The following is a 130,819-nucleotide window of genomic DNA, read 5'->3' as shown; positions in this document are numbered from 1 at the left end:
GATAGATAGATAGATAGATAGATAGATAGATAGATAATCTCTTACCTTATTCTGTTTTGTGAGCTTGGAGGAGAATGAAAGTGGGTATTCTCAGGAAGGAGGGAGAGAGGCACTTATATACCCAGCTGTGACGTGCACACACACGCACACACATGCATTCACTCACACACTTACACAAACATGCACACACATGGAAAGTGTTTAAGCATACATATGTACATCAGGCTATTTTTGCATCTGCTTTTTCTTAGAATCACAGATTTGTTCTACAATTCTTTTTTTTTTAAATAATTTTAATTATTAAATTGTTCTGTTGAACTGCTGTAATTGTCATTCCTGAATTTGGCGATACTTTAATCCAAACTCAATTACACAAACAAAGCCAGCATAACAGGTTTTAAATATCTGCAACAACCGAGGATCGAGAGTCAAGTGGAAAAGTCTGGAAGCTAATTAAACCCATATCTGTGTTGAAACACCAAACATGTAATTGTATGCATGTTAGATATGCTGGCCATTTCAGATCTTGCTGTGTAAGTGAATGGCTGCCATCATGGCACCAGCCTCACCTGTACTCTCTGTCCAGATGTGGGCCAAACTAGTGTCTGAATCTAATAGTTATAGAAAATGTTGAGTCATTGATAAAAACAGCTGCAGCTATCTTTAAACAGACTTTACATAACACTTTATGTAACTTACAGCTTTACGTATAGAACTTTATGGAAGTGTTTCAGCACCAGTACTTTTACACTTTGTATGATGTAAACACCTGTCTCAAGGTCATTTTCTTTTTAGTTCACTGTATCTGTTTTCTTCTCCTCTTTCTTTGAAGTCATTCTTTTAAGATTTCTTTCTTTATCTTCTGCCGTCACACTGCTTTTATAAACCCTTGTACGCAGAACAGAAATGGTGGTGTTGGACATCTTCATTTTGAGATAACCTGCATGATCAATAACAATTGATCCCTGTCATTTGCATAGTAATGGGAAGACAGCGTTATCAGAGTTGATCTGTGCAGCTCTAACAGAGTTTCCTGCATGAACTTCAAGGAAGATTTCCCCAAAAATGAAAACTGTGTCATTATTTACTCACTCTCATGTTGCTCCATATGACTTTCTCTGAAGAATATTCAGGTTTGACTATAAATTATCAAGCTGTTAAGCTTCAAAATGAGAAAGCTATGTTGTTAGTTTTGTTATTTTGGAAATTATGTTTTTTTTCTTTTTGCAGTTTTGGACCTTGATGTGCTCATACACTTTCATTATAGAAACGCTTGGCCAAAAAAAAATGTGCGGTACATCTCGTCTGCCATCTCTCTTATTCTTGGCTGTCTATCCCATCCTTTTTGTAGCTCTTCTCATATTTGACATCTTTTTTTTAAAGCTTTTATGAGGTGACAATTTAAGTACTCATGGGGTACTTTAATTTGTTTTCACAGAAACCAGCTGTGAATGAATTCATCTCTGTCTGTCCACCTGCCTCTCAGTCTTTCTCCCTCTCTCCATTTCTCTCTCCCTCTCATTTATCGGGGTGTAACATTTGCGTGGTCGGTGTGGGAACACTTGCGTGGGAGGTGCTGTGAAGCATGAGAATTGATTGGCTGGCGTGTGGGAGGTGTTTGTGTGATTGGAGCCCGTCGTAGTGTGAAGGCAACCTGCACTTCAATTTGCTTGACTTCTTTACTCCAGGTGAGAAGGATGGTCACATGAGATCCACTCGCAACCTGTGTTTGATAAGGAGATTTTTATAGCAAAGTTCAACAAGACTTTTAGCCCAGAGTTATTTCCCACTTCCATCACCTTACACAACAGAGTCAAGGCTCAAGGGGTTTTATCAATCAAAGGTGTGGCTAAAGTTTGAATCTTGCTTGCATTCACCTCTCTTTCCCCTTCATTTCCTGTTCTATTTTTTTTTCCTCTCAACACAAATGGCACAATGGCTAAAATTATTTAACGGACAGGCAATAAACATTTAGTAAAACCAGAAATGAATACTCACAGGAATAAATTAGATGCATATTAAATATATTAAATTAGAAAACAGTTATTTAAAATTGTAATAAAATTTCACAATGCACTGTTTTTACTGTATATTTAACCAAACCAAATGTTGCCTTGGTAAGCACAACATACTTGTGCTTAAAAAAACAACCTTAAGTTAAAGAATAGATAGATCTGAATGACTTGCTAGACAGTTTTGACATGATCAGTCGTGTAAAAATGTGCTGTGCAAATCATTACTTCAATCTTTCTCCAAACGGGCTCGTTTGCAACAATTACTGCAGTCCATGCAGAAAGTCTGCCTGTCGCAACTGATCCTCATCGTGTTTTATTCTGATCGGTGTCTGTCATGACAGGGTCAACTCGACTCAGAATCGAGGGCTAGGAGGTTAAATGGCAGATGTAATTGTGCTCACCTCACAGTCTTCTGGAAAGAAATTAAACCAGCACCATTACCAAAGATCATTTCAGAGTAATTGAAGATGACCTATGTAAATCTATGCTTCTTACAAGACGGCGAAACTTTCCACTGCACACATGAATGAGTAGTTTAAAGCTGTTTATCTCTTTGCTGCTGTCCCTCTCTCTGTCTGTAATTACATACTGGGGGGCATGTCAATTAATGACACTTAATTACCACATTTCAGACCAGAAAAGAGCAAATAAAATGTCCATGTTACTTACAGAAGTTAGCCGTGAAGGGAGAGGACCAAGCAAAATTGACAGACATCTTATGCAAGTCTTATGCAAGATCTTATGAAATCAAGAGTATTCCTGAAAGTTAACAAAATTAACATCTAGCAGATTTAACATCTACATTCTTTCCTTTCAGTGGAAATGGACCAAACATTTTGATAACTCTAGCACTCTCATTCAGAATTGTCCGATCAAATACTCAATAGACTGAGAAAGTCCCTCCCTCCCTCTACTTCTGACTAGCATTAACAAGTATGTCAATGGCTGTGAAATATAAAGGGTTTTGGCTTTAGTTTATGACAAACTCTTTCAAATCCCTCCCAAATGTCCTGCTTCAACATGGAATACATTAATGCAAGGCAAGAAAGAAAACTGTGCTCCTCAAGCCATTTAATGGGCTATTTATGTTTTTAAGTGGGACTGCGGAGATATTAATAAATAAAAAGAAAGTTATTCACTCAGCAGATGCTTTTATCCAAAAAAAAAGAAAAAGTCAAATTCCTTATTAGGCAAGTCATTTTACTACAGCCATCTTTGAAACGCATCTGGCAACTATTTCAGTCATGCAAGTACAGCTTCTATCTCACTGAATAGGAAACATTACATTTTCCAAAGCTGTTCACCAAGTTTAAGATTAAATGTCATATTTGAAATCACCAACTGTCATAAATTTTGTTTCTTACGCTAAAATAGTTTTTCAGGCTAGCCAATGCGAGTCTAGTCATGTGCATTTCAGAACACTGGCCCTGTGTCCTAACGTCCATACTATCCATCCTAAATAGAGATCAGAATAAGTGCGTCCTGCACACTCTAATGGCTAATATTGTCCACAATCCATTGCGTTTTGGTGAAAGATTTGGTTCAGAATTCCAAATTAAAAAAACATGGCGGATGTGCACGACTGACGGTTATTACTTACTTTTACTTTACTTTTGTCATTTAGCAGATGCTTTTGTCCAAAGCGACTTACAAATAAGAAAAAGTAACTAAAACTAAAAAGTTACAACTCTATAAATACTATCTACCCACATATTTAAGAAAATAAAGAAATTAAATAAAATTGACACATGCATATAACAACATTTCAATAATAAACATATCAATGAAAAAATTAAATAAAAAGCGATACTACTATCCCTTGCCGGTGTCCCTGCCCGGTTATAAGAGAGGTGTTAAAGGCGTTTGAGTTACTAATAATCAACTTTTAAAACATGGTAAAAATATGTACTTAACATATATATTGAATGTTATCTGTGTTATATTTTATCTGCAACAACAATGTGAACTTTTATAAACATCCGTTTGGCCATTATTATGCAAAAAATATGAACAGAGTTGTCCATGAAGACCCGCAGCTGGCAGATCAACATGCTACTTTATTTCTCTCCAATACAGTAGGGAAGTTAAATTAAAAGAAATGTGGAGGATGTTAAGTGTGACAAGATGATTGACAGGCCAGTTTACTGTGACAGGGGGCATGTAACTATGTGGCAGAGCAGTCCATTAAAGACGTAATGGTATGACGTGATAGTATGTCCCAAAGCTTGCCTACTCTTCTACTACACACTTTTCTTCACCAAAAGCGTACTTTAAGGGCGTATTATAGGTAGGCATCTTGGGACACAGCATGGCTGTTTCAATAGCAACCAGAGCTTCCAATGGCAGCTGCAGTGACGCGATGACTTTACCAATTAGTGATCTGCAAGATAATTCCATCATATTGCATGTTGCACTTTTTCCCTTTTATAAGTAGTATGAGTGCACCATCTTTATATAAAGTCGTTGAAAATGTACATTGCAGTCATTTGCATTCTGGGAATTGAACCCTTGATTTAAGCTTTGCTAGTGTCAAATTTAACCATTTCATCTACAGCAACTCAAATAGCTGAAGGATCAAGGCATAAAGAGAACAACAATTCAATGTGACAATAAAACACACTGCCTGATGTCACAGTGCTAAACCATACAACGTCCTTTGGTAAACACTAAATAATTCACAACTAAACAAATGTTTTTATGTGCTACTCTCTCTCACCGTCACAAACCCTTTGAGATTTAAATGAGTAAAAATATATTCCTTTCTGTTTACGAACCCTACAGGTTCCTTGATTGCAATGATACTCCATGGCGGCTGTGTTTCATTCATCTTTAACTTTTAAATGGTTAAAGCACATGCTTGTGATAACGAAATCTGCATTGATAAGGGGAACAAACTCATTTAGTTAACTTTTGTCTGCAATCCCCAATTTGGTCCAGTGGGAAACGCCCCGGCATTACTATGACGCCACTGTAATTATCTTTGTGTAGGGTGCTGTATAAGAAATGGCATCCTATTTTGCAGTGTTTTATTGTGTGATTTACCTCTAGCTTGGCCAATAACACTTGAAGCAGGATGAATTAGGACTGAAGAGCCAGCTGGGTTGTGCTGAAAGAGGCACCTGTCCTCCTCCTCATCGGCATTGCAAAAAGCAAGTTAACGAGAGGATAGACTGGCAATTATCAAATTGGGTCCCTGCGAGGCTGCTTGCGTAAAGCTGCTATATTTTTGGTAGGCAGAGTATTGATTCTGTGGAATGGGGAGGATTTCGTTTTACATCTTTACTAATCAAAGTTAATATTAATAGACACATTAATAGACTGGCCGTTTTGGACCATCTCAAAAAAAAAAAAAAAAAAAACATTAAAACCTCAAAAACAGCACTGATGCTTTTAAATCTCAAAGCTCATAAATGCAGTTTAAACTTCACTGGCCTTTTACAGACTTTTTTTATTTTTATGAACTCCCAGTGGTTAAATTCATAATTTCGGCTAGTTTCTTTGAGTTTAGTACAATGACAAAATCTCTGCAATGAAAATTGCTCTTTGTTTTCCAAGTCAGGAAAGTTTGCCATAGGGGATTCATAAAGTATCCCTATCTATCAGTCTATGAATATTTAATAATGCTGAGCTCCACCACCCAAACAAAATGCATTACAGGTTTTCCCTTCTCTACAATGTCTGAATATTTATTTAAAGATTTTTCTCTTTATCCCTCAACCTGTATATTTTATATATTGTTAGGATGTTGGCTGAATATAGTTAAAACCATTATCTTAGCAGGTGTTAAGCTGTCTTTAAAAAAAAAGGTTCAGGAAATCAATGATATTGATTGATGACTCTGGCTAATGACAGGGATTGCGCTACTTACTATAAGCATAACATAAATTTTGTAAGTTAAACGGTGCGGTAGCAAATCGTATCTTGCATATGTGCAACTAAACAGTCTTGCACGTTCTCATTCCCTTTTTTGGAAGATTCTGGCAAAGCCTTGACAAACTTTGTATTATCACACAAACAAAGAGAAATACTTTACCATACAGTACGTTTTTTTGTACCTGTCACTTCAGTTTTCATATTAATTTGCATATGTACAGTATACAGTATACAATAGTCTATATTAAAAATAGTTTTTAAATAATCTGGAGATCCAAGAAATAGCTTTGAATTTGGTGAATGAATACACACAAATACTGCAGCAATTTATTAAAAATAAATAAATAAACTTGCTTCTGGCTCTTGAGTAAATCAATCATGTGTCTAAACCTGCCAACCACCAGTATTAAATGTCTATACAAGTTCCTGACAGGAGATCCATGTAATAGTATGTGCAATTTCCAGATACTGCGTCGACTTTAATGCCTCAATTGTACTTTTCCCATTACCATCAGTGAATAGGGTTGAATCCCAAATCACAATTGTGGTGTCATTATGATGAATTACCCCCCAGCTTGAATAAGTTTGACCTGACAGGCAGCTAAAGAGCTTGCGTAGGATTTGGGCAACAATCAGAGGCTGATGCTTGTTTTTAATAAAATAAATGACAGCCAATTCTGTTAGAGTTTCCAAGGGGCTTTCAATTAATCAGGCTTTTGATATAATAATGAAGGGATGCGCCTGTATACACAAAGGGAACGCTTGAGTGAAAACTCCAGAGGAGGATGTGAAGTGGATCAAATCATGACTCATTCTCATGCCAATATCTGTCCACAAGCAGCTAACAGAGATCTCAAGAGAAAAAACACAAGGTTCGTAAACTCATTTACCTCAGCCGTCTTTAAACAAAACAGGTATACAAGGCTTTTAGCAGCTCTTCATGTATTCTGCTTCAATCTGCACTTTTTATCTGCACTGTCTGAAAGCTTTGTCTTCCTCTTGTTAATTATCATCCATATTTTAAAAAATCTGAATTTCCTAAGTTACAGTAGCTTTGTAGCCTATTTGTGATTCAAGGTAGGAGTCGGGGCATGTGAGGAAGTTCAGCCAATACTTGAAGTGCACTGGATTCAGTCTCACCGGAGATGAATCCTTCTATTTATAAGTATCAATTAGTGAGACTCTTAATCGATAATAACTCTTAGTGCACAGTTTGACCCCCTCTGAGACTGAGTGCTTTGATTGCCACTTTAATGACTCAATATTCTGAGACTCTTGTAAGAACAGTTCATAAACTTAAAGAATGCATAAAAGGCATAGTATAGCTGAAGGATTTTACAAGTTGAATTATTTCTACAATTTCTGCAGTGATCAATTGATCAATGTCTGCCAGCTTCATTAAAAATATATATGCTTAGCTTTAAAAATACCTTGAAAGACATAGCCTACATTCTGTATGACGTATTGATCTGACTGAAGGAAACCCTTATCCCTGGTGTGAATGTCATCCCAGTAATGGCTTCATTCCAGGGGCTCTCTTAGGGGAGAGCGAGTCAGATACGCAAGGAAGATACAATGGGCATATGCTAAATTATGAATGAATCTGGGCTCCGTGAGAGATCTGATATTGCTTTAAAATAGGGGGGTTGGTAGAAAACATAAGCTTCATGGTCATTTTAAGCCAAACGGATTTTGAATTCAACTTCCAAAAAAGAAATGATTGCAGAATAAAATGTTGCATGATTGTTATAGGTAAAAAAGAAGTGTTTTTCTAAAACCTTGTGGCAGAGAATGATGGTGCTCCTAGTGGGTAATGGAAAGATAGAGCAAGACAGATGAAATGAGGATGTTTTCGGAAGGAATGGGCAGATGGTTCATGAAGTTTCATTGTATTTCAGTCTTCAGTGAATAACTGAAGTTGACATTGAAACAATATGCATGACACGCCTCAGTTAGTTAATATCTAAAAACATTTCAAGAGTTTGTGGTAAATTGCGACTACAATTTCCATGCCAACCTGAAATGTCTGGGAGCATTTTAATGTACATTGCTCTCAAGGAATGTAGAGATGTACAAACATGGAGTATTTTGCACTTCAGTGCTCTGAAACAATTCTCCAAAAAATATTTATCAAATGACGTCACTCCCTGACCAGTTTGTGTCTGATTTTCCATTTGTCCAAGGGACCTTTTTTTAGACACAAATCTGTCTAAATCTGTGTTAGTGAGCACTTCTCCTTTGCCAAGATAATCCATATACCTCACAGGTATCAAGATGCTGATAAGACAGCATGATTATTGTACAGGTGTGCCTTAGGCTGGCCACAATGAACGGCCACTCTAAAATGTGCAGTTTTATCACACAGCACAATGCTACAGATTGCTACAGCAAGTTTTGAGGGAGCGTGCAATTGGCATGCTGACTGCAGGAATGTCCACCAGAGCAGTTGCCCGTGAATTTAATGTTAATTTCTCTACCATAAGCCATCTCCAAAGGCATTTCAGAGAATTTGGCAGCACATTCAACCGGCCTCACAACCGCAGACCACGTGTAACTAAACCAGCCCCAGGACCTCCACATCCAGCATCTTCACCTCCAAGATCGTCTGAGACCAGCCACCCGGACAGCTGCTGCAACAATCGGTTTGCATAAGCAAAGATTTTCTGCACAAACATTCAGAAACCGTCTCAGGGAAACTCATCTGCATGCTCGTCATCCTCATCGGGGTCCGACCTGACTGCAGTTCGTCGTCGTAACCGATGGCGTCTGGCACTTTGGAGAGGTGTTCTCTTCATGGACGAATCCCGGTTTTCAACCTGATCAACTCTATGCGAAGGAGATGTGTTGCACTGTGTGAGGAAAATGGTGGTCACACCAGATACTGACTGGTTTTCGGACCCCCCCAATACAGTAAAACTGCACATTTTAAAGTGGCCTTTTATTGTGGCCAGCCTAAGGCACACCTATGCAATAATCATGCTTTCTAATCAGCATCTTGATATGCCACACCTGTGAGGTGGATGGATTATCTCGGCAAAGGAAAAGTGCTCACTAACACAGATTTAGACAGATTTGTGAACAATATTTGAGAGAAATAGGCCTTTTGTGTACATAGACAAAGGCTTAGACCTTTGAGTTTGGTTCATGAAAAATGGGGGCAAAAACAAAAGTGTTGCGTTTATAATTTTGATCAGTGTATATACTCACATCTTCCTCTTCGTGCATAGACTAGACCTAATAAAATAAAACCTCCTGCTTTCCTACCTCTTGTCTCTCTCATTCCATAGTTCATAATCTTCTGTAAAAGGCCTCAATTATTAATGGAAACCTAGCAAAACAAATGTCAATGTCAAAACCGATTGTACATCGTTGACACAAGTGATAGGCCCTTATTCAGGATAATTGGCCCCTTGGTGTTTGAATAGTGTGCTTTATCAAGGGCAGTGCTTAGTAGATTATGAATGACTGCCATTATCACACACAGCTTTCCTGTGTATAGGGAAGTGTATTAATTGTTTGTTTGAGATTATTGAAAACATTGCTCTCCAGTTGCTAATGTATGACATTGATAAATATCATACAATTATATATCATCAACATCATACATAATTGTCTTTATTTCATGAGTTCACATGTCTATCTTTTCCTAGAAAGTGCTGAAGGTAAGCTGATTGGTAAGAGTAAGCATGTTTGGTTTGCAGGAACACAAGTAATGCATCTCAGAGTAGTTTTTTTTATTCTTACATTTCTCTCAGATGTTTGACGTCGAACCAACAAGCACAGCAGGTGAGCTGGTTTAATGCATTTTTTGAGTTCAAATAGGCCTACACTGAAAAAAAAAATGATTATGGTATAGCCATTTCCCAGCATACACTGAAGCATGAATAATTAATATAGTGGATTTGTTAGGCTGTTTGCCAGTTTCATTTATACTCTTGTTGCTGATTCTGTTATGTTTAGTAACATGACACTTCTTGTCTTTTGATGTCAGGATGTAAACCTATTTGCTTCTAAATTAACTAGGATCATATAGGAAAACATATATAAATGATCATATATGCTGTATATGAATATCTGTATATGAAAACGGATTTATGCGTATCTTTAAAGACACATTGATGTATAGATAATTAGGCAGTAATAATACTGACACTACAAAGAACCAGTTCATGAGATTCATTTGTCTACACAAGTCACTAAAATCATCGTTATTAAGCATCCTGTTTACATGATTTGTGCTACAATGGTAGCGTTGTATTTTTGTTTATGTGTGCAGCCCTTGTGGACAACTCAGCAATGAAATTTCTTGCCATTATTTCACAGTACAGTCTTTTTTATTTTATAACAGGCAAGAAAGAGAATGTGAATTCACAACTACTACATAATTTGTTTCTTTTCTCTTACCGTGATGCTGAAGATTCAGTAGTGGGGTAAAGAAGTTAGTGATGATGATCACTGTTGAATAAACTAAAACTGACAATGCAAATTAATCCTATGATATTCAGTTTGTTGTGAGAACTTACAGACAGTATGCCATTCCAAATGTTTCACATATTTTACAGAGACTGTTTGTAAGTTTTATTAGTCAGACTTTGAGAATCTGCCAGCTGCTGTCACACCAAAGCATAAATCTCTCAGCAACAAACTTACAATTATAAACAGAGTGTAAAGAGCCCTACACCCATGCATCATCTTCAGAGTCACCATCTGTGTGCATGCACACCTTAACCCAAAAAAAGCAATCAAGGGAATGTGTAATCAACAAGGACGACAATTTTGAGTGTTTCAGACGCCCTTACTGAAATCAATAGCATACATGCTGTCTGATATGGAAAATCCAAGCCTGCTCTGGAATAATGGAATCATGTCACATTTTGTTCTGCTGGGAGCAAGTTAATAAAAATACAATCTCTTCCTGTTGCTTGAATGAGTCACATTCAAAATCTAATTTTCAAATCCCCCCAGACACATGTCTGTTCATTATAACTTCCTGCGATACTTAGGAATAAATAAGGTGTTGAGCCTTTCTTAGATCAAAAGCACAAAAAGACAGAAACTTTTGTAGATCATTTTGACAGTTCAGATAAACACTGCACCGCATAAAGTGCATCAAGATACTGTAACAAATATCAAATCAGCTCAAAGATGGAACGAATGCTATGGACACTTGCTCTAGTAAATGCTAATAACAAGTAAAATATTATATATTTTTAAATCCACTCCACTTTGAAAAACAAATAATGTAAAAACTAATTTCACTCTTTTACTAGTATATTTCACAAATAATTACAGTCGAATAAAAACAAAAGAATCATCCGGTAACAGAATTAAACTTGAAATTTTGAATGACTGAAATTTTCTTGTAAAACATACTCCAATAATCTTTATCTACAGAAAAAAAAAAAAAAAACATTTTTACAGTGTATAATGTAGTTGAATGCCTCTTACAGCTGTTTTTCAGATTGCTCACGGTACTTTCCTCAAGCAGCATAGGCTAGGATCTGCTTGTTTGGATCCTCTAATGGTGCTCTCATCAGGGTAGAAGTTTGTGGTTGAGACAGAAGTCGATTGGGAAGTGTGCTATCCCTTGGGGAATTGTGTTTATTTAGTGGCTGATTATGTAATCAGATGGACAGAAGGCACATTACACGTCATGAAGTCTTCCAGACGTTTCTGTATTTCTTTTATTATTATTTATTTAAAAAAATGTAATGTGTATACAATGCCTGATGGGATTTTTTTATCAAACTGTAAAAAGTATCAAACTGTCTTCTAAAAGTTTTTTTTTGTATTGTATTGTGTTATGCTGAAATATATTGAGATGAATCCTATTAGGATCCTTCAGGATTAGTTCTAAATTATAATATCTTTTTTTTTTTTCTGGATGGGATGCATATGTAGTGCCATTTGATTTGTCATTAGACAAATCTAGCTGTGTCAGTCAAACATTTAACCGATATTCAGGTATAGGACACAGACAATAAGGTTGTTATTGTTTTCTGGGCTTATACGAGTTCAGGTTTTATCAGCGTTTTCAGTCTGAATTCCTTTGAGGTGTAGATTCAGGTTCAGTCACCTGTGAATGAGGGGCACATATTCTTGGCAGTTGACTAAAATGTAAATGAGATAAATCTCTGGCCAGAGACTATGCTGAAGTGCATATAAACAAATCAAACACACTTTGCCCAGGACACCAATTGGTTTGAGGCTTTGTAAAATGTGAGTGTGTGCGAGTGACTTACATATGCATATGTATACACTCTGCTGTGCTTATACAAGTGTGTAAGTGCATGTGAGGCTGTCAGCCAGTGTCTGCCCATATTAAAGTGCATGAGTGTTTGTATGTGTGTGTTTGTGGGCTTATGAATATTTCATCCCTGGCATGTCTTGCAGTAGCAGCAGATGGCTTGTCTCTTGCCTTCTTAATGTGCACCTGTACCCTCACCACACATATTTAATTAAGCCATGCCTGCAGCATTTGAAATTCCCTTAATCTTTCCATCTCTGTGTTTTCAGTGGAATATCCTCTTGTCCATCGTCACCATCTCTTATCTGCCCTTTCTTTATCAACAAATTAGATTAATGATCAGAAAAGCAAATGTAGAAATGGACTAATCAATAAACAGTGCCGGATTGACCCATATTAAGTTATCAGACTCGGAGTGCATGAGAACAGTATCGACTGGGCGTTCAAGATGTTGTTGTCATGCTGGCATAAAGACTCAGACCTATCAGGTAAAGTCAACATGTGACATATTTGTTAGTCATTAATCACCTGTAATACACAGAGGGTGGATTAACTGAATAATAATTAAGCACACAGGAAACAGGAAGAAATGCATGAACACATCATGCATGAGTACATGGTGACATTTCATAGTATTAGTAACAGATGTAAGCACACCGTTGTTCTGTTTGTAAGATTAAAGTTACTTGGAAAAACAAAAACAAATACTTCATTATACAGCTGTGAACAGCTGTTTGTGATCTTCAATCTGACATATATGACCGGGGCTAGTTGTCACAATCATTTCTCAGGTTTTTTTTTCTTGGCAACAAACAAAGTTTGTTCATGTTTTTTTTTTTTTTTTGGTTTGTTCCTATGCCATGCACTGAATTTTGTTTAGCAAAACGTGTTGGCATTTTGCAACAACTTGTAGTTAAGCTGTAGTCAAGTCAAGTTAAACTGCTTATTTTAAACTTTTTAGGAGGAAAAAATCTATACTGAAGCAGCACAATGGTGCTGTAAGACTGATGTATCGGTATAAATGTATCGAACCAAAAAAATTGGTTCGTAGTTTGTGAAATATCTGATTTCGGGATTCTAATGTATTTTGCCTTTTAAATAGCTGCATAATGATCACATTAGTTGAGAATGAGCCATGGATCATGTTTGTTTATGCATCAACACAGTCAGTCACAGACTGAGTTCATCCACTTCTCCCGTAAAACAGAAAAAAATAATGACTGGTGACCTGCGAGAATAACAGAGTAACTATAGAAAAATGTTTACACAAAGTATATTTGACATGAATAAAACACATTGTCAAATGTATGAAAGGCTATGTTTTCTTTTCAGTGTGTATTTTAACACTTTTTTAACTTTCACTAGCACTTATGTGTAAACGACTGTAACTAAATAAAGCTTACTGTTGAAATACCTTTATAAGTATGATATATGCCTACAAGTACTGAGCGAGTTTGTCTCTGGACAATTTTTGAATTTAGCAGTATGATTACATCATGTTATGTATTCATTCTCTTGGCACTTATATAGTGATATATATGATGGAAGGAAAGAAGAAATAATGGCTAGATGGATGGAAGGATGTCTGAAATATTGAGTGTTTCTCTCTAGTACTTACTATAGTTTGGTCCAAAATTTCGCAAGGCAATATCGCCAACATTCTGTCTTTCAGCTTTGCTCAAAGATTTGACTTTGGACCCTAAACAAAGACATCTAAGATACCGGTGCTACACAAAGAGGAGAGAATGATAGAAAGAGAAAGAAAGATAGATAAAAGTTTGCTATTTGCACTTTAACTTGCATCAACTTGACATGTTTAGACCCTTCTTTTACAGTTCAACTAGAGAAACTTCATCTCAGGGCAGCTATAAAAATGAGCCCACAAGAGCAAAGACTTCACAGGGTGATGCCTTGAGAAGTTGAAGAGTGAGCTTTGAAACATTAATAATGGTTATTTCTGTGGTGAATATTGGAATATTAGTGCGTAGGAGGCTGACTGACAGTTTTCTCAACGGATTCTTGATGTCAGTGTCGAAAAAGGCTAATTATTACGGGCTTTTGAGACATCAGCTCTCACATTCTTGCTTTCTCACCATTTAAACATCACTTAACAAGAGCGGACAAGAGGAAATGGAAGAGATCTTGGTTAGAGGAGTGAACATATGATCTATATGAGGGTGTGACTCTGCGTATGGTCCATTAACATGTCTATTAACGCTCGCTCACCATTAATATTGTATACCAGAGTGGGAAAACCTGTCATTAGCTCATCGCAAACTGCCCAAAATTCTAAATTAGAATGATAATCAAACCCATCTCCAAAAAGTGTTCTCGAACATCAAAAGACTGTAGTCTTTTTGTTATCTGGCCCCAAGCAAGTGCAGATTTTTCGACTTTTGAGAAATGAACCCTTTTTTCATCTTCTCATGGTAATTTATTCATCATTCTCGTGTCTGACGTGTCACAGGGAGAGAGTTGGTTTTGCCATGTGTCCCTCAGGCTTTAATTAGGGTCTTCATTCAGAACTTCTAGATGCCTGAGAGAGGCCAGTATTTGCATTTCAAATGTTACCCCTTCACATACGGCTCCATTGTTGCCCAATTTGGACAGTGGAAAGATTATAGGAAATGTGGGGAATTATGTTTATAATTCCATTTGATATACTTTGATTGCTATTATATTCAGTGAATTATCTTTCCAGCAAACTGTTGATTGTATCGTTATCTGTCATTGTTGAAGTCGTAACATATTGCTGAAGCATTTCAAAGGATTCTGACAGAGTTTGATATAAATCAGCGCTGATTTCTGTGAAGGCACTGGGGATGAGACAGGAGAGAAAGCAGCAAATACTGTCCTCATCGTAAATCTGAGAAAATACTCTTGTGAGGATTTCACGCTGAGGAGTACGAGAGAGACATATAGTTGTTTTAAACTTATACATTTTTAATATCGCTCTTTGTAAATATTTGATGTCTTTGTCCGAGGCATTCTTTCACAGACACTAAGGGGTAAAACTGATGGACAACAGATGTGATTCATAGTAGAAGTGATTTTGTTTGTGTTTTAAGCAGACTTTGCTTGTACATGATGTTGTGAAGGTAAATGTGTTGGAGAAAAACTGAAGCCTTATTAGTGAAACTGCACTGTCACTTCCAGCACTTATTGAACAATCTGAAAGAGAAAGTTTAGAAATGTACTTATTTATGGTTGGATATCCCATCTGCAGGATATTGTGATGCTAAAAGTGATGCTGGAATTTTAGTTTAAATGATACTATTCACACATACAGTCTGTACAGTGTTTCATTGAACCAAGCACTGAGTTTATGATTGATTGTTGCTGCTAAACAACTGGCTATTACATAGTAAATATGTAAATATGACAACATCCCAGGTCGAAGAGCTCTGCCAAATGTACAAAGTTACTGGGCTGTAGTGGTAACAATCTCCCTTCTGATAACCAGCTTCAGTCTTTGACTATATATAGTATAAATAACTGCTTATCTCAGTGTCTGCGACAAATCTTCCGACATTTCTCAGCCAACAGTTAAATTTGAAGCTCCCTACAGGAGCATTTGAAGGACTTGACATACTCATAGATTCACACACATTACTGAAGTGACACCAAGAGTTATAGCTGTGGAGAAGCGTGTCACAAAAGTTAAACAAGCGAAATGAGCCCCAGTGCCTGTGCACCTGCTCTGCATGCCTTCTGTGACTGGTGGGGCAGAGAGTTGGGAACTCGCTGATCTCTACAGGAATTATTTTCAACCCTGAGGCTGTTTTCCTCAGTTTGTGTTACTGCCGTGGGGTTCAACACCACAGTAAACTCCTGCTGGGACACATTTGCAAAGCAGATTCCTCCATATCGACCTTGACGTTGAATTGAAGTGGAGCTTTTTCGAGGAACTGAGGTTTATTCCACGTTCTCTCATTCTTTCCTTAAACGCACATCCAGACTTTTCCTCTCACTAAATCACGCTTCTCTCTGCTCAAAAACTTGTTGGACAAGTCCATGTGAACATGGGCAGATCCATTTTGTTAGATTCATGCTATAGCAGAGATTAACAGGAATTTAACTAAAATAATGAATGTTTTCTTGTTGCTCAACTCACACGCAATAAATTATAACCATTATATATATTTAGCAACACTTTTACTGATAGAAATATATTTGTAATATATATATATATATATATATATATATATATATATATATAAAGATTTGTTAATAATTCATTTATAAATCTGGAATATATTAAACACAATAACTAAGCAATTGATGCTAAATCATTTTTAATTTTGTATGTTTGGAAGTTTATAATGTAATTCTAGGACAAAAATAGCAAATGCTTTTTTTTTTTTAAATCCATATCTTTCATAAGTGCATCACACTTCAATAAAACCTCTTGTCTAGGTCAGCCAGCTAGATAACCTTGGTGATATTTCAATCAGCAATCACAACACAAATATTCAATACAACACAAAACAAATGTTTACCAGGCACAAAACAGATGTACATGATCAACAAACATTGGAACGTAGAATATAAGCACTGGCCCAATTGGCAAGTAACAGGTCCATCAACTGGCTTGAAACTACTGTTGATAAAATACATATTTGAATAAACTTCAAAATCTAAAGAGACATTTAAAAATCAGTAAAACAAATGCCTTATCCACATTTATGAACAGTTATGGCAAATACATGCTTGGTTGCCTTCTTTATGCTGGATCCTTATTTTCTTCACTCTAAAAACAACTTTTTTCCCTTTTTGTAAAAATGTGACAAAATCAGAAAACAGCACAAAAACCCAAGTAAACTTTCAACTTTTCGTAACTCGCTCAAAAAAGTTTTTTTTTTTTTACTTATTCAATTGTTTCAATATCAAATATCCATGCCATAAGTGAAATGGCCACTGTGAGGGCATTGTGCATTAAACTATTACTATTGTTGCATTAACAAGGCAATCAAGTGTATAGTGTCAGTTTTGGTCAAGCTCACATCAGCTGACTTTGTCATTATCATCAAGAACATGTTACAGATATCATTAATGTTGCTTCGGTGCTGAATGGATGGTCGAGGAGTTCTTGCCCAGAATATAACCATACTAATTATAGTATTTATCTTGGATACAAATTATCTATGTGCCTTTATGCCTTTTTTAAAAACTAGAACAAGGGTGGTGAAGCTAGAAGTTACTAAACACTAAACTGGCCCTTGCAGGAAGTTACCTCAGGCTAGTGAAAATGAAAATAAAGAAAAAAAAAGAAATGGAGGAAATAAGAAGCTAGAGGCATGAAGCAAACCTATCCAGCCTGAGGAACTGGAACTTACAGAATGGGCACAGACAAATGATGGGGCAACCTGTCCTTAAGGAGAAAAAAATGACAGGTGTATGATCCAAGAAACAGATAAGTTGTCTTTTATTTCTTTAGTTCTAAGATAAAGTGTTATTAACCAAGACATTTTTAGATAAGGACAAGCTGTAACTTGCATCATTGGTTCATTTATAATTAAGTAATAATATCGAAGACTTTCTATTTGAATCCCCATCAGAACCTTGTTCAGAAAAGAAGTGTTAGGAGCCAAAACTGTGCTTTTCTAAATGGCTGTAATTTTGCTGTTACTCTGTGAGGTTTATGCAGACAGCTCTCCTACCAACTTAAGTCGGATGTAATTTATAGACTGGTTCTCTATACATTATGCACACTTGTGCTGGTCTCTGTGGCAGTGTGGAAGGCACGGCTGGAGTCTCATGCGCCCTGAGCGCTGACCTGATCAGGCAGAGTGCAAATTGACCCAGTCAGATAATGCCATGAAGAAAAGAGACTCAATTACTCTTTCAGTATTTTGCCGAATTACACATCTGGAGCTCCTGCTATATCAGTATGCTTCCTGTCTTTGCTACTTGAATGATTTATTTTCTTACACTGAGGGTCAGAAAGTCCTGCTGGTTTGTTTGATTGCATTTGTATGTCATTTCATTTATCCAAGGTAAAGTGTTGACTTGGTTAGTATATGGTATTGTTCAGGTCTGATGGTAAACTCATCAGAATGAGATTTGTGTCTTTAAGCCCTTTAATCTTTCAGGTTTGACGGCATTTATATGCTAATGTACTTGTAAACAGTGACAAAACTTTTAGCAGTTGTAAATATTTAAAAGTTTCTCTTCTGGAAAAATAGAGCAAACCTTTTTTTTTTTCCTCACTGAGATTCTGCATTTAACAATATTGTGATTGGATATTTTTTTCTTGTAAAACATACTTCAATAATGTTTTTTAAAAACTTCAAAATATATATATATATTTTTTTACAGCGAGTTCCTAATATAAAATTGAAAACTTCAGGGATATTGTTAAATTCTTATCACAAAGTTTTATCACATCCAATTATTCCTTTTTACTTATTTCCGCCCTTGTAACCTTGAATAGGGTAACGTCTTTTCAATCTGTCAGTGTGAATCTGAAAATCTGTATTTAATATTAGCATATTTTGTATAGTATATGATTTTCATGTTTTTGACTGGCACAACTGTTAATTTGGCATCTTTGACAATGCAGTGAAATGACAAAACTGCTAAAATTGTCAAAACTGTAGCACTGTGCTTGCGGAGATGTCTTTTTGTCAGATTTTACAATAATCAGATTCACGTTTTATCCTTTTCCACAACATTTTTTTGTCCATAAAACTGTACATTGGTACAACTGTACAAAAAAACCTATCCAAGTGCTTTGGAGGATTAAGCACAGATGGTCTCTCAGAAGGACAAGCTTGTTTCAAAGCATACAGCTGCTCCAAATTCAATTATGATGATGAAAAGTTGTCACTCTCAATTCACTGCGGAAAAGAAACAGGCTGATTCCTGTTTACAAAACAATGAATGATCCCAAATGTCAGCACGGTTTTGAACACATATCTTGCAAAGCTATTGAATCAATATTGATTTTATAAGAAATGGTCACTTCTGATTTAGTGAAGCTAGGTTTAACTCAGTTCAAGGTGAAAGAATCAAGCAGAAGTCTTTGCATAGTCTTATTGTAATTGCATATTTTCAGCTCTCAGGAAGTTGCTTATATTTCCTCCAAGTGAAGTTAAAGCAATAGTGACATCAAGTGGCTGGTATGAATGCACAATTTTTATTCAAACAAGCTAATATAAATGGCATAACATTCACATTAGCTTGCATATTTAATTGTGAGACAGAAATGTTCATGTTACTTTGAGCATTTTAGACAATGGTTTTGTTTGTTTTCCATGCAAATACTTGTAACAGGTTTAGATAACAGAGGGTGTAGGCAGGAATATTATCAGAAGCCAAATAGGCATTAGTTGGGTTGTTATTTGCATGCTTTAAAGTCGTTATCTATATTATTCAAATGAAATCCCGAACACCTCCACTTCACACAAGCTCAATGTCCTGTTTTCCCCAGGAAGAGCCACAGTCACATAACGGCCTTGAAGTGCACCGCCACACCTGAACGTCCCAGTCCCTCCCGCAGGGATGAAGGACACTTTAACACATCTGAATAAGAGTGAGAGTTAAGGAAGAGAGAGTAGAAATTAAATTATGCCTTTGGAATCATATGTATATTATGCAACAGTTTCTGTCTTCAAATTTGATTGGCTGAGTGGCACAGGCTGTTATCGCTACAGTTGTGGTGTGGAAGTTTAGAACGATTGTTTTAAACTTCATATTTTTTATCATTATAGTTATCAACCTTGGAGCCATTTAATAGACTAAGCAATATTGTGTCTAAATTGACAGTACCTCAATATTAAGTTTTACTAGGCTATACTAAACTCTTTATTTAATGGTTGTACTAAGGCAATATCACATACTGTTTGTCTGAACACACAGCACACTTCCTCATGTAATATTAAAATAATACATTATGCTCTGCAAAGACTTTACATGTACATTCAAACAATAGCACTCCTTACACTGGGTTTGCACGGCCCTCAGACTCTAGTGAATCTCCAATGTGAATCACAGCTCCGTTCAGACGTTCAGAGCAGCAGTCGCCGCGGTTGGTAAGAGCCACTGATGAAATTTTATACGCCTTCATCAGATCCACTCTCCACCAGGGATTACTTTCAGTGTCCGTTTGAGAGCAAGAGCCTTTCAATAGGTCATATTGCCTATTCCCATCAATGGCATTTTGTGCAAGACTCAGGCACGCTGTAGAACCTCGATTCACGCTGGACTGGGTGGCTCGTCCACTCGGTGCCACGTTGATCCGCTTGGACTGTATCATTGCTATCATGTCTGAGATATAATGAAGTATGAAAAGTTATAGACAGTGCTGTAAAACTCACTCACACAAACATCACATTTGTGACCGTTTTACCTTCAGAGGCTGCGTACACCTCTACTTCACATAATGTCAGAGTGCGGTCCACTCCTGGTAGGAGCACATTTACATGCTGTCCCTCTACGGGGCTGAATTTGAACTTCTGTGTTTTCCCAGGCAGCATGGAATACACTTTTGCAACCCTAAAGAAATATACAACTAACTCACATTCTGGAATTATTTTTTTCATATAATTACTGTTGCAACAGCTTTACAGAGTCTCTTACAGCTGATTCTGGTTGCCGTCATCGATAAGGCTGTTCCCAATACGAATCTCAGCTCCACTGATCCCATCAGCACAACAGTCGCCCCAGTTGGTGATGGAAACCATGACAACGCTGTATGGCTGTTGCAGGGTTACTCTCCACCAGGGGTTTCTTTTTGCAGTTATGTAAGTGCAGGAATCATTTGCCAAATTTGTTGCTCGGTTTCCATCAACAGCTTTGAAAGCCGTGTTTTTGCTCAACAAGTTGACTGATTGGTGGGTCACACCATTCAAAGCAACATTTCCTGTAAATGTTATCACAACAGAGAATATTAATGGAAAATAAACCGATTGCATATATGAAAAACTACAATAAACTTTATATATAGATTCAGTTGCAGGAAAAGTATGTGAACACTTGCGTTCAGTACAGATTTCTATATAATTTGTTCACAAAATTAAGTGCAGGGTACAATATCAATACAGATTTCCTGATTTGATTCTGATGCATTTGGAAAGATTTTACTTATGTCATCTTTCCTTGCAATAATTTTCTCTCTGTAAAATACACATGGCAGCGTTTCAGACAGGACAGTGTTTTGGGGTTTGTAACTATTCATTAAAATAGTCTGCTTCATAACAGTCCTCAGTATGTGCATCACTTTACACTGTACGACCAAATTATATGTAACATTTAATTAATATGACTTTCCTCACATTGTCATGATTTCAAGGCACATGAAGTTCCTGTACATGAAGACTGGGATACTCTTATCTTTAAATACCCCTCTGAAGCGCTATTAGCAATAGAGTGGATTTAATGTGTTAAGAGCACTGAGCTTTGGATTCACTCAGACCTGGGACATCCTGCACTTCCTGTTGCATACACATGCTATCCAGTGGTCAAGGCCCCAAATACGGATATTTAGACAGGCCGACTGGCTCCCTTGTTTTTAGATCCGGTTTAAAAGACCCAGTTCAAAAGTGTTTTGTTTTTGAATCGGAATGCACTGGTCACGTTTTATATTTGTTCTTGGAATGACATTTCCTGCTAATTTGTCATGGCATGCAGCATTTTATTTTATTAAATGATGATTTTGCCATGGTGCCATAGATTCAGCAGCGGCAACAACAACATAGTCTCTCAGAAAAACTGTCTTTAAGAGTACCATTTGTTTGCCAAAAATAATCTCTATCTGTATCTCTGTTGTTGTAATTTTTGACTTACGTGACGTCACTTTTTTATATGCAATTATAGGCTTTATTCTCATCTTAAGTGATTTACAGTAGATTTTTATTACAAAAACAGACACCCTGGAGCAACCCGAGGCTGTGACACAAATTATAGTAACTCATACATTATGCTTTGAGGGATTTGAACATACAACCTTTAAAATACTAGTCCAGATCAGATTTAATCACTGAGGCAACTTGTGTGTTAAATAAACCTCAACACTGCAAGCCTTAGTCACACCAGATATAATTTGGTATTACTATTGTCTTCATACATTATATACAGCATATTTGCATTGTTTGAACTGTTCTCTGTAGATCCAACCTTCCCGCACACAGTGATTGGTTGATTATGTACAACACCTCCATGTTAGTAGTCAAACTACTTTTCAGTTACTACCTTTGTGAAATGACAGGAAAACAAAGGCTTGATATTTTATAAATCCCAGCCAAGACATGCCCAGGAAAGGGATGATGTACGGTCAACCTAATTAAACAGACGAATGCCAAAACTAAACACACTTAAACATTGTTTACCTGTGATCCGAAAGGACATACAAGGTCCCACAGAGACGAGTACCATCCCAGCCATGGTGATCATCTGAAGCTGAAGCTCTGCCATTCCTACAAAAATAAAGATGGAAAAACTCAATACTTGCAGATTCTTCTTGTTATTCTGCCTGCAATACACACTTCAAAATGTCCAACTAAACCACCAGTAATAGATTTTCTATGAACACCCACTGAGATTGGTGTCCTCTCTACTGTTGTTTAGTTGTTGCAGATCTGATCTGTTTCCCTGTGAGATGTGGCTGAGATCAAGAGGTTTTGTGGTACCACAACACCAAGGGTGTGTCTACTAGATACATATCACAAGTCACCATTATTATGCAAATCAAGTGTATATATGTATTTAAGATATTTCTGTTAGAATGCCACAGTACAGTGTTTTGGTGCAGCATCAGGTTAAATAAATCATGCCAAATGAAATGAACTGGTTAAGAATTGGGAGGTTTTTAGAGTTTATAATCAAAACCTTTTCAGAGCTGAAACCGTTGAAATAGGATGCATTTCATCAAGATAAATAAATTGCATAAGTCCGGTTAACTGAAAAATATCTTGCAAGTTTTTTTTATATTCACCCATGCCATCTCATGTTTCCTCTTTAGTTTATGCTCTTTTTCGCAGGCACAAACAAATAGATGTGTGAGAACAGTGATGAACAGTACCTCATTGTGATCACATTTTAAATCATTTCATTTGTGCAGCTATAAAGATCATATGAGGGCATGTTTCTGTTTCTCTTTCACTTACACATACAAGATTGAGTGAAATATGTATAGGGAAAAATCCATTTAGCCAAAATAGTATGAACTCATTGTATTTTGATTGTTTTTACAAACTGAGGCATGACTATTTAATTACAACTTGTATTTAATCTGAAATTTTACAAACAAGTCAATACATGAAAGCATAAGACTGCATAATCACCAGCAGAGGACACTTTAACGTACTGACCGTTATTCCATTGGTCTTATACTTCCTAAAAATCAGTTCATGTGTATCTAGTTTGGACACATCTGAGCGTCTGAGAATCAGACATTCACTAAAGCGTGAAGTGAAAACCAGTTCACAAAAAACTGCATATGAACTGTTTGAAGTCCACAGATGGTGAGCGCTATAAGCAACATTAGTTTCCACCACCTTATTTAGGTAAGAGACACCAGTATTCCAGCTTCTCTCTCTCTCGCACACACACACACACACCTTTAAACTTCAAAACGCCATTGTTCCAGTTCCTAGACCCATCAAAGTGAAAAAGTACTGCATAGATAAAACTTAACTTCTCTTTCTCTTATCTCTAAATGGTAACTTATCTACACACTTTTAAACAGTGTCTTAGGCACCATAGAAATATTAACGTATACATAACTGCCTCTGTAGTTAGATAATACGGAACCCTTATCAGATTCATTAAATGAGCAAATAATGTGCTCATTCAAATCTTTGGTGTTTGTGTTTTGTTTTCTGACCATGTCTGACCACACAGTTGACAGTCCAGACAGTAGAAGCCCGCGGGGTTCCCCTCATCACACGAGCAGCACTGCGGGTTGGAATAGTTTTCTCCATTTTTTTGCAGCCACAACTGCATTCAGCAATCCACTGAGAAGCAGATCTGTGGAGGAAAAAGCACCCACAGACATGAGTAGAGACTGTTCGCATGTGGGGCACCGGAGGTTGAGCGTCCCTCAAACAATAACGGCAGCAGATCTATTGTTGACACAGGAGGATGAGGGGATGGTGATGATGGAGAATAGCAGGGGCTGCCGCGAAGTCTGGAGGTCCAAGTCTGAGAATATGCCACCTAAAACTTCTAAGGAGCCATTACTGCCTTGTTTTCAACACAGAATTTGCTACATAAAGTTGCTTTTGGAAACGTATATAAAAAAATCAGTGTTGTCATTTTAGTTTTAAACATATATAAAAAAATCAGTGTTGTCATTTTAATTTTAAACTTCTCGCACAAGAAAAAAGAAAAGCGTTAATTGTTATTTATGGCCAATAATAAATATTAAGAGCATTTCCGAAAACAATAGGATTGATGGTAAATCCATATACTCCAAAATAAAAATGAGATTTTCATGTGAACTCTGGATTAATTACTTTTGAGGTAAAATTCCTTATCCATGAAAAAGAGCGAGGCAATGACTAAATATAGGGGTCATATTGGCCATGACTAAATATAGGAGTCTGACAAAGTGTCACATACAGCAACGTATTCTCATTTTGTTAAAGACAGACATACATAGAAATGGCACTTGAAAAACAAAAACATGGTTTTGTCTCCCTGTGGACAAAATGCAATAAAAAGCTGACTTCAGATTGGTATTGATTTGAAATTTATTTGTAATTATTTTCAGTTAAACTGAACAAACTGAAATGTGCACACTGCAGAACTACACAAAATTGTATCCAATGATGGAATGTCTTTCATATGAATGTACATAAGTGCCTTTCAGAGCTACCAGGTGTACCATATGTTTTTGCGGTTTAATCACCAAATGAACTGGACAATTTCTTATAGGTAAGGCAAATGGTAACAGCGAAAGTAACTCTGTTGTTAAATCTTTATCAAAGCCATTAGTAGAAAAAAATGGAGTTCCAAAAATTCAAAACTATTTTAAACTTCTTTTTTTTATATATATATATATATTTATATATTTGGGGCAACAGTTACTGGTTGGTTGATGTTAATTGTTTTGTTCTATCCACATGAACGACTTAAGTAAATCTCTGGAAGTTGAAATTGTTAAGAACATGAAATTAAGCATTACAAAACCTTTCTTTTTACAACTCAAAACTTAGCAGTCTTGTCCTTCAATAATGTTTTAAAGAAATATATAAAACAAACACCACAAAATATTGTGCAACCAGTTTTGAGAAGTCTCAGTTTCAACAGTCTGTAACATTTAAATTAACCTTTGATTAGACTGAGACATTTGTTACTTTTGGGACTGTTCACAAGCATGTGTGTGTGTATGCTAGCTTGCCCAAATCTCTCGTGCCCACCGCTCGTTCTGCAAAAACCATTTGTGGGCAGATGCACGGTCCAGGTGAAAGAGTTGTTCTTGGCTTTTATTGACAGCTGTGTAGCGGATGCTCAATTTGGGGTTTGGTATGAGAGCCGCGGAGAGAAGCCGACAACCGGCCGCCAAGTACACGCTCTCCGTTACATCCTCAATATCGGCATGCCTAAACCAAACAACTCACATACTCACAAAATCACGACTAAATATTAAAATGCTTGCAAGCTCATTTGCCTATTATACACACTTACCGTCTGAGTGTAATGAGAAGTGGTTGGGAGGCTCCAGCAGGGGCCAGTAGTTTAGTATTAATAAAGGTGATGAACATCTCGAATGCCAACGTCATTTCAATTTCACTGAGATTACATGGCAGAAACATTGCGTCTCTTTCACACACCACTGCAGAGTAAAACCCTGCTGACTGAGCACCTGGAACACACAAACAGGATATTCTGTGTGTTGGTGTCATGCTGGGCAATACTGAATGCCACATCAAAAACATCTTACAAATAAAATCAGGTAAAAAAAATAAAAATTACAATAATTAAATAATTGAAGTTATCTTACTCACGTTTAAAAAGTGCCCTGGCACGGCTCCAGTTGTTCTGTTTGCCCAGTTTATGGATGAGTTTCTGTAGCTCGAGGGTTTCAGGCACCATACCATGTAATAGCATGAACTCAAGGATATCTGCAGCGACTGGTAACGTCTGCTTTACCAAGCACAGACGCAGATGAGCATTGAATGTTTCAGCATATTCGTTTATCTGCACACCATCTGAAAAATAATTAAATTCAATCAATTAGTCAGCATATTAAGAAATTAATTCAATTTAAGTCAATAAAGTGATTGACAGTCCTAATTGTAATAGACTAAACTACAATGAATAATGTTTCTGAGGTAAAAACATACATGCATAAAACATCCTTGCTGGATAAAAGTTAATTTCTCTGAAAAAATAATAACTAAAAATCTTACTTTTACATGGTAGTGCACTCAAAAAACAAAAACAAAAAAAAGATTCTCCAACACTGTTCAGTTTATATATTATTCTAATGCCTAAAGCAGACTGCGGGGAGCATCGGCAGTGTCTTGGTCCAAAGTTGCCCTGACACCCGATGGCCAAGTAAGGGTTTTTTCCTCACGCACTGGTTCGCCAGCTGAACAGCCAATCAGAATGATCAGACGGCCAAACTGACCGACGAGCTCTGACGCCGAAAACAAGCCGACGAGGACCAACTTCAGCCGACGGCGCGGAACACACTGACAAAACCTTGTCGGCCGACGAACAAAAACTGCCCGACGGCCGACCGTCGGATTGGTGTGTACCGGGTTTAAAGTTAAGTAAATCCAACGAATCTTTTTTTTTTAGTGTAGAAGGATGTCTGCCTAATAATTTATCTTCCAGTTAAATGTTTTAGTTTGAGTTCAACAAGCATAAAAAAAAAAAAAATCACTTCATCAATGTATCAATTTCATTTAAACTATATTTGATCAAATTGAGTTGGCCCAACTCAATTACATTTCATCGCATTAATTTGTTTTTTATGAGTTGGGGCTACACATTTATTGGATGGAAATCCTGCCCTCAATTAAACTGAGTTCATCCAATTAATTAATTTTTTTGAGTGTGTATATATTTTTGTTTGTGGAAAAGTCTGTGGTGTTTTGTAAGAAATTAATACTTTTTTCAGCAAACATGCATTAAATTGACCAAAAGTGACATTAAAAACATTTGTAAATATATGTTTCAAATAAATACTGTTAGAAATAGGATAGAAAAAAAAAAAAAATTAATACATTTTAAAACTAGGAGTGTGAATCGGCACTGGTTTCACGATTCAATTCGATTCCGATTATCATGTCAACGATTGGATTCAATTCAGTATCACGATGCATCATGATTATATCAAATTTATTTTGTGCATTTTTATTAAATTATAAAAGCAGGCTACTTTTTAAAATAATTATGTTAATTAATTTATTAATTACTGTTAAGAATTAAAAGTAAATATAGCGTCAAAACATACGAGCAAATATAAAGTAATAAGGGGGGGGGGGGGGGGGGGGGGGGGGGGGGGGGGGGGGGGGGGGGGGGGGACAATTACAAGTGATAAACAAAAAGCACTTTCAGTATCTGGGAGTTCTTTAAGTATCGAAAGTTTACAGATAATCATAATCATGTTTTTTTCTTTTTTTCTCAGCAATATTGCCATTTGATTTTACTGAGGAGATCATAGCCACCGGCAGCTTTAATAGACTGCATTCACAATAATGCACAGATCTATTTCCACATATTAGATGTTTTGTCCTGTTCTGAAAACATAACTGACTGTTTACATCGATTTCGTATCATAAAAGTAGATGTAAGTGCATTTAACCGCAGCCGCGAGCTTAAGGACAACAGACACAAAGCACACGCAAAAGCCTGTCAGTACGTGACTTTCGTGCACACGCACGATTATGGTCTATTACTGCATCGATGCAGAATCATCCACGTCCGCATCGCAATGCATCGATTAATTTCGACACCCCTATTTAAAACATTTTACTGTAATTAAATGCAACCTTGGCTAGCATAAGAAATAAAAAAAAAAAAAACTTACTGATCTCAAACTTTTGAATGGTAGTATATTGCAATGAGAGATGATGATTACCAATAACTCACTTATCAGTTGTCTGATTCCAGGTAAGTTGGTAAGAATCTCATAGGCGTCTCTGTGTGAAGTCTTCCCGGCTAAGAGCGTCAGGACAAGTTTTCGATTTTCGATGTCAGCCTGCTCACAAGGCCACATGCTGGAGCTCACAAACCAGCCATCAGCTGATGGAACACAAACACATACACAAATGATACCTTATTTACTGACTCTGGACAGCACACACAAAATCTCACCTTTACCTCTCAGCATTTTTAAAGCTCCCTCAATACTCCCGCTATGGAGGAAGAACTCCGTCGCCAATGTGACCAGCTGACAGCGAGACACCCTGTTCTCATTTCCCATAAGCCCTTTCAGAGTGATGAACTCAATGTGTAGTCTGAACATCACACTGACCAGCTTCACTCCCTGAGCACATGCAAGACATACAGTACACACAGCAGTCAGTCAAAGGTTCACTGCTGTACAGAACGCTTCCACAAAAAGGACACACTCCCACCTTATTCCAATCTCGTGTCCTGTGGTACCTGAAGATCAGAGAGACTCCAATTCTCCCCAGGATGGTTTTTATCATGTCATTGGACAAGACTTGCTGACATACTGACAGAAAGAGACATGACAATCCACTTAAAACATGAGGGTTCTCGAACCTTTCAAACAATTCATTTTAAGAATCCCATCAGGATTTAATTCAGATAACTGAATTTATTCAGAGACAGATCAGGACTTAAGAGAAGTTCATTCAGAATACTCAATTTCCAATTGATGAATGATTTAAAAACATAGAAAAACTAGTTTCATTTCATATAACAGAAACGGACTATATTTAAACGACACACAAAAAAGTAAGCTTGTGTAAAACTTTAACATTCACGTGATACTGAATAAATCACATTTTTAAAATACAGTAGTCAACATTTGAAGTGGATCAAATAAGTTAAATCAAAGTTAATCTAAGACAAGAACCATTTTTGGTTTTAGGTTTTAAAGGTGCCATAGAATGAAAAAACTGTCTTTACCTTGGCATAGTTAATAACAGTTCTGTACATGAAAATGACATACAGTGAGCCTCAAACACCACAGTTTTCTCCTCCTTATGTAAATTTTGTGATTAAAAAAGACCACTGAAAAACAGGCGAATCAGAACATAACACCGACTGTGACGCAACAGTCGGGATCACTACTCCCCCAACATTTGCATAAACCCGCCCTTGTTCGAGGCCAGCCGCCAGGTGAACCATCAGAAGTTCTGCAGGTATTGTAAATAAACAAGCGCGGACAACAGCGAAAATGGCAGACCATGAATAAAAATGTTATGTTCTAGGCTGTGCAGGGGATGAAGTGCAGGGATGGTTTGGTGTCTGTTTTCCAAAAGGCACGGAAAGCAAATAACGTGTTCTACTAAATTAAAGCGAGCCACTAAAGGGACATGGTTCGCTCCTGTTACACTGCAGTACATAAGATTTCACTTATCACAGAGTAAGGAGAGATGAGGATGATGGCGAATGATTTACAGATCCTGAGCACCACTGACAAGCATCTGATCTTGTAAAATGTGTGGTAAGTACTGACGCTCCATAATATAAACAGAGTTCGTGCAATCGCGTCTCTTGAAAGTGAAACTATAACGTCATCGACCGATCGCACAAAAGCAGTTTCAATGCCCCGCATATTAATAACGGCTCCCTGATGCCCGCATTTTATATACAGTATAATTACCCGACGATATAACTGCGAGAGAAAGTATTTAAATACATATTTTCCTCCCTGTGTTTCCTTCTTGCTGAGTTACTGAAATAAGCCGCACTGTGACAGCCAATCAGAGCAGAGCTCAACATTGAGCAGCACTGTGAAACAGCCAATCAGAGCAGAGTTCATTATTATTCATGACCTTGCCGAATAAGCCAATAACAGACCGTTTTATTCTAGGGAGAAATCCTAGGGTTGTAAATGGACATGTAAAATCATTTCTGGAGATTTTTTGCCCTTACCTAAGCCACATACCTTCTATGTAGCCAATTTAAAATACTGTATCAATGCATTCTATGGCACCTTTAAGAAAACTTGATGAGATGAAAGGTTTTGTTCCACTTCAAATCTTGAATAGAGTGTATATTTTAAATGCAGCCATTTTAAATTGTAATAGCATTTCAAAAATGTTGTAAATGTTTTGTTTAAATAAAAGCAGACATCTTTCAAAAAGGTTTTGAAAAATCTTTCTAACTCCAAACGTTTGAGTGCTACTGCACATATGAATTGCTTCACACTGTGTACCTGATTCAGCAAACAGCTCATACGGTAGGGTGAGTTTGCCTTTGGGCTCCTTCAGCAGTGCCATGGTAACGCAGCAGCAAAACCGGAGAAGTTCCATTTGACTGTGTGACCCCACACAAACATTGCAGAATACTAGAGCCAGTCCAGCCCAGTCTTCCTGATGCTTCAGCATCTGGCCACACACACACACAAACGTAAAACCTCAGCACAAATTAATTATACTGAAAATAATGGCATTTTTATGTTAATGGCAGTATATAGAAATGAAAATGGAGCAAAAGGTCTACAGAAGTATTATGGAAAATGAGGTAGCGATCTTACCTCAACCCTAACAACAGCCTGGGCCAGATCTGACAGCTCGGAGGAATGGGGATTAGTTACCAGAGCTCTACAAATATAACAACATGTTTTTGTGATATCATATGAGGATTTCACTGTAATGTAATATGATAAAACAACAAAGTCCATTAATGCAAATGATCTGCTGTGAGAGGCTGCATACCTGCATTTAACAGCAAGGAAAATGTCCATCTGCTGTCTAGGAACCTGCATCATTTGGAGATGACTCTGCATGACCTCACACTGATCCACACTGAATACACACCCTGCCTCGACAATCTAAACATACAAACACACGTTAAATGGACATCAAAGCTAATCTTAAATAAGATGCAATAGGGCACCATCTCTTAACTCCCTATATATTAGGCAGTCGTGGCCTAATGGATAGACAGTCGGACTTGTAACCCGAAGGTTACGGGTTCGAGTCTCAGGTCCAGCAGGGATTGTAGGTGGGGGGAGTGAATAACCAACACTCTCTCCACCCTCAATACCACGACTGAGGTGAGACCCTTGAGCAAGGCACCGAAGGCACTACTGTGTGTACACTTGGGTTAAATGCAGAGCACAAATTCCGAGTATGGGTCACCATACTTGGCCACACACCACTTCCCATTCCCTTTCCCTTTATAATACTATGATCTGATGCTTTAAATGTGAGCATTACCTTTGAGGTGAGGTGAATGAGCTCAGGTACAGAGTTAATCAGCCCTCTTTCCATCACAAGTTTAAAAACGGCTAATATAATCTCAGGTGGAGGCTGACATAAGGAAAGAAAAAATAAAAAGTTATTATATATGTAAAATTAGATTCCAAAAAAGCAAATGATTCCAAGCACCCACACTCACCAGCCTCTTGTGTTTGAGAAGCAAGTTAATGACTGCCTCAAATTCTCCCAGCAAAGAAAAATTAAGGAGAGATGACAGCAGAGAGTTGACAATCTCCTGGCTGAAACTCACGCTGGGAGGACAACTGCTGTAATATCCCATAAACACCTCCACTTCACGTAGAAAGACATACAGAAAAGCCATTCAGTCAACATGGGATTATTCATCAGCATAATTGCTTTAATAAAGTCCCACTACCTGCTCGTAGAATAAGAGCGTGTTTCCCAGTATGACAGAACTTCTTCACTGTATCCATGCAGAACTGAAACATAAAAAACAAGCCTCAAGACAATCATAGCCTACAAACACAGGACTCAATCTGAATTTAACCAGAAGGGGGCACTCGTTTCAAAAAACACTGAACCAGAATTAAATTATAACACACACCTTTTCATCTCCATCTCTTGGTACGTGCAGGAACCAACAGACACTTCGCATGCAGGAGTTATATTCACTAAAGTAGAACCAACAATACTGAAGACAGAGAGAAGTTTGGTTGGAAATGTGCTAATATGTAGATCAGTGCTTCCCAAACCTGTCCTGGAGGACCCCCTGCCCAGCACATTTTGTATGTCTTCCTAATCAGACACACCCAATTTAGTTCTTGCAGTCTCTACTAATGAGCTGAAGAGTGGAATTAGGTGTGTTAGATGAGGGAGACATACAAAAGGTGCAGGGCAGGGGGGCCTCCAGGACAGGTTTGGGAAGCACCGATGTAGATAATGCATTCAAAAACAGTAAAGTAATGGAAGAATGAACAGAATCGATCTCTCATCTATCCATGTCACGGATGGAGTATACTCACATTACTGTTTAAAGTTCTCAAAGTGGAAGTCTCTTTTGGAGTTACGTCATACCCTTGGACATAAAACAGAATGCGACAGTTTTGCTTCGATTAATTTGACCACATATATAGAAGATACACAATTCTTACGTGAAATTATGAACATTTCAGGTAGATTAATCTTAGGTTCAAGATTCAAGATTTTTATTTGTCTCACACACAATTATACAGGGTATAACCAGCAGTAAAATGTAGGTTTTCTGTATTTAAAGTGCCACAGAACCCATTGATGTTTGCTTTTGACCTACCGTTACTGCATGTGTCCATCATAAGTCTTGCGTTTATTACTGTAATTCCATTTGTTTGTCTCATCTCTAGGTTGTTTTTGTAGTCTGAGGCATTCTGCAAGAAGATATCAAATATCAACCCTTAGCTCATCAAAATGACAAAATGACTTTTAAAAGTACAGTTTAATTTCTGTGCCAATAGCAGCAACAAACAGATTTCCCATAAAATCTTACTGGTTCTTTTGCCTGAGGAGAAACCAAACAATTACTATAACGACACACCCTTTGGGAACATAATAGCCAAATAAAAAACACATTAAATTATCACAATGCTGTTCAATTGTCAGCAATGTTATTACAAATACAAAATGTTTCAAGACATGCATACAAACTGACCTCTGACTTTGAAGTACTAATTTCCTGGACAGGCTGAGCTTTGTAATTGTCTGTCTCCTTAACTGTAGGTGAGAAACAGAAGTTGTCACTTTTTTAAAAAATAAGATAGGAAAAGTCCAAATATTTGACGGACAACAAAATTTTATCCATTAAGACAATGGGACCTTTGCACAGACTAAACTCATAAATCAGCATTAGGACAGAAGCAAAAATCTAAATTATCATGGTTTAAAACATTTCAGTCAGACCTGTCAGAGAACCGCCAACTTTCATACTATCAGTCTCGACGTCTGCAGCAGTTGGGCAAGATTCTCTGGAGCTTTAAAAAAAAAAAAAAAAAAAAGACATGAAAGCAAATTTAAGAAACAACAAATGCTAAAGCTGCATGTATCATTAAAAAAAAAAGAAGAAGAGAAAATTCACGCAAACAGCAATCTTTCAGTCATAAGACCTTCTTTGGGCATTTAAAAAGATCTGTCATTATGTACAATATATTGTTATATATTAATTGACTTACCCATCTGCATTTAGGTCCCAGACAATCTTGCAATGGTTTCCTGTTTGAAGTTTCTCTGTCTTCTGCGGTGTCTTTCCATTCTCCTCTGCTGATGGATCGCGTTTACTCACATTTCCAGTGACAACAGCCCCAAACAACTCTGGATCATCTTGTATCACATCCAGTACAAGGACATCTTCTTCATATGCTCGAGAAACATCCAAGAAACTGTCGGCAACCACTGGAAATTGTTGAGGGGTGGAGCCTTGTTCTTCATCATTCATTGGACTTGTCCCATCACCATCAGACTGTGAGCTCACAGCAGCATCGTGTTCCACAGAGTCATCTGAAGACAGACTAGTGACATGTTCGTTTTCATCTTCAGAGGAGTCGTCTGTGATTGCACAGCTGTCAAATTCTTGCTTTTGCATCTCTTCTCCTGAACAGTCAGGACTGCTGCCGGCTGTATACAGTGTGGCAGAATTTGAAGCATCACGATCAGCATCCTGGTCCATTGCAGAAGTTGTTGTCACTAAAGGAGGATGCTGTGCTTTTAGCATTTCTACTTTAAGACATATTTCCGAAAGTGACCCAGGGTTGTAGAGAGTTTGACCATTACTATTTTTGTTCCACTCTTGACCCTCAACTGACTGAGCTCTTGAGGTTTGGCTAACAGGACTGATCTCGAGATCTGAAACATCTTTGGACAATTTTTGATCTTCCCTTATGAAATCAGCCTGAATTTCGAACCCACTTGAGAGCACTTTCTGATCGGACTTCTTGAGCAGGCAATTATTTTTTAAAAGACCGCACTCCTCTAATGATGTTGCATAGCCAAGACCATTTAATTTGCAGATGTTAACTTGTTCAGTCACTACAGGTACAGAGGACTCAAGAACATCCTCCAAAGCCTTCTTTACACTTTGGTTTGACTCATGCTCTGCAGGTTTGGAAACATGAGTCAGTATGACTTTTGGACTGTGCACTAGACCCCTTGGAGTCCTTTCAGGTGTGCAAGTGGGCGGTTTTTCACCAGACGCAGAAGGTTGCTGGCTCAGTATGTCTGTAGTTTCTAAACTGCAACTGTTTTGGTCCACATGTTTTAAAATACAACAATCTTGCATCAATGAACCTCTTGGTTTAAGTGTTTCTGCTCGATCTTTTGGAGTCTTCTCAAGTGTGCAAGTGGGCAGCATTTCACCTGATGCAGAAAGCTGCTGCTCCAGTATGTCTCTACTTTCTAAACGGCAACTGTTGTGGTCTGCAAGACTTGAAATAAAACTATCCTGTGTCATTGTACAACTTGGATTAAGACTTTGTGCTCGACCTCTCTGAGTCCTTTCCAACACTGCTAATGTGGTCTCACCTGGCACAAAGGAACAAAGTGGTTGCCCATCCAGTACCTCTCTTGTTTCATCACTGCTTTTGCTTTGCTTTGTGGGTTTGGACAGTTCGTTTTGAACTATGGCAGGAAATGAAGTGGTCACGATCCAGCGGGGTCCAGAGTGCAACGGTGACCTGAGTTCGTTAGGAGGGCCCATTTTTGGGAAGGGCCAAGTCTTGTATGTGCGAGCACATGATGATTGAGGGAAAAATATGTAGGCTTGCACTCGCTGGCAGGAGAAACTCTCCGGCGAGTTCACTTCACTGTCAGAATCCTCATTACTACTGTCCTTCTCTTTCTCTTCATTCAGTGAATGACCACTGTTCTCCCCATCATCATCACCACCACCTCTGAAACCAACACCATTGACCGCAACGCGTCTGAGTATTAGAGGTGGTACACGACGTGCTGGGCTGGTAGGACTTTCAGAGATGTTTGTCATTGGACAGGCCTTGTCTTTCTCACAGAAATGCAAAACAGGAGCATTGTCATCACACCCTGGGAGTACAGAGTCAGTTCCTTCGACGTTGGTCTGTCTCATACTCTCGCAGTCTGGATTCCTTGCAAGACAAGCATCCCATTCCTTGGCAGATCCATCAGGAGTCTCAGTTGCATCTGAAACGTATGTGCTGCTCGTAGCTCCAGATGGTGGATCACCTGATGAAAAAGAAGCACAGCTATGGGTTGGTGTGGAAACTTCCCAGGACTGGTTGGCAATCTTACTTCTACACTCCTTGATGCCGTGGAGATGAGGATGCACAAGAAAATCAAATTCTTTCCTTAAGCACTGCACTCTTTTGCACCTCCTCTTTTGTCTTAGTACTGCTGGTAAGACGCATGAGAAATCACGAGAGGCTAGGTCAAACACTCTGGCTACATCGCACAGATTCACCATGGGGTATTTCTCGAAGCGGAAATTCATTGCGGTCGGGGACTCTGTGATATGACCAGCATCTTTCTGGCACACAGTCCGGCTGGGGTGGTCAGCTCTAGACCTGTGACTGAGTAAAGGGGCCAGATTCTTACTAGGGGGAGGAGTGTATTTTACATCACCACACAAAGCACAGCACGAATTTTTCACCAATCGTTTGCGGCCTTTCCTTGTGTCTGACCTAAGTTGTCGTCTCAGCTCAAGTTTTGAACTGATATCTGAAATCAGAGACAAAGAAGGTGAGAAGGGTGAGAGCAAAAATGCAATACTAATATAAATAGCCTCACTATAACCATCTCCCAAAACCCTTATATTACCATTAAATATTGTGACCTTATCTTAAAGGGATTCTTCACCCCAAAATTTTTATTCTTCCATTTACTCATCCTCATGTGTCTGGATATATGCCTTTTTGTTCAGATGAACACAAATGAAGATTTTTAGAAGGAAAAGCCATCTCTCTGAGGCAATATAATACAAGTGGATAGTGAGCCAAAAGTTGACGCTTCAAAAACACCAACCTTGTTCACAATGTTGCTTATATGATGTCAGTGAATTAATTGAATTGTCTTTTGAACTGAAACAATTGGCATATGAAAAATGTTTGAATACACTTAATTTTTAACTAACTATGAACCATCACTTCTGGCCCATTGATTCATTCATTGGGGTCGGATGGATTACTATTACAATCACATTGTGTGGTTTTTCCAAGCATCAACTTTTGGGTTTCAATCCACTTGCATTATATAGCCTAGACTCAGACATGGATTATTTTTCTAAAAATGTTCATATGAAGAAAGTCACATCAGTGATGGCATGAGGGTAAAGTTAAAGATAAGAGAACTTTCATTTATTTGGGTGGAGTATCACTTTAGGAAAGTATATCAATATGATTTTGCAAATGCCCTTATGATAAACTCTTGCTTATCTCTTCTATGTCTTGAAGGGCCTGTAGTTACCCTAACTGACATTTTGCTGCCTGTGAAACATGAGGTCTGGAAATAAATCCCACCTTTCCACTAAATTACCCCCAGTATTTGTATGCATAGGAACGTCTTGACCCTTACTTGGTGTTTGTCCAGAAATAGCGCGCCTGGCTTTACTTGCATGGGTTCGCCGAGAGTCCGTCTTGATGGTAGTTTTCACCCGTCCATCAGGGCCACCAAAATGATCAATAAACAGTTTCCTCGGTCTTCCCCGTCTGGCATGAGGCTTTTCTTGCCCCAAATAATCTGGGCCGCCAGTGTTTTGATCGTACTGTGGGTCTAGCTGGGCAGGTGGAGTTTGTTCCCCTGATTCCCCACAGATCGTAGATTTAATAGAAATATTATCTGACTCAACCGACACGTTACTGTTTATATAAGACAGAGCATGGCACTGCACTTCTGTCGGCCCCTGGATCACACGCTTCCCGCCATTTCGACGTTTTAAGCATAAAGCTAAACGCAAACGGTAGAAAAACTCTTTTCTATGTTCAGACAACCGTTTCGGCATCTTTTTGGACGGTGGCTGACTCCTAGTACAGGTACTTTGAGCTTTAGTTCCTTCCCCTTGACAGTTACTAAAGCCACTGACTGTGGATGGGAAAGTACCTTGATTATAACCCCTTCCGCAGCCGTCATGTTCCGCATGAGCGTCGTGTTTGGATCTCGCTTGCCCGTCAAATTGGGACGGTGGTTCGCGGTCCTTGGCGTGTATTTCTGGGGAAACGACATCTGCTGCCCCCGGAGCTGGAGAACTGGCTTGGTCTTGTACCTGTATGCCACGATCAGCAAGTGGAGGTAAACCAGACACAGTTTTAGGTCTAGTCCATCTGCGTTTGTTCGGCTCTAATTTGTTATTGATTTTAAACGAATCCCTCTTCAATTTGATCCTCGAAACGCCGCTGCACGGAAGCATTACTGAAGCCAACCGCGAGTAACCTTAACAAAAACGTGCATTTGTGTGTTAACTAAACTTGCATCCCGCGTAAATGAGCTCAGTTCTCCTCAATGCACTGGAAAATAAGCATATTACAGTTTATACTGATCACAAATTGTTGATTTAAGAAAAACTGTTAATTATCACAAGAGCAAACACATTTAACGCGTAAGGTAGGCAGCGCCACATTGAATCCAACGTGACGTACATCAACCGAGATAAACTGTATAACACATGTAAGAAACCTTTTTTTTTTTTTTTTTTTTGGTTAAGGACAGTATTAATGAAACATGAGCTCCTCAATACCTGTCCGTGCCACCGAGCGATTTTTACTAAAAGATAAATAAAATAAAAAACCCTCCCACTTCCAATTTCGATTTAAGACATGCGCAATTGATTTCTAGAGTGTTTGATGAATACTGCCGCCGCGTGGTTAGTGTTTGGGCAAACCATAAAAACAAAATATAATTTTTAGACAAAATTGACCACACTAAATAAGCCTAGCTCTTGTCGAGCAGCAGAAATGATTTTATGTAGACCATTCTGGGTCAAGACCATGCTTTTCCAGTGAGGGGGAAATAACATTGTGTTACTACCCTAACAAAATCAGAGCTGAAATGTGGTACTTTGTTCATTAAAATAAGTGTAATCTTACCATATCCAAAAACTCGCGCACTCTACTGTTATTTAAAAGATTAAACACGCGGGGATACGTTTTTTTAAATAATATTCATATTAATCTAGGATTTATTGACTTTTAATGCACCTTATTTCGAAATGTACGTGCTTTAAATGTCCTTTAGTTAAGATTATTTCATTTATTCACTATACTATTTATTATTAATGTCTCATTTCAGTTTTGATTTGGCTCTAGTTTTGTATTTATTCCAATTTATATGAAAAGGTTCATGTAGCATGGATTAAAATTATAGAGTAAATCCTTTTCACTGAACAGTTAAAAATAAGTTTGAGAAAGTTGTCGGGAGCGCGCTGGTGGTGCTGTAGTTTGTTTATAGCCTAAGTTTAGCTTTTCAGTTCTGGCACTTTTATTTAGGCTTCACAATTCGTCAGTTATATTTTTTTGTGAAGATTATCTTGATGGACAAAACGTGTAAATTTCATGAACTAGGCTCGTTGGTCTAGGTAGGAGTATGATTCTCGCTTAGGGTGCGAGAGGTCTCGGGTTCAAATCCCGGACGAGCCCTTTCTTCTTCAAATGCTCATGACTGTCACAAAAATGGCACAGAATAAGTTGTCTCAAATGTAATCGTATAGACGAAAATATTGCCAAAATATCAATGGCAAACTGAAAACATGTTCTAGTTAGAATCCTGCTTTAATTGCTAATCAGGTTTGTTCTGTATCCTCAATTTTACTTTGCAGTATTAGCAAAGGATTTTATTATTTTGTGCTGCTTTTTTTAATTATTTGCTTTGTCTTCTAAACATTTTCATCCTGTTTGATAACAGAAATTAATCAGAATCAGAATGAGAATGAGCTTTATTGGCCAAGTACAGTATGTTTACACATACAAGGAATTTGTTGTAGTGACAGAAGCTCCACAGTGCAACAGAAAGACAGCAACAGGACAGGACACAGATAATAAAAACAAAATAACAACAAATAGCCAATAACCAATGTACAAAGCAGCAAAAAAAAAAAAAAACTAAAAACAATATATAATATAGACAACTGTGTATGTACAGGTCAAGTGTGTGCAAATTACAAATTATTTAAAATATTTAAAATTATTGGTTGACATACTGTGTGTTTTTATAGACAAAATGCCCCTGAAAATAAACGATGGTGCAAATATTGCCTGTTAATAAACACATATAATGTAATGTCAAACATGACTGAATCCCGAAGGCATTGTTCATATGATTGTATTTTAACAGTATATTTGAAAAGTATAAAAGTTGATTTTGTTGATTCACACAAAATAATATATAGAAATATAACAAGAAAGAAATACATTTTCTTTGTGAGTCATGACTCATGAGAAACAGATTAATTTCGCTTATTGTTTTTAATTTATCCAAACTTTTGAATATTATAAAAAAAAAAAAAAAAAAAATTTAATTTCAACAATGAAAACCGAATACAGCCAAAAAAATATGGTAAATTTTTTTTTTTCTTTCTTTTTTTTTTTTCTTTACTGTGTCCTTGTTACACGCTACTTGTACTTATGGTAGTAATAACAGTAAATAATGCATAATTACATGCAACTATCTCTAAATCAAATCCTAATACTAATTCTAACACTATAAGTACATGTTGGTATTAATATTAACAATATATATGTTAATATTAATATTACTCAGTACTACTCAATATATACTAATTACACTGTAACAAGGATACCTTAAAATGAACCAAAATATATTGTAGTTATTAAATATGATTGCGAAAGTTGAATATAATAAAAAAGCTTAACTTTTATAACATAACTAAACATTAACAGTAAAAAAATATTAAATATGATATAGTACATGTTGTTAATAATTAACTATATTAATGTTATTATTATTATTATTGATAATATACACCCTAAATATATATTTTAATTATGATGGGTACATTTTTTTTTTTTTATTCTCATGCAGTTAGTAATGGCACACATTGTTACTTTGTGAACTTCGGTCAGATCCACTGTTCTTTTTAGCTGCAGTGTGAGTGCAGGATCCCTCAAAATAGCTCTCTGCTGCCATCAACTGAGTGAAAGTGAAGGTGAAGGGCTGGGCAGCTCTGCCTGCAGATGCAAGATTCCCTGTTCAAGATTATACAAACAATTATAGTTTCCATCCTACATGTACAAAAAAGCTATGCTAAATTCAGGATTATTATAAATATATTTGCTCAAGCTTCTAGTGGACTCTCACTGGGGAAAGTGGAGCTGTGTCTGCATCCAGACAGAAAATGTTTAAATAGTGACCATACGTCTGCTTTTCCTGGAAATGTCCTGGCCGGGATTTCTAAATGAACTGAAATGCCCAGGTTTTGGCTTTGTTTTCCTATTGATATGGTCTTGTCAGTAGGACCCCTTCGTAATGTTACTACTTGTGTCAGAATTCAGAGAACATTCAAAATGTAAATTGTATCTTTGTTGTTGTTGTTGTTGTTGCAATATTGGTATACACACAGAGAAAGAAAATGGAAAAATGCAAAAAATGCATATTATATATTTCTTACAAGGGCATGCTTTCACTGATAGCATTTTAAATTTATTTACTTATTTATAGCACACATCTTCACTTAACTGTAGGGGGCTCCACAACGTTGCAAAAATACACTACACACAACAATTGCTTTAATAAATAGCTTCACTTGTAGTTGCTTGAAAAAAGTGTAGCAAAATTGTAAGAAGAGAGAGAGAGAGAGAACACTTACAGCTCGTTGTTGTAATTATTTTCCAGGCTGTTGCCAGTACAGATCTGAGCACCAACTATTTTCTATTCACAGCAGTCTCCACGGTTAACCTTGTTGACACTAGACATCTCTGAGGTCGACTCTCCACCATGGGTTAAACTCAGTTTTAGTAATCAGAGTCTCTGTTTCCATCTACTGCATGTTCAGAATCTCCCCGTGTTCGAAAAGCACCCGCACTCCCCGTGCTATATGAAAGTGGTTAAAATGCCCCTTCCCAGCTTTAAGGAAAATAAGCATAAACAGAAATTAGAATCATACATTTACAATATCCATTGTTAATATTGGCCTATAATTTGAATAAATGAATATGCATTATTAATAGCTAGCCTACAGAACTTCTCCGATTCTTGAATCAAGGCATTTTTACTTGTATTATATTATTCTAAACTTACCTGTCAAATCAGCAATGCACAGCACAGGAAAAAGTCTGAGCAACAATCACAAGTGCACCCATCATGACCGTTTAGGGATTGTTTAACTGTCTCATCCACATTTAGTCATTTAAATCATGCAGTGCAATGTCTTTTTTGCAACTGATTGTGTGTTAAAGATGGTCAAATATACAACAATAGTATAAGCTGCATATTTCGCAACTAGTTGTTTGTCATATGTTCACCTGTCTGTCCTACGTTTTTAGTGTGTTTGAACCACATCAACATGGATGAGTGCGTTGATCTGTATATGTATGTACTTGTGTTATAATACAGATGGAACAAGTGTCTTATATTTGGGTGTCTATGTGGGTGTTGCTTTATCATATAGACTATCTTTGTAGTAAGGTACAACAGTGTATTTATTTTCTTAAGAGATTAAGGTCATTTGGAGCAAATAAATAGATTATAAGAAGGCTAGATTGCTATTTGTTTTTTTTTTATTTATTGTTAAATTGTGGGTCAAGTGCTTGAGCCAAGTTTTCAAGATCGGTATACAAAAAAAAAATGCTGACCTCACTCTTCTCATGTTTTGTATGAGGAATATACATTTTTGCCATCAAGCAGAAGGCTTAGAGTTGCATGCTAGATTTGAACAGATTATGAAAATATTTTATCAGTCTGTAAAAGAAAAAAAAAAATCAGAATTGGGGTCTATAGGGCTCTGGAAAATAGAAAAGACTATACTAATGCACTGTAGCCGTGTGTTTATATACTTATACTGTTGTTTTTTGTATTAAGGTGTGTTTAATGTATTGTTTGGTTAGTAATTGGTGTGAAAGTGAATTGATGTGAGACAGTAGACGCTGTGAGATGCAAGACAATTTTTGGAAGAAATTCCAACAATAAAGTGTAATTGAATATGTGTTTTCCTCAGTGCTCGTCTATAAGTGTTTGTACATGTGGAGGTTGTGTTGCGAAATCAGATAAATGATTTCAAATGACTCACTTCTGTTCTAAACAAGTTGGCAAATAACGCCCACTTCTATTTCATCAGTTGAGGTCAACATTACTTAATTTTACAACTGAACATGTCTCAGTTTAAGAAAATAACTGTAATGTTTATTTTGCTTATCTGTAAAAGTGGTATTACTTCACCAAAGCACAGTGACATGCACAAATATTGCTAAATATGGTTATTTTCAAAGGCTGTTCCATCTGGCCTACTGGAGTTGATCAAAACACAAGTTAGCAGTATTTTAGAGCAATACTTTCTACCTGTTCATGTTGATATGAGACACATGCCAATAAATTAGGGCTGTCGATTTAACGCCTTAATTTGGGTCAATCAAAATAGCGCTTTAAAAATAATAACGCATTTAACGTACCAGGGTTCAGTTTTTGATTGATATGCAACTGACGGATTTCATATATGATATAGTTTAGCGAGAGTGCTGTTTTTTGTAAAAACGTGATGTGATATTGATTTTATACAGCATTTTATCTTTGACACTTTCATAAAGTTAGCTACATGTTAGGTTTTTCTACTTTGGATTCAATACTTGGAAAAAAAAAACTGACTATAAATATAAGTGAAAGTGACGTAACCCATACTCGGAATTGGTGCTCTGCATTTAACCCATCCAAAGTGCGCACGCGCACACACACACACACACACACACACACACCCCCGGAGCAGTGGGCAGCCATTTATGCTGCGGCGCCCGGGGAGCAGTTGGGGGTTCGGTGCTGTAAGAATTACAGAACCTCAGACACTTTGAACTCCTGAGATGGACAACACACACACAGTGCATTAACATACAGACATCTGTCTCCACATCCCACTGAGAGAAAATGCAGGAAAATGCCTCTCTCACATAGGCATCAGTTCCTTTTCATCCCCTTCCTTCCCCTCACCCATCCTTCACTCACTCAGCTCACTCAGAATGGTCGATAGTAGAATGTAATGTTCTACATTAATGCAAGTGATATTTACAGTCATGTTTGGTATCATTTGAATTGTCTCAGGGCGACTGGTACAATGGTCTCATTCTTATAAGAAGTAAACTAAAAGGTAATACGGATCCTAAGAGTTCAGAGATATTTTGCATACTGTAGAGGGTGGGTCAGTTCCCAGTGGTTTTCATGCAAATTACCTTCTGTCCCAAAAGGTGCTAACTCGACTTGATTAAAGCAAATTCCAATGGTTAGTTCCTGTCTCCATCTCAGGGGGTGTTGGTCTTGGTCTGAGGTACTTAAGGAAAATGTTGCAAAAGGATCAGGGCGATTCTGTAACCAGAAGCCCGTAGTGTGGTGTGTCTCAATACTTAACACTATGTAAAGTCAGGTATGCATCCTTTACTCGTAGATTTATCTTTGAGAATTCGATGTTTTGTATTGATATGATTTGATCTCTTTGAATTGCTGTGTAATTGACATAATACATACAGTATTTGCCTGACTGATAATAAATTGGTACATCTGACTTTATTCTGTTTTACTCTGTAATTATTGACTCTAGTAGATTACGTTGCATCCTTGTTAAAGACATGAGCAACCGAATGAACGAGTAAATATAAAGTCAAGAGTTAACTAGAATAATCAAATATCAGAAGAATACTAATTAGAAATAGACAAGCAATCAATTTGTATTTCAAGCTAAATACGAGGTCATAATAAAATGGAGTCAGATTAGAGTTGAACTTAAATTGAAGAACTTTGCACATTGAAAAGACCGAACACACAGGAACCCTTCATCCACTATTTGGATACCTTTTTTGGGCCAAATGGGTGTACCTTACAGTGCCTTGCTCAAGGGCACCTCAGTCGTGGTATTGAGGGTGGAGAGAGACTAGTCTAGTTTAGACTAGTCTAGGCAGTTTATGCAACCTGCCCATGTAATAGATGCATATAATACATTTTCACTTACAGCACATTTACAGCACAAGGACGGTCCACCTGGACCAACTTGGGGTTAAGAATCAAGGCATTTAAAAAAAAAAAAACATTTAAAACTTTTATTTTAATTTGCATGTTAAGGATAAAATTAAAGTAGAAGATTGAAATAAGTACAACATTAGTATAGCTTAGAAGTGCTTGTCCTGTTTTTGTTGTTGGTTTTTTTGCTTCAGGGATGAGTGAATTGAGGTGTAACTTCATCTTGTTGCACTTAATCTGCAATGAAATCAGAACATCAAGGCATCATTAATAGCGACACATACAGTCAGGGCCGTCACTAGGAATTCTGGGCCCTGTGCACTGGGGCCTGTGAATTCTGAGGGGGGGGGGGGGGGTCATATCGCCTTCAATTGGAGTAAGTAAATAAATGAATAAAGAACACAGGACAGGAACGATATTGGCCCTTATTGAATTAACATTTTACTTCAATTAAAATTAATTAGAACTAAACATCTAAGAAGAAAGAAGAAACTAGTAGGATGGTGGTCACAAGAAGTAAAACCATGGTCCTCATTACCATGATTATATGGATTTTAAAATAAGTAGCCTAATAGGCTAATAAACTATAAAATTTGTAGTAAAAAAAAAAAAAAAACTAAACCTGAAGAAACTACAAAACAGCTTCTATGAAATTAAAACAGCATATTCCCCAATATGTAATAACAGTAACATAAATACATTTCTGCCAACACTATTTATACAGTGTTAATAACTTCATTACTATGTTGCTGAATTGACAAGCCTATTAGCGTTTTCCAATAGCCTATACCTCATTGTCGTGGCTGTTTTCAGCCAGCATCATTAAAGGTTCCATGGCATGAAAATTTCACTTTAGAGGTTTTTTAACATTAATATGAGTTCACCTAGCCTGCCTATGGTCCCCCAGTGCCTAGAAATGGCGATAGGTAAACTGAGCCCTGGGTCTCCTGTTTCGCCTTTGAGAAAGTTAAAGCTCAGATGGCCTAATCTGGAATCTTTCCTTTATGTCGTCATACGGGGAAAGGTTACCTCCCCTTTCTCTGCTTTGCCCGCCCATGAGAAAATAAGCTACGACCTTGCGAGAAGAGCGCAATATGTTTTTTTCCTCGAGAGACATCATGTCTTGCAAACGAGCGAAGCATTGTTTTTTGGCACTTCAGATCTGTTCTACTCTATGAACTGTCACATACTGTAATACAACTGAATGCCCAATAAAGCTGTTCACATTGACATATTTTCTGTTGTCATACATAAAACAAGTATAATTAGTAAACGCGACCCATTAATAATAAATTTTAACCCTAAATCACTCTCACTATACTCCTTAAATCCTGATTTATAATCGCAACATCGTCTGATAAATATGACAGTGTGCAGTGTGTGACATACGAATATATGCAGTGGTTTTGGCAATATTACTCTTTTGCGTCTGAGTAATAAACTGCGCATATTAACAGACAAATTATGTTTACATTTGCTGTAATTTAAAACAGCGCCTGATATCGGGGCGTTTGTGAGTGCAGGACCCAAGCATGTAATCTGACTTACTATTGCCATCGACAGCATTTTGAGCAGCTCCTAAATAATCGTATGTCGAAGACTGGACAGCTTTAGCTCCAGCAGCGAGATTCTCTGTTCAACATAAAATAAAATACATTTCACTTTCTTGTGCTAAGATATAGCTAATCCATATTGCTAAATCATCTAATCAAAATTATTGATCATACTTTTTAATGTTTAAATTCAATCAACATCTTCAAATGATATTAAAGTGCTACTGACGGACGGCACACTTAAAGCAATGAAGAGCACTCACTTAAATCAAAAGAGCACTTTGATGTCTTCTTTGCTGTTAAAAAATAGTTATGTAAAAATGAAGAACATACATTTTTGTAATAAAAAAAACCAACAACAAAATACATGAACAAATTTGATCTCTAAGTATTTCCCTTACCTGCAAATACTTGAACTTCACACAGAGTGAGGTATTTCCCATGCCCAGGTAGAAAAATGTTGACATATCTCCCCTTAACAGGCTTAAAATCAAATGTTTTTGTGCCTCCAGAAGGGATGAGGCCAACAGTTGTAACCCTGTTAATACACACAGAGAAAGAGAAATAGAGAGCAACATAGCAATCAAAAAGACATGTAGCACATATACACTTCTGAAAAAGGTATTCTGAAAAAGTAATTTGATGTCATTTATTCTTATATTATTAATTTTCTGAATATATACACTCACCTAGAGGATTATTAGGAACACCTGTTCAATTTCTCATTAATGCAATTATCTAATCAACCAATCACATGGCAGTTGCTTCAATGCATTTAGGGGTGTGGTCCTGGTCAAGACAATCTCCTGAACTCCAAACTGAATGTCAGAATGGGAAAGAAAGGTGATTTAAGCAATTTTGAGCGTGGCATGGTTGTTGGTGCCAGACGGGCCGGTCTGAGTATTTCACAATCTGCTCAGTTACTGGGATTTTCACGCACAACCATTTCTAGGGTTTACAAAGAATGGTGTGAAAAGGGAAAAACATCCAGTATGCAGCAGTCCTGTGGGCGAAAATGCCTTGTTGATGCTAGAGGTCAGAGGAGAATGGGCCGACTGATTCAAGCTGATAGAAGAGCAACTTTGACTGAAATAACCATTCGTTACAACCGAGGTATGCAGCAAAGCATTTGTGAAGCCACAACACGCACAACCTTGAGGCGGATGGGCTACAACAGCAGAAGACCCCACCGGGTACCACTCATCTCCACTACAAATAGGAAAAAGAGGCTACAATTTGCACGAGCTCACCAAAATTGGACAGTTGAAGACTGGAAAAATGTTGCCTGGTCTGATGAGTCTCGATTTCTGTTGAGACATTCAGATGGTAGAGTCAGAATTTGGCGTAAACAGAATGAGAACATGGATCCATCATGCCTTGTTACCACTGTGCAGGCTGGTGGTGGTGGTGTAATGGTGTGGGGGATGTTTTCTTGGCACACTTTAGGCCCCTTAGTGCCAATTGGGCATCGTTTAAATGCCACGGCCTACCTGAGCATTGTTTCTGACCATGTCCATCCCTTTATGACCACCATGTACCCATCCTCTGATGGCTACTTTCAGCAGGATAATGCACCATGTCACAAAGCTCGAATCATTTCAAATTGGTTTCTTGAACATGACAATGAGTTCACTGTACTAAAATGGCCCCCACAGTCACCAGATCTCAACCCAATAGAGCATCTTTGGGATGTGGTGGAACGGGAGCTTCGTGCCCTGGATGTGCATCCCACAAATCTCCATCAACTGCAAGATGCTATCCTATCAATATGGGCCAACATTTCTAAAGAATGCTTTCAGCACCTTGTTGAATCAATACCACGTAGAATTAAGGCAGTTCTGAAGGCGAAAGGGGGTCAAACACAGTATTAGTATGGTGTTCCTAATAGTCCTTTAGGTGAGTGTATGTTAGTATTAGGGAGCGAGACAACGCTTACAGCTCATTGTTGTTGCCATTATTCTTCAGGCTGTTGCCGATGCGGATCTGAGCACCAACTATCCGCTCTTCACAACAGTCTCCTCGATTAGTGATGATAACCTTGTTTACCTTATGCACACCCTTCAAGTCAACTCTCCACCAGGGATCATCCCCAGCAGTGTGAGTGCAGGACCCAGCCATGTAATCTGACTTACTATTGCCATCGACAGCATTTTGAGCAGCTCCTAAATAATCGTATGTCGAAGACTGGACAGCTTTAGCTCCAGCAGCGAGATTCTCTGTTCAACATAAAATAAAATACATTTCACTTTCTTGTGCTAAGATATAGCTAATCCATATTGCTAAATCATGTAATCAAAATTATTGATCATACTTTTTAATGTTTAAATTCAATCAACATCTTCAAATGATATTAAAGTGCTACTGACGGCACACTTAAAGGAATGAAGAGCACTCACTTAAATCAAAAGAGCACTTTGATGTCTTCTTTGCTGTTAAAAAATAGTTATGTAAAAATGAAGAACATACATTTTTGTAATAAAAAAAACAACAACAAAATACATGAACAAATTTGATCTCTAAGTAATTCCCTTACCTGCAAATACTTGAACTTCACACAGAGTGAGGTATTTCCCATGCCCAGGTAGAAAAATGTTGACATATCTCCCCTTAACAGGCTTAAAATCAAATGTTTCTGTGTCTCCAGAAGGGATGAGGCCAACAGTTGTAACCCTGTTAATACACACAGAGAAAGAGAAATAGAGAGCAACATAGCAATCAAAAAGACATGTAGCACATATACACTTCTGAAAAAGGTATTCTGAAAAAGTAATTTGATGTCATTTATTCTTATATTATTAATTTTCTGAATATATACACTCACCTAGAGGATTATTAGGAACACCTGTTCAATTTCTCATTAATGCAATTATCTAATCAACCAATCACATGGCAGTTGCTTCAATGCATTTAGGGGTGTGGTCCTGGTCAAGACAATCTCCTGAACTCCAAACTGAATGTCAGAATGGGAAAGAAAGGTGATTTAAGCAATTTTGAGCGTGGCATGGTTGTTGGTGCCAGACGGGCCGGTCTGAGTATTTCACAATCTGCTCAGTTACTGGGATTTTCACGCACAACCATTTCTAGGGTTTACAAAGAATGGTGTGAAAAGGGAAAAACATCCAGTATGCAGCAGTCCTGTGGGCGAAAATGCCTTGTTGATGCTAGAGGTCAGAGGAGAATGGGCCGACTGATTCAAGCTGATAGAAGAGCAACTTTGACTGAAATAACCATTCGTTACAACCGAGGTATGCAGCAAAGCATTTGTGAAGCCACAACACGCACAACCTTGAGGCGGATGGGCTACAACAGCAGAAGACCCCACCGGGTACCACTCATCTCCACTACAAATAGGAAAAAGAGGCTACAATTTGCACGAGCTCACCAAAATTGGACAGTTGAAGACTGGAAAAATGTTGCCTGGTCTGATGAGTCTCGATTTCTGTTGAGACATTCAGATGGTAGAGTCAGAATTTGGCGTAAACAGAATGAGAACATGGATCCATCATGCCTTGTTACCACTGTGCAGGCTGGTGGTGGTGGTGTAATGGTGTGGGGGATGTTTTCTTGGCACACTTTAGGCCCCTTAGTGCCAATTGGGCATCGTTTAAATGCCACGGCCTACCTGAGCATTGTTTCTGACCATGTCCATCCCTTTATGACCACCATGTACCCATCCTCTGATGGCTACTTTCAGCAGGATAATGCACCATGTCACAAAGCTCGAATCATTTCAAATTGGTTTCTTGAACATGACAATGAGTTCACTGTACTAAAATGGCCCCCACAGTCACCAGATCTCAACCCAATAGAGCATCTTTGGGATGTGGTGGAACGGGAGCTTCGTGCCCTGGATGTGCATCCCACAAATCTCCATCAACTGCAAGATGCTATCCTATCAATATGGGCCAACATTTCTAAAGAATGCTTTCAGCACCTTGTTGAATCAATACCACGTAGAATTAAGGCAGTTCTGAAGGCGAAAGGGGGTCAAACACAGTATTAGTATGGTGTTCCTAATAGTCCTTTAGGTGAGTGTATGTTAGTATTAGGGAGCGAGACAACGCTTACAGCTCATTGTTGTTGCCATTATTCTTCAGGCTGTTGCCGATGCGGATCTGAGCACCAACTATCCGCTCTTCACAACAGTCTCCTCGATTAGTGATGATAACCTTGTTTACCTTATGCACACCCTTCAAGTCAACTCTCCACCAGGGATCATCCCCAGCAGTGTGAGTGCAGGACCCAGCCATGTAATCTGACTTACTATTGCCATCGACAGCATTTTGAGCAGCTCCTAAATAATCGTATGTCGAAGACTGGACAGCTTTAGCTCCAGCAGCGAGATTCTCTGTTCAACATAAAATAAAATACATTTCACTTTCTTGTGCTAAGATATAGCTAATCCATATTGCTAAATCATGTAATCAAAATTATTGATCATACTTTTTAATGTTTAAATTCAATCAACATCTTCAAATGATATTAAAGTGCTACTGACGGCACACTTAAAGGAATGAAGAGCACTCACTTAAATCAAAAGAGCACTTTGATGTCTTCTTTGCTGTTAAAAAATAGTTATGTAAAAATGAAGAACATTTTTGTAATAAAAAAAACAACAACAAAATACATGAACAAATTTGATCTCTAAGTAATTCCCTTACCTGCAAATACTTGAACTTCACACAGAGTGAGGTATTTCCCATGCCCAGGTAGAAAAATGTTGACATATCTCCCCTTAACAGGCTTAAAATCAAATGTTTCTGTGTCTCCAGAAGGGATGAGGCCAACAGTTGTAACCCTGTTAATACACACAGAGAAAGAGAAATAGAGAGCAACATAGCAATCAAAAAGACATGTAGCACATATACACTTCTGAAAAAGGTATTCTGAAAAAGTAATTTGATGTCATTTATTCTTATATTATTAATTTTCTGAATATATACACTCACCTAGAGGATTATTAGGAACACCTGTTCAATTTCTCATTAATGCAATTATCTAATCAACCAATCACATGGCAGTTGCTTCAATGCATTTAGGGGTGTGGTCCTGGTCAAGACAATCTCCTGAACTCCAAACTGAATGTCAGAATGGGAAAGAAAGGTGATTTAAGCAATTTTGAGCGTGGCATGGTTGTTGGTGCCAGACGGGCCGGTCTGAGTATTTCACAATCTGCTCAGTTACTGGGATTTTCACGCACAACCATTTCTAGGGTTTACAAAGAATGGTGTGAAAAGGGAAAAACATCCAGTATGCGGCAGTCCTGTGGGCGAAAATGCCTTGTTGATGCTAGAGGTCAGAGGAGAATGGGCCGACTGATTCAAGCTGATAGAAGAGCAACTTTGACTGAAATAACCATTCGTTACAACCGAGGTATGCAGCAAAGCATTTGTGAAGCCACAACACGCACAACCTTGAGGCGGATGGGCTACAACAGCAGAAGACCCCACCGGGTACCACTCATCTCCACTACAAATAGGAAAAAGAGGCTACAATTTGCACGAGCTCACCAAAATTGGACAGTTGAAGACTGGAAAAATGTTGCCTGGTCTGATGAGTCTCGATTTCTGTTGAGACATTCAGATGGTAGAGTCAGAATTTGGCGTAAACAGAATGAGAACATGGATCCATCATGCCTTGTTACCACTGTGCAGGCTGGTGGTGGTGGTGTAATGGTGTGGGGGATGTTTTCTTGGCACACTTTAGGCCCCTTAGTGCCAATTGGGCATCGTTTAAATGCCACGGCCTACCTGAGCATTGTTTCTGACCATGTCCATCCCTTTATGACCACCATGTACCCATCCTCTGATGGCTACTTTCAGCAGGATAATGCACCATGTCACAAAGCTCGAATCATTTCAAATTGGTTTCTTGAACATGACAATGAGTTCACTGTACTAAAATGGCCCCCACAGTCACCAGATCTCAACCCAATAGAGCATCTTTGGGATGTGGTGGAACGGGAGCTTCGTGCCCTGGATGTGCATCCCACAAATCTCCATCAACTGCAAGATGCTATCCTATCAATATGGGCCAACATTTCTAAAGAATGCTTTCAGCACCTTGTTGAATCAATACCACGTAGAATTAAGGCAGTTCTGAAGGCGAAAGGGGGTCAAACACAGTATTAGTATGGTGTTCCTAATAGTCCTTTAGGTGAGTGTATGTTAGTATTAGGGAGCGAGACAACGCTTACAGCTCATTGTTGTTGCCATTATTCTTCAGGCTGTTGCCGATGCGGATCTGAGCACCAACTATCCGCTCTTCACAACAGTCTCCTCGATTAGTGATGATAACCTTGTTTACCTTATGCACACCCTTCAAGTCAACTCTCCACCAGGGATCATCCCCAGCAGTGTGAGTGCAGGACCCAGCCATGTAATCTGACTTACTATTGCCATCGACAGCATTTTGAGCAGCTCCTAAATAATCGTATGTCGAAGACTGGACAGCTTTTGCTCCAGCAGCGAGATTCTCTGTTCAACATAAAATAAAATACATTTCACTTTCTTGTGCTAAAATATAGCTAATCCATATTGCTAAATCATGTAATCAAAATTATTGATCATACTTTTTAATGTTTAAATTCAATCAACATCTTCAAATGATATTAAAGTGCTACTGACGGCACACTTAAAGGAATGAAGAGCACTCACTTAAATCAAAAGAGCACTTTGATGTCTTCTTTGCTGTTAAAAAATAGTTATGTAAAAATGAAGAACATACATTTTTGTAATAAAAAAAACAACAACAAAATACATGAACAAATTTGATCTCTAAGTAATTCCCTTACCTGCAAATACTTGAACTTCACACAGAGTGAGGTATTTCCCATGCCCAGGTAGAAAAATGTTGACATATCTCCCCTTAACAGGCTTAAAATCAAATGTTTCTGTGTCTCCAGATGGGATGAGGTCAACAGTTGTAACCCTGTTAATACACACAGAGAAAGAGAAATAGAGAGCAACATGGCAATCAAAAAGACATGTAGCACATATACACTTCTGAAAAAGGTATTCTGAAAAAGTAATTTGATGTCATTTATTCTTATATTATTAATTTTCTGAATATATCTGTTAGTATTAGGGAGTGAGACAACGCTTACAGCTCATTGTTGTTGCCATTATTCTTCAGGCTGTTGCCGATGCGGATCTGAGCACCAACTATCCGCTCTTCACAACAGTCTCCTCGATTAGTGATGATAACCTTGTTTACCTTATGCACACCCTTCAAGTCAACTCTCCACCAGGGATCATCCCCAGCAGTGTGAGTGCAGGACCCAGCCATGTAATCTGACTTACTATTGCCATCGACAGCATTTTGAGCAGCTCCTAAATAATCGTATGTCGAAGACTGGACAGCTTTAGCTCCAGCAGCGAGATTCTCTGTTCAACATAAAATAATATATATTTTTAATTCTTTAATACGCTAATGTATAGAATTATGTAGATAAATTAAAGTTTTTAATAACCACAAATTTTATTTCAGTCTATTATTTTAATAAATGAGTTTCATCATAATCAATAAACTTCTAAAAACTTCTGTGACTCTTGAAGTCAGACATTTTTACCCGTTTTATTCTAAATTACCTGTCAAATCAGCAATACACAGGCCAGGAATAAGTATGAGCAACAATATCACAAGGTCACCCATCCTCACCTAAGACATAATACAACACATTAACTGAGCCTATGCTTATTTTCTGTCTTATCTAATTTTTTTAAGTCATCACATGTGATAAAATCAGAGCAGTCTCTTTTTGCTGTGACACATTAGTCATTCAAAAGCTTCAAGTGATTGATATCCAGATTTGAAGTTCCTCCGATGGTGCTGGGAAAAGAAGATCATGATCCTTACCTGTCTATCCTGAGTGTAGATGTGTTTGAACCAGATCAACATGGATGAGTTCGTTGATCTTTGTGGTTTGCTTTGCGCTTTTATATGCATGTCAGTGTTTGCGGATGTGTTGCTAAATCAAATAAGCTATTTCGTGGTACTCAGGTCTGTTCTAAATAGATAAATAATGCCCACTTCTGTTTCAACAACTTCCCTTTTTAATTTAGCAAAGAACTTTAAAAGAAATACAATTGAGTTCAAAAGTTTACATCTCCCTTTCAGAATGCAAACTGTTAATTATTTTACCAAAATAAGAGGGATCATACAAAATGCATGTTATTGTTGATTTAGTACTGACCTGAATAACATATTTCACATAAAAGATGTTTCCATATAGTCCACAAGAGAAAATAAGTTGAATTTATAAAAATGAGCCCATTCAAAAGTTTACACCCCCTTGATTTTTAATATTGTGTTGTTACCTGAATGATCCACAGCTGTGTGTTTTTTTTTTGTTTAGTAGTAGTTCTTCATGAGTCCCTTGTTTGTCCTGAACATTTAAACTGCCTGCTGTTCTTCAGAAAAATCCTTCAGGTCCCACAAATTCTTTGGTTTTTCAGCATTTTTGTGTTTTTGAACCCTTTCCAACAATGACTATATGATTTTGAGATCCATCTTTTCACATTGAGGACAACTGAGGGACTCATATGCAACTATTACAGAAGGTCCAAACGCTCACTGATGCTCCAGAAGGAAAGAATCATGCATTTGTAACTTTTGATCAGAATGGAGATTTGTACATTTTTCTTATTTTGCCTAAATATCATATTTTTTCATTTAGTGCTGCCCTTCAGAGGCTACAGAAGATAGTTACTCTAGATATGTTTCCCAGAAGACAAAGTAAGTTCAATTTACCCTGATCTTCAAATTCAAAAAGTTTAATGCATGTTTGGACTTTTAATAGAATGCATGCAACCCTGGTCACTTAAATAACTGCTTGCATGTAATAACTTGCCGTGAAGTAAGTGAAGAAAATGTGGTCTAACCTGCGGGACACATACGTCCGCTAGAGGAAAGAGGGGCAGGGCAGAAGTGAACAGGGGGCCAGCAAAAAGAAGAAGTGGATCCATATGGACGCAATGTCCTTCTTGCAAAACTTTGGCAAGGAGAAGGTAATGTTCACCTATCCAGAAGAAATACACCACAGAAAGAGGGCACTTGCAGAGTGCAATGTAGCCTATCATTTCATTACTCAGATAGCCAACAGGTCAGATAGTAATGTTCACATGGATGAGGAGGAGGAGGAGGAGGAGGAGACTGGAATACGGGAAGATGAGAGAGCGCAGACAGAGAAGGAGAGTGACAGTGTGGAGACAGAGAGTGAGGGAAGCACGTAACTCCTTCAGGTAGCTGTGGTGCCAAACGCAAGTAGGCGCAAGCATAGAGTGAGGACAACCTATTGAGGTACTGTCAATGGAGAGAAGCAAGGGATGAAAGGCGAGAGAAGAAAAGAGAGGCAGAGTGACAGCAGCATCAGGCCTGGCAGGAGCTGCAAACTGATGAGGTGTCCACCTTTATCTCTAGCTAGGCCCCCTGCATGAGGAGACTCACCCCAGAGAAACTGTCCTATCTAAAAATCAAAATGCAGCAATTGATTCATTATGTTGCCTTTGGAGAGGTTTATTATCAGCAGTTTTCCCAGGATCCAACCTACAGAGTTCTCTGTGATTTATAGTTTTTGTTCGTTACAATGTTTTAATAATCTTTTCACAACCATTTAAGATCACCAGTTGTAATGTAATTATTATTACTAATGCATTATTCCAGTTTAACTAGGGCTTAAGGGGTTAAAGCATCAGAAAACAACGGGATCGTCCGCGATTTGAACCCCGACCTCTCACTCAAAAAATCCCACCCCCGTGTAACTGTGAGCATCTGCCAGCTAGTGCCACCCAGCGGTCACACATTAAACTGGGTCCATCCAGAGGGCGCGTTTTCTGTCGGCATATAAAATCAAACCAGCATTCAAAAGCAAATCGGTTTATTTTTGCAATCTTCTTATTTTTGCTTGCATAATATACTGAAATATTCAGAAGTAGCTTAGCCTACTGGAGATTTTCTTAAATACAATAAATTACTTTGTCGTTGTTATCAGATGTTACATGAGTATTTACCTACTCAATGTATTATTTTGTAAAGCATGCTTGCAGAAAGCTATAAATGATCGAGCAATTTTTCGTCTTTCTTTCCTTTATATTTTCTACCTCCTCTTCCTCTGTCTCTCATTTCAAACCTTCATTTAATCCTCCTGTCACTTACATGACTTGAGCTCTTATACCCTCTCCACCATGACATTTTTGCACATTCCATTGTGCTTGACATTATTGCATATCTTGAGCACAGCCTGGTTGAAGTCGTCCGATTGGTCCGCGAATACGTAGTGACCTGCACCCTGAATGACCTTGAAGGAATTAGGAAGAAAAAGGTGACTGTGGGGAGTTTTAAAGGTGAAAACAACGTGATTACTGAAATCAAACTTACTATGATTTCTGTGTGTGAGTTGGGTCTCATTTCTTGAATGGCTTTTCCTGATTGGCCATCGATGCTGGAACGTGATCCGTAGATGAAGGTCATGGGAAGAGAGGGACTGATCATCTCCACACGATCCATCATGGGGTGCTGAGGCCAGACGTATGGGACTGTCATGTTTTTATACGCCGTCTCACCGCTGCCCAATCACAAGACAAATTAGTAGGCTCCACAATTTTTAATTTCTGTCCGTTAGGTCAGAAAGTAGTTATTCCACCGGGGTTCGCGGCTTGTACCTGGCTGTTTGTGCGTTCACATGGTATATGTAATCAGCCACTGTGTCATCGGCAAATACAGACGCATATTTCTGCTTAAAATCTGATCGCAAAAGCTGTAGCAACAAAGGACCTGAAAGAGAAATAAATTCGAAAAAGATAGATCAGTCACATACTAGCTATAGAAGATTTCCAAATCAGCATAAATAAATAAAGATAAAAATATTGATTTATTTCTCGTGATGACCTTACGCGATATTAGGCTAGGCTACTTTATAGGATCACAATTGCGACGCGACTTGTTTTTCCTAACTGCATCCATATTTCTCACATTGTGAATTTATATCTCGCGATTCATTGCATATTTCTTATTAAAGGAAAAAAATAGACAATAGTATGGACAATTCAGATTTGTGTGTGTGTTTCAGACCAGTGTTTGCATATTCATTATTAGGCCTATATATTCAAGGCTTTATAATTTTTTTTTATATAATTTTTTTTATTTTATTTAATTTCATATTATTTTTTTAATTTTCACATTCATTTAATTTGAGTTTTTTTAAAAAATAGTAATTTTGTTATGTGCTTTTTTAGCTTTGTTTTTAATACTTCTATTTAGTTTTTTTTTGTTTAGTTTTAGTTTTAGTCATTTTAATATGTCAGACTTTTTTTCAGTTAGTTGCCACAGCAAAATTTCTCATTTTTAATTAAGTTTGAGTTTTTCAATTAATATTTATATTTGACATTATTTGACTCGATTTTATTTACTGAAAGTGATTTTTACTGGTTTTAGTTTCAGTTAATGATAATAACACTGTTTCATACCCAGTGGGCCTGCCAGCCTAAGCAGACCAAGAGGGTTAAATGGATTCATTGCTGCCCCGAATACTTTAATCCAGATGGGAACAAAACGCTCCTGAACATTTGGTCTTGCTGCAAATCCCCATGGCTCCACCAACACCAAGTGCTTCAATCTGTGACAAAATCATTTAGAAAAAAAATCATTATAGCAGACATTAAAAGTATCCTTGATTGATCTGGGATCGCTAAAAGGTTATTTAATTTCCTAACACACCTGTGTGGATATTTCAGGGCATATGCAGTAGACACATATCCTCCAAGATCATGGCCCAGAAGAATCATATATTCCAACCCTTCTGCTTTTCTCCAGTCCTCCAGGGCTTGTACAAACTGCTCCTCTGCATCCTTGGCATCCCTGCCGAAAGTCGGTCGACTGCTGCGTCCAAAACCCAACATGTCTAGTGCAAACACAGGCCATCCTTCCAATGCAAGGGCAGGTAGGTTTTTTACCCACAGACCCACTCCACCCCCAAAACCATGTAGCAGGACCAGTGGGACCTGATGGCATCGGACCCCAGAGGCTGAGAGGTCAGGTAAGCTTTCTCTTTCATTAAAGCCAAGAGTCCATATGTAGTTGCCATTCGATATGGGAACATATCCTTGAGTAAACTTCACTTTGATGGCTGAAAATACAATGGAGATGTTGAATGGTTTGGACGGGAATCAGAAGACTTTTAGGAGTTACCCTTACCTTTCAGGATTTTGTTTTCTGCTTGTATAAGATGGGAGAGCGAGGTGGGACACCAGGACGGCAGCCAACCAGAGATCCACCACGACCTGTGATATACAGTGAACAGATACTAAATGCACACATTAAGATTTAATTACGCCTAGAATTTTTCTGTTATTTTTTCCATCTGTTTTCTCATCATTCTTCTGGCTCTTGTGTAAGAACATTTTTTGTCTAATATTTAGAACATGCCCCTTGGGTATTTCACAATATGACTAAATGATCCACTTATATTTAACTTTGTCTATATTTTCTATTGTCATTAAAGAGTTGTATATACATGTATGTATGTATTTAACATTATACAAACCACAAGCTAGTAATACAGAATAGAATCTTCCAGTGTGTAAAGGAAAAAAAGTTCCACTCGCATGAACTAACATTTATCTCTTTATTTCATGAACACACATATAGAGATGTACGTGCACAGCTTACCTCCTTTGTGTAAGCACAAATTCCTCTTGATCTGTTCTCATAGTTCCTCATGTATTGTCATCACTGAGATAATATTTTTGAGAGAAAGAGGACTGAAACACAGGCAATGCAAATAGGGAAGTGGTCAAAGAAGATCCCTAAGCGCCAAACATGCACCTCTCACCCACTCTTGGTTAGAGCGAATATTCATTTTCATTTATAGCCGACAGAGGTCACACATCAAGTGTTATGCAGTGCCTTTGGATCTCTCTAAATTATATACACTATACCGTTCAAAAGTTTGGGATCAGTATGATTTTTTAATGCTTTTTAAATAAGTCACTTATGCTTATCAAAGCTGCATTTATTTGATCAAAACTGCATTAAAAACAGTAATACTGGGAAATATTATTACAATTTAAAATAATGGTTTCTATTTCAATATACTTTAAAATATAATTTATTCTAGTGAAGGCAAAGCTGAATTTTCATCAGCCATTACAATCTTCATTGTCACATGAAGAAAATCTTCAGAAATCCTTTAATATGCTGATTGATTTATTATCATTGTTGAAAATAGTTTTGGAAACTCTGATATACTTTTGTTAGGATTATTTGATGAGTGAAGTTTATTAAAAATAGAAATCGTTTGTAGAATTTTCTTTTAAAAGAAATTAATACTTAGAAAGGATATGGTTTATGATAAAATGGATTATACTATATATTTAAAACATTATATAGGCCTATATATGTATGTGTATATATGTATGTATGTATGTATATATACATATATAGGCCTAAATAATGTTTTAAATTGAAAACCAACAAAGATGAAACAAATAATTCATGAAGTAAAGTTTTATTTTATTATTTATTAAATTAAATACTTAATTGAAATAAATGATCATTTAATTGCCATTGTTGTGACAGTGATGAGCATTTGAAGCATCTGAAAAAGAAAGGGCTCGTCCGGGATTTGAACCCGGGACCTCTCGCACCCTAAGCGAGAATCATACCCCTAGACCAACGAGCCTCCTGGATAGAATTCTGGGACAATTTTCTTTCAGCATAAATCTGCCACGTTTAATGTAAAACGCTGTAACTGAGACTCTGACGGGTGTTTGTTACTGCCACCCAGCGGTCACACAGTAAACTGCCTTCATTGGAAACTTTTCTACCACTTCTTGCTTTGACCAGTCCAGCACAGAACACAAAAACATAGTTTTTGCTTAATATACTGCATTATTTACAAGCACACGATAAGTGGGCAGCTGTTTCTTCTATAAGAGCACAAAATGAACAATTCTCAGCAATGTCAGAATATTTAGAAATGGAGGAGTTAACAGGATAGATTTTGTGAAGGATTTTATAACCTTGTTAGATACAAAACTTACTGGGCAAAAGCCAAGCTTTTTTCCAGTTTATATCCATTATAAACGAATTCCAATAGAATTTACCTCTTGGAGTAATCTTTCTTTTTATTTGAAAAAGCTTGCGAACGTGTTTGTTGTTACACTTCTTATTTAAAAAGTTAATACTACCCAAAAACAAAACAGGATAGACACCATTACCCTTACCAAACATTAAGAGATTTCTAACTGACTGAATTAAACTTTATTAATGTATTGTATTCTTTTGGTGGAACGTATCAATCTGCTTAAACGATTTGGGCCATTCATAATTACGACAGGTCCTTTTTTATGTCTTTACTTATGCTTAAACTTGCTTGTAATTATTCTTTCTTTTAATAAATAATAATAATAAACGACTCTGTCACAGCACATTCTTGGACTTTTGTATGATAAACTGTTGAAAATAAACAGTTGCAATGGCTTTTACATACAATCCTCTTCCAGTCCTACACGTTCGAAGACGCCGCGCATGCGCAGTACTCAAACGGAAAGCTCTTCACTCTAGAGCGGAAGTCCTTCAGTCCTTTTTCTACCACGGTCTGCCATCATGGTGAGTGAACTCACTTACGCGGAGTCTAAAATCAAATAAATATGGTGTTTTATGAAATATCACAGGCCAAGAAAGCACATTTTAATAACACAACGACCCCACATATAATATTATTGTAGTATAGGTGAAGCTTATAGCGCTATCGGTGAGAAAATAAGCTTCAGACATGTCTCGAAACAACGTGGTGGAGTGGGTTAGGCCGGAGTTTACACGCATATCAGCCGTCAGACTGTAAAGTCGTGTTTCACATTTAATTACCACAAAGTGATGCTAAAGTAACGAAGACCCAGAAATGAATGCGTTTTAACGCCGTGCTGAGTTCAGTTCTTTCGTATGGAGGCATGCATGAACACGGGACAGTTGTGCTAGCTAGAGACCTCTGGAAAGGGAGAGACCGACTAAAATAAGTATATTTAACGTTAGATAAGTGTACTTATTATAATTAGATAAGACGTCAAATAAATGCCCGGGAAACAAATAATTGTATACGCGCAAAGCAATGCCAGTCTATCAATGCCATTTCTGAAAATGCATCTATACTCATCTCCTGTGTCCTGTATATTCATTTCCAGGTGTTTAAGCGCTTTGTCGAGATCGGCCGCGTTGCCTTTATTGCATTCGGTCCTCACGAGGGCAAACTGGTGGCAATAGTAGATGTCATTGACCAGAACAGGGTGAGTTTTGAATACTCCTATACTGTATTATATGCAGTGCACAGTCTTTTCACACTAAAAAGCTTAATGAAAGTATATGGCATGGTTAAATCTGATTTGTAGAGTGATAACTGAGGTTGTTTATAATTCTCAGGCACTGGTAGATGGCCCATGCACTGGAGTGAAGAGACAAGGAATGCCATTCAAGTGCTTGCAGCTCACTGACTACGTCATCAAAGTACCTCACAGGTGAGTTTGTGTCTGGAGCGTTTATTTAATATTTTATGGATATATTCCATGTGTTTTGCTGATCATCAGTGGTTCTTGTGTATCTCAATTTTGCTCTGCTTTCAAATGTCAAAAATTATTTCTTGTTTTCTCTAAATTGTGTGTTTGCAACATTTTACGCCAACGTCAGAAGTTATTTTAAAACTTACTTTGAAAGGGCTGTATTTGGTGTTTCTCTTTACATTTTTGAGGTGCCTTTAAGTATTAAAATTGATCATCCCCCTCCCATAGACTCTGCACTAAAAACACCCTCACATTAGCATTAACAATTTTTTTGTAGTTTGATTCAAAGGTGATGATATACAGTATAGTTTTAAGTGTACGTACATATTTAAAAAAATCAATCTAAAAAACTTGAGGATTTACAAAGGTGATGACATTGAAACACGTCATCAGAGTCTTGTGAAAAGGGTCTATCTGGATGATTGGAATGTAGTAAACCATCAAATTTTGGATAAATCCTTTTTTTTTGGCATGTCACATTTGGTGGCATTTTCGCCCTGAGCACTAGTTAATTTCTGTTTGTTTCACTCATAACCTGTTTTGGTTTGTGCCAGTGCCCGTCAGAAGTACGTGAGGCGCGCCTGGGAAAAGGCAGATATCAACAAGAAGTGGGAAGAAAGCAGCTGGGCCAAGAAAATCGAGGCCAGAAAGAAGGTATACAACAGCATGTAGAGCCAGTTCAGATCTTTTGCACTTATGTGCAGTTGTTATTTGGATGATGATTGTTGAACAAATAGCATCTTTTAGCCTGACCTAGAAATTTCGAGGTTGATTCTTGGGACATTTGCAACATGCTAGATAATAATCTGCTTCATCTCTTTTCTTACCATGCTAATTTTATTTTAACAGAGGGCTGCAATGTCTGACTTTGATCGCTACAAGGTGATGAAGGCCAAGAAGATGGTATGTTTTGTTGGACTGTAGTACAAAAAAGATGTTGTGGTGTATATGATGCTGCATTGTCAGAAGATAGGATTATAAGCTAACCTGTTTTTATCCCTCCGCAGAGGAACAAGATCATCAAGCACGAGACGAAGAAGCTCCAGAAAGCTGCAGCACAAAAGAAAGCATAAACTATCTTAAATAAACGTGATTGACTTGTAAACGTGTAAATGTGTGTTGTTTTGTGTCCATTGCCTTATGGATGATTTTGTGCTGGTGGGAAAAAGGTTTCTTCTGAAATTTGTATACACTTGTATGAGTTTACACTGTTCTTGATCTTGTGAAGAGGAATGGGAAAAATACATGGCATAGATTTTAAGATCTATGTGCAACATGAATACATTGGTGACATGCATGTATTAGGTATCATGAATGGAAACATTACAACAGGGATACTCAAATCTGGCTCAAGAGATCCACTTTCCTGCAGTTTAGCTGTAGGAAAAGGAGTTTAGCACTAACCCTAATCAAACACACCTGAGCATGCTAATCAATGTTTTCAGGATCATTAGAAAATCACAGGTAGGTGAGTTTGATCAGGGTTGGAGCTAAACTGCAGGAAAGTGGATCTCGCGAGCCAGATGTGAGTATCACTGCATTACAATGTCTCATTTGTTAACATTACTTAATGGATTAGCTAACAATGAACAAATTATTTTTAGACTAGTAATTTTGATGATAACAAAATAGATGCTCATGTTAGTTCGCAGTGCATTTGAGTATCTAATGAAAAGTGAGTATCAAAAGTCTCTAATGAAATGGTGATGTGAACAAGATTTAGAAGTAGCTCTCGCTGTTGACAATGTAATGTAGTTAACAAACCAAGCCTTAATTCCTTCCATTTTATGGTTGCCTCATGAACTAGCAATAATTTTACAGCATTCTAATCTAGGTTACCGTTCATTTTCCATAAATGCAGTACAACTGTTTATTAGCAATTCTACTTTACTGAAAAGCGTTGCCAAAACGATTAAGGACTTATCACTCCATTATAAGGCTGGTCTAATGAAATAAGTTGATGTCAGATATATATACCTATATGCAAAAGTTTTATTAATTTGGTCCTGATTCTATCTATCTCTTAATCACAATTGTAACTTCAGTTTGAGCTTCATGTAAAAGATTTAGACACGAGAAACAATTTCAGCTGTTTTACTTTATTGGTACCACACAGCTTACAGACATGCCTACACTCAGCTGTTTAGGAGTTGATGTATTTTATATGGCCTACATCAACTTCAATGAAAGACTTTAAAATGATCATACTACATATTTATAACTTTATGGCTTAAATGTCTTGGAGCTCTATTGTAAACTTACAAAATGGCCTTGACACACAATTTAGAGGAATTAAAATCCTCTGAAACCAATCTGTTGAAATGCTTCCAGCTGTAAATCTAATAAAAAATGGTTTTCAGTTTATTTTGTGTAATTGTCTAATTGTAAATGGAAACAATGAACAATTAAAAGAACAGACTTTATTAATATTCACAATTAAAGTCATGAGATTGAAAAAAAAAAAGACAATCATGTAACAGAGTTAAAAATCTAAAAGGAAACAAATAATGCAAAGGTTTAGACGGACAGCACTGTAATTCTATGAAGTGGAATCATGTTACATAGGCCTATCAAGTCACATCCGCTATTCAGCGACAACCCACAAAAGACTCATTATATAATTCCATCTTTTTAAGTGAACTCCGACGGGAAGTGGGTTTCTGTTTGAAGATGGGGGAACGCAGGAAACGGGTGTCTGTAAATTTGTCGCCACGTCGAAGTTTCCTACAAAATAAAAAGTGTGTTAGGAGATGACAAAAAGATCATGCCATAAGCTTTAAAAAAAATACAATACAAGAAAGAAGAATACCAGGCAGAGAACTTACGAGCTGATTGAGGGCTCCTTGTAGTTGACAGTACTGGTACAGCGGCGCTTACGACTGGAGCTTTGAGGGGTGTTTTGAGCAGACATGGGCATCTGATAGGCTGCGGGGGAAAGATTTGTCACATCACTCAAACCCAAGCCCAGAAAAGAGCGAACAACCAGCCCACCTGCAGAAACACAAGTGCATGTGTGTGACAAAGTAGTTTTCCTTCTACCACTTCTAGAAAAAGTGACCCCAAGAAATGTGATGTTGGTGAGTGAATATTTATAGATGCACATACATGTGATGAGAAACGAGATTGATATAAGAGAGCCCAGAACAACAGACGTAACAGAATCAAATAACTATAATAATAATAAAAAAAAATAAAATAAACAAGTGCAAAGGATTTTACCCTTTCTTCTACCTCTATTCACCAAGGGCATTTCATTTTCCTGGTCGGATGAGCTGCAAGGGTGCTTTGGAAATTCAAATATTGGGCAGTCAATCATCATAAGCTCCGCCTCTCCAACAGGAGTGATGGGGATCGGAGACTCCACTGAAACAGCAGAAGGATGCACCAAGGGAAAATATTTATATTGTTAAAACTGGGTTTTTGTAGATTTTATTAAGAAATGTAAGACTTTCGAAGACCAAGTAAAGAAAATTCAAGAAAAAATTCAAAGAAAATTTAAAGAAATATTTCCATTGCTAAAACAGGGTTTATAAAGATTAATGTAAGACCAAATAAAGAGAATTTAGGGAATACACTGAATGGACCACAATACAATCATATGGTCTCTAAATGTAAATGTCTTGTAGTAGCAATCCTTCAAAGTTTGAAAATGCAATTTCCAACAGATCTCCATTATTTTTGAATTCATTTTGCAAAAAAGGACTTAAATGAATACCTCTGCTCTCAACCACTAGGCTATAGAAAAAACTTTTACTGTACCTTTTGATCATCACACTGCAAAAAATGTTCATCAGTATTTTTGTCTTGTTTTACTTTTACTTACTTTTGTCATTTAGCAGGCGCTTTTGTCCAAAGCGACTTACAAATATTTTCCCAATGGCATTATCTACAGATTCTTAAATCAAGATACATTTACTTGAGAAGCAAAAAGACAAGATGAAAAGTCCTGTTTTCTTAAAATAAAAAAAGAGTGAGTTTGTGATTAAAACAAGTTCAAAGGAAATTCAAAGAAAAACCCTGTTGATTTGTTCTTTTTTAAGCATAGACGTATTGTTTAGTTTCTCAGAAAACAAGACTTTGCATCTTCAATTTGCATAGAGGTTTGCATTTGAAAGTACAGAGGAATTATTATTTTTTTTTTTTGTAGTACATGCAACATTTAATGCTAAATGCATGACTAAATTTAAGAATTTCTGCTCGGAATTAAAATCTTTTGAGGCCTTAATTTGTGGAAGGGAGAAATAACAAGAAAAACCTTTTTGAAAGCTGCAGAAATCCTGAAAAATTTCCGTTTAGTGTTCCCACATACAAAGTTACCTTGGCAGATCTCTTGGCTTGGTTCTGATTGGCTGGGATTCTCAGGAGGAACACAAACTGGTGAATGTGGGAGCAGAAGGCCTGGGACAAGATCATCGTGTAAATGCAGGCCAATTTCTTCAGTTTCAGGCCCACTTTTTTCTGTAGAACATTAATTTAAAACAATGAAATCAAACAACAGAAAACGTAACCGTTTCATATACAAAATAAAATCTTTGAATGCTTACCAGTGTGCTGTATTTCAACACGGTCCTGCTTTTGGCTAGTATTTTCTTTTCCTCTGTTTTGTCTGGCCTCTTGAGCAGACCGTCTTTTAGAGCGAGCCCGCCTGGGCAGTGGACTCCGAGCTCTTCTGGATCTTCTCTTCGGTACGTAAGGAGAATCGTTTGCATCCTGTTCATCTTCTGAGAGGCTGTTGTTGGTCTCCATGGCAACAGGACTTGGCAGGACCTCGTCCTCTTTATCCGGAGCATCAGGTGATGGTTTCTCCACAGCTTTGGCTCCTGCTCTGAAAGGTGTTAGATGGATGGCCTCTTCACAGTCAAAGTCAAAGGTGTCATTGCCACCCAATGAGGAGTTAAGGCGATCGGCAGGTGGAAGTGCCGCTCTAGCACGACTCTGAGATCTGTCCCGACTCTTGGAGCGAGCACGGGGTTTGTGGTTTTCCCATGGTTTCTTCAACGAGGCTCGGTCTGGTTTGCGTCCCCTCTCTGGTTTGGGGCGGGAAGCGGCTTGTGTAGGTTTCTTCTTGGGCTGTCTGGCGGGCCGCTTGGGGGGCTCAGGTGTCGAGTGCTGAACAGCTGGGAGTTCAGAAATCTTTAGGTTGAACTCACAGTTCGGCCCTGTTTTTTGTTCAGCTTGTTCCTCATTAAGCTCTTCCTGTTCATGGCACACCTCCTCTAACGGTGTGTTTGGTCCCACCTCTTGTCTGTTATCAATAGTCTCTTCTCTTTTCACATCCAATGTGTCACATTTCTCGACCGTGCTAGAGTCAAAACGTGAGCTTCGCCTCCTCACAACCTCAGAGCGTCTCTTTCGCCTTGTTCCTACTGTGGGAGGCAATGAAACCTGTCTGTCACTACGACAACCTGGAACAGTCTCTGCAAACAAACCAGTAAAGATTAAAACTACAAACATACAGACTGTTTATAGTATTAGGCAATTAAGGTGATAAGGATACGGTCCAGTACCTGCAGTAATAGGTGGTTCTGCAGAGTGATGATCAGGGATATCCGTCTCAACCACATGTACTGATCTGCACCACAATGAGAGTAACAATATGATCATCAATAAGTTGAACAAATCATGAAAAAAAAGCTGTGTTTTGGTCAAAATGGGCTCTCAAGAATTAAAAATGATTATTCAGCAAGGATTACTTGAATTGATCAAAGTGACAGGAAATAATTATTTTCCAATATTATACAACTCTTTAAAGTAAATGCTGTCAACAAATCCTAAAAAATGAAGGTTTCCACAAAAATATTAAACAGCAAATCTATTTTCAAAATTGACAATATAAGAAATGTTTCTTGAACAGCATATCAGAATGATTTCTGAAGAATCATGAGACACTGAAGACTGGAGTAAAGGCTTTTGAAAATAAAGCTTCTCCATCACAGGAATACATTACAGTTTAAAATATATTAAATACAAAAGCATCATATTAAATTGTAATAATATGTCACAATATTTCTGCTTTTAAATCAGTAAATAAAGCCTTGGTGAGCATAACAGACTTCTTTCAAAAACATAAAACAAATCTTACTGACCCCATGTTATATTTTTATTTAAAGTTTTAGAGCTACAGAGCTTGCTTTTGCTTACTTAGGACTGATGGGCTGAAGTGGACATGGTGGACTCGTCTCAACAGGCGAAACCTACAAAAACAATACAGAAAATGAATCTGGCAAAGCTTTGAAGTGTAATAACTACGCACACTTAAAACACATCATTTCATATGCCCATACAAAGAAAATAAAAATCTGTACATGGATCCAACATCCTGCACTGCATTTCAACCCATGTCTCCATCCATGAAACTTTCCATACAAGCGCCACACTATATAAGTACTCAGCATCTACGTGACAACTTGTGTAAACCTCTCACCTGGGCACTTTCAGCAGGTCTTCGATCTTTAAGTGTCCTCTTCAGCATCAGCAGGTGAAATATGAGCGCTTGCCTTTCTTTTTTGAGCTGCAGGATGACCCCCTGTGCTTGCCGTACCTTCTCCTTCTCTGTCTGCAGGGCTACTGCAAGAGCTTTGTTATTCACCTGGACGCTCTTCAGGACAAATGGCTTCACTGTAGCTGTGGAGGGCAAAATATATTGGAAAATGAACCCATGTTGTGATTTGCAGTCCCTTAATTTTCTTCCAAGCCTGTAATGGAGATGTTAGTGTTAATGCAATGAAAGTGAATGGGGACTGAGGCTGTCAGTCCTTAACGTTTCAATTTGTTTTCCACATAAGAAAATCAGTTATTTGGGTTTGGAACAACGTGAAATTTATAGTTTTATGTGAACTATCCCTTTAATAACGGAGTTTTGTTTCCATAGACCTGGTAACGTTACTAACGGTATCATTAAAGGCAAACTAGAAGTTATAAACACAAAAACACAACTAAAGTCACAAATATACCAACACACTGGCCACTGCATGCAACACAAAGCCAAAATCTCATGTAATCGCACCTGTGTTTTTGTTCTTCAGTTTTGACAGGCCGCGGCTGGCAGCTAAAGCGCTGGCGAGACGCTTGTTTCTCTTTTCCTTCATTTTGTCCTTGATGTCGTCCAGACTCTGCTGGAAGGACTTCTTCTGCACCACCCGCTCCCGAACCATTGCTGAGCTGAGCACGATCAGTAGTCACACACCCACGAACTAGTCCAGTGTAAAGTCTATCAGCTGATCAAGGGCTAACGTTTAAGTTATCTCCATATTAAGTTACGCCGAGCTTCACCAAAACACGGCGTACGTCTTACCCACTTATTTGCCACAATCATAAGCTGAATAAACAGCTACTTTAGACCGGCTAGTGCGTAAGTTGTGTATTTTGTGTGAGATGCTTCTCTGGCGTGTTTCCCGTCGAGGATGTTGATGTTCGAAATCGTGCGCTGCGAGCTCTGATTGGAGGAACTAACGTAGAGGTACGTCACTTCCGCGAGTAGTTCAGACTGCATTCTGCATCGTCTGCTGGTGGCGTTCTTCTTAAAATTTTACAGAAACAATTTTACTTAAACATTTTAACACAAAAAATTCTAAATGTGCTTAACTGGAAACAAGAGTTTAGAAAGGAAATTGGTGATTAATTTCTTAATAATGTATTGAAAATACCGTAGGCTATACTGTATCTACAAACACAAATGGGCAAACAACCGAAGCCTACTATTGAAGCTGAACTAATGAAATATACTGATACTCTGAAAGAATAAAATACAATAAACAAGAAAACAAACGAATGAATGAGTAAACGAACATACAAGCAAACAAAATAGGCTAAACAAAAGGAAAAAAACAATGTATAGAACACTTGAAATATTTTCTTTGATAATTTATTTTTAGTTAATATTTATTTATTTTATTTCCTTTGATGCTATATGATTAACATAGCTACGTACGGAGCCCCTTAGAGCTCATGGTGGTGGAAAAATTTCGGGGTGGGTGAAAAAAAATCGGGGTGGGAGGAAAAAATATTTTTCAAATCTTTTGCGTTCTCTCGCAAAACTTTGCGTTCCCTCGCAAAACTTTTGCGTTCTCTCGCAAAGATGTTTGCGTTCTCTCGCAATGATGCTTTGGGAACGCAAACATCTTTGCGAGAGACCGCAAAAGTTTTGCGAGGGAACGCAAAGTTTTGCGAGAGAACGCAAAAGATTTGAAAAATATTTTTTCCTCCCACCCCGATTTTTTTTCACCCACCCCGAAATCTTTCCACCACCATGAGCTCTAAGGTAAGGGGCTCCGTAGCTACGTATAATAAATACATTTTATGTTTATGTAAATTTTCTTCTTGTTATGCATAAAACTTTCTGTTCCAAAAAAAGTTGACTTCTTAAAAATAATAAATTAGCTAGGCTATATATAAGTATGCAAAAATATGCGGTAACACTTTACAATAAAGTGTCATTTGTTAACATTAGTTAATGTATTAACTAACATGAACGAACAATGACAAACACATTTATTACAGTATTTATTCATCTTTTTTAATGTTAGTTAATAAAAATACAGTCATTCGTTGTTAGTTCATGTTAGTTCACACTGCATTAACTAATATTAACAAGCACAACTTGTGATTTTTATAATGCATTAGTAAATGCTGAAATGAACATTAACTAAGATTAATAAATGCTGTAGAATTGTTCAATCTTAGTTCATGTTAACTAATGTAGTTAACTAATGAACCTATTGTAAAGTGTTACCAAATATGCTATAGAGTAATTAGCCTATGCATTATTATTATAATACGCTACATAATTACATAAGTGAAACAGCACATTTGATCTCTTTTATTTTACTCCTTGTTTATTTATACTGAATCATGATTTAACAAGATAAGATTTATAAAATGTTGTTCATGTAATATTCTTTATATTACCTTTCTCTTGGTTTTGTTCATGAGAATGAAAGAAGAGTCTCATGATTATTAGTTCCCTGTTTCATTATTTACAAACATGTGACTTGCCAGTAAATACACTTATTGCTATGGAAAGACTGAACTGGTCTCATGATGCATATGGGTTAGATAAAGTTGTATGGATGACCTTTTTAATAAAATCAATGTAATGTGATTCAAGGGGAAACAATTCTTTGCTTATTGTACTTGCCAGAATATTTTAACTTTAACAAAAACACACTAAAAAGTATATTATTTTGCCGAAATGGAATCATTGTGATCTAACAAGACCTGGTTCCCTGCTAAACAAAGCATAATTGACCCAGTACGAGAAGTGCCCCTCCCCTTTATTGACTCCACACCAAATGCTTTAGTGATAGAGAGTATAACAATATATTGGAACAATTATAATTACTCCTTACTTGTTGTATTGTTACCTGAACCCTTCCTCTCGTCTAAAAAATATAATTTATTGAAGCGAAGCTGTAAAAACAGCTTCTGCAGTTTTAACTCGTCATCAGAGATGAATACAGTAACACATGTTAACACATGTATATGTGGATGGTCCCACATATACACAAACCTTTGTAAGATTGCTAGAAAGGTTTGGAGTCTCACTAGCAATCAATGTCATCCAATTCCATACCATCATCACAGCATGAGGTGGGTGAAAATACAGTTCACAACAGGTCAAACTATATTTTTCACATATACCATTCAGAATTTCAGAAAAAAGTGTGATGCCTTTTAGTACATTAAGAGCATTTGAAATTGTTTTTGGATATGCAAACTTTAACTTAAAAACTTTTTTTTTTCCTATAGCAAAACATTTCCTCAAATTGGGGATTATTTCCCACAAACTATAATCACAAAACAAAACTGTATTCCAAAAGTGACAGCTTAATTTGTGAGGATGATTTGTGAACAATGTCTTTGTTAGTGCAACAGGTCAGTTAAAAAAAAAGCCTTTGAATCATGTGTTGTAAAACCTGAGAAAATGTAATCACCTTGACAGTAAAAACAAATATCCATAAACACAGTGACTAACCATATAAGACACCCAGTAAACAACATAAAAGGTGAATGCTGTGAAAAAACAACTACAACAAAAACATTAGATTTTCTCCCATGGAAGCCGTGCACTGAACAAGAACTGATGAAGCAAGATAAGGGACCAACAAAAGCTTCTGAAGAGCAACCTTATGAGGTCTGAAGTCTTTTTCAGGGGCTATTAATGATGATCATGATGAAGTGTTCCGGTGTGAAATGTTCCGTGATAATTGAAATCAGAGTTATGCCACATACATAAGAGTGGTTTTGCATATTTCAGTGGTCCTTATCAGCAGTATTTAAAAAGGTGGATGGAGATGGGCACTGCCACAGACAAAGCACCTCAACTTAGAACCAAACAACTGGAACAATGAGACACTTGGCTGTCCTCTATATGTGCCTGCTCCTCTTCATTGTTCAGGTGAGTGATCATCAGATGCAACCTCTGAAACATCAATGGATATTTATTATATCTCTAATTATTTATATATAAATAATATTTGTAACTATATGCATATACCATTGTTCAAATGTTTGGGGTCAGTAAGGTTGACGTTTATTTAGCAAGGATGCATTAAATCAATCAAAATAGACCAATTTGTTTTTCACAATGTTTTTTGTTTGTTTTTTAAATCTACTTCAAATAAATGCTTTTGAACGAAAAAAAATTCAAACAACAAATGCATCACAGTTTCCACAAAAATATAAAGCAGGAAAAACCTATTCAACAATAATAAGAAATGTTTCTTGAGCAGCCAAAAGGATCATATGACACTGAAGACTGGATTAATGACGTAACTGAGTAAAACTGTTATTTTAAATTGTCAAATTACACTAAGAGTCATTCTTAATGATCCTTTTATTCATTCTTTTTATTCTGATTCCTACTAAGAAAATCACTTAGTTAAAGAAACCTTAGCTGCTTAAAAATATTAACTTTGGTTTTAACATGTGAAAAGCATTCATTTGCATCCACATTTACATTTATTCATTGTCCAGGTGCTTTTATCCAAATCAATTTACAAATGCAGAACAATTTGTAACTGGAGAGTCAACACTATTCATAGAGTAAATTACTGATCCATCGCCCTGAAAAGTGAAGGTGGTGCTTAAAAAAAGTGCTTCTAGTTGTAAGAAAATATTTGCCCTTGTTGTTGCTAGGCCTTATTCATTTATGAGTGGAAAAATTCAGATATTAACTGGGATGATAAAGAGGAGATGAAAAGGAACTGACAGAAAAAGCCTAAAGGTCCAGGATATGCAAAAGAGCAGTCTGGCCTTTAAATATAGCGAGACAAGAGTTGTGTACCCGACATGAACTTTTATTCTCCCTGCAGCGAGTGTGGGTGTTCTAATCATGTTCTGGTACCATCTGCCTGTCCTGTTCTGATGCAGGACCAACCTGTACACCCACATTCTAACTACCATCTGATAAACATACAAGCTGGGCTGAGATTATTACCACTCAGTCCACTCAGGACATTTTCTGCAAGCATAAGGGGACATTTTCATTTTGGAATTTATTAGTCATGTGTCAATGTCTCTTTCACAAACACCAGTAAAACTGCATATGGTCACACTTTATATTAGGTGGCCTTAACTACTATGTACTTACATTAAAAAATAAGTACAATGTACTTATTGTGATCATATTGTATTTCAAAACACTTTTGCTGCTATTGAGGTGGGATATGGTTAAGGTTAGTGACAGGTTTGGTGGTATGGGTAGGTTTAAGGGTGGGTTAAAGTGTAAGGGATGGGTCAACAGTGTAATTATAAATGTAATTACAGAAATTAATTACAGATGTAATTACATATAGGTATTTTTAAATATATACGTACAATGTAAAAACATGTATGTACACAATAAGTGCATTGTATCAAATGATTAATTTCAACATATTTAAGACCACCTAATGTAAAGTGGGACCCTGCATATAAACATCAGAGTATAAAATATATTAGAAGCACATATATAAACTCAGCAATAAAAGATTTGGCAGTTCACTTCAATTTTCTTTCCAAAGATGCATGAATTGATTCTTCATGTTATGAGAAATATATATATATATATATCTCAGTTTAATGTTCTTCTAATTCTAACACAGAGTCATTCAGGGTGATTCAGTCATGCCATTGCTATTCTTTTCTTTTCTTTTCATGTTTCAATTAAAATGGAAAAAGTTTCTGTCATTCTGTTAAGTATTTCAAATGACAATTTTATCACTAAAATGTCTTTATCTGCTCCTTCTAACAGAGCACACCTGAACAGACCAATAATAACACAACAATCAGTCCTGTGACTGAATCCTCATATACTTTCTCCCAAATTATGACCGACTCAAACGTCACTACCACTTCACCAACTCATATTACCAGCCCTTCTCCAAACCTTCAATCCCAGAGCTCCAGGATCCCTTCACCACGTCCCACCATAACCCAACCTCTGTTTACCAGACCTGTGGTCACAACCAGCACCATGGCAAAACCACCGCTGACCCCCAACCCAAGCCTTGGCTCCTCCAACCAATCTCACGGGAGTGCTTCAGCCCAATATGTCCACTTTGGATTTCTGCTGATCTCTCTGATGTTTCTTGTCGTAGTGGAACTTTAATGCAGTCACACAGAGTGCCAAATAATGCTTTACCTGCATTAGCTCTCATTAACGTCTAGAACTATTAATCATTCTTCAGTTATTTTTGTAGTTAGTAGTCAGGAAATGTTTTTCTGTGGCACTTTAATGTCTATTTTACTATATATATAACTCACAAATATTGTATAACTATAAACAAAGTATAACTTTTCTTGCTTTACAAACCAAATGCAAATACTTCGACTTTGCAAATGAACTTTTTAACTGATAAGGCAGGTGTGCAGGAACCAGACCTCTCAGGACATTTCCTGCAAGCATTTTCATTTTAAATTCATTGGTCACATTTCAATATCTTTGTCACGAACACCAGTTAAACTGCATATAAATATCAGAGTATAAAATACATTATGAAGAAATACATATATTAAAACTCTGCAACATCTGAGTTTTAATTTCATCTTCTTTCCAAAGTCACACAAACTGATGTTCTTAACACAGCTCAGTTTAATGTTCTTCTAGGTCTAATACAGAGTGATAATAATGTTTGAGCATTCCAGTCATGCCATTGCCACTGAATGTGTCCTACTTTCATACAGTACCACTTTCACTGATTTGCAATCTAGCATGATCAATAATACATATATTGTTTAAACGTGTGGAAAGCATGATCTAGCAACCAAACTAACCTCTCATAGTCTCATATTTTCACAAATGCAAAAAAAAAAAAATCTTAATCTGTATTTTTGCTTAGTTTTAGTATAAATATCTCAACATTGTTTAAACAAGACATATATTTGAGAAACAAAATTGTGTAAGATTTCTTGATTAAAGTAAGACTTTAAGTTTTTTTCTTTAAACTTTGTTAGATTTATGCTTAAAATAAGAATTTTATAATGGTAAAGCAAAAGCAATAAACTATATTCAATGACAAAAATGTATCTTTATTTATTTTGCTGTATTAAGATAAACGGATGTTTTTATATTTGCACTGGAAAATAAGACAACTTTTTAAAGAAATGTTAAGAAAGACTGTACAAATGTCATTTTGAGTGCAATGAGTGAGAGGCCAGCTGATTGGCTGTTTGAGATAATTTTTGTTGTTTCTGTTTATGGCAGAGGGGAGTAGCATATAAAAGCTTGTTTATAAAAGCTTGTTTGCAAACAAGGTTTAACCACCCACACATTAGCATCTGGACCAGGACCTCCCTTGTCCTGAACATCATGTACAAGATTTTGTTTTTTGCATTGCCCATGGCAGCTCAGCTGTTATTTACATCTGTACAGGTAATTTTTATTTTTTTCAGTTTGAGTTAGTTAAAAAGTACATTTATATTAAGGAAATTGATGTAAGATCCATATAAATAATGAGTGTGACTTGTTTTGAAATATGACAATTTACTATTAAAGCAAATTCATATCAAACAGTTCTTTTGAAATGAATTGTTATTATTGTTACCGTGTTATTTTAAATGATGCAAAAAACAACCGGAATGTCAGCACACTGATATAACTGTTCCAAAACATTTATTAAAACTCATACAATGTTTCGATCATCAGCTCTTTATCAGGCATGTGTATTTTTTATTTTATTTTAAATGATGGCAATTTTGTTCTTGTTGTGGCTTTTCAGATGTTTCACTGATAATAGTTTATCAAACACAAAATTAGAAAGCATTACTGTATAGGCTTTTCTAAAGTATTTTCATGCATCAGTGAAACAAAAGAGCCTGATGTCATATTCAAAGGGTATGATTTGAATATTTCATATTCAAAATAACTTACGGTGGGGGATGTAATTTGGTTTTATAAGCAAATAGATTTATCATGGTAAACATTCCATTATTTCACATTTTAGATCAGCACACAAAGTCCATCTACAAACATACAGAACATGACCACTGCAATCACAGTAGCAACAGCGACAGCAACAACAGCACCTGCAGCAGCAACAACAACACCAGCAACAACAATAACAACAACAATAATAGCAGCAACAACAACAGCAACACCAGCAACAACAACAACAATGGCAAGCCCAGCAACAACAACACAAGCAACAACACCAGCAACAGCAGGAGCAACAACAACAACATCGGCAGCAACAACAACAACAACAACAACAACAGCAAGACCAGCAACAACAACACCACTAACAACAACAACAACAACACCAGCAACAACAGCGGCAACAACAACACCACCAACAACGACATCAGCAAGACCAGCAACAACACCACCACCACTAACAACAACAACAACAACAACAACACCAGCAGCAACAACAACACCAGCATCAACAGCAGCAACAACAACAACAACAACAGCATCACTAACAACAACAACAACAACAACAGCAGCAACAACAACACCAGCAACAACAGCGGCAACAACAACACCACCAACAACAACATCAGCAAGACCAGCAACAACACCACCACCACTAACAACAACAACAACACCAGCAGAAGCAACAACAACAATAGCAGCAACAACAACAACAATAACAACAATTGCAGGAACAACAACAACAGCAACAAAACCAGCAACAACAACAACAGCAGCAGCAACAACAACAACAACAACACCAGCAACAACAGCGGCAACAACAACACCACCAACAACAACATCAGCAAGACCAGCAACAACACCACCACCACTAACAACAACAACAACAACACCAGCAGCAACAACAACACCAGCAACAACAGCAACAAAACCAGCAACAACAACAACAGCAGAAGAAACAACAACAACAGCAGCAGAAGAAGCAACAGCAGCAACAACAACAACACCACCGACAACAACAACAACAGCAAGACCAGCAACAACAACAACAACAGCACCACTAACAACAACAACAGCAGCAGCAACAACAACAACACCAGCAACAACAGCGGCAACAACAACATCAGCAAGACCAGCAACAACACTACCACCACTAACAACAACAACAACAACACCAGCGGTAACAACAACACCAGCATCAACAGCGGCAACAACAACAACACCAACAACAGCAAGACCAGCAACAATACCACCACCACCACTAACAACAACAATAACGCCAGCAGCAACAACAACAACAACAACAGAAGCAGCAATAATAACACCAGCAGCAACAACAACAGTGACGACAACAACAACACCAGCAACAACAACAGCAGCCACAGCAACAACAGCAAGACCAGCAACAACAACACCACCACTAACAACAACAACACAAGCAGCAGAAGCAACAACAACAACAGCAGCAGCAACAACAACAACAACAACAACAACAACAACAACCGCAGCAGAAGCAACAACAACAACAACAACAACAGCGGCAACAACAACACCACCAACAACAACATCAGCAAGACCAGCAACAACAGCAAGACCAGCAACAACAACACCACCACTAACAACAACAACACAAGCAGCAGAAGCAACAACAACAACAGCAGCAGCAGCAACAACAACAACAACAACAACAACCGCAGCAGAAGCAACAACAACAACAACAACAACAGCGGCAACAACAACACCACCAACAACAACATCAGCAAGACCAGCAACAACACCACCACCACTAACAACAACAACAACAACAACACCAGCAAAAGCAACAACAACAACAACAATAACAACAATTGCAGGAACAACAACAACAGCAACAAAACCAGCAACAACAACAACAGCAGCAGCAACAACAACAACACCAGCAACAACAGCGGCAACAACAACACCACCAACAACAACATCAGCAAGACCAGCAACAACACCACCACCACTAACAACAACAACAACAACAACACCAGCAGCAACAACAACACCAGCATCAACAGCGGCAGCAGCAACAACAACCACAATAACAACAATTGCAGGAACAACAACAACAGCAACAAAACCAGCAACAACAACAACAGCAGCAGCAGCAACAACAACAACAACAACAGCAACAACAGCGGCAACAACAGCAAGACCAGCAACAACAACAACAACAACAGCACCACTAACAACAACAACAACAACAACAACACCAGCAGCAACAACAACACCAGCATCAACAGCAGCGGCAACAACAACATCAGCAAGACCAGCAACAACACTACCACCACTAACAACAACAACAACAACAACACCAGCAGCAACAACAACACCAGCATCAACAGCAGCAACAACAACAACAACAACAACAACAACAACAACAACACCAACAACAGCAAGACCAGCAACAACACCACCACCACCACTAACAACAACAATAACGCCAGCAGCAACAACAACAACAACAACAACAACAACAACAGAAGCAGCAATAATAACACCAGCAGCAACAACAACAGTGACGACAACAACAACACCAGCAACAACAACAGCAGCCACAGCAACAACAGCAAGACCAGCAACAACAACACCACCACTAACAACAACACCAGCAGCAGAAGCAACAACAACAACAACAACAGCAGCAGCAGCAACAACAACAACAACAACAACAGCAGCAGAAGCAACAACAACAACAACAACAATAGCAGCAACAGCAGCAGCAACAACAACAGTAGAAGCAGCAGCAGCAGCAGCAACAACAACACTGATAACAATAAACAGTCCCACAAACAGAACTCCCAACCTCAGTTCTTCATTCGGTCTACTGTTCCTGCCAGTGTACCTGTGGTGGCAATGAGCAATTGGTGGTCTCTGGTCTGTAAAAATGATGAGTAACCATTTGAAATCAAGAGCCACTACGTTCAGGAAAAATGTAGCTTGTTCATTTCAATTCTGTATATATAAGAACATTGGGTTGTCACTTTATTTTACGGTACATATACTTGCATGTATTTACAGTGTACTTACCTAAGAAAGTACTGGTAATATAAGGTTACTACATGGGGTAGGGTTAGGTTTAGGGGTAGGTTCATGGTTAGTACCTAGTTACTGTAATTACTATAATAAGTACATAGTATGTACACGAGGAACAGGACTGTAAAATAAAGTGCTACCAAACATAGTCTTTTTTCCTTTTCTTTTTAATTATACTTTCACATAAACAATAAAATAATTGTGAGAAAAAAAAATAATAAAGAGTACAAGAAGTCTAAGATCCAGTGATCAGAATCTCCTTTTAGTCCCTCTGTCCAGATTTAAACGTAGAAGGGATCGAGCTTTCTCTGTGGTCGGGCCTCGGTTATGGAACAATCTGCCGCCTCAGATTAAAGTGGCATCTTCCCTATCTGTTTTCAAGTCACTTTTAAAAACACATTGGTTTGATCTGGCCTACTGATATCCCTTTCTTATTACACTGTATTATGATCTGGATTATTACTCTGTTTTAAGAATGTCTATTTGTCATTCCTTTTTGGTTTTTAATTTATATGTTGTATTATCTCTGTTTTATGTGTTTATGGTTTGATTTTAATGTACAGCACTTTGGTCAGTGTTGTGGCAGTTTTTAAATGTGCTTGATAAATAAATGAACTTGAACTTACTTGAAATTCATAAATAATATTAATTTGATAAGGACATAAAATAACTAATTTGCAATAACTAATTTTGACTGTACGTAAACTATTTGTACACATATTCTTATTCTGATTTTACTCTAAATGATGCTGGTTTCATTCGCAAATGTTCAGCTGACTGGAGTTAAAAACACACGCTATTGACTCAAATAACATCAGTCTATTTGCCTCACAAATTGATCAAAATTGTAAGCTTCCGCACACATAAATTTTCATGAAAGATAAATTGTCTACATATTGTTCAACTTCCCTGTGGTGAAGGTCAACACTGTCACAGTATAGATTGCATGGCACAGCTAGAATTAAACGACTGCAACTGACAGATTTACAGCATAATTGTAAAGTTTTATGAAAAAGCATTTGTTAAGGAATTTATTATTAAAATTAGTATCTTGTATTTGTGTCCATTGTGTTTGTTTTATGTGAATTAAAAAGGCAGTTTTCAAGAGGTTGAGAATGCAAATTTTTATATTTTTGGGAAATGTAGTGCAAAGACTAAAAACAAACATATGCATATACAAAATTACATATAATATAATATAATGGACAGATGGTCTCTAAACCTAAAATGGACAGATTTACAGCAGAATTGTAATGTTTTATAAAAAGTCTTTATGGAACTAATCAATAAAATTAGTGTATTTGTTCTTGTGTACAATCCCAATTCCAAATAACTTGGGGCATTTTGTAAAATGCAGTGAAATTAAGAATCTGAGTTGTTAAATCCCTTTAAAATTTATTTATTGACAAAAGTGCAAAGAAAAAATGTATTTTGTAAATATAAACAAATTTTGATGTGTTCAATTTCCAAAATTTTGAGGTTGTCTTATTTGAAGTCATCCTAGGAGTAAAAGCATTTTTAAGTTTTAAGTTAAATATATTCTGAAGCACAGTCTAAAAAACTTCTGAACAAAATTAGAGAACACTTTCAGATACTTCCCGGTTAGTGGCGTTAATCTGTCACCTGGTGCTAATTTCCTTAATTATCTGATAAACTCTTTAACTGGCAGCCTAACTTGTGACTGAAAACCTCCAACAACAGGTTGTCCAGAAAGCAAGAAAAGTTGGTCATTCCAAATCTGTGATTTCTAGAATATTGCTTTTTTACAATGTCACTAACTCATTCAAGACCCCCAAAATGGCTGGTCGTCCACAAAAGACAAATACACAAAGGACAGAATAATGCAGAGAATCTCAATGGACAAACGGTTCAACACTACAGTTGTAATTGCTTGCCAGTTCAGCGCTGAACAGGACATACAGTGTCTCGAAGTTTATCAGAATTTCCCATCAGCAGAAAGAATCAAAAGGCTACACTAACCTTTGCTGAGGAGCATGTTCTGTGGAGAGGGGGGAACTTGTCCAAATTTCACTTTAGTGATGAAAGCAAGTTTAATTTATTGGGTCCAATGGGAAATATTATGTCTGTCATCAAACTGGGGAATGACTGGACCAATAGTGTGCAAATAAGAGATTAGAGGAAATATTTTCTGCAGCAGGAGTTGGGCCTCTTATACAACAACATGGCAGAATGAGTGCAAATATTTATCAGAACCTCCTGCAGCGATATTCGGTTTCTTCTCTGCGTTCATTGCCCAATTAGCCAGCAATTCTCAGGCACACTGTCCCCTGTCACACAGCAAAACAGCTAAAGCAGTTCATTGAAGCTAAAAACAATAAAATGATGAAATGGATGGGCCAGAGTTCTGATCTAAACCCAATTGGAAATCCATGGAAAATCCAAAGTTATGACTAAGAAACCCGCTGTAGTCACCGAACCGTGGAAGAAAACGGAAGAAGAGTTGGCCAAGATCACACCAGAGCAGTGTGAGAGACTGGTGATATCCTGCGGCCACAGATGCTGAAGTCATTCAAAGCAAAGGTCTGAACACTTCCTTCTAATTTTCAGACATTTTAGTTGTAATCTTTCTTTGTTCTACAATCATTGCTGTTCTCTAAATTTGATCACTGTGTTTTCCACAAAATAAAGGGTTTTTGTTGAAGTGCCTAGGTTATTTTGTAAAACCCTGTTCTACAGTATAGCCACAACTAAAATTCCTTCAAATGTTTAATGATGATGATTACATTATTTCTGTAAACAAAAAAATCAAGTGTTCTGTGGGCCTAATTTTGATCTCCACTGCATGTATGTATATTAGTGCTGTTAAATGATTAATCACGATTAATCGCATCCAAAATAAGTTTTTGTTCATAAAGTATGTGTGTGTACTGTGTATATTTATTATGTATATATAAATACACATCCACGCATGTATATATTTAAGAAAAATGACATTTATATATTAAATATATTTACATATAACAAATGATATGAATATAAATATATACATGTAAATAGTTTCATAATATATACTGTATGTGTGTGTGTATTTATATATACATAATAAATATACACAGTATAGATATACTGTAGTATGTGAACAAAAACCTTTATTTTGGATGCGATTAATCATGACTGATCGTTTGACAGCACTAATGTATACACACACACACACACACACACACACGTGTGTGTGTGTGTGTGTGTCTGTCATAACACGGTATTCAGATTTCATGCTTGCATGTGAAATTCATAATTATTTCCAAGAATGAGGTCTGAATACCATGCTAAACACTTACTGACAAAATCCTAATATGGCATTTTATTCTGTTTGATAAATTAAAGCATTATAATATAAAAATCGAACATATACATTTCTGCAGCCTGAATACAACAGCCCTTCAAAATCACAAGTGTGTCAAGAGTACAGAGGCCTGTTGAGGAGCATCCATACACATTACCCTCTATTAATATTTTAAACAAGTCACTCTTCAAATCAGTGTGACCTACATTGGCAATAGAGGGAACAGTTTTGATGAGAAAGAAAAAAAAAATCAGGAAGTAGAAAACAGAAGCTACTCTAAAACCAATGAACAGCATGTAATTCTATAAAGCTTATATAAGTTCCACTTGAGTCGTGAGTGTAAATGATATCATAAGTTTATGTCTTTATTGAGAGCATTATAGGAATCCTTTTTTTTTTATATGATTTTCCTCATGGTCAGAGGAACAAGGAAGCAAAAGGATATTTCCAAGAAATATGACTAGACCCTTAAAGTTCAGCAGCTGCTCATAACAGTTTGTTACAGTATAACTGGAAAATGGGGAGAAAAGAACCCCTCACCATTAAATATATGTTTAATAATGAGAAAATTGGGAAACTATACTGGCATAACATCAGGACATTCGCATTTCAATGATCTTTTAACACAGTGAATCTAAATAAAAAGATGACATATATTACCACACAATGTGAGAGGCAAAGAGGACAATCGTTTGGTTTCTATTTACAGGAAAAAGGTTAACTGGTAAAAATCCACAAATAAGTAACATCATAAAGTCAATAGAAGCTGGGCACACAACCCAGAACAAATGTCACCTTCATCCTGGACCAGGGAGTGGCTGTTCAGCCTGAGAGTTTTCACTAATCCACACCTGTGTCCGACCATGAGAACATGACATAATTACAGCTCATAGATGAGCCCTATATAAGAGCGCAGGAGGGACACGGGCCACATTGTGAGCACCTGTTGGATTGGTCGCAGTTTGACATCTCGCAGCAAATCTCATTCTCTGTGGCATCTTTTACCGTTTTCTCTCCATCATGATCACACGATTCTGGATGTTGGCTCTGCTGGTCTCCCAGGCACAGGTAAATATACAATCAACTTGTATATTTTATATTTACACTCCATAATGTTGTCATCTTACAACTGTATTTTGAGTGGTTTTCCATAAAACAAGTCCAAACCTCTTAAAAAAAAAAGAAAAAAACACAAGCAAGGAAGGATTTAATAAGACCTGTTATTAGAGGATCTGTCGTGACTTATTTTTATTTCTTGTTTTGACCCGAAATATAACAAAATGTTGAGACATTATGCTTAAAACAAGGGGAAAAAACTATTTTTCAGTGGATTAAGAAAAATATATTGATAATTATATATATTGACAAGCTACATTTTTTAAATAAGAATTGTTATTTTTAAGAAAAAAAAATTATGAGAATTATGCTTTAAACAATGGATTTAGTCAGTGGAGTAAAATAAATAGACTTCTGTTCTGCTTCTCAAGTGAATGTATCATGTTTTAAAGATATTCAAATGTTTTTACTCGATGACTGGAAAAATATTAAGGATATGATTTGTCACTTTATGTTTACAACAATTATACTACAATATTGAGAACAGTAATAGGGAAGGGGAAGTTTCACAGCAATAAAATCTGAGGAACAAACACTGTATTGGGTTTCATTTTTAACATATAAAATTGGTGTAAGTTAATCAGCTTTTAAATTGTTCCCTAGATTAATGTGACAATGACAACCAGTGTGGCAACAACTGATGACACTTCAAATACAGCTTCAATGTTTCTGTCAACAATTGATGCAAATTCAGTTACAAGCACAAATCCAACCACTGTAGATTCTACAACTACTGCTCCACTCACTGTTCCAACACTTCCTAAAACTTCACCCACAATAACCAGAATAAATACTTCAGATACAACTCAACCCACTGTGACAACTTTGCAGGAAAGTGTGATAACTTCATCAGATCAGCCAACCACAATGTCTCCATCTTCAGAGCCCACCATGATTCAAACGACTGAATTTTCAAGCAACAAGACTGATATGACCACAATGACAAATACCTCGATGGCAATGAATACCACTGTGACAACAGCAGGACAGACCTCAATTTGGACGACTACATCGTCCAGCGACTCGCTGACAGTTACCGTCATCAGCTATACTCTATCTGTTCTGCTGTACATGATGTTGAATTGAGCATTACCTGATTCTGTTTTACAAAGAACTGTAGTATATAAGCAATATATGAAGGTAAAGTATAGGCTATATGCATATACTTTATATATAAATGACCAATGATTACATTTACAGTAGCATAAGCCAAAACTGAACAACAGATAATAGTTTAATTACACAAACCTAACGGCTCATGCTTAAATGCTTGAAATTAGAAATTAGCTTTGTTGACAAATAGAAACTATCTCTACGCATAAATTTATGTAATTTGTTTTTTAATTACATTTTTTTCAATCAATGAGTTGGAGGTGCAGCCAACAAGTGTTCATGAAATAATGAACATATAAAGTGGCTTCATTAGATTTAAAAAGTGCTTGATGTATCACAGATGTGGACTTCCTTAAAAATGCAACTAAGATTTGAAATGAAAAAAAAAAAAAAAAAAAAACAATGGCTGAAATAAAGAACAAAATTGTATCTGTTGATTTGCATGTGTGTTTTTCATAGTTACGACTAGTGCAAATGACAGTTAATATATTTACTGTTTAGTAAGTGAGCTTTTTCTGGACTAAAATAGGTTAAGCAAAGTCAGTCATTTGCTTTTACTCAGTTTATGATCTCATAACATCCTGGGAAAATTGTATTTAATCCTTTGGCCAAGAATCAAACAAATGAGTTACAATCTACAAATGCCAAATAATGCAGTTGACTTAATGTTTCTGGGTCAATAAGTTTAGTAGTCTTACACTGAAGAGGCAGTGCATATGTATTTTTCTTATTCTCACACACTATATGTATATACAATGCGTGTATGTATGTATGTATGTATGTATATATATATATATATATGTATAGTCTGATATTGAAGAGGAAACTGAAGAGGAGTTACATATGAGTTTTGATGATTAAAAAAAATTGGCTTTTTTTTTGTTGTTGCTTTTTATCCTTTAAAAACTCTATGGGCGATAATATAAATCAATAAACAGATTTAAGTTGATTCCTATAAAAGCCCATTTCCACCACATAAGAAAAAAAGTAATGCTTTGGTAAATCATAATTATGACAGAAGTCAAAATTCTGAAATGAAAAATTCATAACTGACATAAAAAGATGAAAAAAATATTAAAACTAAATTGCCATCCACAGGGATTCATAAAGGACAGTGCTGCAATTCTCAGTTACATTTATTTCTTTATTTTCAGACACAAAGCTTTTGTTTAACAGCAATGAATTAAAATGAATGGAATGTTTTCACTGTGTACACATAAATGTTTATCATTTGTGCCAATACACACACAGCATTTATTCTAATCTTCTGCACGACATATAGCCAACAAACCCTGCTGGAGTTCACCTTTAAACTGCTTCTGTTGAGAAAAAAACATATCAGGATTTTGCAGGAATAAGAAAATGATGGTGAAGACTGTTGATAAAGATCTGTGTGTGCGTGTGTGGAGACCTGTAAGGCTGTGTACAGTGAAGTTCCCGTTGACTGAAGGTATGCCACTCTAACTCTCAGTAGATCCTCCTCACTGTGAGCCACCATCACACCCTGGACCACCGGTGCCTACAGAGTACAGGACAGAGTATCTGTCAACACATATCTATAGCTGTTTCAAAGCAAAAATAAAGCTGAGCAACTGAGCATGATACAGTCTATCAACAAGCAGTGATCTCAATATCCGTGTAAAGTTGTTTAAAAGAACGTCCTGCTTTGCATTTGCAAGATAGATTTAGTATATTGTATTTCAGGAAATAACTCAAAATAAATTAATTGATTCAATGTTTGTACTACTAAGTTTATACTAGTACTGTAACTGTGTGGACACTTAGACAACATTTTTTATGATAACTGAGACTTCTGTTGTTTTTATATTGAGCTAATTATATTTTCTATCCACTAACCTTATACCAAACCCTCAAATAAACCTTTTTGTATTTTAGACCCAGCATAAAGATTTACTTTACTCTTACATTTGGTGCCCAAAATGCTGGCAAAACCTGAACATGCACACACAAGTTTTAAAGTAGATAATTTAGTGGCAGCCTCAATTAATACTTGGCTTTTTTGCAATGACATTTATTAATATATAAAGAAAACAAAAAACAACAACTTACTTTCTTAGATTGGATCCGTTGTGCCAAGAATAAATACTGGTTCTGTATACATTGTACTGATGAGAAAAAGAAAAGAGATAAATTAGATAAATTGCAAATGCTTTGTGGATTTACATTAATTGATCATTACTCATTGAGCACACACACATTAATACATCCTCAAACACACATAAACCAGTTTTACCTAGAGTCTTTAAGCCCTTTTTTAGGTCTCCAGAGAGGACTCCTTTAAAATGTCCTTCTAAAGTGTCCTCCGCTGTCTGGCCTCTCTCAAACTCCAGTTTTTCCAGCACTGAAGTAGAAATAACATTACTGTTCACACACATTTGAAATATTTGTCATTGTCAACCTTACAATACAAATAGTACAGATGGATAAGTTCCTAGGATTTGCATGTTGCAAATGTGTCAATAACTTTACATAAGTAATTACCTCTACCAAGGATACAGGAAACAACTACCCTTCCAAACACTAGAACTGCCAACAACAGATATTAAACAATATGCTTAAACTTTCTGATGCATCTCATGCATCGTAATTTCATCAGAAGAATGAGCTGCCAAATATTGAAATACCCTAAAAAAAAAAAAAAATTGAATTTTTTCCTGTTGATTAAATGTTCATGAGGAACAGTTTTCAATATCTTCTGAAGACATTTTCCAACAATTTTGTCCCTGCAATAATAGCTAGATCAGAAACACGCATACAAACGCTTGCAACGCACCAATTCTGAGATAGTCTGGGTTTCTTGTGGTGAGCATTTTGATCCAAATATCAGCTGCAGGTTTCTTGTTTTTCAGCTCCTCAGATAAAGACTGTAAAACAAAATCAAAATATATTGAATTCAATCACAAAAGTTTGTATATTTGTCACCCTGTGATCTGACTGAGCTGAAATTCCTACAACCGTATCCTGCTACCGGGGTTATCTAGAGGTCTCAGTAGGGGCAGTTGCAGTGTGTAACAGATCAAACAAAGTCAATATCATAGGTTTTATGTGGGGAAGTCGTGGCCTAATGGTTAGAGAGTCAGACTCGTAATCCAAAGGTTGCGGGTTCGAGTTTTGGGCCGGCAGGGATTGTAGGTGGGGAGAGTGAATGTACAGCGCTCTCTCCACCCTCAATACCACGACTGAGGTGCCCTTGAGCAAGGCACCGAACTCCCAACTGCTCCCCGGGCGCCGCAACATAAATGGCTGCCCACTGCTCTGGGTGTGTGTTCACGGTGTGTGTGTGTTCACTGCTGTGTGTGTGCACGTTGGATGGGTTAAATGCAGAGCACGAATTCCGAGTATGGGTCACCATACTTGGCAGTATGTCACTTCACTTATAGTTAAACCTTAATGAACTAAATCTCTTAATATGGCATGAAAGCAGTCCCGGGAGTGAAGGGTGATTTGAGAACACTTGAAATCTTTAAAAGGAACAATTCATCCTAAAAGGACAAATGTGTCATGAATGTAAATGGACTCACTGTTATATCCTGGTCAATAATTCCTGGCCCATTCTCTTTCTGATAAAAGAGAGAGAGAAAGAAACCGAGAGAATGAGCATGATTACTCGCATAGCATAAATATTTAACAGTGAGATGAACAGGAAGCATACGCTTCTTACCTTCAACAATGCCACAATGAGCTTTGAAAAATCTCCACTGGTTTCACTTGTCAAGTCTCTCTCTAAATCCCGCTTATACTCTGTTAAAGTGACAATGTTGAAACATTCAAACACAGACTGATAGAAAATGTATACAGTTATCTCTAATATTCAATTCTTACTGAATTAAATATTATAGTGATAATATATGCACTAGTGTTTAAAAGTTTGGCATTAGTAAGATTTATTTTTTAAACAAATGAACACTTATTAAAAAAAGTTGCATCAAATTGAAAGTGACAGGAAAGACTTTTACACTGTTACAAAAAAAATCTATTTCAAATAAATACTGTTGTTTTGAACCTTTTATTCATTAAAGAATTTTCTGTATTTTTGATCAAATAAATGCAATTTTGATGAGCAAGACTCTTTGAAAACATTAATTGAAAATTTTTTACCGACCTCAAACTTTTGAAAGGTAGTGTACTGTTATAAATAAATAAATATAAAATAAACATCAAATCTTATCTCATCCTAATAATAAGAATTCACTGATATTCCTTGTTTTAATTATAACTAAAAGTTTTAGTTTTTACAAAAATGGCAATGCCTTGTTGTGCAAAGCATTGTTGTGTTGCTTTACAGTGAAAAATCACCAATAATCAATAAGTAATTAGTTTCATATGAGCACAATTCTTTGTAAATATTTAGTGCTCATGTTGAGTGATCATAATTCCAAAACTTTTATTTTTTGACTATACAGTAAGTACATTTTATTTATATAGCATATTTAAACATAGCAAACCTATCCAAAATGCTTATCAATGTAACAATTTAAATGAGAAAAGAAAACAGAAAAGCAGCAAACAAGACATCCAATAAAACAAATAAATTGAAATTAAAATGCTAAGGAAAAAATATATGTTTTCAATCTTGATTTAAAACTGGTAATGGAAGGTGCAAGGCGGCATTCTAGAGGCAATTGGTTCCATAGACGAGGGGCATTGACTGAAAAGGCTCTGTCACCCTTGGTTTTCAAACGGGAGCGAGGGACAGATAAAAGAGCCCTGTCAGTGGATCTTAAATGTCTGGTAGTTGACAAAGGGATAAGAAGAACTTTAAGTTAAGACGGAGCTTGATTGTTAAGAGCTTTGAAGACAAACAGCAGAATCTTAAACTGAACTCTAAAATGGACGGGAAGCCAGTGTAGTGAGGCTAAAATTGGAGTGACGTGGCCATATTTCTTTGCCTCAGTCAGCAGCCTTGCAGCTGCATTTTGTACCAACTGGAGACGTGAAAGCGATGACCGAGGACGACCTGAGTACAGAGAATTACAGTAATCTAAACGTGAGGTAATAAAAGCATGAAGAACTCTCTCCAAATCTTGAAAAGACAAAAACGATTTAAGTTTGGAAATGACCCGAAATTGATAAAAACTGTTCCTAACGACCAAATTAACTTGTTTGGATAAACATAATTATAGATAAAGTCTATAATAACACCCAGGTTTCTAACCTGTGAGGAAATGGAGGGGAAATGGTTGCCCAGCTATATAACAATAATTTCTGTTTTGTTCTCATTTAGTTGGAGAAAGTTATTCGATAACCATTTTTTAATATCTGAGATACATTCCAGCAATGGTTGAATGGACTCACCAACTTTTAGTGGGAGGTACAACTGTGTATCATCAGTACACAGATGAAAATAAACATTGTGCTTCCTGATAATACCACTTGGATGCTGGGTCCAATTACTGGAAAGGCTGCTTTTATGATCTCAGGTGGAACAACATCTAGTGAGGAGTTAGTAGTCTTCATTTTGTTAACGAGATCAGAGAGTTCGATTAAAGAGACATGTTGAAAATGACAAAATAAAAATGGACTAGCAGGCAAATTTAAAGACAGGACTGAGAGCTGTGAAGTAAAAGATAAGCGAATGTCACTCACTTTATCAACAAAAAATGTCAAAGATTTCTCACAGAGCCCTGCTGACAGCTACCTAGAATACTGGGAATTCGGATTAATAACTGAATTTATTGTGGAGAATAAAATCTTAGGTCTATGACAGTGTGCAGAAATCAGATCTGAAAAATATTTTGATCTAGCTGACTTAGCAGCGCTCTGAAACTTAACCAGACACTCTTTAAAAATCTCAAGAGACACAGTCAGCCGATCATGCTTTTTTAACCCTATAACAATATGCAATGCTTTCAGTAAGAGCAGGGTTAAAAGTGAGACATTCCAAAACTGAGGTATTTAATTGCATTAAATAAATTAAAATGTTCAACATTTTTCCATTATGAAAATAAATCCTAAAGCACCTTGATTGTATGCAGCCCTGATGTCAGAGAGCTGCTGTGGCGTCCTTGTGCATAAAATCTCTAAAAGAGTTTCTTCATCCGTACCAGCACCCTGAACACACACAAAAAAAAATCAATACAGTCTGAATGGATGTTGAACTATAATGAACTATAATGCTGCTAATCACACTCACACACACACACACACACACACACACACGTCATTGCATACTTATAGACTATACTAGTGATTAATGCCAAACCTCCATGGCTTTGCGTAAGCGATGGGCCTCAAACTGCTCTGGTATCATCATCAGTCCAAGTATCAGAGACTGCAGATCACCAGAAAGAACCTTCTTCAGACTTGCGTCCAATTCCTGTAGCATACACACATCTAGTGTTATGTCACACACATTTTTGTCTCATGATAAGGATTATCCATTGACTTATTGATTTTATATGAGTTAATGATATTTTATATCCTCTAAACCAGGGGTGGGGAACGTTGATCCTGGAGGGCCGGTGTCCCTGCAGAGTTTAGCTTCAACCCTAATCAAACACACCTGAGCTAATCAAGGTCTTCAGGATGTAGTTAGTTTTTTTTTTTTTCAGGGTTGGAACTAAACTCTGCAAGAGAGTGGCCCTCCAGGATCAACGTTCCCCATCCCTGCACCTAAACCTAAACCAAATCCTCACAAGCCTTTCTTTATTTTTAGATGTTCATTAAGACATTATTTAGTCTATTTATTTGGCCATTTTCCTGATGGGAACTATTTGAGATATTAATTTTTACTATCCTTGTGGGGACATTTGGTCACTTCTTATAGTATTTGGCCTATAAAAAAACAAAACCTAAACCCCACTAAACAGAATGACTAGCTTGTGCTGATTAGGAGATTAATTTGTTTTTGATTTACCTTTTGAGATAAATTCTTGTACGCCAGGGCAATAGATCGTCTCTGAACATTACTGCGATTGGTTATTATTCTCACAATTGTGTTCACATCTTTAACAGAAAGATATGGTAGTTAAATAACAACAATTAATTATGAAAGAATACTAGCCGATTGACTTTTACTACCACAATCATGCCTCATGAGCATTTATATAGATGTACCTTTCTTCTCCAGAGCAGTGTGAAGGACTGCAACATCTCTCTCGGGATGAAAATTTGGGAAGGGCCGCACAGACCCCAGGGTGCCCCACCACATGCCTTCAGACTGTGGGATGATAAAAAAAATAAAATAAATAAAAATAGGCAATGTAGGGGAGTATGGAGAATGTCGAAGAAAAGAGTCCTGATTTAGAAGAGCAATGGTACGGAGATATTTCGGAGATTTAGTGACAAACAATGGGACCGAAGTACAACACAAATAGTGATGCAGAGAAAAATGTACAGATGCAAACATTCACCGTAAGTGGAGATGTTTCCTGTGACTTATCTTCTGTCTCCATGACAGCACTTGCCAATGTAAAAGGAAGCTATGCACAAGCTGCACTGAAAAAAATGGTGTAGAAACAATTTTCACAAGTAGATTTTCACAATTTCTTTCAAAGTAGCACAAGGAATTATACATGACATTTTACAAATGTACTCCAATAAATAACCTTTGTTTTAATGACAAGTTTGATCATTTTTACAGTGCATATGGGAAAAAACAAATACAAAAATAATGAAAAACAACACCTTTAAAAAAACAGTTCTTCAAAAATACTGCAACTAAATACCTTTAGGCTATTTCTTTTAGCAAAAATAGAGAAATTAATAAACAATGAAATTAACTTAATTCTCATTAAAATATCAGTTCAAATTTCATTGAAATCAGCTAGATTCTGACAAAAAAGGAAAGCAAATAAGTTCAAAATAAATTTTAGTTTAAAAAATGTTTACCTACTTAAAAAGACTACTCGGATAGTGGTGATTAAAGTGGTTTACCTGCTGAAGACTCAGAATGGAAGTCTGTGGTGAAATTTCAGTCTCAACTGAGATCGAGTTTGTTTTTTTATTTGGTGACTCCTGGTCTGCTCTCTCAAATGAAATGAAATTCAAGGTTTTAAATCGTTGAGAAATAAATAGTGTCCATACGCCGTGTTTCTCAGGCTCATCTGCTGCAAAAAGCACATAATGTCTCAAACCAAACAAGCTCTCAATACCTTAGATCAGATTAGATCAGATATCCCATGGGTGTAACCTTGACACTAACTTACAAGAACTTTAAAAACCTGCATAACTGGACGACTCAATTGATTAGATTCCTCCCCAAAACAACCATTTCTGAATCACAAAGATTCTTCGAAAGAGAATTCTCGAACTCGTTTAGATGTAACGTTACATTTAAACAGAGTACGATGTTAGTTGCTAAACGCTGCATAAAACAGGTTGTAATTTGAGAAACGTGTGAAAGTGTTGTTAATGTCAACAAAGGCGTTAGTGGAGCTGAACTTGCATGTGACTGTGTACATAAACTCAAGTCATATGTTGAATATATGACGATAATTTACCTCCACCTGAAAGAGCAACAACATCAGGCGTGGCGTTTGATTTGTAGACCAGAACAAATGGCATCAGTACAAGAATCTGCATAGGCCTACTTGTCATTCATCAGCAGCCGTTATCAGACATCTTACACGCAGCAAAGCTCCCCGCTCCAGCACGAAACTCATTGAAATGAACAGACAAGCACTACTACACATATACAAGTTTGATGAACTGTTATATAAAAAATTAAATAAATAACACAGACACTAAAACATCAATAGCCCACACTGAAGTAAAAAATGTATGAATTACGACATCATTTTTTAGTTTTATTACAAAATTAAAGCCACTCCCTGTTACATATTTCACATTGTGCTTTGAAAATAACATTTATACATAAAGTTTCCTTGTCCGAAAACATGGCGACTTTTTATGCAGACCCCACTCCTGTACCTTTTGCAATGACTATAAACTAATTGCAGACACTGATATCCAATATGTCAAATGTATATAAAAAATAACATTAGCTTGTAAACAAATAAAATGAGCAGAAATGAAAGTTGCCATATTCATATACAATGATGAGATTCTCATGTGATGCAAAGGAAAACAGAAAAAAAGTTGACTTAACCACCAGCACCATCATTAGCGTGTAAATGACCTGTAGGTAATGTTATTCAAACTATGTGCAAATAAGACACATAACAGGTGAGAGTTTTACGTTTCAAGAACACATGTTGAATGATATTTGACCTCTGCTTCTCTCTCATTTTTAAATGACAATACCATTTTATCTATTGTACAGTCTTCAATGACAGGAGAAACTTTTCCTGCCCAACATCTTCTGATTGTATGTAAGGATGATTCACAGGTGCCCTCAAAGTGTCCTATATCAGATCACAGACAGTGTTTGTATTGTTGGGGCAGGAGAAGTGGGTGGAGTCAGAAGGAGAAGCGGGTCAGATGAAGGAGAGAGAGGGCAGGATCAAACAAATTCCAGCTCCCATTGTTGGCTGGCGTGTTCCTCGTTCTCTTCTCGAATCACTAAATGTTGTTTGTCGTATTGCTTTCCCCCTGTAAAAAATAGAGAAATTAGATGGCTGAAGAATGTTTTCTGTTTCTTTAGTAGTTGTCAAATAACATGTACATGGACATTTGTTGCCACAATCGTGATTTTAGGTCTAAATCCACAAATTTATAAAGGAATTTAGATATTTTATATTTATAAGAGAAAGTGTACACTACCTTTCAAAAGTTTGGGGTTGGTAAGATTTAAAAAAAAATAATTTAAGAAGTTTCTTATGCTCACCAAGGCTGCATTTATTTGATTAAAATTAAAGTAAAAGCAGTAATATTGTGAAATATTACTACAATTTAAAATAACTGTTTTCTATTTTTATATATTTTAAAATGTCATTCATTGCTGTGATGTCAAAGCTGAATTTTCAACAGGCATTAATCAAGCCTTCACTGTCACATGATCCTTCTTAAAACATTTTGATATGCTGGTTTTCTGCTTAAGAAACTTTTCTTATTTTCAAAGTTGAAAACAGTTTTGCTGCTTAATATTTCTGTGGAAACTGTGATGAATAGACAGTAATAAAAAAGAATGATTTGAAACATCTCTACTGACAATTTTGATGAATTTAATGTAGCCTTCCTGGATAAAAGTATTAACTTATTTCACAAAAAAGTACTGACTCCAAAGTTTTGAGTATTTCTCAAGCTCTCTTTAATGACAGCTAACATAATTATCAAAAAGCTGCATGTATAGTGAATATAAAAATATTAAAGTATATAAAAATCATAAAAACAATGTTTGATAGATTTAGATGAAGTATGGCACGACACACTGCTGGACACTCCTGTACTGATATCAACTACTCTCACATTTTCGCATTGTAAACAAAAATGAATTTTTTTAATGTATTAATAGGAATGGTAATAAAACTATTTTTGTAATGGACAGTAAATAAATAGCAATATTTTAAATGATAAAGCAAATTAAGAGTTACAATAGACAGTGGTTAAGCTTGTGCTTGGTACATAAAGCACCAAACTAAATCTTACCCTTGATATCCAGCACCATTCCAGGGAAGGTGATGCTAGAGATTGTGCCGCTGACCTTAGCGCTCCACGTCTGCACTGGAACACGCGTTTCAGTCCACAAAACCACCTTAGCACCTGACTCCACATTTCCCATCACCTGCAGACTCATGGTTCGAGCCAGCTGACACAAAGAGAGCACATGTTCAACAATCTGAGAGGGGGTGACTTTAAAAAGTTAGAAACAATAAATAACTATACATGCATTACTCATACACATCATGGTGTGCAAAGTACCTTGTTTTTGATGAGCCCAGCCTGGTAAAGCCAAATATCACTCATTCCCTCCACCTGCTCTGTGACGACCACACGGCCCGTCTTCATGTCCTCAACGCCACCCTGCACTGATATGTAGTGGCCCGTCTCTTTATTTTTGATGCGGAACAGTCTTTGTTTCTATAGGGATATAAACACACAATTAACAACATATAAGAAATACTGTTTTCAAGTTATCTTGTGCAAATAATTGGTCATGTGAAGGTGATACTAACTTGTCTGACTGGATACAAGGAGCCGATACAGGAAAGAGAACTGAATTTATGCCAGTTTGTGATTTCAATGGGCTCCAAAAGGAACTGGCGCCCCCTGTAGTTACTATGCTCACATAACACCCAGCTGCAAAGAGATTGACATGGTTTTGATACAGTATATGAGAAAATTTCATACACAATAGTCATGATACCACAAATGTACTAATATGAATCAATAATATGAAACACTGCAAACTCACCATCCACTGTTGACCCTGACAGAGAGGAAATGTGTGTTAAATCCTTCCTCCCACATGTTGGAAATCTGTGAATCAATGGTGACCTCCCGACCCTCAAAGCACTCCAGTCCAAAGAGTGAGATTGATGGCACCGAAAAGGTCTGAAAGAGAGAACAAACATATATATATATATATATATATATATGAAGTAAAATTTCTTGTCTATAGGTTTCTCATTGGATCATTTGTCCACGTCTTTTCCAGAAATATATTTAGTAAGAAAGCAGTTTCTTCTCACCATTGGAACTGCTTTGACAGAGTGAATGCCCGAGTCAGTTGGGATGCCCATGCTGGTCAGGTTGGGATAATCTCCTTCAGACAGAACATACATGTTTCCTGTGAACTTCTCTTCTCCATAAAGCACCCAACTGAAATGAACAGAGGTATACAAATTCAGAGTGTCACAATCTGAAAGATATATAGTGAATTTGAATGCATGGTAAATCTAATGTTTACATTTGTATGTGTCTACATTTTGGGGTTCGTTGTATACTTTGATAGCTCATCCATGCATACATCTAAGCATTTATCCTACCCTAAATTTTCTCACTAACCTTTCTCCCACCACCCTGCAGGACTTGATAGTGAGACTTTCAGGCAAACAGCTCTGGTTCTGATGACAAACCCTGCATGTGCCCTGGAAATCCGACTTTGAGTAGAGCAACACCTGCAGCAAAGGGAAAGAGAGCATAAATGTTTCATTAAATGCACTGCATTAATGATGAAGATTGCCTTTATATACTACTGTTCAAAAGTTTAGGGTCAGTAAGATTTTATTTAAAGAGATGAACACCTTTATCAGCAAGGATGCATTAAATTGAAGTGACATTAACAATTTTAACACTTAAATATGATTTCTATTTCAAATAAATGCTGTTCTTTTGTATCAAAAATATTAAGCAGGGCAACTGTTCAACATTATTAATAATAATGTCTCTTGAGCACCAGATCAGCATATTAGAATCATGTCTGAAGCATCATGTAACACTGAAAACTGGAGTAGTATTGTTGAAAATTAGCTTTTCCACCAAAGGAATAAATTACATTTGAAAATATATTAAAATAGAAAGAGCTATTTTAAATTGTAATGATATTTCACAATATTACTGTTTTTACTGTATTTTTGATCAAAAAATGCAACCTTAGTAAGCATAAGGGACTCAGCTCACCTCATTTCTGAAGCTGGGTCCTTTACTAGGTGCCTGAAATACATAAGAACAACCTCATTAATCAAATCAAGGACAAAATATTAAATGGAGTATTAATATATTAATACTATTTCAGCACATCTAGTTGAGTTGGATTGCAGGCGGTTATCAGATTATACACATGAATTGACGATGAATTACCATATGAAAAGATGAGTAACTGTTAGTGAATTTGCCTCTCAATATTCTTTAATATTTACTCTTTATTCAAAACATTTTCAACCACACACAATTTGAGTCAATAGTCCTTGCACAAACTGTTTGGATTAGATTAATGAATAATGAAATGCCTCTGACTTACTGTGAGGATGGGCTGTATGGAGAAGATGCGGTAGTCTTCAGAGCCCCAGTCTCCACAGTTGTTGTAGAAGCCTTTCTCCAAGACGTACTGATTACCTGAGAAATCCACATGAGAGTATGCCACCCATCTGAGGAAAGAAAGAAAAATAAATGATTAAAACATGGCTCGATCTGCCAGACTGCAATAAGAAATTGCTACATTCAGAGACAGAGAGATCAGAACATACGCTCCACTCAGCACGTGGATGGAGCGGGTGTTGATGCCAAACCCAAACAGCTCCACATCTGCGACAGCTTCTGTCACCTCAAACGTAGGCTCTTCATTCTCTGCTTTCTCCTCTTCAGGTATCCCATATAACACCAGCAGGGGCTCAGACAGGTCCTACAAGAAGCAGACATTACAGTTCTAAAATGAACACTTAAAATTTTATCTAAACTATTCATTTAGTTTATAATAAATTTTAATGATGAAGTGCACTGAACACAAAAATATTGTTAAAAAATAAATAAAAAAATAAATGTGTAATATTTTCATTTTTTTAAACCAATTTACATGTATGTATAGCTAGTCACAGAAAATCTACTTAAAATATTTAAAAACATTATATATTGTTATTATTTGTAGTAGTAGTATATTAATACAATCAAATTTACACATTTTTTAAAAATATTTTTATTATAGATATTTACATACAGTACCTTTATAGTAACAGAAATTCTATTTAAAATATATTTTAAAAAGGTACTGCATTATTGTTATTTTTATTATTATTAGTAGTAGTAGTTATTAGAGCATTTCCATTATTAAGAGAACAAACATTTTAATGAAACTAAAAACAATAGTATAAATCTTGGTGAGATTTTATCATACAAATAATATTAAATAGTCAAATTTATTTCATCTTACAGCTTGGATGACTCGGACCGAGCGCAGCTCTGAGTTCACTCCTCCCCACACCCGCCAGTCATGGTACTCTCCCTCCTCCAGAAGATACTGGTGACCCCGGAAACCCTCCTTCTCATAGCCAACCCAGCTATAAGACAGATTGAGTAAGTTAGAACAGAACAGAATAGAGAACAATACAACAAAAATAAGTCAGATAATGTCCTGCATACTATGCATAGTAAATATATCAGTTCCTGCTCTCTTCCTAACTTTATTCTCGATCAAACACACATACTTTCAATACTCACCAGCCTCCAATAACTTTAAGAGATCCTGCACTGAACATAAACAATGATTGCTGCTTGTCCACTCTTGACAGGAAATCTCTCATGCTGGTGTAGATTTCTCTGCTTTTGCCAGTAAAATATGACTTTTCGTAGAGCACAATCTATTGAAAACAAATTACATCAAACATGAATTTTCCTTGAACTCTTAAAGAACATCAAATACTTTACTACTTTATTAGATGGCTGTTGATGTAACACTTACTTTTGGCTCATAGAGGTTCTCCACTCTAGGTTCCCCCTACAAAAAACATTTGTATTAATATACCTCATTTAATACTGATATGCTATTGAATCATTAGCAAAAATTAAAAGGAGACTGAGATGCTCACTATTTTAAGTGGGTGTAGGGAGCCCACATACGGATGTGTGACGCCCCAGGCGGCTGGGGTGGGGAATCCCCCGACTTCAAGCACTCGTGGGACACCCTGAAAGAAGGGCTCTGCAAACACCAACCATCTGGAGGAGATCAATCACATGATAAACACTGTGAGCGAGCCCAAATAGAATGGAATTTGGAATAAGCTGATCACTCACAGTCCAGCATTGAGGATGATAGAGTTTGCTCTGACTGGGAAGCCAAAAATTCTGGAGTCTTCTGACGTGTCTCTGAATGTGACCTTCTTGCCGTCTGCATTTTCTTCTGGGAAAAGGCTGATTTCAGGAACGCTGTAATCCTGGAAAGGCAAAAATCAACAACAAAAATCCTTACAAAGACTTTACTTATGTAAGCGCGAGTTCCTAAAAAGTCTGTAAAAGTCCTGCCAAAATACTGGCACAATTCTTACTTGAGGACACAAGGTGGCACACTTGAACCTTTCATTATATGGCTATGATGTGACACTGACAACCCAAAACAAAACATGGTCCATGGCCCATCCATACCAGACACATTTACAAGCTAAAACAATGTCGCCTCTTATGGTCTGTCTACGACAGAAGGTTTATGAACTTGAACTTTCAACAAACAAAAAAAGTCAACACAAATCTGACATACTCTCACTGCTCGCCGTATAGATCCGATGACAAACGTCCTCTTTAGCCGAGGCTTGGACTCATGGTCCTCTTCCTTATGATCCTGTGTTGTTCCATTCTGCTGATCAACCACTTCTTCATCCAGTGGTCCAAATGGATTTGTCAGCTCGATGTCCCCCTCGTCCAGTGCGACCTTTTCTCCTTTGAATTCTGGTTTCTCATACAACACCCAACTTTGGAAGACAAAACAGAAGACTTGAGGAAAAGAACATATGCTAACACTTGAGTATATGGACCAGTTCTCACTATTAACTAGTTGCTTATTAGCATGCCTACTATCAACACATTGGCTGTTTATTAGTACATATAAAGCACATATTCTGCATGACCATATTCTACATGCCTAATTCTACCCAATACCTAAACTTAACAACTACCTTACTAACTATTAACAAGCACCAAATTAGGAGTTTATTGAGGTAAAAGTCATGGTTAAGGGTTTGTTAATGGCGAGAATTTGACCTTAAAATAAAGTGTGACCGAAGTGTGACTGTTTTGAACATTGATTATAATAATAAATATTTCTTGAGCACCAAGTCAGCATATTAGAATTATTTCTGAAGGATCATGTGACAACAAAGACTGTAGTAAAAATACATGGCCTAGCAGCTATTACCCTACCTTAACGTTTACTTGAAGCACATTAATGCAAGTTTTTGGACACCTGATGGAGCAAAATCATTAGAAACAACATGATGGCTATGTTATGACATCGTCTGGCAAACTACAATTCTGCTGACATTGTCTGATCACTCAGATAAATTACAAGGGCAAACATGAAGTTGCTTATGCAACTGTTAATTCATCAGCCAGCTCTCTTTGAGCTGAGTGAGTGAAAAAGGTAGATAAAAAAAGGTGTTCATATCAGTCTAAAAAGGTATAATTTAAAAACAGGAATTACCATAAGATAGAGTTGTGCGTTTTTTCAGTTAATGATATTTTGCAGTGATTTGGAGATGTTTTATTGCTGGGAGGTTGGGAGAGTCTGCATGTTAAGACTGATGTGGAATGTGTCTGATTCCCTTCACTATCCCATGTGACTACATTATTTATTGTGCATTAATATTTACTCCTGTATATTTACTGTTCTGTGTCAGTAATATTTTGCATGATCCTGAACAGCATTATTGTATTATGTCTATGCTTATGAAACAAGCACAACCTGAACCATTTCAATATTTAATTTTAATTACTTAATTTAAGTAATTAATACTAATTTTGGCCGATTGCTCTGTAGTTGCAGGATAACGCCCAATAAAAAAAAATCAACTGATCAAAGGTGAAGATAGTAAAGACTTTAACATTGTAACAAAAGATTTCAAATAAATACTGTTCTCCTGAAAAAATGTATTACGGAATATTAAGCAGCACAACTGTTTTCAACATTGATAATAAAGCAACAAATCAGAATATTAGAAGGAGTTCTGAAGGATCGAGTAATTGCTGCTGAAAATGAACATAAACATAAAAACTTCTGAAAGGTAGTGTATATTGCCTGCAAACATATGCATCTTCACAACCTAGTGCCCTTAAGTGCACATTTAAAATGATTTACAAAATAAACACCAGAAGTGAGAGAAATTTAATTTATATGTGCATGTTTTTGTAAGCATATCAGTTCAGCAAGGAGGTGCTGTTTGTTTGCCACTCACCCTCCTCTGATCACTCTGATTGAAATAGTGTCTGTAAACTCCCACGGTGTGGCGTCCACAACATCACCACGCACTTCAATTCTCTGACCAGTCATTCCAGGCTTATCATAGATTAACATCTAACAGAAAAAAAGAGCTTAAAAAAGTCCCACCAATCTTTTCTGCAAAGACTGCATTGTTTAATATTGAACCATCTCAACCACTAGGGGCAGCAGATATGCTAATATTGGACAAGGGACAGTATTCATTTGTCCTGAACTGTCAGTGAAACGTCCATTCGCACTGTCCTACTTTTGAAAGGCACTTTTATTGTCTCAAAACCTTAAGGCTGCAATATCACACTGACTACAATGTCAGAGAAGGAAAGGACAGGAACATGCAAGAACAAGCTTGGCAAGCCAGTTTCGGTGATCTTTTCTAAATCTTTTACATTGCATCTGATGAAGAACACAAGAATGTCAACCAAAACTAATTAAGTAGAGATGTATGCGTAGTAAAAACTATGAATTGTCAAATATATAAAATACACATTTAGTAAATGTCACCGTGGCAAGTTGAATCATGCATACTGGAAAAGCGTTATTGTGGTTCCCACCAGACAGCAAACCTGAATGAATGAATACTAAAAATGCTAAGAGAAATAATAAACATTGTCTTTTGAGATAATATGAATAATTCTATTATACAATATCATAAACAATAAATTTTATTATATATCAATTTTATCAGTAAATCTATGGGGGCGGGGGGTTACTTTCTCCAGTCCTTCACTTGACGTTCATTTGACATTACAGAATTTCTACAAAATCTTACATGAATGTTCTGGAAGCATGTTTCTGCCATAAAGAATGAATGAATGAATGAATAAATAAATAACCTTATTTTCTAACCTCCAAGTAGAAAACACACAAAGTTGGTGTGTCAGTACTAACAATTCATGACCTATCTTTTCTTTTAAAAAAATCATTTGAAAAAGAACATCATGTCACTTGCTGTTAGTCATGTCATTTGTTGTTCTCTTTTTATAATCTTTGACTGTCCAAACGTGCTTGGCAGATAGTGGGTCTAAATGTGCAATTAGCACCATCTGCAGAGCACTGCGAGCCTGTTACACACCCACCAATCTCTCTCACCTGTTCAGAAATACCAGCTCCAGTTTTTCCACACAAGTGGAAACCAAGCACATTCTGTCACTTTTTCTTTAATATCATAAGCACATGCAGTAGAGCGAATATATGCAGGGCTTGGTTTAGCCTGATCAAGAAAGGACATTTGTGTGAAATATCTCACCTTCCCAGGTCGAGGATTGAGTTTGCCATGCTCCTTTTCTTTTGTGAGCTAAATAAAGAAAATAAATATTTAAATGAGACGAAGCCTCATTCAAACAAACAAACAAACAAACAAACAAACACACAAACAAACAGATATAAACACAACAGTGAGTAACTTCTATTTTAAGAAAGCATTACAATTAAAATTTTCAGAGTATGTTTGCACAAGTGGATAAGTAAAATATTATGCTATTATGATAAGATTAGTCAGAAACCACAGAGACAATATTATCAGACATTCCTTTACAGTGTTCAGTTCAAACCTTACATGAATTTAGGATAATTAAATGAATAAATCATATTCAGATGCAGCTACTTTGACTGAAATCCAGATAATCACCTTTGACATCTCAAGAAAACACTACACTCCTACACCTAACCTTTGACAACAGAAGAACAAGTACTTTACACAAAACTTGATGTTTCTACCTCTCAAAGTCACACGAGAGGCTCACGGCCTTATTGTCACCAGACTCTTAAAGCAGCACTGGAATGCAGCAAACATTTACTGAATGGTGTGTAAGACAAGCTGTTTGAAATGTTTATTGTACTTAGACCTCCTCAGGGAAATTATATACATTAGGGGAAACAAACTGAGAATGACATCAACACTGTAGATCTGCTGTTAGCATCTATGATCCGTTGGCTTTTTGAAATGGAAATCAAGAGGTCAGCTTATCAGGTGAAATGGTCAAGAGACTCTTGTGTGGATTAATGGCTTTAGAGGAATGTAAAGTTTCTACAGTACATGTCAAGATCTCATTGTTTGTTTGCAAATGCCGCATATTTATGTATGTAAGAGGTGATGAAAAGCCCTTCCCAAACTTTGCCGAGCGACATGCCTTTGCACTTGCAATGAGACATGGCAAGGTTAGAAGAGACAACATTACACAAGAGCCCAAGTCAAATTTCTCTGTTTGCATAGGGGGATGCTTTTAATGAAAAGTCAAATACACGAGTTACATAATGCAGATGCTATACATCTATAAACCACCCATATGTCAGTCTTACTGTCAGCCATCATGAAAATATGTTTTCCAGAACCTCAGAATATTTCAAATATGCATAGTGAAAATGGGTGTGAGATCTCTACGGTCGATCGATCCACTCAATGGAACAGTGAATGTGACATCTTATAGATATCTAGCCAAATTACACATGCTGCTTAAAATGTGCCTACTTTTGTATGGGGTGGATCTTAAATTTAACTTCTGGATATAAACCTAAACCTTTAAAAATTGACATTTTAGAGAGCTTTTTACTGGTGGCTACATCAGCCACATCATTCTTATGAAGAGCTGTATACTCCTAGCATCCAGTAGGAAACTGAAAATGAGTCTATATTCTGTAGCCTATATAGAGGGTCTCCACAAACTGATATGTGTGAAGTATGAAGGTGACACAATTGTTTTCTCTATGTCTGTTCCAACTGCCAAATATACAGTAAGCTATTGCCAACCCAAAGAAAGGTGTGTCTGAGCGGGACTCGACATAGCCTGTCATAGAAAATTATCAAAGTTAATTAGAGGAGGCAAAGTGAACTCGGATTAAGATTATAAATAGCGTCACATTCCATCAACCTCTCCTTCTTTCCATGCCTATTGACAAACGCTCCAGGGACGAATGTTCTACTCATACATTTCTGACCTGTCCTCATAAAGTGCCAATTCAGCTTGATTATTCCCAGTGGTTTTTCCTATGGGAAAAACTGGCTATTTTGTCTAACATGATCATACTCTGAGAAATGCAATCAATAGAAAACCAGCTTAATTATTTACAGTTTCAGTCAATTTTCATTTTGGTATAATGAAAAGATGTAATTTCAAGAAGAATATTGCTCTATGCATAATTACAGCATAGGAAACCAAAAAGTTTTCTCTGTCACTGAAACCTAAACAATTATTATTTAGTTGTTGGGGGTGGGGGGTTAAGTTTGCATAATATGATATCATTACATGCAGGATAGGAAGTAGGATGCTCCTGCAAAGTGACAAATATAAAGATTTTTGCATATTGAATTTTAATATAAAGTTGGATGTGGGTTGAACTGTCAGATAACTCAACATCATCACTCTATGTCAACACTCCATGTCAACATAGAGCAAGATCAGTATGACTTGAATGACAGAGGTCAACCTGTGTTTCACAGTGTGTGATAATGTGATAATTTGAAGCGACTCCCTAGTGACAAACCTCTCAATAAATCGAAATCATAGACTTCTTGCCCTTAGTAACATTACTAATTATGTCCCAGAAACAAATCAAACTTGTGAGACAGTATTTAAAGCCTTGTATGCAAATCACTGAAGCATCATGCTTTCCAAAAAGTTTTTTTTGGGGGGATTTGAAAATATCTGAGGCATGAAAGTGAGCATGATTCCTTTAACAGATGAAGGTTACACCTTCCCATAGTATCCATAAACCCTAACCAAACTACAGTTTTGGTGAAGCTCCTTTTGGTTAAAATCAAAATTTGACTTGCAAACTCAGGCTCTGTACAGTAGAGAGAAGCAGTAATAAAAAAGACTCTACAGAGCTGCTCATTGTCTGTTTTAGAGGACAAGAGGAAACGTGAATATTGCATGAGGACTGAGGTAATGTATACTCCCATCAATCTCTATTGTAAACCCTTATTGGTGAGGTGACATAACACCCCTTCTAGCCTTTCATTCACTGAGGTTTAAGGCTGAGGTGCTCGCTCCAACTCCTGGAGAGTCTTGCAGAGTTTTATGCAGGGTTTAGTTGCAACGCTAATGATGCAGCCAAAATTCTAGTCGGGTCTGTAGGAACAATGTAGGAGGGTTGGAATGAAGCTCTGCAAGATATCCAGGAACAGGGCTGAGTAGACTAGGTTTAGGGCATCTTACACCTGACCAGGCCTAAAAACAAAGCCCATCATACGTTTTATATATCCAGATACTATGTTACACAATGCTTGGTGTAAGTGGTTTCATATCAGGTTACACTAAGAGGCTGACTAAGACTGGGAGAAACAGAGCAGTGACATAATACGAAAACAACACTCTCATTGATTCCATGCCCTCATTCTCATAAACTTCACCATGGAACTCTGTTTCAAAGAGATTTTACTCTTATAGTGTTTGATGATGCCAACATATGCATTTTGACAAAGCAATACTCACATATGCATCAGGGAAGGCTCTGTATTTGAGGAGTAAGTTCCGCTCTGGTTCTGGATTTTTATTCACATGGAAGCTCTTGGTGTCATTGATTAAAAGACCTCCGTCAAGACTACTGCTGCGCTGAAGACCCGAAGGTTGAGAGTTCTTGAGGAGTGTTTCAGACGGCAGAGAGCGGTAAAGTTCCATAGTGGACTTGTGGTCGAAACTGGAGGTATCTTGCGAGTTGTGTTGGACAGATGGAGGCACGCTTATTCGAGAAGTTTCAGCAATCCCACTGAGGGAATTTGATGGAGATGCGAGGTGCGAGAAGCGCTCAAAACGGGAACCAAGCAAGACATCAGATCCCATGGTGGCTGAGCTCAGCCGCTCGTGATTGGGGCCGATCTCAGGGAGAGAGGCAGCACGGAAGATGGAGCGGTTTGAGGCCTTGCCATTCTCAGTGTGCTGGAAGAAGAAGCTGTTTTCCAGGCGAGATGAGCCTCCATTCACGAGTCCTTTAGTAGAACTTTCGTCAAGACTCAGATCGTTGAGGGAGCCCCTGCGCATGACGATGCTGTTGAGGGCCGAAGCTCGCAGAGGCAGAGAGAGCCCCCGATTTTGGGTCTCTCCGAGCTGCTGTTCCTTCATCATGGTCAATGGAGAGCGCATGTCTTTGGGTGTACTCCAGTTAAAGCCAATGTCTACAGGCAAACTAGAAACTCCATTCAACAACTTTGGCTCAGTAATAGGTGAGATTGGAGTACGAGGAGAGAGTAGAGTAGGGGGTGAGATTGGTGAATCCTCTTCAATAGGTGGCAGTGAAGAGAAGGGAGTGTTGGATGGGGTTCGTTGAACCCTTTGCCGGATCGGTCGCTCCATGCTCTTGAGAGTGTCTACCAGGTTATCCATTTCTGAGGAGGATGAGGAAGAAAGCGGCTCAGGGTCAGTGGGTGAGGGAATCAGCTCTATTCGCGTAGCTTGGAAAACATCAGAGGAGTAGTCATCTGCCTCCACAATCATCAAGCGGGAATCGAAATGTGCCTGTGAGTCAATGACTGTTTTTCTTATCTCCTGCTCTCCCTCTCCCTCTCTCACTACAGGTAAACTAAGCTCCACCCTGCTCCTCCTACTAGTGTAACTCTTACTACTCTGATGAACTTCGCTCTCCCCAACTTTCCAGTTACTGTTGTCTAGGCTACCGTCAGTCTCTGAGGAGAAAGCAGTAGGCTGGGTCTCGGGAGAGCGAAAATTAGATGTGTAGACTCCTCTTTCATAGCTGGGGGACAGCTGAGAGGAACCCAGGTATGTGCTATCTGTGAACATGTAGTCTGAACGCTCTGTGAAGCTGGACTGCTGTTCTTCAGAGTTAGAATGGAAACTTTTCCACCTCCTCTCAAGCTCAGGACTGGCACTGCTTGGTTCTGACTGATCTCTAAGCCTAATGCTGTCCAATGGACTTTCATAGTTCCCAAAGTTGCCCTCTTTGTCAGTGCTGACAAGGGACACTTTGCGGACCACCATGGTATCCTCTCGGCCCTCTTGAGAAGATGATGGTCGACTGAGCTTCATACTAAGCATTGTGACACCAGAGTTCATGTCTGTATCAGATCCAGGCTCAGTTTCCACTTGGTTCTCTGTTTCTGACTCTTCAATCACTGTACCAAGAACAGTGGATGCACGAAAGAACCTAGAACAAAAGGATAAAAGTCAAATAGAAAAAACATTAATCATGTTTTAGAACGATACTCAGCACACATTTTAAAGCTTTTAAAGATTTTATAGTATGTGACTATAATATGCTTGAGGTCTATTAGCAATAAATATGGACAACCTTGACATCTTTAGTTTTAAGAACAAATTCTGTTCATGTGGTAAGCAATTTGAAGCTTGTTTAGTTTATGAAACCCTGAATAAATACATTCATATTTAAAGTAGAAGGATAAAAAAAAGCACTTAATACAAATGCACATGCAAAGTAGAAGATCATGCAAGGAATAATTGTCCCTTTCTAGTATGGGAGTGTATTGCAATGTGCGTAGGTGAGTTTCTGGAGAAACTACGTGTTAAAGGGTACTTCAAAATGAATCACAGCCTTAATAGCTTTAATCCCACACCATACAATGGCAAAAAGCTCAGTGAAACTTCAGAATCTATTCCACATAAAAATGTACTAATGGAACAGACTATAGTTATGTAATGATTTGACAACATGAAGCATGGAACAATAACAGTAAATTAAAAATCAATAAATGTGTAAAAGGTCAACTGCTTCTGTTATCAGGGCATTGCCTTCTGGGAGCAAGTGGCATCTGTGGTGTTGTCTTTTTCAACACGCATAAAGATACAGTTCATAACATACTTAACTGCAATAAAATATATTAAAATAAAATAAATACAAAATAATTGCAATGTAATTTATCACTGCCCTTAAATGCGATGTCTTTTCATCTTTGTTGTAATGTATTTTTACCTGTCACAGCAAACATCATCAACTGATTATGATGCCACTATTAAAAACAAGAGAGATAATGTAGTGTATATATTTGTCTGGTTATAACTTACAGACATATTAGAAAGAACTAATACCAACATTTTATTTTAATTTTTTTTACAGAATATACACTTATTTGGTTAGTTAAATATTATCTAAACAGGAAGACCCTTGGCTTTAGATTAACACTCATTCCACATGCAGTCAGACTGAAAACAGAAAAAGTATAACCTGAATGCTAACATGCTACATACTAGCATTAATATACACATCTAACCATACAGGTACATACATTTGAACAATATAACATTAGCAGTTTAAGTTTACTTTCACGTTATCACAATTAGATGTAGAGACAAGATAAAGATAAAGAGACAGGACAAAGAGGAAGTGTCACTTCATATCATCTAACTCTGAGAACAGAGAAAAAAGTTGCTATATGTCAAGCAGTTTATTCTTCACTGCATTTAGCCCTGAGACATTTAAAGGGATAGGCATGAAGTTGTATCAGTTGGCAGAACTAGTCACTCTGGATCAGCTACGGTAAATGACACCCCCTGGTGGTAAAACGGAGCCTTAAATTCCATCTTTGGTCCCTTGCAATTAAAGAAATAATCAACAGATTTTAATAATATTAAAAATAATTTAAAAAAAGCCTTAAAAATGTACACTCACTAACTATACTGCACCACCCTACACACTTGTGTAGAACATTGTGGGCCTACTTATTCACATATTAGTTTAGGTGAATTTCCAGAGCATTTTGTTTTGTCTACATTCTGAAAATTGTTGTGGCTCTGATTTGGGTGGTGGCCAAGCTCTGTTTTGTGATTCATGTGTGTTCACAACACTAACCTCACTAGAGAGATAAAATAAATTAAAACAAAACATTATTGCCTAAATATAAGTGTTCTTTCAAGATGTCCGTTCAAGTTGCATTGATTCTCTTACCTTTGGTTTAGAGGTTGGTGCATTAGGAATGTAATTTTGTGTGTGTGTGTGTTTAGCCAATTCACATGCTATGTGACACACCAGAGATATCTATAAATGTCCCTGTTAGTTAAGGTGTAGCTTAAAGACTCCATTTCCTGTAACAGAAATGGCATCTACTGTATAATTGCCAACTGGTGCCTAACAAGCATTTTTGAGCTTTTACACACACATTTACACAGAGGTGTAAAAAGTAGTCAAAAAGTTTACTCAAGTGAAAGTAAAGATACTAAGTGAAATTTTTACTCAATTAAAAGTACAAGTATCTGGCCAAAAACATACTTAAGTAAAAGTAAAAAAGTACTACTTTAAATTGTACTGAAGTATTAAAAAAATAGAAGTACTTTTTTCTTTCTTTATGACAGACATATAGAAGTTTGGTTAAAGGGAGAAAACAAAATGCAATGGCACAGGTCAAACACATATCTAGTGCAGTGATAACAATTAAAATTCAGCACAGCGGAACACACACACACACACACACACACACACACACACACACACACACTAGGGATGCGCGGTATACCGATACTGGAAAAATACCGGAATATATTATATTTCAAACGGTACGATATCATAATTTTGCTCAATTCGGTATTTCATACGCTGCTGTTGCACAATGCACCTGCAGGTGGCAGTGCTTCCCAAATTGCTGCGCAACCGGTAAATGTGACAACAGAACAACGCGACGGATCAAACAGATGAAACTCAGCGCACCCAAAATTAATAAATAAAGAGAACAGTAGAAGTGAAATATGGCATTACTTTGGATAAAAAACAGATGACAAAGGTGAAGGAACTGACCTTACTGCACCTGTATGCAAGCGTTGCTATAGCCCTAAATCATGTTGCCACAGGAGCACATCAAATCTTTTTAAGCATTTGTCGCTTGCTCATCCTGATCTTTTCAAAGAATTAAGAGATCGACAGGTGAGTGCATCATTCATAAATTCAGATTTGAATTGATCTTTTATTTACATCTGATCAACGCACATTCAGATGTAATACAGTAAGCGCAAATGTGCGTGAGAGACACGCTAGAATCAATTAAGTTTTGGTCACGTAATACATGCACTTGCATTTCATACAATCAAATTTTAATTGGATATGAACTGAGCAAGAGTTTTGCTATATTAATTTTATTATCAATGATATGAAGGGAATGTTTCTGACGCGCTGCCGACCACTAATATGAAGCAAGTGAGAGAGTGAGATTTATATTTAATGCTTTTTCTTTGGTTGAGTCTGAAATGTGAAAACAATCTGAGAGAGAGAAATAATAACATTTGGATATATTTTCATCTTATTACTTCAGTTAGCCTATTTATTTTTTTTTCTCCAACATCAAAATGTAACCTATGTTCCCTTTATGTTTTTTGTTACACACACACACACACACACACACACACACACACACACACACACACACACACACACACACACACACAGACAGACAAAATTGCAGGGAAAGGGATTAAAAGGAAATTCAATGAATGAATTATGTGTTTATATAGCGCTTTGTGTATTACTGTACACCCAAAGCGCTTTACAATCATCTCCTCAACCACCACCAATGTGCAGCATCCACTTGGATGATGTGATGGCAGCCACAGTACAACGGTGCCAATGCGCTCACCACACACCAGCCACACACACACCAGCCACAGACACACACTCAGACAGACACACACACACACACACACACACACACACACACGTGTGTTTTACTATCCTTGTGGGGATTCTCCATAGGCGTAATGGTTTTTCTGCTGTACAGACCGTATATTCTATTGCCCTACACCAACCCTACACCTAAACTTAGCCCTCACAGGAGACTTTGTGCAGTTTTAGATTTTCAAAAAAACCTAATTCTGTGTGATTTATAAGCTTTTGTACCCGTGGGGACCTCAATTTAGGTCCCCACCGTGACAGAAGTCCCCATGAGTCTGTGTGTAGTCAGGTTTAAGTCCCCACCGGGATATAAAAACCAAACACACACACACACACACACACACACACACACCCACACACCTTTTATTTATCAGATGAACACAAATTAAGATGAACTACACAAAGTGAATATGACAGTAACTCATACAACCTCTGTTAATGAATCAATATTTTTTTTAACTTGACCGGCGTGTTCACTTTGTGTTGTTTCTGAAGTGGTCCTGTCCCCTTGCATTACACAGACTAAAAATCTTTGCTTGTGTTCATCTGAAGAAAGAACGTCATAAACATCTGGGACAACATGAGAATCTTAATTTTTAGGTGAACTATCACTTTTAATAAAAATGTGATGCAGAGGTTAGAAACATATTCCAGACAGAATGCAAGAATGGGCTGAATTAATGAGGAGAGTCATAGAATTAAAACATACAACATTAACGTTTTGAAAGGCCACTTTTTTCTGTTGTCTATGCCACTGTCTAAAAGGATAATTAATCTTTTAATTGTTTATTTGGGGCATTTTTATTTGGGCTTTTTCTCAGAAAATATTGCTACATAATTATTAGTGACTAATTATATGAATTAATGAGCAAATCATGTATTAAAAAAATATTCCTACTCAATGTGTCACACAATGACATTATTAAAACAACTTATCCACTACCTGGTAAGAACATCAAAACATGAATTACAACTAAGTAAACATACAATGTTCATTTAAACACTTTTTGGAGATTTGTAACATTTAATAAAAAATTAAATATTCCCACAAAAATATTAATTATATTTAACTTTTCATCACTGATTTTATTTGCACTCAATCTTGCGCATTCAGCCAATATATTACACAACTAATGGCTCTATCAAAACATAAAGAATAATGAATAAACTTAGCTACATCAGATTTGATGGTGAACTTTTGAACCCACACATTTACCTGATGAAAGTCATAACTGAAGTAGAACTATGTGCTCGATGCGTGAAAACAATGATCATTGGTTCTCATGTCAAGCATGCACTTTTGAGCTTCCGTTTACCATATTTAATGTGCATAAGATAAAATAAAAATGTAATGTACTTTTTAAGTTGAAATAAAATTGTGAGTAAAAAGTACTGTTTTTTCTTCAGAAATGTAATCAAGTAAAAGTACAAGTAGTCAGTTTAAATTGTACTTGAATAAAGTAAAAATCCTCCAAAATAATACTTAAGTAAAGTAATGAAGTAAAATGACTCAAGTATTTTACACCTCTGCATTTACATGAGCATTCTAGACTGTGGGAGAACCATCTAGTGAATTGAAAGACCGTTTCCCAGCAAATCCTCCTGGAGAGCATGTCTGTTTGTTAAAAACCATCATCAAGTCAAAGGTCTGTGTAGATGATGCAATACCTCCCCCATGGGTGTAATTCAATTTTAGATCTATCTGTGATTCTATCAACAAGATTAATTCAAATGTAATACTATAACAATGCAATACAATTCTTTAAATCTTTTACATTGTTATAGTAAATAAAAGACTCTTGGTAAGTGCATGCTAAGGATTAAACAATGTGTGTCAGCACTCATTCCCAAATGAACATGCACAACACATTTGCTCCTCCATAAATTTATATCAACTTGACGTCTTTTCAGTTACATTTCTTGAAAGAAGAACAGCAGATTAATAACTGAATATGCCCATGTAAGTATAATGTCCAATCTATTTTTACAACTTCATGAGCACATTTTACTGACAATCATACTGTTCTCAGAAATCTCCAATTCATTGACACGGAATGTTCTGTGAAGCTTGTCCGAATTGTTTTGAGTCAGTAATTAAAAGGGGGCGGGGCTTAGCAAAGGGTCAGCTGCACTTTATACTTCATCAGGCTTATTCTTCACAGTTTACTATAGTAATTGTAGGGATTATTTCAGCTTTCCCATGCCAAAAAAGGCACATCAACATTGGAATTTCCTTGAAATCACCTATATAAGCCAGGTAATTCATTTCAAATAAGGTCAAGGTGAGTCATGGACAGATGTCCTCCATCTAAGTATGTGTTATTGCCTTTTTAAATGTCAAATCCAAAATTAAATAGCACATTTACACTTCCAGGCAAAAACGTTTCACATTCTGCTCATAACATGTCTGATGAGACAGCACTGATAACAAGGCTGAAGCGTAGAATATGCAAATAAGAACATGGTAACGGGGGGCCACATTTTGCATACAAGGTTGAGGATGTCTTTCATAATGTTTGTCTGTCACTTGCATAACTGCCATCATTCTAGACATCCACATACGAGGTATTGCTCAGAGCTACAGTAGGAATGTGCATTGATTTTTTTTTTTTGCACTGAAATATGGTCCCACTGATGTTGCTGCCTGTAATTTGTTTTGTAACACAAAAACTGAAAGCTGTTAAAATGATTGACATTGGTGAATGTGACAGGTTTTATCTGAGTATTTGGCAGGGTCTCTGAAAGAATACAAGACTGACAATATAATGTGCTGTATGAAACCTTGCAATTCACATTTATAGTAACAGAGGCTGATAAATAAAACCAAACAATAGTTACGTGAATTGAACTAAACTGAACTGAATGAAATACATAAATTCTCACAATCAAACAAGTGCTTATGCCTCTATGATGCATGGAAGAATATCTTAACAGTAAGGTTGAAATCATAAGGATTAACTGCTGCATTAAATATTATAAACTACAATAAATTAAAATAATTCAAATTTAATTATGTTTTTGTTAATTGTGACCCTGGACCACAAAACCAGTCTTAAGATGTATAAATCTCGAAATTGATATTTATACATCATCTGAAAGCTGAATAAATAAGCTTTCTATTGATGTATGGTTTGTTAGGATTGGCCGAGATACAACTATTTGAATATCTGGAATCTGAGGGTGCAAAAAAATCTAAATATTGAGAAAATCGCCTTTAAAGTTGTCCAAATGAAGTTCTTAGCAATGCAAATTACTTATCAAAATGAGGTTTTGATATATTTACAGTAAGAAATTTACTAAATATCTTCATGGAACATGATCTTTACTTAATATCCTAATGATTTTTGGCATAAAAGAAAAATCGATAATTTTGACCCATACAATGTATTTTTGGCTATTGCTACAAATATACCCCAGCGACTTAAGACTGGTTTTGTGGTCCAGGGTCACAATTTATAAATGTAATATTGTTCTATGTTAAATCATATTTGTTCAAAACATATTCATGTTGCATTTGTACAAATGAAGATCAACCTGGTTTAATAAATCCTGTAAAAGTATTTATTGCTTGTTATGTTAGCCACCACATTTAACTAACACACAGGGATAATGTAAGCATTACCAAAATCTAAATATGCAAATCCATCAGTCACATTCCTGGTGGTTATACTTGTTTGCCAAAAGTAGCATTCAAGAGGATTTCATTTGTTTTGGCATTGGCCATCATTCATGAGGGCCATTTCAAGAATGTGTATCATCAAGTATGAGTCAATAGCATACTTTGAACTACCTTGCATTCCTTCCGCAGCCTATCCCATTCAAATGAACAGATGAGATGTGAGGTTGCAAGTGGGTGAGGCTTTAAATAACCTGTCCCTTCTTGGCACAAGAACTTCAACCTCACTGACACAAAAGAATTTAAGTTCATCTTAACAAATCTAAAAGAGACAGAATAATCATTCTGTATATACTGCATACAATGAAACTACCAGAGGGAGAAACAGAAGCAAGAATATAAAGTTGCTGAACACGTGGAATAAGAATGGCGCTGTAAATAAACAACTTTATGCTCATATCCATCTCCCATAATTTGGCTTCATCTCATATATCACTTACATACATACAAATTAACAACTATAAATAAAGGTTCTCCATAAAATAACCCCTTTTTAAATATATTATTCTCTTCATTTCTGCATTTCACTTCTGTTCCAGCTTGAGCACACACTCATACTTAAAACTTGGCATGGTGTACTGCAAATATTGATGGTTTAACGAGAAACTGCTTGCACTGTTCCTCATTTGTAAGTCACTTTGGATAGTGGCGTTAGCTAAGTGAATTCATATAAATGTAATGTGAATCACTTTAGGGGTACATTTCAGTCAGAACTGAGGGTTTGCATTACATGGGAAAAGTGCGCAATTCAAACACGGTAAGCTGAATTGAATTTGTATCTTCTCTTAAACCACGCATGAATTATAAATAATATATAACATTTAAAAATAATTCAATATTTTGTAAATTACTTGATTGATGCATTTTGTATTTTTCTTCATAAATAATGCTTATGCAATTTTTTTCTGTTCATTTATTTATTTTTGTGGTTGTGGTAAAGAGTGTAAACTTATTTTTGGTTTGTAACCGGTGGCTTTTAGACCTTATCTGGGTTAATTTAAATATTGACCTACTCCTGTCTGGCACCCGAACACTTTAATTGAGTCATTTAAGTATTGATTTAAACTGTTTTTGGGGCCCACCACTGTTACAATACTGTAAATAAATGCACAAATACAATTATTAAGAATAAAACATAAAACAAAATAAAAACACTTATGCACACACACACTAATTGCCTATATATTAAAAACAAGATCATTTGTATCTCACCTTTCACCTGGTATTAAACTTCTTGAAAGTAGCTGATCAGGAACAGCATTAACTTCTGCGGAATCTTCGTTTTCCCTTCTGTTGTCTGGTGTACGTTCGCTGATTTGTACCCAGTTCCTGTGAGTGATATTATCTTTGACTGACTTTACCTTTGTCACTGTCACCTCTCCCTGTTTGTGGCTTGTGTCTTTGGTGTGTCTGAAGGTCTCCTCTGTGATATGTGCACTGTTGTGTTCTTGACATTCACTGTCTTGTGTTCCTGGGAGAAATGTGGCTATATCCACAGTTTCTTCACCGCTGGTGTATTCCTCCCTCTCAGCGTGGATATCAATGATTGTTTGGTATTTGTACCTTGCCGTGTCCTCCAGTATTGTTATCTCTCCTCTTGACTGCTGCGGGGCCAAGGGGTGGAGACAAATTTCCAGGTGACTGTGTGTTTCTATTCTTGAATCTGCAAGTGATACCTTCACTGGCTCAGAGAAGGGAGGGGCCAAAGTGCATTCTTCAGGGCCACATTCTTGATTGACTGGTAGGGTTAGTTTCAGTGGAGCAAGATGGTGAATCTGCTGCTCTGCTTGACCTGTCAACACTTCAGTGCCTCCACATACCTCTGCTTCCATTGAACCTTGCATGGCAGATGGTTCTCTTGTGATTTGGACCATTTGCAATTCATCTCTCTTCTCTTCAACCACCTCATATGTTTCAGAAACCTTGTTATGTAACATTTGCTGTTGTGATAAAATATCCATGATTTGCTCTGATCCGGTGTCTTTTTCTTGATTCGCTAGAACTACATACTTATCATCCCCTAGTTGACTTTGTTGCTCTACTTCTTGGCCATATTTCTCCTTTACAGACATGTGAAGGCCATTTCCAGTGTTCGTACTCTCTGCTGTGGTTTCAGCCTGGTCTTCTGTGATCTGCTCTGATTCATTATAAATATCATCTAATCTACCTCCTTCCTCCACTTCTGGTCCACATTTCTTCTGAAGGTCATTTCTAGTAGTCAGAACTGCTGTGGTATTAATCTGGCCAATCAACTCATGACTTTCTTGAGTAGATGCCCCCTGAACATCTTTCTCAGGATCTTCATATTCTTTGAATGTTTTCTGTTGTGTGTCTATCTCTGTCTTTGGGGTTTGAGAGCTGAATAGCTGGTTTGACACAGCTAAGTGAGGGGGAGGATGAATTATGTAGGCAGGTATGTCAGAGGTCAAAGCACTGGATGTACCACTGTCCAGAAAATCTGAGGAAGTTTCTGAAGAGTTTGGCGATTTAGCTTGGTTGCTCTCCTGGCTTATTTCGTCTTGTTCTGATATTTCAGTTAGGGTTTCCACGTTTGAATGAGAGATATAGTTAGAGAGACCTCTCTGGGAATGGTCAGGGCTGATGGAGTCTGAGGGACCTGAAAGGTCAAAGGTGACACTTTGCTTAATGATGGTGTAGGTGCTTGACACAGCTGACTGAGTTAAAGTCACATCTGACTCATTCTCAAGAAGGACAGGTTCAGCAGGACTAGGTTTCTCTGAGTCCGTGGCATACGTTGACGAAGAATAATTGTTGGTTTCGTAAGATTCCACTGAAGCTGTCTCACAATTAATCTGAGGGTGAGATTCTTTCAGTAAACATGAATCAGAAGTGGAATGTACAGTGATTGTGGTTAAACTCTGAGGTATTGAGCTTAAATCACTTTCAGAAACATCAGTATTGGAGAGAGATAAAATTGGCTTTTTATCAGTATCAGCATCCAAACTGTTCTCAGTGATTCTGGAGGAGGACACAGTGCTAGACACAATCACATCTGGCATGGATGAAACATTATCGGCACTGGAAGGGTCAATGTAGACAACATCACCGTTGCTGGCGGACATGTTTCTGTTATTTGGAGCACTGGTTTGAGAATCTTCTGCCTCAGTAGATATAATGTAAGGTGGAAGACTGGAGGAATGTTCTGGTAGGGTATCAGCAGAATATGAGTGTGAGCTGGAACTCTGGGTCACAGTATTGTTTGAGGTGAAACCATCAAGGATGACAGAGGTGGAACTCTTAGGAATGGAAGAGGTTACATATTTTGATTCTTTACATTCCATCTGCGACTCTTTTTGAAAAGCCATTTCATTATTGTTAGGAGTAAAATCTATGGTGATGGTATTGACCTCAACATCTGCTGAAATTCCTGATTTAGATGTTTCAGAATCAGAGAAAGGATGATCATCCCTAATAGAAAAACCACTTGGGTTCAGATCTATGTTTGAATTATGGACTGTGCATGTGTCAGTACTTGCTGCAGTTTCCAGATCAGGAACAGACCTGAATGAGTCAGTAATGTTAGACTCAGAGTTGGAGTGCTGAGAGCTGAAATACTGAGCAGATTTATTTTCAGATGGGCTATCTGGGGGTGTCTGGTAAACATCACTATCAGACAGTGAAGAGTCAATATATGGTATCGATGTACTGTCCAGACCTGAAGGCATAAAACCTGCATCCTCCTTATTAGGCCTAGACATATCACTCAGGACATCCTGGGACTGGGATTGGTCAGAAGAACTGGAGGGTTCTGGTGCAAAACCAGCCGGGTTTTGTTCTGTGTCTACCTGGTTGTCAAATTCTTCTTGGTCACTGATATGATCCTTGACCCCAAGGACTTCACTATTGCTTGAAAGATCCTGGGTTACATCTATTTTCTTCTTCTTTTTCTTCCAGGATAGGGATACCGCAAAGCCCTTGGTTTTACGAAGGTCAGTCTCTGAGTAACTGTGTTGCACTTTCTAAAAAAATAAAAGGAAAAGAAAGTAAAGAATGTAAGTAAAAAAAGAAAAGAGGTGTAGGGGAAGAATGAATACAATGAAAAAGAGAAAGAAAGAAGACAGATTAATGATAATGAACATTTACATAAAATAAAATAATATAATATAAAGATACATTCATATGCATCATGACATTTATATAAATATGTCGCAAATGTAAATAAACATATTTATTTCTGATCCCGTACAATCTTACTTGTAAAGTTAGGCACGAGAGGAATGAGATAATCATTCATTGGAAAGAGTAGGCTTTTTGTTACCCTACCCTAACACCCTACTATACTAGTTTTATTTACTGAATGTGACTCAACCACTTTTACTAATGACAACGAGAGCACAGAACAACAGAATGGAAGCACAATGAAAACAGTATTTGTTGTTAAACATCAAAGTTAATCATAAACAAAACGGAATTTAAAAATGCAATAATGGCATTTTTATATGAACAGTAACAAGCAAGAAGAAGAAGAACAGCAAAGAAATCAAATTAATCAAATAAATAATTGATAGATTAATAGATGCATTATCCATTTATTGCATTATCACCCTAATTCATATCTCCTTGGGAAATTAAATGTTGTTCTGCTGTCTGGTGAAATATGATCAGTCTGCTGCTAAAGTGCATTTAGTGTTCCATCTGATAACATTAGAGGATGAAATGTCATGAAGTGAGAGAGAGATGTGTCATTGTCTGTCAATCTGGGTGGGGGCCTTTGTATTCCTTGAACTGCGGGGTGGTATAGTTCAGAATGACCATATCTGCTGGTCATCATTTAACTCAACCAATCGATACTGTTCACTAGTATTATGAAATATACAACTCTGTCTCATTTCTAAATGGCATTTGAGTATCTTTGATAACAAACATTACACATTTTTGTGATACTGAATCTAATGTAAAACATCTGAAGACTTAATTACCTGTAAAGCCAAATAAATGACATACGAAGCACACCTGTACCATTTATTAATAACTTTTAACCTGCTGGAATTACACTAATGAGCTTTCAACATCGCTATTCAGTGCTATCTGCTTTTTTATTGAGGAGTTATGCTTATCGGTGTCATAAAAAAATGGCATAAATCAATAGACACTGCATGAAGCAAAAACATAAAAGTAACAACATTATGTTTATGATATGATTTCAAAAGCAACCTAAAGGAACTTGACATGGAAGAAGAATCTTTTTTCTCATAGAAATTTCTGAAGAACTGCCAAAAGCTTAACCTGTCAGCACTGTGAACACTTTATTGTGAAACCACTGTGGATTGTTTAGCCACAATAAACACACTCACACATGCATGTACATACACATGCAAATAGTTCCACCTGCTGGTTAAGTAAAAAAATCCAAAAATAGTGCAAACAAAAACTCAAAAAGTGCTCAGTTCCTGGAAAACAACAACAAAAACTTGAAAACATGATATACATACATAAAATTCATATTGTTTTAAAAAGTACTCTTTAAAAAGTACTTTTAAATAGTAAGCCAGATTACAGATGGCCCACTTTAAGTACTGACCAATAAACATACATTAACAGCTCCATTTTGTTACAAATATTTTAAAACCTTAGGATGCAGGACAATAAAAAAATGTTAAAAACAAATATAATTAACTAAAACAATACTGAACAGATTACATAAAGAATAATATAAGAATATTACTTACTGTAACTCTTACTCTTACTGTAAAATAAAAAAATTATTTGGTCTGATCAGTGTTTAGGAGTATACTAGCCTTTATGGCTTACAGACAGACTCATGAGTCTTTAAAAATAGAGGACAGGACAGAAGCGAGAACAATAAAAAAGAAAAGAGGCCCCCTCCTTGTTTTTCACACAACCCAGAGCTCATAAAATGTAATTTAGCACAATTTGCCTTAATCATCCGTGTTCTTCATCACGTCTGTGCATGTCTCTCATGCAAAAAACATATTATTTCTGGACTACTGAACAAAAGCATGACAAGAAAGATTAAATCATTCCTTCATTACATCATCATCAATAAATAACAGTTTATTTATTCATTTATTTAAAATGTAAAATATGGATATAACCATATGAGATGGACTATAGCTATTAACAATTATGAAACAAGAATAATTGACACTTGGGATCAGGGTTCACTTAAAAGCATGCATGATTTTTTTGTTTATTTGCTGTTTTTCATTTTATTCATTATTCTGTGCTAAACTTTGTTTTACAAAACAACTGTGTTAAACATAAATTGAGAAAGATAGTATAGTTTTGACATTTACCAGCAGGTGGCAATGGGGCCACGCTAACAAGTCAAACCTTGACTCCTTGGTCATAGAAGGAGGATGCACTGTTTATTATTATTTTGCACACATACTGCACCCTATTGCCTGTTCTAATTACCTTCATTTTCAAGCTCTGTGCTTAAATATCAGTGTTATATGTAGCTCTTTTTTTGCATTCCAACACTTTCAATACGGAAAGTGTTGGACAAATTAACTCTAAAATTCCAAGATAAATGTAATTTTATCATATGTACTGCATAGTCATAGACATGTTGGTTTAAAACCAACTGAAGTACAAGTGTGGTGCTCTCTGACCTTTGACCTGAGGAGAGTGCCAAACAGAGATGTCTTGCGTTTAATCCTCTTCTCATCATCCTGAGTTTCACTGTCGCCAGCTCCCAATGTCCCAGACTCAGTTCTGTGGAAGATGACATTCAGTTAGAGATCTGGAGATTGAGGATTCGGTTTAAAGTTCAGATAAATGCACAAAGAGCAAAGACAGCAAACAAAAAAGTGGCCTCGAGTTTACCATGTGGCGCCAACGCTCGAGTCAGTCAGCCAAAATGACAAGAATGTACAACATTAAGTGATCTGTCTTTCCTAAGACAGACAGCTCATCCAAATACAGGTTATTCATTTTCTTCAAAAATTAAACCTGCTACATACTTTCAGAGAACAAGATGTGGACAGACAACACACACTAAAACACATGCACTTACTAACACAAACACACCCACTGTACAGCACCATCTAAAATAACTTAAGTAAAGTGGGTGCAAATCAAGGCTGAATACAGTCATCCAGGCAGGAATTCAGGCATCAGTGCATTATGGCTCTGATTCAGCTTCTTAATGAACACAATGGCCTAATTGTGGGCCATTACACATTCTTAAAATATCTCAGCTCTGATTTGTGCCAACATTAAACAAGAAATATTATGGTGGAACAGGTGCATCCAAAAGTCCCCATCATCACATTTTTTGAAAGTGAATCATGTCGTTGTCATTAACATAATCCTATTTTAAACAAAGAGCAACTGTTACTTGAGCAACTTGAATGACTGATGAACTGAAGTAACTTATGCTTTTAGTTATGTGATAGAAGCATGTAGATGTCAGACTGATTTTACAACAGCACATGAGAGCAATCAGAAGGGAGTTGTCTGAGGTCTAAAGATTGCAGGGTCTTTTGCTAAATATTCTGCTTCATGTTCCAAACCCACCCTTAAAACCCCAAGGTGCATCACACTGAAAATGTGTTTGTTCAAAGATGCATAAACATGCACTTTTAAAATTGAACCTGAGCATAATCACTGAAGTGATATTTGTTCAACCTGTAATTGTGACTCTTTAAAGGTCTCACCTTTACAGATATCACTGTGATGCCAACAGCATCTGGTGAAAACAAGCTGAAACTTTCTCTCACATATCTAGGTTTTTTGATCAAGCTTCTCCCCGGAGGCAACAGTCAAATGTAAGAGTTTCGCTCTGTGTGATGGAAGAGAGTAAGCATGCGGTGTGGCCAGTTCCTGTAGGTATAACCATATCATTTGCTGGTAGCACAGAAAACAAACTCCAAAGAAAAAAATGCATTGATGTAATGCAGAGTTATATTCATTTTCTTAAAATAGTGAGGCAAGAAATGGATTCTAGGACCTTACATTTATTTTACAGACCACAGGAAACTAGACAGGTGATTTTGCAATAAAATTAATAAAATCTAAATAAATAATCTTTACGACAGTTTTTATTTAATATTTTCATGTTATGGCTGATAACTATGGAAGCCCGTTTCTGCCACTGAATAATAAAAAAAAAAAATGTAAAACGTAATTGCTTTTTATATCACAATTCTGACTTTTTTCTCGCTATTGCGAGTTTTTTTAATTTTACAATTCTGACTTTTTTCACAGACCTGTGAAATATAAACTTGCAGTTGCGAGTTATAAAGTCAGAACTGAGAAATATAAACTCACAATTCTGAGAAATGATGTCAGAATTGTGAGATATAAACTCAAAACTGCGAGAAATAAAGTCAGAATTTGCGAGATACATTTTTTTTATTAGTTTATATCTCGCAATTCAAATTTTTTTTTCATTTTGTAGGCATTAAACTGACAGAATTTTAAAATATCTCTGTTTGCACTGAACTTTCAGTACTGCAACTTTGCAGATATTGTTTATGCTCAAACAGCAACATTACACAAACGTTAAAAAAGTGAAATCGCAATCAACCACCCCTTTAAATAGCTCAAACTTAAAACTTCAGCTAAGAATGTAAATCTACTCAAAGGCCACTCAGAAGATTCTCTCTGGCTGTGAGCGATATCTGCAGCTGGATTCTCAACTTACAAACACTTTCTGTTGACCCATATAGCACAGACTACACATTGATAGTCTACTATCTAAGCCAATTATAAACTACGTTGAGCCTGTCTACACTAGCAACAGGATTGAGGATTTTAAATCTACTGCTGTCATGTGACCTCACTGTGAGTACACAGTTTATTTGCCTTTGTGTCATGGTTTATTTGGGAAATGGAGACACACGGCGAACAGTGTTTGAATAAAGCATCACAACGTATTGTGCCAAGCAAACAGAGGTCAGATCCTGTCTGTTACAACAGACAGGTTCTGAAGAAGTCACATGTCAGGGTATTTTTATAAATTTACAGCAGGTCGCTCACCTGAAGGAAGAGCTTTTTGGGCCGTACAAATAATCTACAATATTTAAGTACAAAAGCTGCTTGTTGAGGGTTTTAATTTAAGGCTAAGCTGTGCGAATGTGCAAATCCAAACATCCAAACAAGCATGCTCTTTACACAATATTGGGCCCTTTTGGATAGCAATTCAAGTAATTGATCATTTTACACGATTAAACTCAAATCACCCATTAGCCTGCATTCAGCCCGAACAAATATCTGGTATAAGTGTCACCATGATTGGCTACATAATTTGTAGATTTGTCCACTCCACAGCCAGTAAATTACCAACGTTTTACCACCCTTCAAATTATGGAACAATTATAATCATTACATGACTATGAGTTACACTTATATGACTGAAAGGGACCATAAAGCAACACTACTGCTACCACTGACCTCTTTCTGAGCACATTCACCAGCTGACTAGTAGGTGAAGTTGATGTGCATATTCAAACAGAACGGGGTAGACTCAGCCAAGACTAACACCAAAGTCCACTGCATAACAAGTCCGAACTGTTTTTAAGGTACATGTGTACCATTTAAGCTCCCAAGTGTCCCAAATAAGCCCCCAATGTCACTTAGAGTCCTTACATTTTTTCCTTTACTTTTTCCAATTTTGTCCCTACAAGGAAAATAACGTTGGTAAAAATCATGAATGCGCTCTTATCACAATGAATTCACTGAAAGGGATAGTTCACCAAAAAGGAAAATTCTGTCATTAATTACTCATTGTTGTACTAAGGTCGTTCAAAACCCGTAAGACCTTTGTTCATCTTTGGAACACAAAGTAAGATATTTTTGATGAAATTGGAGAGCTCTCTGACCCTGCAAAAGGCCCTTTCGCACCGCAGGAACCTTTTCAAAGTACCCAAACTAATTGTGGCACTACCCACGTTTTGGCATGTTCGCACCGCGGGAACTAGTAACTGTTTTAGTTCCCGGAACTGTGTTTGGAGGAACTAAATTAGCTCCTACTTCAGAGTAGGGTCTAAAACAGTTCCATAAGAACTATCGTGACGTAAGTGGACGCTGATTGGCTAAATGTGTACAAAAACGCCCTCACCCGCCATGATTTAAAACGCTGTGTAAACACATACTGTGTAAACATTCCATGTCCATTATTGTGAAACCCGCGAGACACAACAAAAACACAGCTCCGATCACAGCGTCCTCCGTCCTCCTGTTGTTAATGTCGTTGTCCTCTGTTGGTGCGAATGCATCCCTTTAAATGGTACTGGGAAATAGTTTGTGCAAAATCGTCCCAGTACTTTAGTACTGTACTTTGAGCTCTGGAACTAAAACGGTGTGAAAGGGGCTATTGACAGCAATGCAACTAAAATGTTCCCAGACCCAGAAATGCAGTAAGGACATCGGTAAACCTGTCCATGTGACATCAGTGGCTCAACTTCAATTTTGCGAAGCTCTGTGTATACTTTTTGTGTGCAGAGAAAACAAAAATAACAACTTTATTCAACAATTCTTCTCCCCGAGTTACTGTCTTCCGCCATTTTGTAGAGTACCACGACACATGCACACGTTTTCCCCTGAACGTAAACAACACTGATTACGTTAATTACGTTTTGGGGAAAGTGTGCACGTGTCGTGGTACTCTCCAAAATGGTGGAAGGCGGTTAGAGACCTAAGGAGAAGAATTGTTGAATTATGTTATTTTTGTTTTCTTTGCACACAAAAAGCACTCTCGTAGCTTTGCAAAATTGAAGCTAAGCCACTGATTGATATCACATGGACAATTTTACTGATGTCCTTACGTTTCTGGGTCTGGGAACATTTCGGTTGCATTTCTGTCTATGCAGGGTAAGAGATCTCTCCAATTTAATAAAAAATATCTTAATTTGTGTTCCGAAGATAAACAAAGGTCTTACGAGTTTGGAACGACATGAGGGTAAGTAATTAATGACAGAATTTTCATTTTGGGGTGAACTATCCCTTTAATGTTTTTTTTTTTGTAAGATTTTCAGTGGGTTCTTATGTTAGTTAGCCTATTTGGAACAATATGGGTCAATTATTTCTTATTAACCTACTTGAAAAAAGTATAAAATCTAAACTATAAAATCTTTTTATAATTGATATTTGCAGGATGCTTATCTTTTGTGGCTCAAGAAGCTTACTGAATATTTTTATTTAGCCTACAGTAAAATAGTCACGAACAATTTGTATTAACTTTGTAGTGTTCTATTACATCAATCTTCATCAACCATGCAGTTTGAGCTACAGATACTCATGTAATCCATCTTTTCAATTAAGCAATATCACAAGCACAGGAGTCTTACTGGATTTTTATATCAGCAAGGATTTATAATAACAACAACAACGAGCGCCCACAAGCGCAAATAGACCTAGTAAACACACCCATGAGTATGGATCCCAAAACACATCAAATCTGATATTGGTTTTACTTAGCTGTTTAAACAAGCAATTATTAGTGATAAACCTACATTTTGAGCAAAAACTAGACATTTCATTTACTTCTGCCATCGAAAATAGTTCCTTAAACAAATCACTTGTAAAGCAACGAGTGCCTCCATTGAGTCGGTCTGGATCACAATATCTGAGTGGAGCGGAGCGGCTGACTCCGATTCGGAGTGAAAGCGTTCCATAATCGCTCCGCTCTAGATCCATTCCGTGTTTTACATTACCCTGTCCCGCATACAAGTTATAGAAAATCAAGCGATCCTGATTGTCAAAAACGCTTACCACAGGCCAAACTACACCACTATTTATCCATTCGTGAGAGAAAACATTTACGATCTGACCTTTCAAAATAAAAGCTACTTTGTCCGACAAAACCACATTCTAATGGCTTTGCAGTGCTATCCCTTTCTGAGTGGAGTAATACATGCAGTAAAACTTACCAGCACAAATGAATAATAATAATAATATGAAATAGTAACATTAAAATAACTTAATATATTATATAATAGGCTAATTAAAGTTGCCAAAAGGTTAACAAAATAATAATTTAGGCCCTAAATACAAAATAGGCTATACCTACTACTACTAATAATACTTAATACTAAATAAATACTAAATATGCAAATTACAGCAGAACAGAATAGAGAAGATTATTCTTTAGGTTTATCATTACTCTTTGAAAGCTACATGGGCAATCAAATTAGAGGAAACTAACTGTAGGCTACTTTGTACAGAATATAGCTGGGTTTTAAATAGCCTAGGCTACCTACAGAATAAATAATTGAAAACACTGATATAGCCTATATAAAAAGTAAAATCACAGTAACAAACATGTAGCCTACATTGCTCTCATTATTTATTTTATTTTAACGCAAAGAGACAAGTGCCTTTACGTCTACGTCTGGGAGATATTACAGCCGTGGACTAACCCTCAGCTGGAACAGAGTTCATTTGAATAGGCTTGTGGTTTGTACATTCTGTATTGTTTAAACCTATACAGATGACAGATATTGGGTTTAGACTGTCTGACAGAGACATGGTCAAAAATAAGCACGGATCTTTCAGCAGCCTAGTAACTGCAAAAATAATGAAATGTTTTTGTTTTAGATTACCTTGCAGCCTTCAGATTCTCTTCTGAACTCTCCGGTTTCTTTGACTTCCATTTAAATGATTTGAGAATTCCTTTGCCGCTGTCATCTTTATCTACAGACTCCTTGAGATTTGCTTCACTTTTAGAAAACAAATTCCTCAAAGATTTCTTGTTGGAAATACTCTTTTTCGCCATGACAAAACTTAAGATGATCACTGCAGAACCACGCGAATGAATTTAGTAATAGCTTATAACGATACGCTGAGTCGACGCACCTGCCCTCTAGTACAACAGCCACCTGGCTCTCTCGTGAACAGATGCTCTAGCTGTGTCAAAGCTAGTGAGACACCTACCGAGCGTTTTTGTATCATAGGCGCGCTCTAACTCAGCGGCTGCGCGCGCCCATGATTTAAATAAATGTTGTCAATATATCCAGTTCTCTGTAAGGTTATGAAACGCATCCGACTCTACTACATTTCATGTGTTAGGGTTATTGAGTCACCCAAGTGAATCGAATCTTTTGAATCAGATTAGTTCACTAATTCGATCAGTTACCATTTGTGCAGGTTGTGTGTGTGTGTTAGTGTGAGTAGGCCTAATGAATATTCATTAATCGTCCATTAAAAGCAAGCCATTAACTGGGGCCACAATTAGCTAGGTCATTTATTAAATTTAGCGTGTAAATTAACTAAGAGAATGTTTCCTCAACAAACCTATAAATTCTTTTCCAATTTGTCAGCTGATCAAGTTGTGGCCCCAGCAGCCTAAACTAATTAAACTAATTTTCATTAACGTCATGTAATGGTCACCAGTAATTTCCATGGTTCGAAAATGATTTGTTTATTATTATTATTATTATTATTAGGCTATTCACGAACGATTTTTTCAAATAGGCTACAACATGAAAATATTTCAGCTGATTCTCAAAATCAATTCTCTAAGCTTTTTCTTTTTCTTTCTTTCTTTCTTTCTTTCTTTCTTTCTTTCTTTCTTTCTTTCTTTCTTTCTTTCTTTCTTTCTTTCTTTCTTTCTTTCTTTCTGCTGATGATGAGAAATTAATTCCGTCATTCTTTGGCATGAAGAGCAACTAATTCAGTAGGTACAGAACACATTTTTATCCAATACGAATAAAGCATATTATGAGTAAAAATCACACATATCAAGTATCAAGTTGGTGTTGCCAATGACTTTTCAAAATAGCAAGTCTGGCGTCTGCCAATAAAAACAAAAAAACAAAAAACAGAATAGGTAGGCTAAAAGAAGGTTTGGTTCGGTTTAGTAATGCTCAGATAACCAATCTCTATTAGCCTACAATGTCTGTTCGCTATATAAATATTTAGTTTAGCTATTTTATCACCCTAACGTCTGATTTAGGAGGAAATACTGAAGGCTCGTTTTATTCTTGCGTTGTTAGTTTATGTAGGATGAATTCAGGTTTAAGCTATACTGTGCTTCAGAGCATAACAATGGTCTTTAATTAAAGGAACACTATTTCACTAAGTTTTTGTTGATGCATTATGGCATCAAAGGAGGACTGCTCCATGGGGACAGATAGGAAACCCTTTGACATAAGATTTTAATTTGTAATGTATAAGGTTGCTCATCACATGTAAACAATTTTTATTGCTACAGTTCCTGTTTTGTTTGATATACAGTTAACAGGGAATAAAATGCAAAGAATATTGCTGGCCCACTTTGGCTGAATGTGTTAAATAAAGTGGGCCAGTGGAAATCAGGTAGAGTGGGGACCTTTATCCTTCAGTATATGCTCCAATTTCTTACTTAAATTGGCATTCATTATTTTATAGCTAACATGAATATAAATATGAGGATAACATGAATTGATAACAGCAATTGGGAAAATGAATTCAGAGATGGAAGAAAGGAAAGAAACAACAGAAAGGAAGGCGAGGCAAGAAGTTCAATCTATGAAGTGAAAAAAGGATGAGAAGAGCGAAATGTAGATGCAGAATATAATCTTTAAAATTGGACACATATGTTTTTAATTAAGATAGGATCATTTTTGATCAATCAGGGATGGCTTATTTTATCAGCCCAGCTGGCCCACTTTACCTGAAAACAAATTTGTCTGGAGTGCATGATCTCAAAAATTTTTGTGGTACCTATACCTTGCAAATAACACATTATATAAACTGTATAAACTGAAATATTATAGCTGTACCTTAAAGTTAACAAAAGTAAAGAAATAAACACATCTGCCGCTAAATTATAAGTTACCTAAATTCACCGTATTATTTTCAGTTCACTTTTAGTATATTAGTTATTTTGTTGTTACTTTCCTTGTACAGAACTTTGGGATACATTAGCGGTAGGGCTATTAGAAATGTGCTCATAAATATAGGTGACCTTGACTATTCAACTCCTGTCCCTCAGTACTACTATTTGCTACAGTAATTTCTGTAAAATCTCTTTTGTTTCAATCTTTTCAACAACTATCAAAACATTTGTGTCTTTTGTCTACTATTTATTTGAGTCTATGACTCAAATGCGGACTTTCTAAGCAACACTTTGAAAAACAAGTGTGTTGTAGCCATATTTGAATATATAACAGAAATAGGCCTAATTGTTCAAGCAATATGACTGCACCTAGACTGTTCCACAAGTAATGATATTATTGGTCAGCAGATGGCGCCACACTATTGAATAATATTTTTTAGCATGCGCATGCACACTTGAAGAGGTAACCACTTTATTTAAAAATACATTTTTATTTATATTTATGTTTTTAAAAAAGTTTTAATCGAACATATTGAATAGTGACAGATCATATTAAATCAGATAGCAAGATATTTATACAAAATAAAATGTTAAAATGTTAGATTAAAATGTAAGAATCAAACATGCAACGTAATGAGGTCATGTATTTATATTGAAACACTCATCGCTGCATACTGTTCACGATGTAGGCCTAAGTGTTATATTGTAAACACAACCAACACCTTCCTACATAGTGATAACATCCTTTGACCTGCAGTTTGCGCTAATTTCACTGTCAGTTGAATGTCTTAAGAGATTGTTTCTGGAAAAAAACAGGCCTAATAATTCATTGATGTTATTCATATATCAAGTAGCAACAACAAGTAGCCTATACATAACATGTACCAGCAGTCAAAAACAATGATCTTACACACACCTATGGTTACTCATATGTATTCAAAACAGGGTTGAGATGGTACTTTTTCAGCAGTTTATTGACTGAATTCAGTCTCTGGTTTCAGGTGTAACTGAAATAAATTCTATAGTATTGACAGAGCTTGTTTGCAGGATAACATCCATCCATCTGAACCATGAAAGAAGAATGTTTAAACAGGAATGCATGCTGAAAAAGATATTTACATGATTAAATGATAAACACTGATGAATGTAAGCCCAAATTTATTGCTCTGACTAGAAGAATCATATACATTAAAACTGAGGAGAAATCAAAGCAGCGCTTCTCATGCCAAATCAAAGTTGACTGAGTTCAACTTGCTTACTCTGCATTATTAGTCAATTGATAAAGATTGCATTATCAGCTAAGGAGGTTGCTGCTAAATTAACTTTGATTTGGCACAAGAGGCACTGCTTTGAGTCTGAATGTATTATTTTAGAGAGACACTTTGCCCCTACAGCAC

The 130,819-nt window shown here is 36.9% G+C and overlaps 8 protein-coding genes and 1 pseudogene across 19 annotated transcripts; 2 read left to right on the top strand and 7 right to left on the bottom strand.

Annotated features, from left to right (window-relative positions):
• Positions 1-19,251: 19,251 nt before the first annotated feature.
• Positions 19,252-22,728, bottom strand: LOC306885110 (fucolectin-6-like). The gene is made up of 6 exons (XM_079441452.1): positions 22,671-22,728; positions 22,464-22,550; positions 20,716-20,998; positions 20,486-20,631; positions 20,079-20,403; positions 19,252-19,659 (listed from the first exon to the last, which is right to left on the bottom strand). Exons 2-6 carry the CDS (start codon positions 22,546-22,548, stop codon positions 19,506-19,508), a joined length of 993 nt encoding a protein of 330 aa, XP_079297578.1. The 5' UTR covers positions 22,549-22,550; positions 22,671-22,728; the 3' UTR covers positions 19,252-19,505.
• Positions 22,729-25,142: 2,414 nt separating this feature from the next.
• On the bottom strand, positions 25,143-38,086 carry LOC306885212 (uncharacterized protein). Its single transcript, XM_079441603.1, has 19 exons — positions 37,017-38,086; positions 33,653-36,164; positions 33,384-33,454; positions 33,136-33,197; positions 32,761-32,854; positions 32,474-32,526; positions 32,056-32,142; positions 31,867-31,930; positions 31,630-31,781; positions 31,449-31,541; positions 30,945-31,060; positions 30,764-30,830; positions 30,443-30,614; positions 28,668-28,768; positions 28,411-28,576; positions 28,180-28,332; positions 26,085-26,288; positions 25,765-25,942; positions 25,143-25,679 (listed from the first exon to the last, which is right to left on the bottom strand). Exons 1-19 carry the CDS (start codon positions 37,846-37,848, stop codon positions 25,469-25,471), a joined length of 5,388 nt encoding a protein of 1,795 aa, XP_079297729.1. The 5' UTR covers positions 37,849-38,086; the 3' UTR covers positions 25,143-25,468.
• Positions 38,087-44,672: 6,586 nt separating this feature from the next.
• Positions 44,673-54,103, bottom strand: LOC306885592 (uncharacterized protein). The gene is made up of 16 exons (XM_079442237.1): positions 54,017-54,103; positions 53,749-53,818; positions 53,265-53,544; positions 52,953-53,089; positions 52,816-52,848; positions 52,356-52,635; positions 50,821-50,957; positions 50,688-50,720; positions 50,228-50,507; positions 48,693-48,829; positions 48,556-48,588; positions 48,096-48,375; positions 46,561-46,697; positions 46,423-46,455; positions 46,155-46,238; positions 44,673-44,843 (listed from the first exon to the last, which is right to left on the bottom strand). Exons 1-16 carry the CDS (start codon positions 54,056-54,058, stop codon positions 44,839-44,841), a joined length of 2,001 nt encoding a protein of 666 aa, XP_079298363.1. The 5' UTR covers positions 54,059-54,103; the 3' UTR covers positions 44,673-44,838.
• Positions 54,104-54,513: 410 nt separating this feature from the next.
• Positions 54,514-58,971, bottom strand: LOC306884976 (1-acylglycerol-3-phosphate O-acyltransferase ABHD5-like). Its single transcript, XM_079441257.1, has 7 exons — positions 58,826-58,971; positions 58,352-58,437; positions 57,875-58,283; positions 57,625-57,773; positions 56,821-56,932; positions 56,537-56,723; positions 54,514-56,456 (listed from the first exon to the last, which is right to left on the bottom strand). Exons 1-7 carry the CDS (start codon positions 58,864-58,866, stop codon positions 56,328-56,330), a joined length of 1,113 nt encoding a protein of 370 aa, XP_079297383.1. The 5' UTR covers positions 58,867-58,971; the 3' UTR covers positions 54,514-56,327.
• A 1,752-nt stretch (positions 58,972-60,723) lies between these two features.
• Positions 60,724-62,815, top strand: LOC306885217 (large ribosomal subunit protein eL14-like). Its single transcript, XM_079441611.1, has 6 exons — positions 60,724-60,766; positions 61,339-61,440; positions 61,574-61,668; positions 62,265-62,364; positions 62,560-62,613; positions 62,718-62,815. Exons 1-6 carry the CDS (start codon positions 60,764-60,766, stop codon positions 62,781-62,783), a joined length of 420 nt encoding a protein of 139 aa, XP_079297737.1. The 5' UTR covers positions 60,724-60,763; the 3' UTR covers positions 62,784-62,815.
• A 975-nt stretch (positions 62,816-63,790) lies between these two features.
• On the bottom strand, positions 63,791-69,444 carry LOC306885216 (shugoshin 1-like). 6 transcript variants are annotated; one of them, XM_079441607.1, is made up of 9 exons: positions 68,717-69,444; positions 68,135-68,334; positions 67,852-67,904; positions 67,218-67,282; positions 66,255-67,127; positions 66,028-66,168; positions 64,930-65,073; positions 64,536-64,701; positions 63,791-64,434 (listed from the first exon to the last, which is right to left on the bottom strand). In XM_079441607.1, exons 1-9 carry the CDS (start codon positions 68,862-68,864, stop codon positions 64,299-64,301), a joined length of 1,926 nt encoding a protein of 641 aa, XP_079297733.1. In that variant the 5' UTR covers positions 68,865-69,444; the 3' UTR covers positions 63,791-64,298. The 6 variants fall into 6 exon arrangements, 4 of the variants coding, with proteins under 4 accessions (XP_079297733.1, XP_079297734.1, XP_079297735.1 ...); XM_079441608.1 differs by having other exon boundaries at positions 64,942-65,073; positions 68,717-69,151; XR_013785518.1 differs by having other exon boundaries at positions 63,797-64,434; positions 64,930-65,513; positions 65,574-66,168; positions 68,717-69,151.
• Positions 69,445-75,529: 6,085 nt separating this feature from the next.
• Positions 75,530-78,276, top strand: LOC306885794 (annotated as a pseudogene). The gene is made up of 4 exons: positions 75,530-75,562; positions 76,963-77,049; positions 77,518-77,823; positions 78,160-78,276. The product of its transcript is annotated as an uncharacterized misc_RNA (transcript).
• A 7,505-nt stretch (positions 78,277-85,781) lies between these two features.
• On the bottom strand, positions 85,782-93,398 carry LOC306884919 (annexin A2-like). Of its 6 annotated transcripts, none has more exons than XM_079441160.1 (14): positions 93,119-93,398; positions 92,553-92,725; positions 92,030-92,109; positions 91,734-91,836; positions 91,534-91,622; positions 90,880-90,993; positions 90,638-90,728; positions 88,339-88,418; positions 88,199-88,237; positions 87,451-87,541; positions 86,911-87,018; positions 86,727-86,782; positions 86,068-86,175; positions 85,782-85,975 (listed from the first exon to the last, which is right to left on the bottom strand). In XM_079441160.1, exons 3-14 carry the CDS (start codon positions 92,069-92,071, stop codon positions 85,916-85,918), a joined length of 981 nt encoding a protein of 326 aa, XP_079297286.1. In that variant the 5' UTR covers positions 92,072-92,109; positions 92,553-92,725; positions 93,119-93,398; the 3' UTR covers positions 85,782-85,915. The 6 variants fall into 6 exon arrangements, with proteins under 6 accessions (XP_079297286.1, XP_079297285.1, XP_079297287.1 ...); XM_079441159.1 differs by having other exon boundaries at positions 92,030-92,114; positions 93,119-93,251; XM_079441161.1 differs by lacking the exon at positions 93,119-93,398 and adding an exon at positions 92,825-93,049 and having other exon boundaries at positions 92,030-92,114.
• On the bottom strand, positions 93,372-127,517 carry LOC306884918 (uncharacterized protein). Its single transcript, XM_079441157.1, has 22 exons — positions 127,207-127,517; positions 121,273-121,375; positions 115,889-118,656; positions 105,870-107,535; positions 102,686-102,733; positions 101,396-101,514; positions 99,706-99,916; positions 99,246-99,385; positions 99,041-99,167; positions 98,914-98,949; positions 98,673-98,812; positions 98,386-98,512; positions 97,706-97,860; positions 97,480-97,606; positions 97,140-97,172; positions 96,525-96,637; positions 96,209-96,338; positions 95,932-96,071; positions 95,693-95,816; positions 95,439-95,597; positions 95,166-95,325; positions 93,372-94,169 (listed from the first exon to the last, which is right to left on the bottom strand). The coding sequence occupies exons 1-22, from the start codon at positions 127,377-127,379 to the stop codon at positions 94,081-94,083; spliced, it is 6,888 nt and encodes a 2,295-aa protein (XP_079297283.1). The 5' UTR covers positions 127,380-127,517; the 3' UTR covers positions 93,372-94,080.
• Positions 127,518-130,819: the final 3,302 nt, after the last annotated feature.

The sequence above is a fragment of the Barbus barbus genome (assembly GCF_936440315.1).
Source record: "Barbus barbus genome assembly, chromosome: 19".
Lineage (NCBI taxonomy): Eukaryota > Metazoa > Chordata > Actinopteri > Cypriniformes > Cyprinidae > Barbus > Barbus barbus.
Note: the sequence above shows the minus strand (reverse complement) of the source record. Positions and strands in the feature narration are given on the sequence as shown.

What these genes read in the sequence shown, in the direction of transcription:
- LOC306884976 (XM_079441257.1), bottom strand. Translation starts at nt 58,866, where the DNA reads ATGAGAACAGATCAAGAGGAATTTGTGCTTACACAAAGGAG. An exon ending in TAGGCTGGCAGGCCCACTGG is followed by an intron (nt 56,933 to 57,624) that starts GTATGAAACAGT and finishes TTTCTCTTTCAG; the next exon opens with GTCCTTTGTTGCTACAGCTT. An exon ending in GTGAACGCACAAACAGCCAG is followed by an intron (nt 56,724 to 56,820) that starts GTACAAGCCGCG and finishes GTGATTGGGCAG; the next exon opens with CGGTGAGACGGCGTATAAAA.
- LOC306884918 (XM_079441157.1), bottom strand. Translation starts at nt 127,379, where the DNA reads ATGGCGAAAAAGAGTATTTCCAACAAGAAATCTTTGAGGAATTTGTTT. An exon ending in GAGCCTTCCCTGATGCATAT is followed by an intron (nt 102,734 to 105,869) that starts GTGAGTATTGCT and finishes TTCTTTATTTAG; the next exon opens with CTCACAAAAGAAAAGGAGCA. An exon ending in ATCATCCTCAATGCTGGACT is followed by an intron (nt 99,168 to 99,245) that starts GTGAGTGATCAG and finishes GATCTCCTCCAG; the next exon opens with ATGGTTGGTGTTTGCAGAGC.
- LOC306885216 (XM_079441607.1), bottom strand. Translation starts at nt 68,864, where the DNA reads ATGGTTCGGGAGCGGGTGGTGCAGAAGAAGTCCTTCCAGCAGAGTCTG. An exon ending in GACCTGCTGAAAGTGCCCAG is followed by an intron (nt 67,905 to 68,134) that starts GTGAGAGGTTTA and finishes TTGTTTTTGTAG; the next exon opens with GTTTCGCCTGTTGAGACGAG. An exon ending in AGAACCACCTATTACTGCAG is followed by an intron (nt 67,128 to 67,217) that starts GTACTGGACCGT and finishes GTTTGTTTGCAG; the next exon opens with AGACTGTTCCAGGTTGTCGT.
- LOC306884919 (XM_079441158.1), bottom strand. Translation starts at nt 92,071, where the DNA reads ATGGAGACAGAAGATAAGTCACAGGAAACATCTCCACTTACG. An exon ending in ACAAGAATTTATCTCAAAAG is followed by an intron (nt 90,994 to 91,533) that starts GTAAATCAAAAA and finishes TGTATGCTACAG; the next exon opens with GAATTGGACGCAAGTCTGAA. An exon ending in GCTTACGCAAAGCCATGGAG is followed by an intron (nt 90,729 to 90,879) that starts GTTTGGCATTAA and finishes GTGTGTGTTCAG; the next exon opens with GGTGCTGGTACGGATGAAGA.
- LOC306885217 (XM_079441611.1), top strand. An exon ending in GTCATCAAAGTACCTCACAG is followed by an intron (nt 61,669 to 62,264) that starts GTGAGTTTGTGT and finishes GGTTTGTGCCAG; the next exon opens with TGCCCGTCAGAAGTACGTGA. An exon ending in TGATGAAGGCCAAGAAGATG is followed by an intron (nt 62,614 to 62,717) that starts GTATGTTTTGTT and finishes ATCCCTCCGCAG; the next exon opens with AGGAACAAGATCATCAAGCA.
- LOC306885592 (XM_079442237.1), bottom strand. Translation starts at nt 54,058, where the DNA reads ATGTTGATCTGGTTCAAACACATCTACACTCAGGATAGACAG. An exon ending in AATGGCAACAACAATGAGCT is followed by an intron (nt 48,830 to 50,227) that starts GTAAGCGTTGTC and finishes GTGTATTAACAG; the next exon opens with GGTTACAACTGTTGGCCTCA. An exon ending in AATGGCAACAACAATGAGCT is followed by an intron (nt 46,698 to 48,095) that starts GTAAGCGTTGTC and finishes GTGTATTAACAG; the next exon opens with GGTTACAACTGTTGGCCTCA.
- LOC306885110 (XM_079441452.1), bottom strand. Translation starts at nt 22,548, where the DNA reads ATGGCAGAGCTTCAGCTTCAGATGATCACCATGGCTGGGATGGTACTC. An exon ending in GACGGCAACCAGAATCAGCT is followed by an intron (nt 20,632 to 20,715) that starts GTAAGAGACTCT and finishes ATATTTCTTTAG; the next exon opens with GGTTGCAAAAGTGTATTCCA. An exon ending in GAGGGCCGTGCAAACCCAGT is followed by an intron (nt 19,660 to 20,078) that starts GTAAGGAGTGCT and finishes ACTCTTATTCAG; the next exon opens with ATGTGTTAAAGTGTCCTTCA.
- LOC306885212 (XM_079441603.1), bottom strand. Translation starts at nt 37,848, where the DNA reads ATGCTTCCGTGCAGCGGCGTTTCGAGGATCAAATTGAAGAGGGATTCG. An exon ending in TGAGAACTTTAAACAGTAAT is followed by an intron (nt 32,143 to 32,473) that starts GTGAGTATACTC and finishes CTCTGTCTTCAG; the next exon opens with TATTGTTGGTTCTACTTTAG. An exon ending in AGCTTTAAAAATGCTGAGAG is followed by an intron (nt 28,333 to 28,410) that starts GTAAAGGTGAGA and finishes GTGTTCCATCAG; the next exon opens with CTGATGGCTGGTTTGTGAGC.